Source organism: Pleurodeles waltl, chromosome 4_2 (genome assembly GCF_031143425.1).
Source record: "Pleurodeles waltl isolate 20211129_DDA chromosome 4_2, aPleWal1.hap1.20221129, whole genome shotgun sequence".
Lineage (NCBI taxonomy): Eukaryota > Metazoa > Chordata > Amphibia > Caudata > Salamandridae > Pleurodeles > Pleurodeles waltl.
In genome coordinates, this window is record NC_090443.1 from 946,452,025 (window position 1) to 946,596,203 (window position 144,179).

At 43.2% G+C, this 144,179-nt stretch overlaps 1 protein-coding gene across 1 annotated transcript; it reads right to left on the reverse strand.

The window, feature by feature from the left end:
* Nucleotides 1-881: 881 nt before the first annotated feature.
* Nucleotides 882-113,443, reverse strand: RAD54L (RAD54 like). The gene is made up of 18 exons (XM_069232758.1): nt 113,246-113,443; nt 99,124-99,204; nt 91,910-92,035; nt 89,858-89,918; nt 86,440-86,575; nt 85,284-85,353; nt 78,595-78,883; nt 72,739-72,863; nt 61,371-61,521; nt 49,010-49,136; nt 39,888-39,962; nt 35,794-35,924; nt 34,990-35,100; nt 29,063-29,186; nt 9,803-9,881; nt 9,063-9,242; nt 5,841-6,004; nt 882-2,964 (listed from the first exon to the last, which is right to left on the reverse strand). The coding sequence occupies exons 1-18, from the start codon at nt 113,246-113,248 to the stop codon at nt 2,763-2,765; spliced, it is 2,235 nt and encodes a 744-aa protein (XP_069088859.1). The 5' UTR covers nt 113,249-113,443; the 3' UTR covers nt 882-2,762.
* Nucleotides 113,444-144,179: the final 30,736 nt, after the last annotated feature.

Consider the following 144,179-nt stretch of genomic DNA (forward strand, 5'->3'; position numbering starts at 1 on the left):
GGGGCAGAGTAGAAGGGGTTGGTTGAAGGATGGAGAAGGGGTTGGGCCCACAGGGTCTGCGAGTACAATAACAATTGACCGGCCGGATATCTGTGCACCGCATTAGGGTGTTGGGAGCGAGTGTGTAAGTGCATTTTATACGAGACTGCCTGATATCTGTGACACCGCACAGCAGTGTGGAGTGAGTGTGTGGGAGTGACTGCCTGTGATTAACTGCATTGCATAGCAGTGTTGCTGTACACATGGTTTCCTTGCTAAAAGATTGTCACGGTTGACACTGGTATTCACCCTCGCGACCTACGTCCACAGGGTTATTTAGAAGTGTTGTAATTATCCGTGTGTACCCATTTCTGCTATTTCTGTGCAGCAGGCAGCACCCTATACCTTTGTGGTACGGAACTGGAATAATTACTAGGGTGAGTCTCGTGTTGACAACATTTTGCACCGCATGAGGGTGGTGGGAAGGAAAGGAGTCTATTTTTCTAAGTGTACATATTGTTGATGTCATTGGAACATGGTTGGGCATATTACTGTTAGTGATATTTCCTAATGTGATTTATGCCCTGAATTACATGATGTACATGTCGTGTTGGCTAATGTGTGTGTTGAATAAAAATCTTCTTTGCATACACAATGTGTGAAGTCTCTTTTGTGATGCTTGTTGTATTTATTGTATAAGAGCTCTGTGCCTATGCTTTACACATTGCCTCTATGATAAGCCTGCTTGCTCAGTGTCAAGCTACCCAAGGGTGAGTGCAGGTTATACAGTGAGGGTAATCACCCACCCCTGACAGGAGTGGTAGGTTCTTCCTGGCTAGGGCCTTGCCTCAGCCACCGAGAACGTGCAACCTCCAACAACTTCAAACACATATTGCTGCAAATTAACACTAACCCACTCAATATGGTATAGTTTAATAAAACAGTTTCAATCATCTGACCCTCTTTGCTCATTTTATATTTACATTAAAAAACAAAAGAGAGAATTTTAAAACACACAAAAGTGCACATGGCAGAACAGGGTGTAGCAGAAAATGAAATAGGAAAAGGGAAAACATTATCTCTCTTCCCTGTACATTGATATGTATGCCCAGGACAGGCTCAGGGAAACTGGCCCTTCCTCAGTACCTCTCCCTCATCAATGCAGCTTTTTACTGGGGCTTTTCTCAAGCCCTTGATGCACCAAGAATAACATTTCAATCTCATGTTCCCTTAGAACTCTGTTCGATGGCAACAACATTCATGTAATCTCTGCTCTATCAACAATCACCAGGATCTAGTGCCTAATCCTTTTGCTGAAAAAAATGGTCTCTTTTATATTCTCATTGGCGCCCTGCTGCGAGGCATCAATTATGTCCTTGTATATTATGGACATAGATACTCGAGCACACATTAAGGTCTCTGAATATTAAGACCTCGAACATCTTTACTTTTATAGAGCACCAGAATAAACGTTTGTCAAGGGAAACAATTTCATTTATGTCATTAAACAAATGATTCAAATTTGTAGGACACAACTTAAAATGATCAAAGTTATTTAAAAATGAAATTGGCAAAAGGGATAGTCTTTATCCATCCAGTACAGTCTGAACAGATTTTTGCAGATGTGCAGTAATACAGTTTTATCAACCCGGAAAAGTTCTAACAGTATTGCTCAAGTTCACCAGTGTTAAATTTGCACTAATCTTGAAACACAATTTAGAAAGAAAGATCACAACAAACCAGGACAGAGAACTTTACAGAGAAAAATAAAAGTGACCTTTTTTTCCTTCAGATGGTATTTCCTCACTATCTCTTCTCAACAGAATAGATTTACGTTCTCCCATTCATAATTCTTTCTTTAAAGTTTAGGCCATGCAAATGTTTGTTTAGTTTCAGGTCTTCAAGCCAATGCTCTGAATACAGGAGCCCATGGGGCTGACAGATTGGAGCAAATGTGGAACATGGTCAACTGTTGAGAAGAAGGGGAGTCCATTTAATTGATTCACAATGCTTCCTCCGGCCAGTTACAAAGGCCACTGCCATAAAGGACTGAACAGATCTTCATATTATAGCTGCTTGAGAAAACCAAAAACATTGTTATAAACAAAACGTATCTTTATGGACAAATGTTTCAGTAAAATCTCACTCAAAGACATTTTTCTATAAACAAGAGACTTGACAGTTGCAAATTGGGGCAGAAGAAAGCACGGAAATTTCCAAAATAAAGTGGTGTATAGCTTCTAGAAAGGTGATTTCTTAGTGTGGCACGCGTTTACAAATTTGATATTTACTGCGCTTTTGTCCTGGTCTTCTCGTGGATAAAGAAATGTTCGATTGAAGAAGCAGTTCGCCCCTTAATAAGACAGATCCACTGATAAAACCAACTGAAAGAAAGCATTACTTCTCACAAATACCACAAAGCAATACGGTCCCATAAGGTAAAAAATATTATTTTTATTTACTTAAGCGGAGCATCACATCCTAATTGAAAAATTGAACTTCCATCTTTCCATGATGCCTTAGACTCTTGAGTGTTTTATAAACGAAAAGCACCAACTGAAAAAATAGTTGATGATAAGTTGTTATTGGGCGTAAAGCGCAGTCACAGAAATTCTCCTTTAAAACAAACCTTGATTTCTCACCTTTGAGCTCCTTTGTCTCAAAGTTCTAAGCACAGCTCACTCTAGCCTGCTACTACAATGTATCAGTCAGCAAGCCTGGTTGTAGGGTAAGGGTTCTTACTGCCGTGTGGTTCCACCTGTTCGTCAAGTATCAAACCTGTGTCAGAGAACTCCGCGCTGCTCCTCGTGCGACCGATGATGGAATACAAAGCTGATGGCAGCATCCCAGGCTGAGTATAGAGCGGAATCCTGCAGGCCGCGCTTATCAGCACAGTGGTTCCACTGTGAGAGGTCAGATGTGCAGTCCGAGCCCTCTGCAGGGGGCCTCACCTGGTGGCCATTGACACATCGGCGACACTTAAACCTAAGACAAAAAGGACAGTATGAATGAAATGTTAATAGTATTTTCTACTGCTGCAGATGTTACACTGATTTCCAGGGAGCAGTCAGGAACAAAACCGTGAAAGTGACAGACTACTTGCATGCAATAAAGCTAGGATTTGCAAGATACCACAGACTCCTCTCCGGTGGCATTTTTCAGACACAAAATGTTTCAGCTGCACTCCCAATGTCACATGCAGGCATTACTAGTCACAGATTGCTAGTTCTAAAACATTTTAACTCATAGCTATCTCGGTGACCTAGACATCAGGCAGTGCTTAATTTGTGCCGGTGGTTTCCCGTGCTCAGCACCCGTACTTATGACAGTCTGACACAAGGTGGCGCTGTTTGTTTTATTTGGAGATGAGCACAACAACAGTTGTTTATTAATTCAATATGCATTAAAAATGACTATCTGCAACCCAAGCCATTCTTCCAGCTTTGGAGGCCTGGAATAGTCTGAAGTGCCACATTTGGAAGAGTGTGATGTTAGTAGATGTGTTTGTATTCTCATCGGCAGTGCTGGCCTGGGCAGTGGGTGGTGCAAGCTGCAGTGGCCTCCTGAGGAGGGCCCTGGCACTTATTTTCTTATAAATTAAGCACTGGCGTCAGGGATGGTAATGCCTCTGATTAACCAAGGGATATATTTCCTATTGAGTTACGTTCTGAAACTAAAAGCCTACATAAGAAAACGCCTGCTGTCTCCTGTCACTTCTTACAGCCCACAACTTAAAAATAAATTGGGTTGCTACCTGGTACAGAGTTACACAGCTAAGTGAGTGTAGATGTGCTGGAATACAAAATACATATAGCCTTATCTGTGAAAAAAACTCAATTAGAAACAGAGGTAGATGGGTCACCTCTGAGATGGAAAGCCAGGCACAATTTAAACTTAGGAAGGAAAAGGAGAATTTAAAGGCTCGATTGGCCCCTTGAAGTTTGCTTCACCTTTGTAACAGTGGGGTCAAAGTCATAAAGATGGTAGTTGTGACCTTGTAGTTAAGCCAAACCTCTGTAAGTTGAAAAGTTTTGCACACAATTACAACTCATGTTTTTTTTTTTTTTTTAGCTTTCTTTCCCTCTCAGAGGGTGACAAGATAGCATGGAAGAAACTCTGGTGTGTACTTAAGGAAGGCTGGCTGTTGCCAGAGCTAAAGTTTTGTTGTGGGACCATACACCTCAAGCAAGCTATTTTCTTTTTGGGTCTATGAAGTAATACCAAATTTCACAATATTTTGAAGCTACGATTTTACCAGTTATATCTATAAATACTGGGGGGGAGGGTGGGAGGGGAGGGAATCGCATATTTTTCAGGCAAGTAAAGTAGTGTACATTATGGTTCTACATTCACACCTGTGGCAACACAGATAGCAGGCACTCTCACTGGTACTACTCTGTGATCTTATTACATTCTCTGAGCACGTCTGTGAACGAGTCAGGAATAAAGAGGGTAACAGACTTGTCAGATATGAAGAGAGCAGTTGTTCAAGGCTGGAAGGTCCTATGAAACTTTATAAGCTGCAGACTATCAAGAACTAAATATACCAAACTGGCATTAAGAATACCATGCCCAAAACTAAGAGTCTTAACCAGCATTGATTATGCAGTATTCTTCAATCAGTTTATTATTTTCAGGGGACTTTACAAGGTTGTAGAGTAAGCAAGGGAACAATTCATAGGATGACCGTGTTTCCCGCTGTAGTCTTGTATCACATAGTAGCATTAGAAAAACATGGGGAAAAAACATATATCCTTGTGATCATTCAGGTACAAGCATTTTATAATAGATCTATTGATTGCAACCTGTAACAGCTGGGAAGCAGATATAGATAGAGAGTTTACACAGAAAGAGTGGAGAAGAACGCGTTTGTACCCTAGGAAGCTGTCGAAGAACACCAAGTTTCAATACATACAGCGCAATATCTTACACATAGCATACCTCACACCCCAAACACTCCAACAAATGTTTGGATCATCCACTTATTGTCCATGCTGTCACCAAACCGAGGCTGATAGGACACACGTTTTGCCACTGCCCAGCAACCTCTGTATTGTGGGATGGTGTCTCTGAGGCACTTATCAGAGGTGACTGCCTGCACGGACGTCTGCACGATAGAGGGCTTGTTACTGTGGCTGCAAACAGCTTCATTGACTTAGCATTACTGATGGCCCACAGGCTTATTGCCAAGCACTGGAAGGCTCGGGTATTACTGGATGTCAAGATCTTGCGTGCAGCGACACTTAAGTGGGGTAGAGCTGAGGCAGTGGCATTAAGGAGTGAGGAGGTTCGCGGATTGCGCAAGCTCCCCATAGCAGGAGATTGTGAAACACTACTGCAGGACCTACAGGCATACAAAGAGTCTTACAATTGAGAGTGAGTATACGACGGTACCTAATTTAGGCCTCGGGAAGTTTGGGCCCAGGATTAACTACCTTCTTCCCTACTCAGAGAATATATGCCCCCCATCCCACATGCATTCACAATGTTGCTTCCCACTAAGTATATCGTCCTACTGAACATGTAATACCTCCGCCTTGCATGTGGCAACGTTGTGCATGTAGGCCGGAGGTTCAAGACTAAATGGACACATGCCATACGTTTGCAGTAATTCATATTGTGTTGATACCACTGCATGACTAGTTACTGTACAGTTTTCCTAATGCTTGGTTGGAAGATCTGAATCAAGAGACTCCTGTTGGCATCATGATTCCGCAATGCAGTTATAGCGATAAGTACGTGTGCACTCTTCATATGTGTGTTACAATAATACCGCTGCAATTGCCCAATACTTGTCGCTATGATGAAACTTAATAAAAATTGGTTCAAAATAAAAAAATAAAATAAAGACAATGACTCACTTGTCATGGGTGTCACTTGTTGTGGCCTCATTCAGCGTGAATAGCTCTTTCAGTTCCCCGATGGAGAAGTGGCGCTCAACATCCTGCTCCTCATCTACTACACAGCTGCTCAGTGCCTTCTTGTGTGTCTGCCTCTGGAGTATCTTCTCCTCAATGGTCCCAGTCTGAGAAAAAGCCAAATAGAGGAATCAATATTATGGAAGAACAGAATATTTTTATTTCAGCTCTCAAGAGCCTCACCTGGATCTATGAGCAAGATCCTGGAGTTATCCTCATTGGCACTGATAACTGTCAAAAGAGGTAACTGTAGGAAACTGGGTTACTGGTTGAAGCAGGTAAGTACCCACTGCAAGTAATAATAACAATCATTGTCATGGTGAACCATTGAAGTCACTAAATTAATCTGCGCTCACCCCCTGGTAGCTATAACACAGAGCGGACAGGATTAACTTAGAGCAATGTGTAAAGTATTTATGCAGTTCCAAAACTGAAATAAAGCTGCATTGCAAAACAATAAAAATCCAAACACAAATTAGAAAAATAGAGCTAAATTCCTTAAACAAAATGGCACCAAAAAGACAACAATCTATTAATGAGAAGTGGAGATATGCATTCTTAAAGTTTTAGGTAGAAATACTGTTAAGAAGCACAAAATTCCAATGAAAGTGAATAGTTGCAGTAGAACAAGACCTAGGTGGAAATTGGCTCAGACCACAGTGGAGCGCAGCTCAGATACACTAACCAGGTCCACCCTGGTCAAAGATTTTGCCTTCTGACTTTAGTCCTTTAGGTTCGAATCCACCACAGGAATACATGTCTACAGCCCCCCAGGGCTCCCTCAGGGGAGGCACTGAGAGACTCACAGGGTGGCAGGCAGAGGCCAGCAGGAGGATCCAGGAGCCACTGGTCAGCTGGGCAGTAGCAGGAAAAAAAAATCTCTTGCTGTGTGCTATGTCCCTGTAGCTTTAACAGGAGGTAAGCTTTATAAACCTTGGAGTCTACTTTTGTCCTGGGTACAAAAGGGAGAATCCTTTAGTATTCTGGCACTGAGAGTGTATACTATAGTATTCCTAGTGTCCTCCTACATCCAACACCCAACTCCACTTTAAAGCAGTCCCTGTACCCACAGCAATCTCAGACAGAAGTCTGGTAGAACAAAGCTGAGTTTTTAGCAACCCAACAAGGGATACAGAAGAATTATTCTGACATCCTAACTTCGTCCTTTGAAGTGAATCCTACATCTTATATGCAAGCCTAGCCGACACTATAATGTCAAAAAAGGACAAAAGGGAACAAAGGTCCAGGCCTCTAGGCTCTTCTCAGGTCTCAGACAGCAGGTTCAGTCCTCTTCAGATCTTTCACAGGTATAGGAGTGTTCTGAAGTAGGTGCTTAGAGGTGCTACACTTATGCGTGGCACAAGCTAGTTAGGGTTCCTGGGGCTAACCCTACTCACTGAGCGTTTTCAAGGTGGCTGAAGACTTTAGTCACACTAAACTTTGGCACTGAGAGTGTGTACTATAGTATTCCTAGTGTCCTCCTACATCCAACACCGAAATCCACTTTCAGGCAGTCCCTGTACCCACAGCAATCTCAAACAGACATCTGGTAGAACAAAGCTGAGTTCTTAGCAACCCGACATGGGATACAGAAGAATGTAATTGGGGCAGACTGCTTTGGCTGCAGGGGGAGGAGAGGGCCCTGCCCAAGTGTCAGGTAAAATCTGCCTATGACAGTGGAGGCCTCTTGCACATGCTCCCCATTTTTCATATGAAAAACCCCAGCAGATCTGTCAAGCAGGACTTAACACTTTAAAGTAAGAAATCATTCTTCTAGCCCCCTGCACATTCTGTCAGGTCAGCTGGGTCATCTCTGGCCATTCAAGTCAACCTATTGTTTGCTCCTCTGAGCAAGTTCACACCTCAATTACCACCTATTCAAATGCTAGTTACTGGCTGACAGTAGTTGGAAAGGAAAATGCAGATTTAACTTCCAGGATGTAGTAATATCCGATCCGACAAAGGGCCGATGGATTAGTTGATGTCAGACCCAACAAGAGGATACACAAGTGCAGGACCGGTCGAGTGTCTCAGGAAGTAAGATAATTGTAAGAAGAGATTGAAAAACATCGTTTGGACATACTGTGTTAATTAGATTGTCCTGACCTGCAGTGTGAGACAATCGGGAACCCCAACCCCATCCTAGTGACTGATGAGGCATTTCCCTGACAGTTGCAGGGTGAGTAAAGAAATTTCAGCAAGATGAGAATAACTAAAGCAGTAATGTGGTTTTGATTTATTACTATTAACTATTTTTCATTATGGCGGTTCACACTAGGTTCTTGTGCACTATGAGACACTGTGTGCAGTGTTATCCACAAATGTAAACTCCACCTGGGTGTTGAATGGACACAATGGGTTGTGTTTAGAGATACGTACATTCTCCAAGTTAAATTTTCCTATGTGATTTATTGTTTCAGGAGACGCTTAGAGGACTAAGGTAAGAATTAGTCTTGCTTCCTTTGTGCATGCTTATTTATATATGCGAAGACAGTAGGGAGAAGAATATAGTGCACTGAAGGAGGACTGGGGACGGATGCTTTGAGTATTTCCTGGCAAGTATCTTGCCAGTGGCCGAAACATGTTGGCCGCTCATATAAGGTGCATGAACCCATTGTAGATCCATATACCACCACTATCACCCTTCAAGCAGAGAGGGTGTTTGTATTCCTTTTAACCCTACCCCACATCATCCCAAATAAAGAACATTTCTTGGATAGATGCTGAGGTAGTTTTAAATAGCTTACTACCAACATGGTACCCTACTGACCAGATGACAATTTATTCTGATCTCCCTGCCCTACGGGGAGGTAACCTTCCGAGGACTACGGTTGAGACCACCGGCTTAGTACCATCTGAACCCGGTGGGTTGGACTAGCCGATGATGAAGCATGTCACTATTAAGTGGGTGAGGCTTTTCCATCCATAAAGGGGAAACCCCCCCCAGCGTAAGTAGGTGCATATCCCGGGTGTGATACAGGCATGAGAAGGATGTAAGAGTGGATAAATAAACTTGCCCGCCCCATTGCTTGTGGTATTGTAGTAATACATGGTCAATGGAACAGTTCTTAAATACACGATCACAATATTTTATATTAAATTTCACAAAATGATTAAAGCATGTGATTAGCAAATAAGGCTTGGAGAAAGGTAGAATTAACATACCGAAAGCAGTCGGTAAATGTAACAGGTCTTCTTCTGCCCATCACGCCATACACGAGCCATTGCCTGCTCATCGTTTGCTGGATTCCAATCTGGGTCAAACATCACAAGCCTGTTGGCACCAATCAAGTTCAAGCCACATCCTCCTGCCTTACTGCTCAACATGAAAATAAATTCTGGGCTCTGCAAAAAATTTAATATTTAACAAAATTAATTCATAGCTTGCAATGAAAAGGGGGCTCTCCGTGCTCTTCCAGAGTCCAACAGTAATGCACTTGTTTACTTGTACCAAAGTATTTTTTTCCCCATTGAAACCCAATTATGGAGGTCCAAGGCATAGAAAGTGAGTTATCAAACTTGGACTTGAATCAGTAGTTGAGATAGTACACTCCTGAAGAGTCCGAAAACAAACAGAGGTTGTAATGGTCAGGACAGAAGAAGTCACATGCAGGAGTTCCAAATATGATTCACCTTATTTGTACATGAGGCCGCAGGTCTATATAATAATACACGTTTATACTATACAATATACATGTTTATATTATCTATCAGTGGTGCTCACCTGGGCCTTCCATTGATCACAAGTCTTGCGCTTTATTAAGCAGAACTTTCTGAATGAAGCCAAAGTGGTAAGTCATGAACAACAAATTGTATTCATGCATGTGTAACGTGTAAAAAAAAAAAAATAACCCTCACATAAACGGGTGATTAACACCATTACGGTATTTACAAGCAGTACTCACAGACGGACTGTTGAAACGCTCAACTATCTTTGCTCTCTTCTTAATGGACATGGTGCCATCCAATCGGACATAAAGGTACCTAAAATGAGAGGCAGGTGTCAATAGAAAATACTACAAATGAAACAGCTTAAAGACAGACAGATGAACACTGCAAACAACAAACAAGCCTTGGACTACCAGCATCATTTGTATAAAAAAAACTAAGAAATTGCTCAGAAACTCATCTGCAAACAAAACAATCCGGAGAAGCAACTAACTAAAATAATCAGTCTAATTGTAGAACTGGTCTAAAACTTTGGGAAGAGACACAATTAGACTAAATTTTGAAAAATAATTTTGGAATAGCTCTCCCATGGCAATGATTTTCTCCAAACCCTCTGAACGCGTCAAATGTTATATATGAAAATGTTCTTAAACTGTCAGCTTGAACATACTCTCAAAAAACACCAACAAGCGGGGAGCTCCAAATGCATAGAAAAAAATGAGACGTAAAAGGGAAATCCTAAAACCACCCAAGTTGAGACACCCAAATTTACGAATTGCCTGAGAAAATACTAATTTCAGGAACTTTGATTTTAGCAACAAAATAACCTAAGGGCTAATGTAACTCTTGCACAGCTGATGGAAAGATTATAAATATTAACTACTGAAAGTAATGCCAACGATGTTAATTATGTATGCTTTGAGTGGATGCTGAGAAAACTATGTATGTACTCTAAGGCATTTTTGAATATTTTCATTGATTTATTACTACTTACTAGGTTCCAAATCAAAAGAACACTATATTCGCCTTATAAAGTTCAACTGCAACAACCATACCAAATACTTGCTGATTCATCAGAGATACTCGAGTACTACAGCTATCAGCATCACCTGCGGAAGGAAGTAAATCTTTGCCACTAGCCATAAACAACTGTGGTCCATAGAGTACTGAAATTCAGTTTGGCTCCTGAGGAGCTGGTTGGAGAATCAGCAACCATACACCTGGAAATTTGCTTTTCTTCTAGGTTCAGGTAAATTACTTCCCGATTCTCTGAGGATAGGGCCCAGAAGGAAACGCATCAGGAAGAGACAGGATTCTCAGTTCCTCTATGCACAGAAATTCCCTTCTCTTGATGAGCGAAGGGAGGTTGTGATCCCTTTGTAGTAAATGCAGATGTACAGCTGGCAGCTCCAAATTATCGCAACCAGTACAACACAACCACTTCTTGATTTTCTGTGGGACATTCGGAATATCGAGGTTGTTGGAAAGAAAGCATTTTTTGAATGGAGTAAACTGTAGGCACTTGAGGTGTTGGTAGGACCTAGACTCGCTGATTGCTTGGTAACATAAGGGTAAAGGTGGGGTGAGTGGGGCTGAAGACACTCACTAATGCTGTCTGTTCTCTGGTTGTCAAAACCTCTGTGTGAGAAACCAGAATGAACATGCATTGATCAGTGTCCACTGCCACAATTCCACAGCAAGCTGGCAGACCCATCGCAAGTACCTACTTGCTTACTTATGTGAAGGAACAAAAGGCCCGATAAGTAAGGCTTAACTGTGCCCACAGCAAAGACTGGGCAATAAAAATAACAGAACAGTTTCATCTGTGAAGGACTGCCTCACACCAGGTGATGTTTAGCTCCAAGGTCTAAATAAAAAGCCATAGTGGTAAAGTGGCAAGCAGACTAAATTATATCAAACACTTCTAAAGGACTATGGAGACCCCTTAGTTGGTTCTATTCAAACCCCATGCATGGAGGTGCACATTGTTTGCATGTTTAAGACTATGTCCTCCTGCTGAAGAACTATGCTCTTCTCCCAAAGGGGCAGCCGAACTGGAGGGCATGTGCCCTTAGTCAGGAGTTCGGAGTACAAGAACCTCTGAGCCAAGTCCAGAGAAATCAGAATGAGGTACGCTTGATCTCATCTGACTTTTTTCCAGCAACGACAGGATCAGAGGATGAAGAGGAAAAGTGTACAAAAGGTGGTAGTCCCACCAAACACAGAACGCGTCCCCCATAGACCCTCAAGGGTGACATTCCAGGGTGCAAAATGGTGGACAGTGACACCTTCATTTATACTTGCCCTGCAGTTCCGCTTCTTTTTTGCGCATTATTCACTCATGCAGTCTTTCCATATGAGCAGATGTCTGTGCGCATTATTTATCAAGAACTGCACCTGTTCCTGAAAATGTGGTTTCTGGCGGGTAAGGTAGCCCTACCTTACCTAAAGATCTGCAGCAGGGCCTCCTTAAAGGCCCAAACCGGCTGCGAAGTTGATGAGAAACACAGGACAAATCAGCTCCAGATTCCACTTTGGGTCTGAAAATGATGGCAAAGCCTGCCACCTCTCCGCAGAACAGGAGAATCTGGACATCAAAAAGCCTTATTTACTCCAAGTTTTCCACTCATCTTGTTCCTCAACTTCACTTTCGATGTAACTGAAGACTGAACTGGATCCAGCTGGCTTTACGATAGGGATTAAGAAAAGCCCTGCTTTGTTTGCTTGGAAACATAGAGCTTGGATTTCTGCTCCCTGACTGCTTTGACCTGTATCGGGGATAATTTGTCACAGGGCACGGATACACATTTATAACCAAGGCACAACAGGAGAACATTGTGCAGGTCCTTAACAGACATTTGTTTCTAGAAAGGATTTGTAGCCAGTCGACTTCAGGGGCAACATCCCCACATAATGAAGCTGTGGATAGAAGCACCGAACAAAGGAATCCATCCTTTACCTTTAGTTTTGCTTTTTCTTGTGGATACTGTTATATAAACTCAGATTTCTCACAGACCACCTGCCCCCATGGTCTGTAGAGTGGACATTCACAAATAACAACTTTCTAAATTAATTGATCCTGTTGGATGCGCTCCACTTCTGGGGATGTGGAAAAGGGTAGGAGAGGAGGTACTGAAATGGTCCATGTCCTCATATTCAGATGTAGGACAGAGTCTTGATTTACATTTCCAGATCTGGTTTGGTTCCTGGGAAAACTCGCAAGGCGAGGAACTTTCTGCTATAATTATCCATCAGAAATATACCCTTGCTTTGGGCGTTCCGATTCTAGAAACCACATTTTATGTAATATTTGCTGTCCAGATAACTACCCTGAGACTGTAACTACCAATCCCAGGGGTGTGAAATTTAATAAAATATCTACCTGTCCATGGGACAGGTTGCTTCATGAATCTGCCTGACCTGGAAAGAAAATCTACTTGTCCCTTTGGTGGCATGTAGTGGGGCGACAAATTATGATAGCAATATCATAAACGAGCTCTGGTAATAGCCTCCGATTATGTCAGGACTAATACTATATAGTAAGGCTTGACTACTAGTAATTTTCTTATTTTACCACCTTTCTGCAGATCTACATAAGGGGGCTGGAGGAAGCAGTAGGCAAAAGCTCCAGGGCTGGAATGCCTTTGAGTCTGTGCAAAACTACTAACTTGCATGTTTTAAGGATTTCGCCAGCTCTTCTCTAATCTTTCCCCATACTGGGAAAGGCTACAAATTTACTCCAGACAAGGGCAGAAGTAGAAGTTCTTCTAATGTTGGGGAAAAAAAAGTGGTTGGAGAGTGAATTAACTTGTAAACGCTCAATAGATTTTCGCATTGGGCCAACCTACACATGTATATTTGCTTACACTAAAATACAGTTCACAAATATTTTCTAGGAGTACGATTTTCTGATCTACTTCTGTAAATTCTTTTGAATCCATGAAAGCCATAATTCTGCACTAATGCAAAGACAGACCATGGGTTCACTTTTGTGACTTTCTTTAATCATTGGGCCCTTCATTAGATCTGGTGTTAACGTACAAGTTACTTACCTTCGGTAACGATATATCTGGTAGAGGCATATTCTAGTTGCAGATTCCTTACCTTTGAATTTTCCCCAGGTGTCAGACTGGATCCGGAGATTTTTTCTTTGAGCAATACACCTGCATGTCATTCGGTGGCATTGGTTGACTCCGCGGGCGTCACAGTCGCTGTGATGACTTCGAGAGTAGTACAGAGACACCGCCTCAGCACAGTGACATCAGTTTCTTTTTACGACTTTCCACAGCAAATCGCAGAACCTCGAAGAACACTCAAATTGGTGCACCAGAGCTAAGTCCCTGAATGGGGAAGTCCTGTCCCTAGAAATCAGTTCACAAGCAGTGAGGATGGGTGGGTCGGTAAGGAATCTACAACTAGAATATGTCTCTACCAGATATCTTGTTACCGAAGGTAAGTAACTTGTACATCTGATAGAGACTTCTAGTTGCAGATTCCTTACCTTAGAATAGACACCCAAGAAATGCCATCCTTGGAGGTGGGCTGCTAACCAAGATCATACTAGAAAATCCTGCAGGACCGAACGACCAAAGTAGCCGCCCCTACTGACCCGAGCATCTAGGCAGTAATGTTTAGTAAACATGTACAGGGATGCCCATGTGGCTGCCTGACAGATATCCAGGACAAGAACTTTGCATGCTAACGCTGTGACAGCAGCAGTTTCGCTGGTTGAATGAGTGTGCAAGCCCTCAAGGGGTTGCTTCTTTGCCAAAGCTAAACACATATTGATGCAAAGAAGTACCCATCATGAGATGGTATGTTTTTGCACTGCCTTCCCTTATCCAACAAAGAGTTGATCGTCCACACGGAATTTTTTAGAATGATTGAGACAGAACACCAGCACTCTTTTTGGATCCAGGCGGTGAAGTCTCCTCCTTATGAGAAGGATGTGGAGGTGTGTAAAAAGTAGGCAAGGTGATGGACTGGCCTACATAAAAAGTTGTAACAACTTTGGGAAGGAAGGAAGCCTTGGTACGTAACACCATTTTGTCAGGGAGCACAGATAGCAATGCAGGTTTTTGAAAATAGAGCCTGAAGCTCACTTACTCTGCGAGCAGAAGTGATGGCAACAAGAAAAACTGTTTTGAAAGTAAGGAGCCGTAAGGGACAACTGTGCATCGGCTCAAAGGGAGTACACATTAAGTAAGGACAAGATTGAGGTCCCACTGAGGCATGATAAACAAATAGGAAACAAATAGGTGAGGCCCTTAAGGAATCTACTATCAATAGGAGACTTAAAGAGTGAAGGCTCATCAGGCAACCTAAGAAAGGATGAGATAGCCAATAAATAGCCCTTAAGTGTGCCCAAAGCAGAGCCCTGCTGGGCCAAAGAAAGAATGAACAAAAGAACCTCAGAAAGAGGAGCAGAGAGGGGATCCACAGATTTGTTGGTACACCATGTCACAAATTTATGCCAACAACAGACGTATACCGTTTTATACGCCTGGCTGCCAAGATTACATCACAGACTTTGGGTGGAAGGTCAAAAGCAGTCAACTGCCGCCGCACAATCTCCACGCATGAAGGTGGAGATTGGACAGGTTTGGGTGAAGAACCGTCCCCTGCTGATGCGGCAAAAGATCCTCCCAAAGGGGCAGTCTGAGTGGAGGATCAGTGGCCATGCTTAATAGCTCTGGATACCATACTCTCCGTGCCCAGTCCAAAGCCACTGAGGTAACTTGGGCCAAGTCGTTCTTGAGAACTCTGGACCGAAGTGGTATAGAAAGAAAGGCATAAAGGAGGCCGGAGTTCCACTAGAGACCAAAAGCGTCTCCGAGCAAGTGCTGCCTTGGAAACTCCAACACGCAAAACAGCTGACATTGTGCGTTCTCTGCGGAGGCGAACAGATCTAACCAAGGTTCTCCCCACTGCTGAAAGCGACCTTGCGCCACCTCCAGATGGAGATGCCATTCATGATTGGCTATGCATCGATGGCTGAATTCGTCTGCTCTGGCGTTCAGAGAGCCACCAGATGTTGAACCACCAGGGTGATGTCCTGATGTGCCAGCCATGTCCATGCCCCTGACAAAGCATCCAGGACCCTATTCCGCCCTGTTTGTTGCAGTACCACATGGCGGTAGTGTTGTCCGTGAATACTTGCACTACTTTCCCTTTGAGAGAGGAAAGAAATGCTTTCAACACAAGCCTGATCGTCCAGAGCTCCAGAAGATTGATATGGAGCCCAGACTCTGCCGGAGAGCAGAGGCCTCTGATTTCCGCCTCCCTGTGTGGGCTTGCCATCCCAGAACTGACGCATCAGTCACTATGGATAGATCTGGTTGGGGAAGGGCGAGGGATCTGCCGTTGACCCAATTCGAAAGCCACCACTGCAGGTCTTTCGCAGTACCCTCTGACATCTGGACCATACCGGAGAGATTTCCGTGATGCTGCATCCACTGGAACGTCAGGTCCCACTGCAGAGCCCATTTATGCCATCTGGCATGAGTCACTAGCAGGATGAAGGAGGCCAAGAGGCCCAGCAGCCTCAGGGTCAGTCCCACCGAAACCCAAGATAGAGGCTGAAAAATCGGAATCATAGCCTGAATATCCTGGACTCGCTTTTCGGGAGGATAGACCCGAAACTGCACAGTGTCCAGAACAGCTCAGATGAAAGGGAGCGTCAGAGTGAGTCAGGTTCAACTTTGGAATGTTTATAGTGAACCCCAGCGTGTGCAGGAGGTTCGCCGTAGTCTGAAGGTGGGAGACAACTTTCTGGGGTGAGTACGCCTTCAGCAGCCAGTCGTCTAGGTAGGGGGGGAAGGCTAAAACCCCCAGCCTGCGTAGATGAGCTGCAACCACCGCCATCACTTTCGTGAACACCCGAGGGGCACTGGTAAGGCTGAAGGGGAGCACAGCAAATTGAAAGTACTCGTGACCTACCACAAATCGAAGGTAATGTCTGTGGGCAGATAGGATCAGAATATGGAAATACGCCTCTGCAAGTCCAACGCTACCATCCAGTATTCTGGGTCCAAGACAGATATGACCTTAGCCAGGGTGAGCATTTTGAATTTCTCCTTCTTGAGGAAGAGATTGAGGGCCAGAAGGACTAGGATAGGACGTAAGCCCTTGTCCTTTCTGGGCACCAGAAAGTAGTGGGAATAACAACCACGACCTACTTCTGGAGCAGGGACCCTCTCTGTGGTTCCCTTCGTCGAGAGAGCACGGCTTCCTGGTGGAGAAGTGCCACATGATTCCCAGGTAAAACGACTGAATAATGGAGGCATGGCTGGTGGGCCAGATTCGAAGAGGAGGGAGTAGCCCCTTCGAACGATCTGCAAAACCCACCTGTCCATAGTGATGAATTCCTAGTGGGGCAGGTGATGGTGAATCCTGCTGTCAACTGGACCCGAGTGAGGGGACGGACTAGGAGGGTTTGGAGGCTGCAGCAGGGGGAGGTTGGAATGAGCAGACCTCTGGCTCCCTGTCCCACGACCATGTGGGATTCCGCGTCACCTGCCACGCAGTGGCTGTACAGCATGGGTGGCACAGTGGCTGGGAAAGGGAAGTAGCAGGAATTCCCTTCCGTGGCCACAAAAAGGGCAAAAGGCAGAATGCTGGGTGCGAGGGGCAATGGAGCGGGGCAGGGGACCGAGGTGTACCCCGGGGGTCCTTGAACCTCTCCAGCGCAGAGTCCGCCTTGTCTCCAAAGAGATGGGAGCCATCAAAAGGCATGTCCATAAGAGTCTGTTGGACATCCCTGAGAAACCAGATGTACGTAGCCAGGCGTGGCTCCTCAAGGCCACCGTCATCGCAACTGATCTACCTAGAGAGTTGGTTCGTGTCCAGCCCACATCGGATAGTGAACTTTGCCACGTCTCTCCCATTGGCAGCTTGGGAGACGATAGCACGGGCCTTCTCTGGTATCTGCGGCAGAACCGTATCCCACAGAGAGGGGTATAACAGCCCAAAAGGCATGCGGTGTTAACTGACCACAGCGCGAGACTGGAGGAAGAAAACATCTTCCCAAATTGTTCTAGCCTTTCTCGATTCCCGATGATGAGAATGCCTGGATGAAAAGGCTTTCAGGCGTGGGGTGTTGGGACAGGAATTTAGGGTCGTTGGCGGCAGGCCGATGGCGGTGTGTGCTTGTCCTGTTCACAGGAGTTCCTGTGTTGAGTCTGGACCATGTACCCAAAAAAACATCTTTGAGGGCTCCATTGAATGGAAGAAAGGGCTCAGATGTGGAGGCCCCTGATTTAAGCACCTCTGTCAGAAGATTAGACCTGACCTGAACAGTAGGCAGCTCAAGGCCGAGGACCTCAGCCACCCTAGTGACCACAATGGAATAAGTTGCTCCCTCCGCCGTAGCCACAGTAGGAGGAGACCGCATGCCAGCATGTGGAGAGGTATCTAGACCACTACCCTCGCCCAACTCCTGTGCTCAGTCCAAGCTATAGTCAACCTGGTATTTATAAGGGTCTAGAGTCCCCTCCAACGAACCCATAAGAATAAGGGTCAGATTCCAACCTGGTGTGAATAGGCCGCATTGCAAAAGGAGGCGTCGTCAGCCGACGCCGGTCCGACTCAGAGTCGTTAGGGATCAGGATTGGGTCGACTTAGATGGTGGGCACCACCGACATTAGGAGCGTCGACAATCAAACCGGTGCCAGGAAGGTCTCAATGGTACAACGGTGCTGGTGTGGATCCGGAGGGGACTTCTGTGGCCAGAGCTGCTGGTGGGGAACCCGAAGGCCACCCAAACAAACCCCTTGGGCCGGAAGGTGCTGTAGTGGGGTCGGACTGCCCAAAAATGACACGCATAGCCTCATAAAATCCCTTCAATTGAGCAGGGGTCGCCCCAGCATCCGGAACCTTGGGGAGGGACAGAGAGGACCCAAAAGAAGGCTCCAAAGACGGGGGCCTCGAGAGTCAGTGCTCCTCCTGCGTCGCATCAGCCGAGCGACGGGGTGAAGTTGAAGGATGAAGGGATTTCTTAAACTACTTCTTCTTACCTTGACCCGAAGACTTTGAAGACGGCGAGTGTAGGTGGCTCCGCAACCGGTTTCGAGACCTTCCCCTCGAGCGAGACTGGGACCTATGCAGAGTCAAGTGCAGAGCTGCCAAAAGCTTGAGGGACCTCATGCGGTGACAGTCCTTGCACAGTTTGAAGTCGGTCTTCCGGGACATCCCTCGATGCACCAAAAACCTCACAAAAAGTCGACAAAACAGTTGAAGTCAGTCAAAAGGTGACTAAGGGTAGCTCTCTCCGGATCAGCGTGTGGCGAAGAAAGAAAAGAACTGACATCACTGCACTGAGGCGGTGTCTATGTACTACTCCCGACATCATCACAGCAACTACGACACCAACGACGCCCGCGGAGTCCACTGACGCCACCTACCGATGTGCAAGGGTATTGCTCGAAGAAAAAAATCTCCAGATCCAGTCTGACGCCTGGGGGAAAATTCTAAGGTAAGGAATCTGCAAGTAGAAGTTTCTGTCAGATCAAGATCTTTTGTTTTTATTAAAATTCCATTGCTCTCTCTATTCATCTATTGTCTGGCTTTACTGTGAGTAATTTTGCTCTTTCACAAGGAGGTTATTGGCACAAAAAGTAGTTTTGTTCCGTAACAGGAGCTAATGCAGCAATGTGTGCTTTTTAAGAAAAAGCAAAACTTATGTTTACTTTTTGCCAATGTTTGTTAAAATGGTAAGGGTCTGGCAGCTCCCACAACAATGCATTTTAAAAAAAAAGTAATGTCAAAACAAGACACGCATTGGCAAAACCAAGACTGACCACCAATGTTGGATCGGTTGGCTTTGTCATTGCTGGTTTATTTTCATGTTTCCCATAATCCTATTGAAACTGGTTATACTGATTTTTGATTATGAATATTTTTTGGAAGTACTAGCATGCATCAACACATTACTAAACGATGCTTCAAAGAAATGGTACCTAAAGTTTCACAGTAATTCAGCAAAACCTTTTTTACACGTTGCATTATTTTTCTGAATATTTTATTTTGAAAGCAAATGACCATCAATCATGATTACAAGGTTCTGCAAAATTTTGCATCTCATCAGAGAACATTATGGGAGCATTACATGTAGCCCCATATTGTTAAACATTTCAGACGTGTGTGTGTGTGTACACTTTTTAAAAATTTTTTTTTTTTTTTTTTACAGGAACCACTGTCAGGTGTGCAGTCCGAGCTTATCACATTTAAAGTTCTAGCTCTAATAATAAAGGCTTTGCATTAATGAACCATAAATACAAGTTCAAACAGCATTAACATGTGAACAAAAGTATTACCTCCACTGTAGCTAGTTCCCTTCTCTGTAAACTGTGTGCTGCAGGGGGGCGGGGCTACTTGTCCCATGGACAAAATAAACACGAAAACTTGTTGTCCTTAACCCTAAACAATATATCCTGGGCTATATGAACCCCACATCCCTTCAACCTACAGAAGCAAGACATTAAGGGAGTCAAGCAGGAACAACAATGTAATCATTTCCCAATGTGTGAGAGAGGTGTACACTTCTAAAAGATATAGGGGTTCTAAAAATATTAATATCGGGGGAGAACATGTTAGTCATCAGAAAAAGATCTCTAGAAGAAAGACCGAAGAGGATGGTACCGTGAAAGTTGCTCAGTTCAACAAAGGTTATCTCACAAATGTACAGGTTAAAGGAGTACAAACCCTGTGCCCAGCTTATGAGATTCAAACTGCATTTTGCCTAAAATGCTTTATATAGTGCTATCCTATTTTGCTTGCTTCTTCCTGTTTCTTCAAAGATTTTTAGATCTGGTGTGGAAACGGGTTTATCTGTCTGACAGCCTTGTTTAATCCACACAGTAATACAAACATTAAAAATATGGTATATTAAACATGGAGCTTTGGGTCAATCCCCTTCAGCCATTGCTCGACTGGAGAGTCATTCACTCTTTGGATCAGCTTTGAGTACAGCATTCAAAGAGTGAGGGAACATGTAACCCTATTCAGCTATTGGGTTTGTTGGCAGCTTATCAATGTCTATTTAAAGTACGATAAATTGCGAGTGATGCAGACATTAATCTGGTATGTCTTCCATACAACATTTGAGTATAATTAGCACCTGGTTGGCAAGGCACAGAGTGTTGCCCTCAGAAATATACCGTCCAAGTCTGTCAACCTTTAACCCATTTTCTGGGTAAGTGTAGCCTCGGAGGGACCTGCCACGTATGATCTCCAGCTAATGATGCTTCCAAAGTCGTTTTGCTTGAATGATTCGTATTGATAAGGACTACAACAACTGTCCCACAATAGTCCATATTGGAAAGGTAGTTGCATGTACTCTTTGAGTAGAATGTTTTATTCCATAGTCAGTCACTCACATCATATCTACACTCCTTATGGAACTTTCGGAATTGTCATATTTGCCTAGCTCAGCTCATAATCAGCTTACAGGTATTTGTCCCCCACCACCTTCTAGGCCACATTAATTACACTAGTGTCCAGCAGGAGGATCAAAGGCGTCCTCACACAACAGAGCTTTTAACAGTGATTGACCCAGTTCCTGGGAAAGGATAGGATGGGGAGGAAATCTGCATTTGTTAATTAGCTTGTGACATTACACCTGGGCAGGGACAGCACCGGCACATAGACAAAGGAGGAGGCCAGACTTTTGGAGCCAAACATACAAGTTGCCCTTTGAAGTTTTAATTGAAAGGAATCACAGCTGTGCCAGCTAGGGGCGAATGTGAGGCTCTCTGAGAAGCTCTTTTCACAGACAACAAAGTCATCATGTTGAAAATGACCCAGAATGCTTGCAGGAGGGTTGAGATCGTGGTGAAGTGATGTGGCACCCTAGGATTGGCCAGGAGTGCCTGGCTTCCAGAATTTTCCTCCCTCCCTCAAATACCCCTGCACAAGGAAGAGACATACAAGAAGACATCAGACATGGGAACAGCAAAAGGCTGCATAGCTGGAAGGAGAAGCCACCTGAGGTACATTACCTTCAGCTAATCCCCCACGACTAGGATGGATCTCTCTAGCTCTAATGGCACTGGTCCCCTTATGTTCTTTGAGGAACAGCTGAAGTAAGGGACCTGCTAGGGGACTCTGTAGGGATCTCCTGATACTTCTGCAGACTGGAAGAGTGGAAAGGGTACTTGGCAACACCAAGATCAGAGATACTAGCGTTGAGTCAAGTTGTTTGAACAAGGAGGGTAGGATGAGCAGAGGAAGATTTGTAAAATAATACAATAAGCAAGCCATTGCAGCCATCTTCACCAGTGCTGCTCGGCCCACGGCCCAGAGTGGAAGGGATGACCAGAAAGCAAACTGGGTGCGGAAGGATTGTATTGCTTTGCCCAGATTGACGTCCATCAGATCAGTGGGGGCATGGCTTTTATTATTCCCTAAGTATTGAAATATTGCAGAGGGAAAATACATGATTTTGCCTAGCTTACTTTTAAGCCCGGAGATAGACACTTAGGGCCTCATTAAAACCTTGGCGGGCAGCGGCGGAGGCCGTCCGTCAAGGTCGGACCACCGAGCGCCCGCCAATGCAGCAGCAATCCCTCCGGCCGCATTACGACATCCCCGCTGGGCCAGCGGGGATTGTCAGCCGTAACATGGGAGCCGGCGGTGTTGCGGCTGTGCGACGGGTGCAGCTGCACCCGTCGCACGTTTCACTGTCTGCTGTGCAGACAGTGAAAAGCAGGGTGGGGCTGTGCCTGGGGGCCCCTGCACTGCCCATGCCAAATGCATGGGCAGTGCAGGGGCCCCGCAACTCCCCTTCCTACAAGCCTTTCCATGGCGGTCTCTACCGCCATGGACAGGCTGGCGGGAAGGGGAGTCGTAATCCCCTGGCGGATGAAAACCGCTGGGACAACCATGGCAGGAAACCGCCGGTCCCGGCAGTGCCACTGCGGCGCTACCGCCACGGTCGTAATATGCCAGATTGTACCGCCAGCCTGTTGGCGGTACAATCGCCAAAACAGCCCTGGCGGTCTTTGACCGCCACGGTTGTAATGAGGCCCTTAATCATCAAAAAAAGACAGGCATGAGGTGACAGGTCAGCACTTGCATCTCGGACGTAAAGCAGGATGTCATCTGAATAGGGAGACAATGTGTGAATTGAGCCTCAAAACAGTATCCCGCAATGTGTGCTGAAGAGCCAGAAGCGAGCCACCCGCGGCTCCATCACCATAGCAAAAAGTAGTGGGGAAAGAGGGCATCCCTGGTGGGTACCTCTACCTATGGGCCAGGTGGCAGGGATACATTTCCTGGTGTTTACTCGAGCAGAAGAGCTAGAGTACAGTAGCTGTACGTAATTGAACCTATATGGGTCTAATCCAAACAACTGCAGTACTTCAAGCAGGTATTCTCAACAGAGGGAATCAAAAACTTTTTCTGAGTCGAACGCGATGCATGTGGATGGTGGATAGTCGGTTGCGGACTCCTCCTTGACATGCCACAATCTGCAAAGGTTAAGCAAGGAATTGTGTACTAGGATGAAACCCGATTGGTCCTCACGGATTAGATTAGTGAATTCCAGCAGCAGTTTACAGGCTAGTATCTTAATAAGAATTTTATGATCCATGTTTAAAATCAACAGAGCAATAAGAAGCCATGTCATAAGGGTTTTTGTACAGATCCAGCAACAGATGTAAGAGCTTCACGGGGGTATGCAGGAGGTTATCAGCAGAAAATATTGCTGCATATAGGGCTTCTAACTCGGGCGCCAAAGATTGTGTGAACAAAGTATGAAATTCAGCTAGTATGCCATCAGAAGCAGGAATTTTCCTTTGGGAAACATCACAGATTTGATCTCCAGTAAAGTAATAAGGGTGCTCAATGAGTCAGGCCTCAAGAGGCAGACAGCATAAGCGAATTAAGGCTACAAATACAGCAAGGAGTGTGGCCGATGTGGCAACTGGGGCACAATATACAGAGCTGTAATATATAAGAGTTGTATATACAGAGATGTTGTTAATATCAACTTGAGTATTGAGTCATGGTCCCAGATACTAGCTAGGTATTAAGTGGGGTATGAATTTTAGCTTGATATGCCGCAAAGTCATGACATCGGAGTATTTCCAGAAACTCTAAATAACTGGAACAGGTTGTAGGCAAATCATCTGCTCTATTGGGAGAGGATAAAATGTCTTACTCTAGCTCAAGTGTGGTAGTCTCTAGAGCTGCCAGTTCCCTGAAGAGTGTCAGTCGGTTGCCCACCATGGTTTTCAAGCACAAGCCCCTTGAGACTACTATGAAAGTTTCCCACCCCATCTTAGAGGAGGAGGAGGCAGTCCCACAGATTTCTTGAAAATGTGTCTATATGATCGACAACCATTTAACGAAAGGTTTACATCTTCCAGCATGGAGACCTGAAGTCTCTAAGTAGGAATCAGAGGAAGTAAATTACCCTAAGTAATAGCCATGTTTAAGGGGTTATGGTCGGATAAAGTTCTGGAATAGTAAAAGACAAAAGTGGGCAGGTTGAGTAGGGGTTGTGAACAGAAAGTGACTGAAGCAAGATTACATTCTGTGTACGGGAGAGCAGAAAGAGTATTTACGGCGAGTTGAATGGTGAAGGCACCAAGTGCTAGCAAGGTCCCGTTGCAATAGCCATCGTTGAAGAGGTGCGTTGCGCTAAGCACGCTGGAGAGTGCAACAGCGGAGGAGTGGATCCGTCTATATTAGTGTATAGGACACACTTAAAGTAGCCACCTAAGATCCAGGGGGCAACAGGCCAAATATAAATAGTGTAGAGAGAGGAGCCCAAAAGGCCAACTAGTGCACAGAGCATAAATAACTAAGAAGTAAGGGCTGTCCAGCTAGTAGCCCTGCACCAGTATAAATCGGTTATCTGTATCAGTGGTCTCCTCATAAATGGAGAAAGGAAGCCCCACCCTGATCCACGGTGCGAAATCCTGGGCACAGGCCAAGAAGCACGAACCACCGATCTTGCTCCCCTACTCTGCCTACTTTGATTGTTTCTTGGAGACCTCCTTGGCTGTCATGGATGTCTCTTGCAGAAAGCCAAATTGAATTTGCCATCAAACCAGTGCTGCATGTATCTTACATCGCTTTTACGGAGAGTTCATACCTCAGACATTTCAAGAAATTGGGTTACACGTGGCAGCGAATGGGAGGGATGAGGTGGAATGGGACAGGGTGTCCAAAGCGAGTCAGTGTTTGAGGATCAGTAGTATTTGACACCAGGGGGGATGGGGCATAGGAGGCAGTGCAGTATGCCGAAAAAGTGTGTATAAGCAATTTATATGTTAACATACAATATATATTGGACAGATCCCAAAGAAAGAAAACCCCCTACCCCCTCCACAAGAAAAAAAAGAAAGATCGTAATATAATAGTAACTATTCAGATCCCCAAGTTGAAAAAGTTCAAGGAACAGGAGAAGGGATGTGACTGTTGCCGAAAGAGTATGGGCCAGTCCTGTTTATGAACCGGTTTAATTGGAGTGGTTTAAGGGTATAGTAATGAAACATAGCACTGTTCTTGGAAGCGCAGCTTAAAGCATTGCTAGCATAGGAGTGTAAGGGGAAGGGTGCTGCGTAACAAATAATCAACCATACAGGTCACTATCTAAAGTCCAATAGGTAATCCCCGATTCGAAATTAACTAATAATTGGCCACAATCTTTAGCACAGAAGCTGCAGCCCACAGGTTCAGAAAGTCAAATGATATCCCGAACTGAATGTGCTGTAAACACCAGAGGTGTGATAGAGTCAGGGGCTAGGCCCTGTGATTGTAGTTAGTTGTTGGAAGCATTAGTTTTGGAGGACAGTAGCCGCAGCATTGCCAAAAGATCTTGTAGAGAAGCTGCCACGACTACCACCACTAGGAAGTTATATTTTATGAAAGCCACCATTGCGCTATCAAATTTTTCCTACTAAACTCGCTAATAAACCTCTGAATGAAAGTTAACTATTTACAAGGCTAAATGCGTGTTGACAGCTCTGTATGAGGTGGGAGTTTGGGGCTACAGCACGTCCAATTGGTAGAGAATGCCTTTTTCAGGAATCTCCCCATAGTCCCCAAGAGTTGTCCCTCCTTTGTTTGTTATTATGAACTTGGGGCTCCTTTTATACCTGACAGAATCCAGCCAATTCTTTTATGCTATAAGATTTGGCCTTGTGGCAACAATTTATTAAATCACAAGGTTATTAATGATTGAAAATGTCTGCACCCCTACAAATTCGCTGGTTGAATTTTACTAAACAAACTTGTTTGGGTTTTAGATATTGCAAATACTTTGGATGTTCCAACATATTACAGTGCATTAGTAGACAGGAACTAGAAAGGCATTTTTATCTTTGAGGATCACAGATGGGTTACCTATGATATACAACTAACAAATGTGTACATAATTGTCACCACAAGTTTGTTCTGACACATTTAAGACTTAACACTTCGTCTGACAACATTGCACACAACAAATGATTGGTCTGAAATTTAAGGAATTTATCTACTCAAAGCACTATGCCTATTCTGTTTTTGTATACTTTATAAGGATTTGAGGAAAGGTTTTAAACTGTCTAGTTTACGAGATTTAAAATTTAAACAATTTCGCCCTGCCTTTCTGTTTTTACAATCACCACCCATCCTATCAATTTGCTGTACAATATCAAGATATTTAGGGTGTGTGATACAGCGTGGGAACTCCTTGGACATTCTGAATGATCTGGCATTGTTGAGCTGAATCTCTATGTATTGCACAATTTGCACTACATAGTAGCATAGTACAAATGTTAGCTGCTCTTTTCTTTTTAAACTTTTTCTTTCAACTTACCTATGTATATCTGTACTTAATCACAATGTGCTACAACGTTTTATTTTTGCAAGCTTTTATGATTTTTAATATGAAAATCAAATAAAGCGGATTTGGATTCTGGATAGCTCTCTAAACAGGGGGCAAGGAACAGAGGAGCATGGTCGCTGGGTCCTCTGTCAAGGATCTCCACCCAGTCCCACACAACTCTTCTGGTTGTCTAAAGAAATGTGACAGTTGACCATCAGAAATCAGAAGTTTAAGGCCCAAATCACAGAGTTTTTTTTTGACCTGGGTAAAGGATGCCCGTTGACACTGGACCACTAAGGTTTAGTCTGAGAAGAACATCACTTTGTCGTTACTGCACCCCTCTAAGATGGTATTGTGATCTCTGTAGTTTAGAATCCGAGCCATTATGAGTCTGTGGGTCACCCTGGGGCTAGCAGGGATGCCGCGCTGGGACTCTGTGTGCTTACTCTATTACAAAATGGGGGACAGCAGATTGGGGTAGATGTCAGTCACCAGCCAAGTCTCGAAAAAAAATTTGGGTCCCTTAGTGTTCTCGGGTATCCCTAATATTCAATACTGTTGCAGCACAATCGCTTTTCAGCATCTTCAAGTCTGTTTATGGCTGTACGTAACTGTTACAGGACCAGTTGCATCTGCTTAGGGGTCTGTGTGCGAGGTCAGAGTTTCGTAATCACTGTAGTGTTGGCATTCATTTTTTTTTTAGCCAACTTAAAATGTTAGTTTTCACATAAAATAGCGAAATGGGCAGGTCCTAGCTGGAGGACTGGCCCTTTAGGGGATTTGGGGTTCAATTCCATGTGACCACACTGTGGTGGGCCACGCACCACTGAGTGTGGGGTCGCTGAAGAGATGTTCATCGGAGGCTAGCATTTATCCTTTGATCTGCCTATATCAAGAGTGAAATGGTAGCAAGTCAAAAGCAAGTGTGTAGTAGTGGGCCCGGAACGAAGAGAAAACGGGTTGGATCAAGGACCACGTTAGCCAAGATCGGCTTCTGGTGGGGAGGCAAATATGGGAGTACAGGCAGCCTAACACTGGCTTCAGCAGCTATGGGCCTGTGGGTGATTGCCAGGTTATGATGGAGGGTAGAATGGAGGGGACTATCTGGAGGGGGAGCCTCTTGTTTTGAGCCAGCCATGCCCCCCCCCCCCCCAAAAGGACAACCAGCGATGCGGTGACAGGAAGGGGCATACTGAAAGGTATACATTTACCCGCCGCTCTTCGCACCCAGCAGGACCACAGGAGGGGCCGGTAAATGGGTGTCTAATCAGTGGAAGCCAGGCAGGCTTCCCAGTCTTGTCAAATTACGGGCAGACTGTCGCCATCCCAATGCAGAGTGGGGGGCTCCAAGGCCAAAGGGACCAGAACTGCTGCGCCAATCCCCGGAGGCCCGAGATGAGGGTAGGTCTCTGGTGTTGCTCCTCCGTGCTGAAGAGTCAAAGGGACCAGCATCACCAGCAAGGGCAGTGGATCGGTGGGCCCAGCCCTGGCCGCTAGTTCCGCAGGTGTCCCCCTAGTGGTCAGGGCTGTGGGCGTCACTTCGAGCCCCCGATGCCTGATGGGGACAGAGGCCACCCTCAGAGGAGCGGCACCAGCAGGTGACCCCCTGAGACTGAAGGGTCGGCAGGCCCTCCTCGGCCATCAGTGAACGGGTGCTAGCAGCCCACACCGTCATGCAACTGGAGGTGGCCGTGGCAGGCCCGGATGTCCAAGGGCCTGGGCACGGACAAGTGGTGGGCAAGGAAGCTATCCGGGCTGGAGAACGGGCCACGACACAGACCGCCAAGTACAGCGGGAGCCCCAATCGGGCAGTGGCTCTTGGCCATTCCCAGTCAGCACCCACTGCAGCAGCCAACAGTAGGCTGCAGGCCAAGGCAGGTCCAACCGGCATTGAGCTGCGGAGGGACCTGACAGTCTCCAGTGATAGTTCTCCCCGTCTGGCGGTGCTCCCAGGGTGCAAAGATAATGAAATACCAGGCTCCTACATGGATAAAAGGTCAGGGAGGCTCGGGATCCCGGAGATCCTTTGCAGTGCAGACGCCATGCTCGGCAGTGAGACCACGCCCACAACAAAACCACTTATCTGTACTTCACATTTTTTCTGCATTACACTTCTACCTCAGAATCTGCTGCAGCCTCTGCGATGTACCTGAAGCTCTTGTTCAGTTGCACCTGATGTGCTCATTCTGCACCATCCAATCATTATACTGAACATGCACTGCTTACATTTGTTCCTTTCATTGTGCTGAAACTCTTTTTTTTGTGTTTTTAAAGCTGTAGTTCTGCTGCATCTCCACCTCTTACTCTGCGTACATACAGCATTCATTCTGATGCACCCACTCCTCTCATCAGCTGCATCTTCTTTTCTTCTCCTTCTTACTGTCTTACCTTTCTCCTACACTTTCCATTCTGCTGCACCTTTCGGCTCACACATCAATGCAACCATCGACTCATTTTTGCATTTACCCACTAACCCAACCACACACATTAGCTCAGCAATCAAAGAAGCACTTTCATTTAAAAAGGCAGACCTATTGTTTCTGCATGGGGTTTGATGTAGTGCCCATCAAAGGGAACAAATAGATCGAACTTAAATTATGACATTCTATGGTAATTTAATGGCTGCTTGAAAGAAAAGAGGTATTACTTTGAAATGTGACATTCTGAAACACGTATGTCCTACCTCCTTGTCCTACAGAGTTTCTCAAACAGGTCCAACGTCTGGGTATAGTTCGATACCAGTACAACTTTATCATTACTGCTGCTTCTGGTAAGTGCCAGAATGTAATCCAAAACCAACATCTTCCCTGAAAGCACAAATAAAAACAAATGAACAATAAGCAGCGTTGGCATCTGGGCTCCAAAACAAATCTTCACAGATACATTACTCTCTGATTGAATACCACAGGGGTGAAAAGGCAAGCATTATGGCTTGACAGTGACCCAAATAAATAATGAAACCTCATAAAAAGCTGAAACATTTAGTAAAACCATTAAATGCAATGATGCTGAAAGTTACTTACATTAGTGTTCTCTGAACACGTTTTTAGCAAGCAATACTTTGCTGTGCAGCCTATTGCTCTGTTCAATACATAAATGCTGTATCACTGATGGCCAGCATCATTTTTTGCTTGGGCCAGTAACACACACGTTTGTAATTCTTAGTCTAGAAGGTCGTGTACACACACACACACACACACACACACACACACACACACACACACACACACACACACACACACACCTTTGAATACAAAAATGAGCAGACACACACACACACACACACACCTTTGAATACAAAAATGAGCGGACACTGACTGACTCTAAACCACCCTCCAAGACACTAATGTCATAGGTGAAGAATAGATCACAAGCAATTCTTCAAATATTCATAGAATGTGCCGATATCCTTCAGACAGATCAACAATATTTACAATTTGAATAATCAGTCATTCTTCACCTACATAGAAGAACACATAAATAAGTTGTTTGATACAGATAAATGGTGGGGAGAGGCTGGCAAGCACCAGATGCCCGTTTTTAACAAAAGTCGTGCCTATCTTTGGTATGAAAATTATGAGAAATTAAAATGTAACACAATACTCGTGGATAACATAGGAAAGACGGGCTGGCCTAGTGAACTGGAATAAGGAATCGCATACGATTCAATAATGAAATGCACAGGAATGATAAACAACAACGTAATACGTTCTACATTAAAACTACAAAAACATGACAATCTTAGGCCCTGCTTGCTAAAATTGCAATCCCCTCTTCTGTGGGAATGTGAAAGCTCATTAGAATCAGATCTTCACCTTTCATCAATGCTTGACTAGTCTGAATATCTACCCTAACCAAAAGATCAAACTGTTTTTGTTAAGAGAAGCTAACTAAAGATCAAAAACTGAATTTTATTTTAAAAGTGTTTGATCAGAGCCAGAGACTGACTAGATTCCACACTGCCGAACAATGAGCTAGCAAATGCTTTACTGATTAACTGTGTGATTTTAACAAAAACAAGAATGCCTTTCTCCAGGGTTAGCATTAATTAGATGTTATGATTGAAAGCCCTTATGCCAGTAGTAATGAGCCGGAGTACTGATCAATCAAGTACAGTGCTCTGATCACAAAACTGCTTACTTCATCGATCTTAAATTGTTCCACCAAACCCTATGGAGATAAGGAAAGTAAACTTCAAATGCCATCCTTACAAATAAACCTTTCACATACTAAGTTCCTATGTCCATGATTTCCTTCACTCAATATCTGATGACACCCCAAGCAGAAACATTCAAACAACCAGACACATGAGAGACAAAACACTTAAAATAAATCATGATGGGGCATCAATGGTTGTCTGATGACCACAAGCTTGGAATCCTTGAGCTGGGGGAGCGGAGCTTGGCCCCAACTAAGATGGCCGGCTCAAGTGAACGCTCCAGGGTTGTCTGGGACCCTTCTGCGGTTAATGTGGTCACGAGTGCTGCATTGATCCATATCCCAGGGCATGCCGTTAGGAGGAGTCTGGCACCAGTAGATGGCCTCGGATCCGCTCTTTGGCAGAGGTGAGCGCTCATGGCAGCATCGGCTCAGCCTTACCACAAACGGCCATCTACACCTCTGGAGCACATTCGGCCTATATCAATGTCCTCAGCCGCACTGCACGCTGTTGCATTGAGGCACAGCTGGCTCTTTCCTGTCAGGCATGGCCCATCCTGCCTCGGGATCCCCCTGCAATCATTGCTATGCTACATTCGATCCACCACCGACCTTCCTGAACAAGGCCCATACTTTAATCGGCTTATACCAATGTTCTTCCCATGCTACAGTAGGCCTGGGTTTACACGCATCTTCTTGGCCTTTACACAGTGTCTGGTGGGACTGGAGCATAAGGGGCACCACCCTTCTAGCCTGCTTATACATCCTCACACGAGATTCTTAACGGAAGGCGCATTTTTCTTTGGCATCTCAGTATATTATTCTGATTGCCCCCTGGTATTAACCATGTATTTCCCTGCTTTTGAACCTACGTGCTCACCTGTATGGCGCTTTCAGGCCTCCTGTCTGTGTGGTTGGCCACACAGTCTAGTTGGGTCTTTGCACAGTCCCCTGGGACTGTAAGGGTTAATGGTAAGTCCTGCTCTTGGCAATTCAGCACTGAGTGTGCTCCCATCGACCCTGCACAGTGCACATATGGTCCCACCTATACAGGGTAACAATCTGATCCGACCTGTATGCCTTCTGCCCTGGGCCCACTGTTCTTCTGGATGTCAAAGGAAAAACCAACCCGCCAGCTCTTATTTACCAACGTGGTAACCAGTAAGGCTAAACATTCCACACAACCAATGTCACCTTAGAGACTATCATGAGAGAACTTTCAGACATCAAGTTGACCATGGACTCAATACACACGGATATTAACACCACAGCTACCGCACTTAAATCTCTTTGGGCCGACCTTACCCACTTCAGCTCACAACCTGATGCCACGGCACAAACGGTTGAGGCCATGGAATGCCTTCCTAATGTTTTGGAAACCAATCCCTATGTTGGCAGTCAAGTGTGGCATCTGTGCAGAAAGCTGACCGAGGATTGAAGACTGCAGGTGAACAAACAATATCTAGTTTCCTGGTATCGGGGAAGAGGTTGAAGTGACGGATGTAGAATGATTCTTAGTTACTGTTAGATTTGGCATCTTTGGCGTGTTCTCCCCTAACTTTTTGCCTGTTTCCCTGGTTGTTGATGTGTGCTGGACTCAGTTTGTGCTGTTTTTGTTACTCTGGGCACTTTACCAGTGCTATCCAGTGCTAAAGTGCAAGTGCTTCTACGTAAAATGTATGTGTAATTGGATTTCCATGATTGGCATATTTGATTTACTGGTAAGTCCCTTGTTCAGTGCACTAGAGGTGCCCAGGGCCCGTAAATCAAATGTTACTAGTGGGCCTGCAGCACTGGTTGTGCCACCCACATTAGTAGCCCTGTAAACAGTGTCTGTGTGTGCAGATTTCAACTGCCAATTAGACTTGGCAAGTGTACCCACTTGCCAGGCCTAAGCCTTCCCTTATATGTAAGACACCCCTAAGGTAGGTCCTAGGTAGCCCCACGAGCAGGGTGCAGTGTATGTTTAAGGTAGGACATATACTAATGTGTTTTATATGTCCTGACCGTGAAATACTGCCAAATTCGTTTTTCACTGTTGCAAGGCCTCTCTCTCTCTCATAGGTTAACATGGGGGCTGCCTTAAAAAATGATTAAAATGTAGATTCCCTTTGGGAGCAGATAGACATGTGGAGTTTGGGGTCTCTGAAATCACAATTTAAAAATACATCTTTTAGTAAAGTTGGTTTTGAGATTGTGTGTTTGAAAATGCCACTTTTAGAAAGTGGGCATTTTCTTGCTTAAACCATTCTGTGACTCTGCCTGTTTGTGGATTCCCTGTCTGGGTTAGTTTGACAGGTGGGCTGTTTGCATCTCTCTGTAGACAGTGACACAAAGGGAGCTGGGGTGTAGCCTGCATATCCTGATGAGCCATCAGTGCTAGGAGGGAGGGGAGGAGTGGTCATTACACTCGAAAGGGCTGTGCCTGCCCTCACACAATGCAGTCTCCAACCCCCTGGTGTGTGTCTGGGGCCTGGCCTGGGCAAGGCAGTAAGATTTCACAAACAAGAGAGACTTTCCTTTGCAGTAGACCTACTTCAAAGGCAGAACTGGGTATAAGAAGGGCACCCAAACCCCTGAAAATTAGATCACTTCTGGACATCAAGTGGAACCTCTGCCTGGAGAAGAGCTGAAGAGCTGAGTAGACGTGCTGCCCTGCCTGTGACTGTGCTTTGTGGAGCTATCCTGCAGTTGCTGCTTCTGCCTGTTCAAGGGGACAAAGTCTGGACTTACTTGTGCATTTCTGCTTGTGATGAAATCTTCAAGGGCTTGTCCTGAGCTTGCCTCCTGTTGTTGAAGTCTCAGGGCCATCAAAGACTTCTCCTCCCAGCACCTGGACTCTCTGCTGAGACTCCTGCCCTGCCAAGTGGTGTCCTTTCCAGTTCCTGGGGCCTTGGAAGGTGAAGCTTGCAGACCAAGCCTGAAAATCCATGCACAGACCGCTGTGAGGGGAAAATGCGGATGTACCTTCTGAGACATGGCTGAAAAACAATTTGCCGCCGGCTTCGCGGCTGAAATCAACGCTCCACCTGCATTGCGGCTGGAAGATCGACGCAGCTGAAGAAATGACGCGCAACACCCGCTGACGGAGGCTGATAACGTCGCAACACACATAGCGCTGTTTTGCTGATACCTTGCAGCAGGATTTTTGACGCAAACCTTGGTGGGCACGGAAAAACGATGCAAAGCCTGCCCGACCAGAGTGCCTGCCCGGATCGACGCATCGCTCTCCTGCGGAGAGGAAAAACGACGCATGCCGACCTGACTGGAGGAGAAACGACGCACTATATTGCTTGCGGATGAGAAATTGACGCATCGCTAGCTTTTTCAGACGCACACTCGACTGTGATTGTTTTTTTGACACTACCCAGGTACTTTTCAACACTAACAGTATTTTTACTGTTTACAAAAGAATTTAAGACTCTTTCTTGCTTTTAATTCATAACTTGACTTGTGTATTGTGGATTTTTGTCGTTTTAGTCTTGTTTTGTTTAGATAAATATTTTCAATTTTTCTAAACCTGTGTTGTGCCATTTTGTAGTGTTTTCACTGAGTTATTGTGTGTGTTGGTACAAATACTTTACACCTAGACTCTGAAGTTATGCCTGCCTGCTTGTGCCAAGCTACCAAGGGGGTGAACGGGGGTTAACTGCGGGTGATTCTCCTTTACCCTGACTAGAGTGAGGGTCCTTGCTTGGACCGGGGGTAACCTGACTGCAAACCGAAGACCCCATTTCTAACACTTGCATTCATCTTGGAACTTACTGGCCTTATGTTTACTCCACCATTAGAGTTCCAACGGTCCCAAAGGATCCGCACCAGAGGGGATACACGATAATACTCTTAGGCAACTTATTGCCTGTTTTCCTTTGCACCAGCAGGCGGCCCGACAACTAATCACTACAGCTAAACATCATAATGGACCATTTATACAAAGATGCCAGAAGCTACATCACGGCTGACTTCTCCCACAACAGGGTGGTGAGAAGGAAAAAGTTCTTGGCACTCCGGCCAACCCTTCCACAATTTAACATTTGCGATAGCCTTTGGAACTGGTCACCAATAAAAATACAGTGAGTGCGAGGACCCAGACAATCTTGAAAATTTTTATCCTCCCTGCCTGGAACTGAAATGGATACCTCACACTGGATAGCACTAGGCAGAATGCTTATCTGCTCTAGATCGTACCCATGGACATTCCTCACTTATTTGCTGGAACCACACATTGAGAACGATGTTAACGCACCTTTCATGTGTATGAGGAGATACCTCCATGAATAATAGACAATTAGTAATGCACAAGAGCTCCTTCCTTGTTAGGCCGACCTAATATATTAGGGTACCTTTTGTATATTTCTGTCCAGTACTAGTGTACATATTTCTGTCCAGTACTAGTGTACAATCATTCACTCTGGAATCATAGAAATAAAATTCTTGCAGGATGTTCAGTACCTGAGAGTTGTGGCTCCACAGATTTGGTGCTGTATCCGGGTGGAAATAAATTCACTGCTCCTTCAAATCCTTCCTCCTCCTCAACACACTTCTCATATATGAGACCTGGGTCTAGAATAGGAAACAAAAAGCACAAAAGAAATCGGGCATCTGCATTAATGTGCAGATGCTGTGGAAAAACAGCAGCTTGTAAAAGCAGAAACCGAGCCTTAAGCATACAACATGCCAATGCTTAACTTGCAATATTACTTTAGAACACGCCAGAATGAAATTCAAAACTTGACAGCATGTAACTACTCATCCATAGAGTCCACGGCAAGAAATAGGAGGTTGAATATTTTACAGATAATCAACTAACGTTATTGATAATGATTCTCTGGTACTTTGAAGAGCAATTATATAGGTTTCCCAGAAGTAGTCACAAGTAGATGTTAATGCCTATTTACTGTAGTCAATCTGGAGGGGCTGTGCAAACACTGAACCATGCAGGGGGCTTCATCTCAAACAGACCACTGCAGTAGACAGTAGAGGTCATGTTTATGATTTGTAGGTAACACAGAGAAAGATAGGAGCTTGTGCATTCAGCACATTTTGGAAGCTCTAGGAGATCAGCTGAAGATCACACGTTTCAGTTTTAAACATTTATCTTCTTTAAGCCCTGTCCCTCAATAGCTGGACCTGTAAAATGAAATAGATTCTGCAAAACGATGGAAAAGGCAACGGTTTGACAGTGTCCAGTCTTCGATAACATTACAAACAGGTACAGGCCTCAACGCACGACAGGCAATCTTAAGCTATACTCACGGTTGCAAAGCTTTTTCAGTGATGTTATGGATGACAATGAAGACACGCTTATCTTCCCCTCGTTGAGCTCTTCCGCTGGCGTGGCTTGTTTCAAAAACCGCCTGTACAGCTCGGTCTGCAGAGGGGTGAGCCTGGGGCAAGTCAACATTCCAGTGATAAAGGTGTGACAGTATACATAAGAACGTTCATCTTCAGATCAATGAATACATGTACCTTCTTCCCAAAGGTTGGCATGGCCCTTCATAGAAACAAACCGATATTTATCTAAAAGCGTGGCATTGCCTTGCATATAAACAAAGCGATATTTATCTATCTGCAGGTATTGTTTTAGTTACATTTTTATTAACCAAAACATAGCCCAAATTATCATGGCTGTGGGACAACTGACATTATTGCAGGACGGTCTGTGAGAGATCAGAAAAAGTAGACAAATATTTTGAGTCGTAGGCATGCACAAAGCATACAGCCAAGGAGGCCAAATAACAGGGGGGAGTTGTAATAGGTACATCAATGGTTCCTGAAAGAATATTCATCTCAAACATAGCAGTAATAATTCTACTGTAGGGGTTTGATGTACTGTGTAGGAAAACAGAGCATAGTATGTGGAAAGGGATAGGCTACAAAGGGAGGGGTAAGGAATGGGAGGGAGAAGGTGAGCAGGAAGTTAGGTTTGGATAAGAAAACGTATGTAGAATTGTAGGAAATGATAAGACAAGTGGCCAAGTCGAAGGAAAGGTAGAGTGGGCTCCTCTGGGACATTTTCAGTAGAACCACCAACTTGAAGCAGAAATTATTTCCTGTGCTTCAAAAATCTTTTCTGTTTTCATGATGGGTCCTATAGGAGGTCACCAATATTCTTATATTCTCAAATTGCAGATCCTGAGATCGATCAACACATGGTCCATGACTCAGTTTGTTAATGGAGTTAAATGACTCTCTAGAAGTTGTTACTCATAATTCTGTGTTTATGGAACTCTTCTCAGGATAAAAGAAAGATACAGTAACACTTTCAATAACAATAACTGACTAATACTGTGTTTTTATATAGTGAAATGTTTTTTGTGAGGGGGTGGGGTTTCAGGAGACAAGCGCAAAGAGGGTTGGGAAGTGGAACTGATGGAGAAGTAAAAACAAAAACAAATAAAAATCAAACCTGCGCCTCACACTGATGTCAGACTGGCTGTAAAACTTTATGGAAATGGAAGAATACTTAACATGCAGACATTTCTACACTATTTTAAAGTTGGCCCTGGGTTTTGGGAAATAATCATTGGGAATATTGTTTCCTCCAGCCATGTCTGCAAGACACAGGCAATAACTTCTGAGACTATGCCGAATATCCTAATTCATTACCACCTTAGTAATTACAGTACGGGCTCCGAGGAGGAAAACAATTACTCACAGCTTAATTACCGGACCCATCTTTGCTTCATGGGCCTCTTTGGACTGAGGCAGTCAATAACATAACGGAAAGCATAGGACTTTTCTGACAGGCTCCATCAAAAGTTATCAATACCCAGTTTTACAATAAATAAAACATTTCCATCTTCTGTGAATTATTCCTCATCTTTCACTCCTCTTCTATTCTATCTTGCTCACCTTTGCCATTCCATGCTCCCACTCAATATCTCCATTTACAAGTATCTACCTATTCTAGCCACAACTTTTCATCCTCGTGCCCTCCCTTTGAATCTTTTTTGTTTTATCATGATGGAAATGAAATTTCATTGAGTCTCTTTTGATTCTCTTTATATAGATGGATATAAATGCCCAATCCTAGCTTCACAGATGCATTGGCGGCAGACTTCAACTGAACAGCCATGTCTGATTATCACATCACAAAATGTCTGATAGCCTTAGACTCATACACTGTGCGCTGGTGCGAGCAGGGACAGCACACGTTCCCGTGACTAGACAGACTCCAAATCAGAATGACGATCTACTCCAAACCTTAAAAGGTGGTCTCAACCCGATCACTAAGTGCTCTGCAATTGGTCCAAACCGACCAGCTCCCGCAGTTAATCACAAGCACTGCCACGGTACCCGCCCCCTCCCCGCCCACTTCCCCTGGCCCGAAGTGACTCTTTGTTCCCGTCTCCTCGCGCTGGCCACAATTCCGCGCCGTCCAAGGGCGCAACAATTGGCCTGGCCCTCGCCGGGTACTCTGCCTACCCGTGGGAACACCTCTGCTCCTTAAAGCGGCTAAGCTGGGCCCCGAGAAGAACATTGACGTTTCCCTTTGGAAATTTCCGGAGGAGTGCTAAGCTGTACTCGAGTGCCCCTGATTTTTAAGTGGAGTGCGCTGCACGCAACATATTCAGTACACTGCTGTTTCCTGCTTTATTTGTATTTTGTTGCCTCTCGGCAGGTGAGGCTTAATAATGGTGATTTTGGGTTTTGAACATCCGGGGATGGGAGCTGCTCCTTGGAGAGTGATAGGAGTGCACTCTGTCCGGCCTCTTTCACTGAACATTTTGCGTTCCCTTACTTAACCTCCCCTACCAGGGTGATCAGTCTGGTAGTTTAAGGGAAGGGTGGACAGGCCTTCCTGTGGAGACTTCCTTGTTTGGGCAGAGGAAAAGCTTTAGGGCAAAACCTCTCCCCTGAGGTTCCACTGCATTTCTTTCAAAACCATCCCACTTTTTGTCAGTCCCACTGCATGGCTGTATACCATGCCTAGGGATGGCTCCTATGGTGGACTCCTCAGAGCAAATACTGAGGCTATTTGTATGCCAACAATTCTCAATGGTCCCTCCTCTGCCTCTAGGTGGACTAGTCAGACCATTCAGAAGAGCTGGTTGTATTACCGCGTGAGAGCAAATAAAATGGCTGGTTCTATTCTCCTCATTTCCTGGAGCTTCTCCACAGTTTCTCCTGCGAATGCTCTTCAACCCATGCAGCACTGCTGGTTGTACAGCGCCCATTTCGATTATCATTAGTTGTATGCGGGTTGCTCCTCTACCACCCATATACTATGAATGGCTGTACTACACATTTCTATATATTGCTCCTCTTCAGACTCCACAGAGAATACACTATGAATGGGTGCATAATGCGACTCCTCTACCGCTCCTGCGTGGATGCTACAGAACATACTATGGCTGCTCGCATTACCGGTGCTACCTGCCATTCATACTTAGACTCTGCAGAAGAAATACTATCCGTGGTTTTATAATCTCCCATTTCGATGAACTGCTCTTGATGCTCTTAGGTGGAGTCCTCAGAACAAATACGGTGGCTGATCATGTGACGGTTGCATCTTCCGTCCATGGTGGACCCATCGGAGGACAACTGTAGCTGGTTTTATAATGCCCATTCCTACTGGTTGCTCCTCTGATGCTCCGGTGTGCCTTCCTGAACACATACTATAGTCGGTGAAGTATTTCACAATACAACTGTTACAACCAGCACTCCTAGGCACACTTCTAGGCTTTAAACTGTATAAAGCCAACCTCTACAAAGGTGGGGATCCTATGTTTTGACGGTGTCTAGTCTCATCCTCTTCCACAACAACATGTAGGCATAGCTACAAACTTGCTGCCACACGTTTGGAGTAATTTTTGCAGTACACACAACTCCAATAGTCTTCCCGCATAGGCACTGAGAAAAGTGTTAGCCATACCAACTCTAGCACTTAATACTTAATCATCCTTACAAACTTGAGCACTTAATGCTTAATCACCCTTACAAACTCTAGCACTTAATGCTTAATCATCCTTACCAACTCGAGCACTTCATGCTTATTCGTCCTTATAAACTCTAGCACTTAATGCTTAATCATCCTACCTCCTACTCTGGTTTCCCTTCAAATTCACAGATAGGTGCTGCAACAAAAGTTGAGAAGAACACACTTTGGGTCCTCATGCACATAATCAACACACTACCCACAAAGGCCCCACGACCGACAGAAGCAGACTCTTGCATCAATAACACTCTAGTGGAATAGCATGATACCATCTTGTAAATGTGCTTCGGCATTACATACTGTCCATGAATTACCCTATGCATGTAATTATGATATAATAAAGTGAAATGCGTATCGCAGAGGAAATTGATAATAAAAAATAAGAAATACTGGTTCAGTTATACTCTACCTGCAACACACCACCTGCTCAATTTTCACAGGTAAGTATTTAGAGAGAATATCCGATGTTCGCCGAATCAGACATCTGGAATAATATAAACAGGAACAAATAAATACTTTATACAACACAATGTATTTATCCATTTTGTAATGCGTCCCAACAAAATCATTCAAGCACTTTCGTAGAACCTTTTGTAACTAGAAAAAAAAGTCTGGAAAGTTTCAAAGATTTTTTACTTCTCAACTCATGGAGGTTTTTTTTTGTAAAACTTTCTAATCTTCAAAAACACGTAGCAAAAACCATCTGGAAAAGGTAGTTGCAAGAATGAAACATTCTACTGTAAAATATGTTTTCCCTAGATAAGTCTCTCAAGGGGCGCCAAGTTGGGAATGTTTGAATGATCATAAAACTCAATGCCAACTTAAAAGGAAGAAATTAAACATTAGCCCACATGTCAAGCACAAACAGCAGTTTAAATAGCATGAGTTTAGACAAACAGCTTAAAAGGAAGAAACTAGCATAAAGCTCATCAAACTGCATTCTCTAAACGACTCCTTGGATTCAAACCTCCTTACTTCATTCAAGTTTTTTAAATAATATTTTTATTATGAAAATTTTGCAGCAACAAAACAAACAAGAGCATATGCCTTATTAAAGGAATACAGTACCACAGGATCCATAACATTTCCATAATCGGTTGCGTGCATGAACATCTCCAGCATTGGAATACAAAGCATTGACCAGATAGTGGCCCTCAATGCGAAAAAAGGAAAACCCCACATTGACAATCCGACACGCTGGGCAAGATGTGTAAGCAGTTTCGTGAAGACAAGAAGCTGCCACCAGGAATATGGTTGTTTAGTGACTTGCACCCTCCCCAGAAGGTTTGTCCGCAGTTAGAGGACTATCTGTCCTCCTGCTGATGCTAGCAATAAATGGCTCCCATATGTCTAGTGGGTGGGATCGAGGCAGCATTAGCTCCCAATCATCAGCGAGTTGTTCCTGGCAGTAAGACACATCCGCTAGCCACACCTTTATGGTGGGGGCTGGTTTCCTACCCCAGTGCATGGCCACTGTACCCTCTGCTAGGAAAACAACATAGCAGTGAGTTTCGGTCTGGGGATGCTGTGTCTTTAACGTAGCCCAGCAATCTGGGCAAAGGGGTCTGTAGTAGTATTGAATCCGTAAACTGGTGAATAATATCATACTTCTGCCCAGTAGCGTGTCACTGGGGGACACTGCCATGCAAGGTGAAGGAAGATGGCTTGTGGAGCGTTGCATCGTATGCATCTAATAACAGCGGAAAGACCCATTTTAAAAAGTTGCGCTGGAGTGCGATATAGGCGGAGGGGGTATTTAAAGTGTATGAAACGCGGCCTATAATTTGGCAAAAGCATTGTCACTTGATTGCAGCAGTAAGTCCACAGATCTTCCATCGGGGGGGAGTCTAGGTCTTCACTCCAAGCTTCCCGTGTTTTTGGGATGATAATTGGAGCGCGAGTCTGCATGTGGTTATACAGTCTGGTGATCAATTTTCAGGAGGGGAGCAAGAGGGGTGAATATGTGCACCGGTGCTGAAAGGGATGGTGGAGGGTTCGGGAATGTGCTGTGCATTGCCCGACACGTGGCTTGTAGCTGAAAATCTAAGAGGGTATCTTAAAAGTTGTGTGCATGGTGTGTCATTGAAAGGCGGCAAGGATTGACCATCTGAGTATAGGTCCGAGAGTACAGTGGATGGAGGAGATGTGGGGTTGTGGGCCAGACAGGGCATGCAAAAGAGACAGGCCAGCACATTTATGCACACCCTCCCAGGCCCATCGTACACACTCGACGGTGTCAATTTCTCCTCTGGGTGTCTTGTGTGGGGGTGAAAAGAAAGGTCGACAGAGGCCAGGGGAAGGTGCAATGGATCCAATAGTGGAGGAAGTGAGCTTGGGCACATAATGCATATAGTACCATGTGTGGGGCCCAAAGTCCACCTTGTGACTGCAGTAGTGTGAGGGTTTCATAAGACACCCTTTGCTGTTTCCTGGCGCAGGATATTGGTATCAGGTTACACTTTAACCTCTTGAAAAATTGGGTGGTCAGCAGAAGCGGTATATTCATGAAGAGGTATAGTAGTTTGAGAAGTATGATCATTGTAGCTATCGTGATGTGGACCGCTATAGTCAGTGGCAGTTGGGACAAATAGCTATTCTGTCCTCAAGCAGAAGTCTAAAGTGCGACCATAACTAGCACGCCTAATCTCTTGTAGACCTCTATGGCGCCAAATACCTAAATATCTTATTGGGTTTCTCGATCATGTTAGTGGTTTTTCACATCTGAAAGATAATGTGGAATCTGTGAGCGGAAAGAGTGTATTTAGACCAACTTACAGTGATGCCGGAGTAGCCGCCAAATCGCACAACTTTGCGGGTAAGCGCATTTAGGTTTTCCCTGGTGTTAGTAATGGGGTATTTGGTGGACAGTCAGGTTACCCCCTCTGTCCAAGCAAGGACCCTCACTCTAGTCTGGGTAAAAGAGAATCACCTTCAGCTAACCCCTGCTTATCCCCTTGCTAGCTTGGCACGAGCAGTAGGCTTAACTTCAGAGTGCTAGGTGTAAAGTATTTGTACCAACACACACAGTAACTTAATGAAAACACTACAAAATGACAACACGGGTTTAGAAAAATAGAAATAGTTATCTAACCAAAACAACAAAAATCCACAATACACAAGTTATCACAAAAAAATGCATAAAGAGTCTTCATGTAACTTTAAACACAATGCTAACGCTGTTAGCGTGAAAACGTACCTTGGGTGCGTCAAAAATAACCCAGCACAGGAGAGTGTGCGTCAAAAAGGGCTTGTGATGCGTCAATTTCACTCACTCATGAGACCTTGCATTGTTTCTCCTTTAGTTGGGCCGGTGTGCGTCGCTTCTTCTCTCCGCAGGAGAGTGATGTGTCAATCCGGTCAGCACTCTCGGGTCCGGACAGCCCTTGCGTTGTTTCTACATGCCCAGAGGTGTTTGCGTCAGAAATTCAGCCGCACAGCGGTCTGAAAACCACGGGGCGCGGGCTGCGATCTCACCAGCCTCCGTCAGCGATGCTACGCATCGTTTCCCCAGCTCCGGGCATCGATCTTCTGGTCGTGTTGCGGGCGAGCGTCGATTTTCAGCTGCAAAGCCGGCGACGCATTGATTTTTCAGCCGCAGATAGGGGTCACGTCGATCTTTTCCCCTCACGTCGGTCGGTGCGTGGATTTCTCACTCATGGGCTGCCAGCTTCTCCTTTCAGGGTCCCAGGAACTGGATGGGCACCACTTGGCAATGTAGGAGTCTCTCCAGAGACTCCAGGTGCTGGCAGAGAGAAGTCTTTGCTGTCCGTGAGACTTCAAACACAAGAGGCAAGCTCTAAATCAAACCCTTGGAGAGTTCTTCACAAGAAGGAAGGCAACATTAAGTCCAGTCTTTGTCCTCTAGCATAGGAAGAAGCAGCAACTGCAGGATAGCTCCACAAAGCACACTCACAGGCACGGCAGCTCTTCTTCATCGGCTCTTCAGCTCTTCAGCTCTTCTCCAGGCAGAGGTTCCTCTTGGTTTCCAGAAGTGTTCTAAAGTCTGTGGTTTTGGGTGCCCTTCTTATACCCATTTTTCCCTTTGAAGTAGGCCTACTTCAAAGAAAATTCTCTCTTGTTTGTGAAATCCTGTCTTGCCCAGGCCAGGCCCCAGACACTCACCGGGGGTTAGAGACTGCATTGTGTGAGGGCAGGCACAGCCCTTTCAGGTGTGAGTGACCACTCCTCCTCTCCCTCCTAGCACAGATGACTCATCAGGATATGCAGGCTACACCCCAGCTCCCTTTGTGTCACTGTCTAGTGAGAGGTGCAACCAGCCCAACTGCCAAACTGACCCACACAGGGAATCCATAAACAGGCAGAGTCACAGAAATGGTTTAAGCAAGAAAATGCTCACTTTCTAAAAGTGGCATTTTCAAACACACAATCTTAAAATCAACTTTGCTAAAAGATGCATTTTTAAATTGTGAGCTCAGAGGCCCCAAACTCCACGTCTATCCGCTCTCAAAGGGAATCTACACTTTCATCATATTTAAAGGTAGCCCCCACGTTAACCTATGAGAGGGACAGGCCTTGCAACAGTGAAAAACGAATTTAGCAATATTTCACTGTCAGGACATATAAAACACATTACTATATGTCCCACCTTAACCATGCACTGCACCCTGCCCTTGGGGCTACCTAGGGCCTAACTTAGGTGTTCCTTACATGTAAGAAAAGGGATGGTTGAGGCCTGGCAAGTGGGTACACTGCCAAGTCGAATATACATTTAAAAACTGCACACACAGACACTGCAGTGGCAGGTTTGAGAAATGATTACAGAGCTATTTATGTGAGTGGCACAACCAGTGCTGCAGGCCCACTAGTAGCATTTGGTTTACAGGCCCGGGGCACCTCTAGTGCTCTTTACTAGGGACTTACTAGTAAATCAAATACGCCAATCATGGATAAACCAATTACATACACATTTTGTATAGGAACACTTGCAATTTACCACTGGTTAGCAGTGGTAAAGTGCCCATGGTAACAAAAACAGAGTCCAGCACACATCAAAAACCTGGGAAACAGAGGCAAAAAGTTAAGGGAGACAACGCCAAGGATGAAAAGTCTGCGATTACATACATATAGAGTGATGTCATCCGCATACATTGAAACCACAAGACCTCTGGAGCTAAAGCTTATGCCTCGGTTAGTGTGGTGCTGGCGAAGTCTCGCAGCCAATGGCTCCATGGCAAAAGCAAAAAATATTGGAGATAATGGGTATCCCTGCCGTGTGCCACAAGTGACGGGGATCAGGTGTGAGAGGAGCCCATTTAAGCGTACCTGAGCAGTTGGGAGGGTGTGTAGGTGTCTAATTTGCTTTATAAATTGTGTACTCCTTCCAATACGTGCAATTCTAGGGAATCAAATGTCTTGATGGCATCAAGCAAGGCTGCTAGCACTGATATGTGAGGAGCGAGGTGGTGCATTACGGCAAGCATAGTGCGGAGATTATGTGAGGTGGATCACTCAAGCACAATTGGTCTGGTCGAACAATCGGCATTAGTAAGGGGGTCAAACAATTCGCCAGCACTTTGGCATATGTCATATTATGAACATATTAAGTGAAATAAGTCTATAGGAGTCACAGTGCTCGGCCGGCTTGTCCAGCTTGAGTAGAGTGATAATGTCAGCTTCTCTCAGTGTGGGAGGTAACATCCTAGTGGCCAAGGATTCTTGGTACATCGCTAACAAATGAGGGGCATGGAGGTTACCGAACTCTTTATAAAAAGCTAAGGTCAGACCGTCCAGATCTGGGGCTTTATCTCTCAGGATGCCATTCATGTACTTGTATCCATACCTGTATGATCTCGTCCACTGTTATGGGTGCGTCTAAGTACTCTTGGTGTGTGGGGTCTAACCATATCAGTTTTATGGTGTCAAAGTAGGCGGTTAACTCAGCTGGGTCTGGTGTAGCTGTTTGTCGCTATAGATTAAAATAGAAGACCGACGTCACTTCTAGAAGTTCTACAGAGGAGGCGACCGGCTGGGAGTTGGAGTCATGAAGTTGTGTTACGTATGTGGATGTGTGTGGTTTACGGCGAATGCCCTTTAGTGTCTTGGTCGGACATTCCACCTCACCAAATCAACAAGCTAGAGTTTCTTTAAGTAAATAATGTGTCTCTCTTGTCGCTTCCTCACAGTATCCTGATATTTTGTTGCAGATTCTGGTCAAGAGAGGCCCTTTGATTGGAAGTAGTCCAATTCTTGCATATAGATCTTGTGCTCTAGTTTGGACAGTGTGGAGCAGATGCCCTTGAGAACTTCAGATTGCGGAGCTATTCAGGCCCCTCGGATCACCACTTTGAATCCTATAGTGTGGAAGGAGATTGGACTGAGCCCTCGTTATATTCAAAGTATTCTATTGTGGCTGATCAGATACCCTCACGGAATGTCACGTCCCGTGCTCCCGGTGGCAGCCTCTACGTGAATACCCTTGGTGAGGTCTGTGAAATTTGTCTTGTTAACTTGACTGGTGCGTGGTCTGAAATGTATGCGGGAAATGTGTTACTTCTGTGACTCAAGTGTAAGCGTCTCTCAACAACAGCACGAAGCCTATACGAGACCAGGCATTCTGTTGTGCCGAGAGGCATGTGCCTTCACGGGATGTCTCTCTCCATATGTCTAGGAGACACCTGTCGAGCCTGGGGGTGTACTTCCTCTTAGCTTAACTGTGAATGGGTCCATCTAAAATGTCTGACTTACCAATAGAGCTATACAGTTGCCACTCACCCAGAAGCCGTCCAGTTCCCCCTACTCCACAACCAATGATTCCCTTCAATGCACAGCCCCAGGAAAACAATACTTTAAAACTCAGTCAAGACTGAAGACTGCCTTTGCACTCCTCTGTCCTTATAGGTCCCAGGTGATACAGTTCATATTACCCAGGTCAAAGAATGACTCACCAGTGAACTAGCTTGATAGAATCACCACATCATGCAAGGCATCAGTACTCGTAACCCTTATTAAAAAATACATGTAGACTCAGCAGTAATGGAGAAAGTAGTGGCTCATTACGTCACTTGTGCATCTCCAAGAACCAGGAATTATTTTTAGTGACTTGGCTCACATTTTGTACCACTGGGTGACTGTCTCAGGAAGGTGACAGAAACCACAATTGGGAAACTTTTGGAGGTTAACAGATAGCAACTTCAACACCATTCTCTTTAATTTTCTGACATATTCTACTACGTTACACTTCTATAAGGCATTCACATCACAAACATACTTAGGGGAATCAACGTCCTTTTCTGCTCCTACCTAGAACATGGGCATGTACCTTTAAATGTGTGGTGTACAAGACCAACTCACCCATGTGTCTCAAGCCTAAATCCCAGAGGCAGGGGTGGTTCCTCAGAGAATGCTGGGACACCAGAAAAAGAGGAGCGACGAGCGAGACGGCAGGAGACGGGGATGGGAAGTGGTACATTTTTTATATTCTTATTATTCCCACCTCCTCTCCCCTTGAGATTTGCAGCGGCCGCCGCTGCCCAGAGGATTGCATGGGAAGAGGTGACCTCAAAGTCAGAAACATCCAGATGATAGCCCTGTTACTTGGGCCACAGCTCAAACTCTTTCACTAACCAAACTCTCTGCTTTCTATTCAATCATCAAGTGATTTTCACTGCCTTCACCAAGAACTTCTGATTCTACCTGAAGAGAGCACAGTATGTTCACTTAAGTCAGCAAACTGACTAGGACTTCCAGATAATCTCGGACATCAGAGAAAGAGCATCCCTTCATATGTATAGAACCACATACCACGGACAGGAACAAACCAGATTACTCCAATATTTTTTACTAAACAGACCATAATTGGGCCTAAACAATGATGCAAGGTTAGCCAAGAGCACTATGGAACGTGACTGTGGTCAGTGTCCTTCAAAGAGTGCACACCTTCCGAACAGGTCCAAGAGAACATTTAAACCCCTTTAGCTACACTACAAGAGTACAGAAGGGAAGGTTTAATTTTTTAGATTTGACGTAAAATCAGCCCCACACCATCCCACAGAACAGGAGACTGCCTACTTCTTTTTCCTTGCCAGTTCCCTATTCAAGAATGTGCCGGGTAAGGTAACCTTTTGGCAGGCAAACACAACTCAGTTACCTTTGATCGGAACCAGCTATATACTCCTATCCTAGAACAAGACTCCTAAACTGTCTCCTAACCAGCAAAGGCATCAAATAACCTGTCAGCACGAATCATGGCCATTCATTTATGAAGTAATGAGGAAGTGCATGTGATAAGCGAGCTCACTGGATCCACAGAAAACTCTGCCAGCAAATAAACACAACCCACTAATGGTTTATATGAATGAACAGAGTATTATACATTTAAGTGGGAACAATGTATCAAACAGGCATGGTTTAAGAACCAATCATGTTGTAACAAACGGTCATGAGGCAATAAACAAGTCTGATGTAACAAACTGGCTTGATCTATCAAACAACCATAATGCAATTTCTTTAAGATTTTAACTTCAGTTACTATCATAACTAAGACACAACAGTCAACACTGTAAGCAACAAAGAAACCTGACTCACCTAACAGATGCAAAAAAGGTATGGCACTCTGGGATGGTACAGGCTACTTTTTTGCACAGTTTATGCAGCAGCCAAATCCTGAAAAGGCATTATTTGGATTCAATCTAAAAGGTATGCCTTTTGATAGAACACAAGGCCTTCATTTATCAATGAGGTCATGCTTCATCACATGGTCTGCTGCTCATTCACAGAAGTGTCTTACTTGTCTGAATGGTATCCTGATGGTGGAGCTCTCCCCAAAAAAGTGAAAGGGAATCCAGTAACTCAACAAAAAAATTATCTAGTGGTAGTGCCAATATGCCATTATCGAAGGCTATCCATATAGCCAAAAATAAGTTCTGACAAAATATTACAATCCTCAACGCTACTTCTGAAAAAATATTTGAATGGAGGGACAGATTTGACTGAAGGGACCAATTGTTAGATATAAAGAAAACAACAGGGACAATTACAAGTTCAGAGGATTTCAATGAGGGTAGCAATGGGCTTGCAGAGCAGCACAGGAGTGGGCCCAATGGTTGCTGAACTAAGGAATGAACAAACAGAGGGCAACAAGATAATTGTTTTGGTGCATGGGAAGAAAAAGCTTTCCAAAGAGCTCTCCACTGCAGAGCTGGGAGTAGGTAAATTCAACAACATATGTTGGTGTCATTTAGCTTTTTTTTTTTTACACTTTTTGCTAATTAAGTGTGGCAATAACTTGTGGTGATATCTAGACAAGAAGATGGATGATTTTCCTTTCTGTTCTCTTTTAAATTTCTGCACAAAGCAATTAAAAAATGTTGAACTTTACAAAAAAGTTTCCTGTTTATCTTTTAGCCAGTGTTAGTTGGCTTCCTTACTGTTTCCTCTGAAACTGCAAGAGTTATTTAGAACATCAGTGAGTCCAGCAGGTCTATAGCATCTTGATTATGCCCTCATACCAGCTGCCTAGGCAACAATTAAGAGCTCTGCACAAATAGAAAATCCATTAAAAACAGGCTTTACCTGTTAACTACACTAATTAATTCCTTCAGTTTTTCTTCTCCCTTTAATCGATCACTGGGACTCGCATCAGCATCTCTTCCTTTTAGGATAGGAATCTCAAAGCGTTTTTTAAACTCTTGGGCTGTCCCTAAAGAAAATAAGAAAAATTGACATTAACACTATACAGAGGACACCAAAAGCTATATACATTTCATAGTACAAATTAAGAAAGTTACAAAACATCTATTGGAACTGAATCCACATATGTAAGACTTAAAACACTGCAAATAAAACTAGAACATATGCTCTAAAATATTTGATGTACTCTCACCAAACTTAGTAGAAGGTTATAACTTAAGTAAGAAAGTGTCTTTTTTTTTTTACTTGGTGTAAATCCATTCATCCGTTTGAGAAATTCATAAGGATGTGCTGGGGTGGTCATGAAGGGGGCAAAAAAAAAAGAAAAAAAAAGTACACATGGGCTTTATGAGTCTAGATATGCTTCAGCGGGCTACATTACAAGGAACAAGTCAATTACAGGATTCAGGTTTGTGGTCCCCATTGAAATGCACTGTAGTGATTTTTGAGGTCACAGAAAGGACCACATTTAAATGTGAACAGAATTTAGTCACAATATAAATAATTTGTTGGTGGTACCATAATAATTTTAAGAATTGTGGTGTGTTGTGAGGTTATTTTACCCACTGAAAAATGCTGATCACCTGCTGGGATTTGATGAACCATGTTTGAGAGAAAACAGTTTTCTCTCATGATTTATTCATAGCAGTTATAGAAGGTGCCCCAGAAGCTAAAATGAGAGCACATTTGCTATAAATTCACACAATGGGCCTGATTACGACCGTGGCGGATGGGATACTCCGTCACAAACGTGATGGATATCCCACCCGCCATTTTACAAGTTCCATAGGATATAATCATACTTATAATACGGCTGACGGGAAATGCGCCAGGTTTGTGATGCAGTATCCCATCCGTCAAAGTCATAATAAGGCCCTATATATCCCTCACCCATGTGAGAATAGAGGGACTTTTGGAGTAAAACGAACTTCCAACAGAAGGAGCCTGTCAGTTGATTCCCAGTGTTCTACTGCAGCCTCCCAATGTCCTACTGAAGTACATTGCTAATATTCTGTATTTATTGACAACAGTGTGGCACACCTGAACGTCATCTTGATGAAAGCTAAAATGAGGACACATTTTCAATGAGTTCTCAAATTTATTTCTCATCCACATCAGTAAAACATTCTGACATGGAAACTTAAATTTGTACTCTCAGACGGGAGGCAGTAGGGGCACACAGACAGCCATTGGACAGCAGGATGGACAGGAGAAGCAAACTGACCATGGAAGGAAGGGTGCTATGGGCTATCCACCGGAGAGGGATGGGAGTGGGCCATCCTAATGCTGCCATGGCTGTTAGAGTGTTGGCTGAATAGGATTTAAAAACTCCGGCAATACAATGAAAAGAAAAAAGTAAAAAAAAAAAAAAAAGTTTAAGAGACGTTATAGTTTGGTATAGTAAAATGACCTTCCCCTTCTATTAAAAATATAATATACGTATTTTTATTTATATATTCCCACTGGAAAAAAACAAAAGTTACAGGGAAGTTATTAGTTAGATTCACATATTACCCACACAAAATCATAGAAATTCAGCAGTTATACTTATGTGGCCTAAAGATACTCAACAACACTAGTTCTAGTTTCTTCAGATAAGTAGAACTTTAAGTATAACTGTAACTGATGAATTTCGATGGTTTTGTATGAGAGAAACGTGAGCCTAACTATAACATCCCTATAACTTTTGTTTTTGTTTCAGTGAATTTGCATGTTTTTTTTTTGTTTTTTTTAAATATAAAGTAATACATAATCACCTCATATTGATACAACCACTGGCATGCACAGCTTTTTGTTGTGCGCGGCGGAGGTTGACCTCAGGGCCTGACCTGCAGCTAGGCCCTGTGGCCAACTCCCCCGTATGCACCCAACCCACGTTACGCACAGCCTTTGGCCATGCGCGGCGGGGGGTTTGGTGTGTGAGTGGGTGTATTTTTTTTTTTTTTTTACATTTTTGCTTTGAATCTGCATCCATCGCAAAGTTACACTGGGGGTAGCACTAAGCACACCAGGGGATCCGTGGATCCTTGCGTAGACAAAAAAATAAATATATGGGGCAATATTTTGCCCATGCGGGATCTCTTGGTGTCCTTTGGGGTCATGATAACAGTATCCTGCCCCCCGTATGAGTTTTTACACTTTATTTTTCCCTCCCCTGGCCCAAGCGACAAACAAAATGGCAGAAGCAACGTTGCTGTCTCTTGCAGCCAGCTAATGAGGGCCTTGCTTTTCACCCTGCTCCACGGATCCCCCATGGGTAGCATAATAGTTTTGAGAACTTCGTCAGTGTCAAAAGTTATTAGTAAAACAAAAAACGCTTCACGTATGGGGAAGTTGGTCCTAACTATAACTACCTACTGGCTATAGCCAGTAGGATGACTGAATATATATATATATATATATATATATATATATATATATATATAAAAAATAATCAAAGGTTAATCTGACACTATAGTTAGGAGTTGCAATGGGCTAAAAACGAAGGTTCATAAACAAATAAAAAAAAAACACTAGAAATCTCCAGTTATAATTGAGTAAATTCACTAGAACTTGTGATCCCACCAGGCACTGCTTATGACCTCACACATCACATCACTCATGAAATGCTAAATGACATCGCTGTTGACATCTCAAACCACATCACTGATCACATCATCCAATGAATGTGACAGTTTACTATAAGCTTTTCATACTGGAAGGTATGCAGCAAGGTACATCTAGACTATCTGTAACCTCTATTTTGCTAAAGGGTGGAATATTTTGCAACAGGCAAAACATAAAGTATGTCTGTGAAATCAACCACACTTAGTAGATATTATGTTTTTTTAAACTGGTATTCAGGTGTGTAAGAAACAATGTCTAAAGAGACCAGCAATTTACATAAGAGTAAACTTGCATGTGTAAATTACTCACAAGTGTATGTTACCTTTGCGATTTGCCCTGTAATGTCTCATTAGACAAAGTGATTAGCAATTTATTAAACCTTGAATACTGTTCCAAAGAGCATTTGTTGATTATTTATCTTAACACGTATCTGTTAAATACCTCATCTGACAGATTTGTAAGTTAACTGCTTCTCATCTATGCATTAGCCAGTATTAAGGCATGGACAACCATATCCTAAACACAACTCTCTGTAGTTTGTAAAACTACTTTACACATATTCCTGAAATTAGCAGAATGGTATGCACGATTAGAACAAGGCTTACAGTCAAACTGTGATTTGAACTTACTGATTTGTAAGAGAGTCATCCATACATTATTCAACAATGCATAATGTTTCTGAATTTTCTCTCAACTTTTGCAAATAAATATCTGCAATATATAAATCTTCAATTTATAAAGAAATTGTTGGCAGCGCTACATGACCTCAGCATGTGCACAGAAATCCACAGGTGAAAAATGTATTGTAAGAATAAGCTTTAGTTTTTCCCACATAATTTAGAAACAGGACTTTGATTTAGTCCACAACCTATAAGAAATTATTTATAGAAGGTGTCCACAAAGACGAGTTTAGGCTCTCAACTTCGTCAGACTGTCCCAAGAGATCTCATTGCTACCATTTTCAAGTTCATGGAACAAATCATTCAACGACACTAACAATCATTGTTTTGTCAGAGAATACTCCCACCACCCTATTATGCATATAAATAGAAGCATATCTGCTGGACCGGCCTCGTTTTGTAAGGTCATTCCCAAACCTTTTGCCTTCCTCCTCCTATTTTTTCAGACCTGTTTTTGTAGGCTTTAGGATTCTTAGCACTTTACCACTGCTTACCAGTGCTAAAGTACAAGTGCTCTCTGTCTAAATGGCATTGGTTTATCCATGATTGGCACACTTGATTTACAAGTAAGTCCCTAATGTAGTGCACCAAGTGTGCCCAGGGCCTGTAATTTAAATGCTACTAGTGGGCCTGCAGCACTGACTGCACCACCCACATAAGTAGCCCTGCAAACATGGCCTGCCACTGCAATGTCTACGTGGACAGTTTTAAACTGCCATGTCGCCCTGGCAAATGCACCCATATGCCGGGCTCAAACCTTCCCTTTATTAACTGTAAGTCACCCCAGGCCCCAGGCCCAAGGCAGACCCATGGGTAGGGTGCAGTGCATTCAAAAGGTAGGACATGTACCAGTGTGTATTTCAAGTCCTGATAGCGAAATACTTTAGTTTTTCACCATTACCATACGGTAACACGGGGATTGCCTTGAAATATATTTCAAGTGTAATTTCCCATTGGGAGCAGATAGAGATGTGGAGTTTGGGGTCTATGAACTCACAATTTAAAAATACATCTTTTAGTTAAGTTGGTTTTTGAGCTGTGAGTTTGAAAACGCCACTTTTAGAAAGTGGGCAGTTTCGTGCTTAACCATTCTGTGCCTCTGTCTGTTTGCTGAATACACATCTGGGTCAGGATGACAGTTGGGCTGTTTGTGCATTCACTCTAGACAGTCGCTCAAAGGGAGCGGAGGTGTGCCCTGCATATCCTGATGTGTCTTCCTGAGCTAGAGTGGTGGGAGGAGCTGACACTTGCACCTGAACAAGGTTGTGCCTGTCCTCACACAAAGCAGTCTCCAGCCCTCTGGAGTGTGTCTGGGGCCAGGGCAGGGAAAGGCAGTCTCATGTACTACAAAGACTTTCCTTTGAAGTTTGCCTACTTCAAAGACAGAAACAGGTATTGGTACTTGACCTCTGACAACACATAGTTGGAATCCTTCAGGACCGAGGAAACTCAGCAAGGAAAAAAGAGTTGGATTCTGTAGGAGGGACTGCCACTCTGCCTGTTGCTTTATTGTGATGGCCTGCTGCTTGTTGTTTCATCCTGGGAGTAAAAGGAATGTACTTGTCTTGTAGGCTGGGACTGGGCTTGGACTGAGCTTGCCTCCTTTTAAGAAGTCTCAGGGCCATCAAAAACGTCATCTGCCAGTTTCGGGGCTCTTCTGCTGAGAGTCCTAACTTGCCAAGTGGTACCAACTCTAGTCACTGGGCCCTTCGAAGTGCAAGCTGGTGATCTGAAGGAGAAAATCCATGCATCAACGCCCCAGAAGTATTGACGCAGCGCCTGTTTCGCGGCTGCAGAACTGGCGCAGGGCCTGTTTAACAGCAGTCCCATCAACACAGCGCGTCTGGATTTTCCACGCATCGTCCCTGGGTGCCAATTTTTCACAGAACCTGCACCGCAGTAAGGAACAGAGGCTGCGTGCCCAGAAATCAACACAGCACCTTTCCTGCGAGGAAAGTGTCTACGCATCACCTCCCCTGCCAGTAAGGAACCAGCAAATTTCCTCACCTACGAGAAAAGAATCTACACATCACCTCCCCAGCGCAGTAAGGAACGGACATATCGCTTTGCTTTTCTGGTGCCTCACCTCCTCTTTGGCCCGCATCATCTTTGTTTTTGACGCATCCCAGGTACTTTGTACTAAAGAAATACATTCATTGATTCATATGGATTAAGACTTGCTTCGACTTTTAAAAATAAATATTTTGACTTGTATATGTTGGATTTTTGTCGTTTGGGCTCGTTTACTGAGATAAATATTGGCTATTTATCTAAACTGGTGTGGAATACATTTGTGGTGTTTTCACTGTGTTTCTGGTTGTGTGTACAAATACTTTACAAACTGCCTCTGAGATAAGCCGGACTGCTTGAGCCAAGCTACCAAGGGGGTGAGCCGGGGTTATCTTAGCTGTGTGGCTCCCTTACTCTGACTAGACGGGACATGGTGCAAACCACTGCCAACTAGAGACCAAGGGCCATATGTACGAAAGCTTTTTCCCATAGACACTGAATGGGTAAAATACTTTGGTACATCTGGCCCCATATTTCTAGCAGTACTGAAATATCAAAAAGGAGACCAGATGATGGTAAGCCGCCTACTCATGTACATAAGTGTCAATGTATCACCACGTTTCCTCTGACTAGAAAACAGTACAAAACAATATACATCATATGTAAGATCAAAAATATTTTTTACATCAGGAATAGCTGCACATTTTTTAAGGAATATTTCCATTTACAATATTCCTTGAAAAATATGCAGATATACTTGCATTGACTAAGGCATGATCCAAAATGAGTCGCTATTTGTGGACGTTGTCTGTAAATAAGCTTTGTGTACCAGCAATACTTGTGCTCATTCTTTGGTTTGGATGGTATTTATGGATGATTTATGGTGGGCTTGTCACAGAGAACGCACCATCCCCAGAAGGGACAGAAATACTGCTTTGATTATGTATTTATTTATGTATATAAAGTATGTATCTATTATCCAGTGGTGGTTGCCGTTAGTTACGGATAGCTAGAATTGCTTCTCCGTAGACATAAATGAATCTTGACTAAACTTTACCCAAAAATTTCATCCACCTCAGCTCCTTCCTCAAAAGGGTGACATTTTCCATAAACTTATTTAATGCAGTGCTACTGCAAAAACTGATGAACGGAATTACACCAAATTTGGCAGGAAGCTAGATCTTGGTCCGCAGAGTGAGTTTTTCATGATTTGGTGTAAATCAGTTCAGTAGCTTTTGAAAAATTAACATACAAAATATCTGTATATCTGGACATTAGGGTTCAAGGGACTCTGACGATAGTCCCTCAAACTCAGTTCTTTAAAAATAGAGCCTTCCGATTGGCCTAAGGAGTTTTTTTTCCCTTGGGCCAATTCATTCCTGCAAGAGCAGCGCACTGATCTACAAGCAACATGAGAAAAAGTTTCTGGCAGCCATTACAGGACTCGGGGACCTAGTAAACTTCCTGAAATTTAATAACATATGTAAGGGGGAGGGGAGCAGGCTAGGGATACTCAGCTCCCTAGGCCCAAAGGGGGAACCTAGAGGGACACTCTGGGGCCAAATAAAAAAAATAAAAATAAAATGGCAATTTTTGCTGTGATCCCCATGGGATTGCGGGGTAAAAAAGAAAACCATTTAAAATGCTATATGGGGTTTCACGATTTGGTAGGAGGAGTACACAGACACCAGTCGAGGGTCCAGGGCCTTGGAGACAGTACTTGGGGGGGGGACAAGGCTCACTCCAGCAGAGGTCAGCTGCAGGGTTCCAGGGCTGGTCCAGTTAGAACTAGTGAACTAAGCAGTTACAGAAAAAAAAAAACTCTTGTAGCTTGTTGTGCCGCTATAATATAAACAGGAGGTCAGCCGTATGACCCCGGGAATCCATCTCTTTGTCCTGGGTGCAAGAGGAAGAACAAGTCTGGTCTTCAGGACTTTTTTCAGGTCCCAACAATAGATCCAGTTCTCTTCTGTTGTTTCACAGGTCAAGAAAGTCTATCGAGAAGCATACTGTGGGTGCAACATTTGTGCCTGGCTTAGGCCTGCTGGTAGGAAAAATTCCTGGTCCCTCCTTAACCAAAGGGGTAAAAGTTATCTGGAGTAACTCTACCCACTTTTGCAGCATTTCCTCTGTACCTACTGTAAACGAGTGACCTATTGCAAACAATTCCACAATGCCATTTTTTTACCTGAACCAAGATGGCAAAACCTTTCTTGCCCTGTGCAGAGACCCCGTGCCCACTCCAGAGATGTAGCCATTGAAACGAGTAGCCTCTCTTCTGTGGTCACTCTAAACCAGTTCTGGGGTCCGCTCCTCTCCCCACTAGGACTGGTCCCTGACAGGAAGGGTGTAGAAAAGGAGCAGGCCTGCAGTCAGCTAACATTTGCTTATGACAGTGCAGGCCCTTTTAAGGTAATCAAATTCCTGAGAATGGCACACAGGTCATCCTATCAAGAGAACACTAACTCCTCACACTCAAGGCATTTTGTCCCTGCTAAGGGAGCAAGCTCACACCTCATGAAGGGGCTATTCAGCTGTCAGGTGACAGTCTAGTTCATGCAAATAGCCCCCAGAGGCTTTAAGCGAAAAAAGATAAATTAAAATATTTACTGCAAATTCGACTTCACCGGAGAATTGGGCTTGTAATAAATATTTCGAAAAGTTCATGAATGATTTGGTAGCTGTTTCCTAGCTGGAGATTGCATTATTACTTTTAATATTGTATCTCAATGCTATTCTATGGAGCTGCCAACCCTGCAAATAGCTTTGGAGGCCTTTTCACTGCAAGGACATGTTTAACATTAAATGTTTAAATGTCCTATCTTTAATAAAAAAAATTTAGAACCTTTATTTTTAATTTTCAAACAACTTGCAGCAGTCACTGAGATGTCAGGCACAGTACAGTTGATCTTATGAGGGTCATACATTTACCAGTACCACATGATATGTTCCAACTGCAGCCCACCCATTCCCCTCTAGTTTCCTCTGTGAGCCCCAGCGGGGTCCGACTCCCCGCCTTAATCGGTAAATGATTCGTCAGTGCTCTCTGATTGATCATCCAAGGTCGGGGCCAGAAAAGCTGTGCATATATCCCCCACACCCAGATGTTTTCTGCTAATTTCTCATCTCGCCTACACTTCCTCATGCTGACCTCTTTTGCCAACGGCATATTTTTAATACTAATGCCATGCATCCTGTCTTATGGGCAGTAAGGCCTACTTAGGGGTGTCTTACTAACAATTATTAGTGAGGTTTATGCCGGTCAAAATTAGTTACTTTGACAGGTTGAATTTGCAGTTTACAACTGTAGTGCCAGGTTACAGATGGCAGGCTGTCAGCAGTGTTCCCGCTAGAAGTTAAATGTCACAAGTGGGCCCAGGGCAGTTCACTTGTGACATTTATCTTATAGGCCCTGGGTACACTCGATACCATATACTGGGCACTTATCTATAAGTTAAATATGCCAATTAGAGATATGCCAGTTTCACCATGTAAAAAGGGGGAGGGAAAGCACTTTAACACTGGCTAGCAGGGGTAAAGTTCATAGAGTTCTACAACCAGCAAATCAGTCAATGCAAAGATTTGAGGGTACACCAAGCAAATGATGGTCATTTTCAGCCCAGCTAGCAGAATATGTTACCGAAGATAGGTAACTACTTCTACCCAAGAATAGATGTTACTGCAGATTCCTCCACTATGAATGGTTCCCAAAGCAATATCCTCTAGGAAATGGGATTGAGCACTGATGGATAACCAAGGATGTCATGCAACAAATCCAGGTAAAGTATCCTTCACTTTGTGCCTGAGCTGTGAAAGAGTAATGTTATTCAAAGGTGTGAAACAAAGACCATGTGGCCGCTCGGCAAATATCAGACTTCAGGATGCTGCTGCAGAGATATGTAGAAGCCGGCATGCCCCTCGTGGGGTGTGAATGACACCCAAGGCGTAACAGCACTTGATACACAAGATGAGCCAAAGTGATATTGTATGCCTAGTGACCACATTACAATTTGTGGTTTCAGCAAAGCTGATATAGAGCAGATTGTCCACTCTGTATTTTCTTGTGTGTCTATCCAACACATGTAATCTCTCATCGCTGTTGGGGAGAGTCAGAAAGATGGAACACGACCTTTGTAAGAAGGAAGGGCAAGTGTGAAGTACCAGGGTGTCTGAACATAAAAAAAAACAATATTTAAATTGGCCAGACCGAAAGGTAATCGTTCGAATGACGAACTGTAAGGAACGTTAACAATACATTTAAATCCCACTGCAAAACAATACAAACTATGAGAGTAAACAAGCAGAACAGGTCTTTTAGTAAACATGCCAATTCTGGTGAACCACGAAACTAGGTGTGTAATTGGCATCACTCAATCGCCATGAGTGCACCAAAGAGAATGAAACTTTTGGTAGGGAGAGAGAGCGGCGGGGCAATCAGAATCAGCTGAACTCTATTCTCCTGCAATCCCTTTTGTAAAAAGGTGGATTGGTGGTAAAGTGTAAAGCGGATGCCGTGATGAGATGAATCTGAAGGAAGCACCAAGGATACCATTTGGGGAGAAGTTATGGTGCAAAACTGAGAACACTTCTTATTCAGGGCCATAGTAAGGAGGTTCAGATTAACAGTTCAATCTGAAGATCTTCTCTATCACTTTGGAATTAAGTTCCTACTCTTGGTCCTCCAGTGAGAGGTGAGTCACTGCATTCACACGCACATAGAGGGTGCTCGTAAATTGTTCTGCTTCTAGGAACATACCTCGCTAGCAAGCCCACCACCACACTCATAACACCTCCCAACACGGGGGTACAAGACACAAACCTCCCCACCTGTTGATGTAATGGACGTTGATTGCATGCCCTACAAAACTTGAACGGTGCTGCTGAGACTGAAGCAAGACGTCTTCAGATCAAGGCTAACTGTCCGGAGCTCCAGCACATTCAGATGCAGCTGTTATACTCAAGCAGACAAATCCTTGAGCTGCCATCTCATCTGGGTGAGCACCAAGGCAGTGTCCCTAACAAGGGCGACCTGGACCTGAGGAGGACTGAAGGGACAACCCACTGACAGATTACAGGGACACCTCCACCAATGGAGAAAACACCTACCAATAGAGAGAACAGTCAAAAAAGAGATGATTCTGATGGTTCTGAATCCTCTCAGGAAGAGGAAATGCATTCATGTACGTAAGGTCCAATGCAACACCTATTAAGGTCAGCCTCTACATGGGGGCAAAAGCAGGACTTCTGGAAATGAATTGATTGGAAAACTAAAGTTGAGCAGAAGGGTCACTGTAGATGTTTCTTGACTATCGCATGGCATCCCATTCGTTTTCACTAGGTGAACCTTAGGCAATACCTGTGGGCAGGGAAGATAGGCAAATGACGATCCATGGACAACAGCCAATCACCCGTATTAAAAGGCAGTAGAATCAGGATCAAGAACTGCATTTTGAATTTGGTCAGGCAATTAAAGAGACTTAAGAGCCGTTGACCACAATGGTTCAAGTTAACCGTACTTCTTGATGGCCACGAGGTAAAGGTAATAAAATACTGTACCCCTCTCGTCCGCTGGCAACACTTCTTTGGCCCCTTTGCTCAAAAGGGTAAGAACATCCAAATGCAAGATTGAGGCTTATGTCAGAGAGGGCCATTTGGTGGAGGTCAATAGGTCAGTGTTTAGCTTGCAGATAAGCTGGGGCACCCAGCGATCCATCATGGGAGTTTCCCAAATGGTGATAAAGCAGACCACCCTCCCTCCAACTGAAACTGGTGGTGGAAGTGAGATTGAGAGGTTTTGAGAAGGAAGATTCAGCAGAAGATGAAGACTGGAGTAGCTGGGGATGTTGGAGTCCAGTAAATCAATCACTGTCTTGAAAGCAGCAATAAAGCAGTTCCTGTGAGGGCTGTCCCGGTAGAAGCACCAGAAGCAACAGTGCTGCTGGAGGAACTGCTATGCAGGGATGCAAGACCGAGCGAGAATGCTGTGCCGTTGTGACTGCGAGAATTCAGTCAAGATGTTAGACTTAGTTTCAGCAGTAGACAGGAGAAATTCCAGTACTTCCAATGCTTTTCATACCACAGGAAAACTACCAGAGCAACAGTTGCAAGCCTCTGGATACCACATCCAGATGTCATGTTAATCTGATGAAGCCATCTTCTTGTGGCATTGTCAACAGAGTTTGCACCCAAAGACCTTAGGAGGTGCCATCTTACTTATCTATGCTGGATTTGCTGTGGACGTTTGTCATTAAAAGTCCATGAAGACATCTAAGAACTGGGTCAATAAGACATAGAAAAACGGGAACTGAAGGCCAGCATGGCAAACGGCACAGTTCTAGCCGGATGTCATCACAAATGGGGAAGTTGGAGTGGTGTGGCAACACCTGGTGGAGCTGGAGAGCTATTGCTGGGGAAAAACAAGTTTCAGGATCCAGTCTGGCACCAGGAGGACAGTCCTAAAGTGAGGATTCTGCAGGAAAATGAGTACGTGAGAATAGTTTGTGCAGTTCAGTTACAGTGAATGGCACTCTTATGCCTTTACCATTTAAGGTCTCAGAAGTATCTGTGATTTAGGCTCTTTATGTATTAAATGCTCCATGATGAATTACTTTCTAGCACCAAGCTGTCTCCCGAGGGTTGCCACCTAACCATTATTTTAATGATTTAGTGTGTATTTTTATCTCAAGACAAATTTTTAAAAAAATAGGAAAATCAGAAAAGGCTAGAATATAGGAAGAAATCAGTAACATACAGCTGCCTAAACATTTCCAAAACAATTATGAAATCAGAGGCAGAGCTGTCACCTTAAAAAAATATAAAAGGCTACACACATTTTTATTCTAGTACTAGCTCCTGGCCCATCCATCTCAATAGAAATATTCAGTATTTTTCTTTATAGAAGTTATGCTTCAAACCATTCATGTCACATCACATACTATTTCACTTACCAAGAATGCCTGCATTGACAAAGTGCACAAGGCTAAAATACTCAAGAAGATCATTCTGAATAGGTGTCCCAGAAATGAGCACACGGCGAGTAGTATTCAAGCAGTTAAGTGCCTGGTATGTCTGATTTTCAGAGTTTTTCAGCCGATGTCCCTGCACAAAAAAAATAAAAAATAGCTTCAATAAACGGAACTGGATTCATCACAATGCTTTATTTCATCAGCAAAATGTACCAGTTACATGAACCTCTCTCTGAGCGTAGATACAAATACAGAGGGTGGAGTGTAAACTTGGTCCAAGTGATGACCATGGTCACAGTAATGGTCCACAAGTGAGTGCTATCCAAGTAACCAGCAAAACCCTTAAGCGGCCACTTTGGAAGAGATTAATAAAAGTGGATGACCACCCAAGTGCTACTTACATGTGCACAAAACATCAGCTGGGAAGGCAAAATTCTTTTCCTCACTCAATCTGGAAACATAGTATATACTTGCCCAGAAATTCTGCCATTTAGTGTCCCACTCAACATGAGCAAATCTGCTATTACTGTAAAGTTTGGGTGCGTTAGAAGGTGGTTTTCCCTGTGAAGGTTTCCTCATCCCTAAAAAACTGGCAATTCCCTCCAAACATAGAAGTAATCTTATAATTTATTTGTAGTGTGTTTGTACGCAGATGATGCTTATTGGTGCTTTTAGAAAGACACAACCATAAATCCTAATCACAAACAGACACAGGCTGGAAGATGCCCAATTATAAAAAAAAGCCAGGTTTCTTACTACTGTCAAAATTAGGGTAAATTTGTTTGTGCCCGCAAACACAAGGGATTTACAATTTGGCTGCTGCATTAGGAAAAAGCACTCTCATCAGTGATCGTTCTGGTCCTAGTTGTGGCAAGCAGGAATTGGTTTGATGAACAGAAAGAGCTTCTATCACCTGTAAAGGTTGACAGAAGGAAAACGTACTGGACAGAAAAGGGAGTGATCTAAAGTGCGGGAGTTAGTGGACGACTGTCAGAGCTATAAGGCTATGCGAGCTCGAATGGCTACAGACCACAGTACTGGTGACATGCAATTTTCTAGCGGTGTTTATAAGCACTTGTGCTGCAACATTCTGAACAAGTTGCAGTTGACATAGGATTTTGGCTGGAGTTCAAGGTAGATTGAATTAGCGGAGACCAGACATGTTTGAATGATAGTGTTCGCTACTGGTGTATGCAAAGAGTTATAAATGAAGGGAAGATTCTTTTTCAGAAGGAAAATGCAGGTGAAACAAGCCTGGGTCACATTCATGTATTAGGTCAGGATGCTGTCCAATAGAACTAAACTCTACACAATTGTTGAAGGATCTGGGGGTCTGTCCATAATACCTGGCCATAAAGAGATGCCCTATTCAAAGCATGACGAAGCAGAGGTAATTAATATTTTGGCTTTGGTCAGGTTCATCTTGAGGAAATAGTTAGCCATCTATCCCTTCACGATGGTGAAGAGCTCTGTTAAAAGAACTGTCTTTTTATTGTGAAGCTCTTGCACATCAGATAGGTTAGAGATGAGTATTATCCGCATATCTGTAAAATTATAGCCCTGCTTGGTAGAACAATTGGTCAAGGGGCCTTATGCACTTGTTAAAAAGAGAGGGCAAGACAACTGACCCTTGAACTTTGAAGAGCACAGTGGAAAGTTTATCCACTTCCAGACCGTGTGTGTGATACCCGTGGCCTTCAGGGTCTTAAGAAGGAACTTGTTGTCAATGGTATCAAATGCAGTCAACAAGGCTAAGAGTAAAAATGCATCATAAAGCACTGGGGTGTCTAAGTAACTGATGTTACTTTTAATCAATCTAATAATACTCAATTTACCCAAATCTGAAGGATAGACGGCCGAGACAATCTTGCTGTGAATCACACTTTCTATATGCTGAGTACTGCATATTATAGTGGCCACTGAACTCACTCAGCTAGTCTGCAGGCACAAATGTTTGTTGGCTTACGATGACAGCCTCAGTCCCTCCACTCCCATTCGACTATGTCAAATGACCAGAAAGAGATACATGTCGTTTCACATTCTGGACATCAAGTCAGCAAACAAAATGAAATGACGTATACATCTCTTCGTAAAGAATAAATAGTATCTGGCATCCTACTCCTACAAATTTCCAAATATAGCATACCCTTTCACACCATCACCACATATGATGGGTGTGAACATATTTATTCCCACCCAGGAACAGACATGCTAAGGGGTGGAGCACTCAAGCATAGTGTTGCTACCCTCTAGATGCAAGAGAACGAGTGCTTGTTTTAAATTCACTTTTTGGAAGAAAGAGTTTTTCTCTTTAGAAGAGAAAGAGCCAATACCAGACAGCTTTTGCTTTTTGGCAATGTGTTCCCAGAGGGTGGAGTTGCTGTCTAAGGAGAATTCAAGTCATGTGGTACCAAGTGAAAGTTGCCATTCAAAGCCATCAAGTTTCATGTCATTGAGCCAGGTTTGCACTATTGCTTGCTTATACTTCGCAAATAACATGAATTCTATCTTGGCTGGGTTGACCTTCAGGTAAGTGCCAGACAATCAGGTCTGGATGAGGAGCTGGAGATGTCTGAGGCACTGGACATTTCAGCAGAAGTGGGTTTCAGATAGGGTTATATATCATCAGCATATTTTGAACCTTGATGCTGTTATATGTGAACAGAACCCAAGGGGCTCCAGGTAGAGGTTGAAGATGACAAGAGAACATATGGAACCCTAGGGGACGCCGTAGGTGGAAGATCTTCTGAGACCTTGAGGTGACCCTGTGAACACAATGGAGGGGGAAAATCAGTAAAAGATATTGCCAGTGAATTCCATTCAAGACTGCAGAATAGGGATGAGGTTTGGATGGGTGACTGTGTTGAAGGCATCCGAGTGGTCCAGCAATTTAAGGAAGGGGGGTGGAGGGGGGGGGGGGGAGGGGGTAGGGGAAGAGTGATCATCTCTGACCAAGAGGGCGTCATCTACAAAGTGTAAGATAGCAGTGTGAATGCAGGACAGACTGTCAAGACTGACTGCCTTCATAAGAAGCAGGGTCAGTATTGATTTGCATAAGGTGGGCCTTTGTCTACTGTACATTGGTGGGCGAAGAATGATGTACTGTAATGTAACCCGAACAACTGCCAGTGGTGGAGATTAATTCAAGAATTCCATCCATCATCTTGTTGTAGTTGCAGCTGTTGCCCTAATTGTGACCGATATGACCAGTGCTCACTGTGCCATAGAACTCAAGCTACACCCTATTAACAATCCTAAAGCAGGGTGACACACTACTGACGAGCCCGAATTAAGGCAAAACAGGTCTGAGGTTGCCTGTGGTCAACCCTGGAGGGGGCCTCAACTGGCAGTTTGGGATAGACTGTTTCCATGAAGAGGAGGGTCGGTATCGATAACCATAAGGTGGGCCTTTGTGGCATGGAGGGCGAAGAAAAGATGGACTGCAATGAGGCCTGAGCCATTGCCAGTGGCTGAGATTCATTCAAACATTCCACTCATCACCCTGTTGTATTGTGACCCGAAGTCACACTGGTAGTCATGCAGGAGATGACTATCTCTGATGCAATGCTTCTTTCAATTATTTTGCTAATGAAAGATGGGTGTGTGATGTATTGGTATTTTGTGAGACCATCAAAGTCTAATATTGGGTTTATGCCTCGAGAGCTTCTGGGATGATTGCTTGAGTGAAAGATACTAACAACGGTGATCAGGAGTGAGAGGGCTTCTCTGGAGAGAGCTTTTGATAAAGGAAAAAGGTAAAACATAGTCTGCATAAGGGAGTTGAATAAGTCGTCAAGATAAGTGAGACCATCCTAAGGTCAGGGGCAGGATAAGCCAATTGCCTTCTAACTAACGAATACCCAAATACCAAGGAGATCCCCACTTGCCTCTTTGTAAGAGAACAGACTTTTCATTCTGAAAAAAAGCAATAGCACGTGCACTCAACGGAAGTCTGTCAGAGTGCTGCGACCGTTGCCATTAAGATGTGTTACATCATTACTCTATTTGCTATATTGATCCACTTCACTTACCTTACTAGAATGATGTATAGTAGGGTTCTGAAATGTCTATGCACTGCACAGGGAGTAGGTAATGAGAGATGTCCATGAAGTTCTTTTATACCTTACTTCTTTACTTTTTTCAGATTCCTTAAGATGTTCACAGGGAAACTTTTTTTTTTTTTAACTAACTCCCAAATATTGGTGGTCTGAAATCTGCCCAGCAGATTCATTGTTCGTTTCTCACTGGCGATTTCCCCTCTTTCCCCTCCTGCCTCCTTCCTCCAGATGCCGGTTTCTGATTACCTGCAATGACAGCATGAGATATGACTGTCAATGGGGTGTGGCTTGGCTACGTGGCAAGATGGCGAGTCCTGAATGAGCTGACACCGGCCCTTACTTTCTCCTGCTACTTTCTCCCTATGTATCAAAAAAAGGAAACTCTGGCAACCACCATAGGCAGGTGTGAACCACTGGTGAACCTGCTGATACACAGCTTGCTTTGAGGGATTTAGCAATATTGGTCGCATTGCCGGTGCAGCTCAGACCCGACCCTGTGAGGAAAATGTCAGCTACTCTCAACTCCAGTCCAACTCCCACCTGATGGGGAAGCGGTCAAACGGCTAATGAAAACTGCCTTATAATTTTCTCAGCCCTACCAGCCATCAACCATGATGGGTCGCTGTAGTCGATACATCAGTCTGTAGAGAATAGGGCATTTGCTACAAAACACATTACGGAGACTAGAAGGTTCCCGAAGCATGTAAAATTCTGACCAAATCTTTACTCTACTTTCTGCCATTTATGTGCTGCATGCACCCATTGGCAATAACACTGCAAGGCCACTTATCAAGCCATTACTCCCAGGCTCACTGGCCATGAGAGGATTGCTCTACAATGCTTCTCCCAGCTAAAAGGGTGAGACGCTGCCTGCAGCAATCACCTGCTGAGCTTTGGATTCGGACACTTCAGCCTGTCTTCACTGTTGCTGGGTAGATAAAGTCCTCTCAAGATCGGGCACAACTTGAGTACAAGAGGTTAGCAAGATTCTTCTCCGTCATAGTTGCAAGTTCTGTTCATATTCTGACCCCCTCCTTCCCCCCCGACTATAAGTATCAGTGACCTTATTCTTAGCTTTTTTCAGCAGGACACGCAGCCATTACATCCTGCATGCCTTTAGTATCACGTGGCACTATTACTCCTGTACTATCCTACAGCATTAATTAATGATTTGCAACTTCATCAGTTCCCCCAAATGCCCTCCTGATTCTCTTGCTTCTTAAGCTTATTTGTAGCTTAATGTGATTGAAGATTTAGGTGGTTTCCCATTGTATTCATCCTCTAGTGCTCATGGAAGAAATATTAATCGTTCATGATATTCCACAAAACACCAAAACCAACATTTATCTGCTTCAAGTCAAAGTAGCTGGCACCCAGAAAGACATAAAATATTTAAATATCAGATTAACAAATGCAGAGTCTAGAGTTAGTTCTCTGTAAGAGAACAACCTCCATGTCAAACAACTCCCGAAATCGGACTACTTAATAACTTCTCTCGAAAGTGAAATTACTAAGTGGAAGACCACAATCAGAGAAGTAATCACTGCATCTTTGGTCAGAAGGAGTTAGGAATTTGTCACACTCTGCCATCCAGTTTCTGGAAAAAGTGTCTTTTAACAACATTAAACATCTCCTTTCCTGGAGAGTGTGCAATAGCCCCAATCATGTTTAACGTTTCAAATCTAAAAATGTCTCTTTGCCTAGACCACTGATATTCAAACCACTGAGGCACCAACATTATGAATCAATCATTGCACGTATGAGCAAAAGTAAAGATATTTTATGGAATGGAGCAAGAATGTCTATTTCTCAGGACTTTGCAAGAGATACCTAGGCTAAAAGGAAAGGCTTCCTCACTTTCTACAAGAAATTGTCTAAAATCACCATTCATCATTAATTTGTGGGTCCCTCCAAGTTTATAATTTTATTCAAAGGACAAACAATTATTTTATCAAAGGCAGCAGACCTTGAAACCATCAACAATAAATGCCACTCTGGTATGGACATTTGAAATGCCATTTAAATACACAGATTTGCTAGCTCTGTGATCTAAAGGATCCATGAGTATTGATATAAACCATTGCTCAATAGGTTGCACATATGGTCACCCTCATGTGTAGGTCTAGTCTGGTTCATTTTCTCATACTTCTAATTTCCCACCCAATGGTCCATGTTTGTTGCTGCAACAATGATTTATATTCCTCTAAGTTACATTTGGGATGTCTATATCGGCGCAATATACCACTGTGACGACTGGCATGTGTACACCAATTAAGTAGTATATAAAGTATTGCTTGATTCAATCACCATGTCCTTTAAGCATCAATATGCACTTTACTATTAAGGTTGCTTAAGCTTTATTGCAGACTTACTTATTGTTATTTTGGTATGCTCCTTTCAGATATAGATATCTGCTCACAACTTTTCTACCACCTAATTTGGCTGTGTTGCATATGGCCAGAAGTGCTGATTGCTTTTACCAAGTTAGTACACTCTCTGCTGTCTTGCAGAACTCTCTGATGTTTTGGGTCTCATGACTTGTGTTACTGTATTCTCTAAAGTTTACCACTGCTAATGGCAGCACGTTACTACAGCCTTGGGAGTTGGAGGGACCTTTGCATCTTTCTTGGTAAGGTTCCCCTACAGCTCCAACGCATAGAATTCTTCACTCTGAGACTGATCATGGTGAGCAGGATGTGGGAGGGTGTGGGCATATGAGTGTTCTTTTGGTTTCCTTTTTTGATTGTTAGTATTATGTCTCTTGTTGATTATTTTTCTCCATTGCCATAGATTCTTCTTTGCGTCTTCTTTCTCCCCTCCCCTTCAAACCGTGGCCACCCCATTTTTGGATATTGTGCTTCTGTACAGGGAGGCACAGGTGTCATCCAGGCTTATCAGACACCAACATAAGACCAGGTCTCATCTCCAAATATTACCTATGGCCCAATGACTATAAATAAAGTAGTGCCCCTTAATTCAAAAGGCCTGAATCACCAGGTAAAAAAAGAAAATGAGTGAATTGTGTAGTAAATCAAAAGGGGACACTGTATTCCTACAGGAAACAACAATCACATATATAGAGAGAGGTGCAGTCTATGAAACCGGGCTTGGTAGAAGCCCTCCTTGCTCAAGAGAGGGGCAAAGATTTATGGGGTTATCACTCTTTTTTCTTAACACTCAGGTCTATCAATATTCACCAGGGAGGAAGGTAATGACAAATAAAAAAAAAAAAAAAAAAAAAAAAAAAGGAGGATACAAAAACAAATGTATGCTTTGAATGTTTATGCCCCCAATGTTGATAAACCCACGATTTGGTATTCGGTAAATGCAAATTTAGCTCTGCTTCCACAAAATGTTTCCATTATCTGTGGGGGAGATTTTAATCTCCCATGGACCTAATCCTAGACAAACACTCATCTTCCAAATTCAGAATACCAAAAGCATATAGGGCGTTACAGAATATCTGCCAAAGCCACAAGATCAATGACATTTTGAGGCACTTTAATATGGTCGCACACAACTTAACATTCTTCACAGAGCAACGTCTGAGCTACTTACACACAGACTACTGGGTGACACTGCCTTTTATCCAATCTTTCAGTGATGCTGCAATTGAACATAGCTATATCCGACCATGCCGCTATATCCATCCCTATCCAAATTACTCAGGGCATTGATGAAAGTAACTCATGCCATTTAAATACAGCCCTGTTAGAGGACAATTCGGAAGTCAACATTATCACAAAGGAATTATAATTATTTGTTCTATAAAATTCACATTTTGTATCTTCCCCATCACATTTTTGGACATCTTGAAGTGTTATACTCAAGATCTGGCAAATATCACATCGGCTAGCAAAAACAGATTAAAATCTCTTCTGACTCAATGTTAAAATTAAAACAATTGAATTAATACAGACAAACAAATGACTGTGTACTGTTTGATAAACGCTTGAAATGTAAAAGTAATAAAATAGTTAGTTTAGGGGTCCATGGTCAGAAAGCTAAAAAGTAATTTATCGCAACAAAGTGAGTTAATAACTAGTAGCCTACTTCAAATGTAAAAGAAAAATCTCTGATTGCCAAAGACATTGACTTAATCACTAAGGTTAAAACTAAAGAAATATCTAACATATTTAAAACCTTCTACACACTCATTGTGGAAACCGACCATTTTTCTGCTAAAGAGGTGTGTCTACTACTCTCAACAACCATATTATGGAAAAAGAAAAGTTTAGACGCCATTAAGTCAATTCCCAGTAGCAAGTCCCCTGGTCTAGACAGACTTCCAATCGGCTTCTATAAAACTGTGTGGTCTACAATTTTTTCACCACTTGATGTCTTTCAGTACTATGCCATTCAGAGAAGGTTCCTGGTACAGCTGCGGAAGTGATGACAGACGTCATCTAAACAAATGGTAAAGACATAAGGACCTGAAAAAGTAGACGGATCTCCTTAATTACTATGGCAGCTAATATTTATGTGAAAGATCTTGCAAAATGCCTAGAACCACTTATCAAGTTGGTACACAGATCTCAATAAGGCTTCTTAAAAAGGAAGACTGGCAAAAGACAACACCCATACCTTTTGTCATATAATCAAAAAAGCCCACCTTGTTTCCTCCCCTGCCGTTGCCACAGATCTGGATGCAGAAAAAGCCTCTGATAAGGTGACTTGGCCTTTTATGGAAGTCGTCCTATACCATCATAATTTTGTCTCCCAATTTATAAAAAACAGGTGTGGCTTTATAAAATGCTCCTACAGCCAGGGTGAGAATCAATAACTTTTTATAGGATGCCTTCCCTTTTCAACACGGCACACACCAAGTTTGTCCTCTTTCTCCTTTTTTGTTTCTTTTAGTGATTGATCCTTTTCTAAAGCTATTAAGTGCTTTCAGTAATATCCAGGTCTTCTGTTTTGATGTGGTTGAGCTTCAAACAGCAGCATATGCCAAAGACACATTCTTGTTTTCTGAAAAGGTTGAGTCCACCATTCCTACCGTATTAGAAATCATATAGTACTTCTCCAAGGTTTCAGGATACAGTCTGAACACAGACAAGACTGAAGTCCTTCCTTTAAATGTACATGATCTCCCTTCATGCCTAGGCAGTTCAGGGCTCCACTGGCAGCCCCATCATATTAAAAACCTTGGCGTATGGTTGTCCAAAGTCTTGATTTCCTCGGTTCTTGAATTTAAAAAAACTAAAACTCTCGAAAAAATCTTGTTAGAGGCCTGCTCCCCTAAAAATATTTCGTGGTGGGGCTCAGTTGAAAGTTTGAAAATGATGATCACTCCTTTGATCAATTTTATTTCTAGCACACTGCTAGTATGATTATCTAACCACGCATTCACCTTGGTGGATAAAACAAAATCCTCATTCCTATTCGCCAACAAAACAGCCAGAATTTCCTGCAAAAAATGAGTTGACACTTCAATGCTAGCGGATGTAAATTCCCTAATTGGTTTAACTACCAAACCACTTTCTTGGCCACTCAAAAAGCACATTGGTCTATTAAGATCTGGGTTCGCAAAACTATTAGCTTTATTTTGAGTGTACACTTATTCTCTCCTTATCAGATTACTGCAACTCTCACAATGGCCCGCTTTAACCCAATTCACTCAAAACAAATCACAGGGAAGGCAATCCTCCTTTTAGATAAAAAAAGGTCTACACGTATTTCAAAATCCAATCTCCTATCCCCATGGCATAGTATGAAAAGAAAAATTAATTTGTCAATGAAAATTGATCAAAGTTGGGCCATCAGAGGTATGTCTCTAGTCAAAGATGTATTCTTCCCATCCACCCCATTTATAATTTGCTGCTCTCCAACAAACAAAAAATCTATCCAACTTGGATTCCTACACTTTAAGACAAAATTATCTAAAATAGTCCCTCTAACCAGAAATAGGTTTTCTTGTTTTTTAATGGTTCGCTACTAAGCATGACGCATCCAAAATCTATAAACTGTTATATTTTCACAAGACAAACCAGTTTCTACATTGCCATCCAAATGGGATAAACACTTCACAAATATAAACAGAAAACCACCTGAAAATGAAACCTGGTCTACCATTTCTTCCAAAACCCTTCATTACAAAATAGTTGCTGAATCAAAATTCTTCACGAGCCACCTAGCATCCTGGACCCTAAAAAGATTGCTCAAAGTCAAATTAATTGACTCGGACACGTGCTGGAAAAGGCAAGAAAAACTAGGGGAATTTGAGCACGTTTTTCAGTTGTAGATTACTTCAATCTTACTGGACAGATGTTGCAAGCAGATTACTCTTTATCTTTAAAATACAGATCATATTAGACTTTCTTAAGGTATTTCTTGGCCCATTATTGGCTCCACATCCTCCTATTCTTACTTGCAATTAATATGCTCTATATTTTTGGATTGGAAATCTACCAGCCGGATCACATTCCATATGTGGTGGGCATGGGTGACATCTGTGAGGCACACCATTTATAATCCCTACTGCAGGCTACCCATAGGTTGCCCAACAACATTTGGTGTCAGTGAGACAAATACATTGAGGAGGCCTTTAATATTTAAGTCCCCCTGCTCCATAGGATCCGACCTATAACACATCTATTACATGCCTCCACAATGTGACTAGTAGCTTACCTGAAAATGCATACACCCACCCTCACCCTTTCCTCATCCCCCTTCTCCTCTGTTAACTGTGGGTAACATTAAATTCAGTTTATTATATTGTTGTTTGCTTTGTTTCTTTTGCTTCTCGGGGTAGCAGAGAAACTGCTCAGGATATTATTGTAACTCTAAGTTAACTACGTAACTGTCAATACATGTGTATATTAATCACCAATGTTTCTTCTCATATTTTGCTTATATCACACAATGCATGTCACCTGTGATCTGGTTTGACTCCTTGCCTTGCTGTTGTAGAGCTGCTATACAAATTATTGTCGATTCTGATAAATATTGAGGAATACTCCTACTTGGTTTGATTCTAATAATGCAGTTTATTTGGTCTGATTTGTTCTTGCTGTTTATTTGCAAAGCTTAATAAAACTCACAGAACAAAAACAGGATACAACTGCCAATATAGTCATCTCTGGCAAATTGGATATCCATATAAAATCACTCTCCTTGTGTTGTGGCCACATATTTGCTAAATTTATTAGGAGCTCAAAGTGTACAATTTCTAGTTCATACAAATGCCATAGTTAAATCCACAAACAATTGATATTTCCTTTGTACATAGAGGATTCAAAGTCTTTGCTGTGATAAAAAAAAGGTACCATGTAGCAACATGAATAATTCACCTCATCACAGATGACCAGCCCGACACTTCCCTTGTGCAGCACCTCGGCATGAAGACGGAAAGTCTCATAAGAAATTATCAGGATGGGAGATGGTACTCTTGTTCCATGTTGGTTCATAAATCCAACTAAAGAAGCAGATGTGGGACAAGTGAGTGACTGACAGCAATGATTTATGAATAACAAAGCCTGGAGGAAATACAGAGAAGTTGTACATGTCTTTAGGCAGCTTACAGTAATTTTGTGAGGATGAAAAATGTCTTCAAAGACATATGTTTACTTTGAGATAAAAACAAATTGTGACTGTGCGGGAACTGATCCAGGATGACGATGGAAAGTTTAAACCAGCGAAAGAAACAACCTGTTTAACGAATCATTGCTCTGAGACAAATAAACACAGAAACAGACACCCCTATGCAAATGTTTTATAGTATGTATTCACAGAAAGGGTGGCCAAATAGCACAATTTAACTTGTTACAATTGGGAAAAGTTTGCAAAAAAGTACAAATAAATTCAGAAATTAAATAAGACTACACGATTTAAACTTTAATCTAAATGACAATAAACTATCCTGAATTGCATTTCTGAACTCCTGCCCGTGTTATGGACTCTATCCCTCCCCATCCTGGTTTTCACTTGACATATACATACATATGCATGCACATATACATAAATGTACGCATACATACATGCAAAATAATGCCTATTTAATAAGGCATTGGCCCTGAAATTATTTAATTTCACAAACCACAAAATAGGCACTTTCCTTTTTTTGTTTAATAAAAGGACATAAAACAGAGTGGGAATTTGCAGATCTGCCAGGAATCCAATGATTGCACATGGAGATGGTGACTCAGAAAGAAAGCTGCAAGACGTCCTGAATATATGTTTTAACTGTTGTCTGATGCCATATTGCACACAGCTGGTTCAAAAACAGGCATAGCAGATTCAGCCTTCCATCCCCGTGCAAAGGATCTAATGGGAACTTCTAGGTTGGGATTTTTATGAAGCTATTGTAATTTTAGCATCAAATAAACTCCTATTGGTATATGTGCTATCTGAGGCGTTATTCATGTACTATTGATGGCTTTTCTGGACACATTTGTATGGTGATTGCAGTAAACGTCTTCTAATTTCTGGCACTGCAGCAAGACTCAGAATGATGATGTTGCAACTTGCATTATGCACGCGAGGCAAGCTGTCCTGTTGCATATGGTCAGGAAGATAAAATACCTATTTTCTGTGGTAGGTATTAAGCCAAAATGTAAAATATAATAGCAAACTCATTGGTAAAATGGCTATACTGGTAGAGTTGAGTAATATTTTTTATATAGCAACGGCTCAGGCAGAAATACTCTTTACATCTTATTTTAATTATAGGTGAACACATTAAGTACGATGGTTGCTCTAACTGTCAAAAATTATTTTAAGACAATATTGTTTTATTTATTAAGGCTTACTTTGTAGTTTTCCACTTCGGTAACTTTAGCAAAGCTATTGTTTGAAAGACAAATTTTCAACAGATTTTTCTTAAGTTCTGTTTTTTTTTTTTTTTGTTTTTTTTTTTTTAACTATCACAGGTCAATACGGAGATAAAATGAATTCATTTAATTTTCTACATAAATATCTTTGAGAAGACTGTTTATTTGTACTATAAATAGGGGACATGCTTATTTAGAGGTGTTAATATCTGTATGTATGCATGTGTGGTATTTGTATAGGTAAACCTCACCAAAGGGAGCGGAGAGCTGTACAGGGTCAAACGTATACTGTCAACGAGTGATAGGAGAGGTAGCTGGTTTGTGGATTGGTACTGCATTGTGAAGTGGTTTACTTTTTATTTTTTGTAAACACTTCAAAGCAATGTTGGAGCCAATATTTAAAGGTTCCCTTGGTGGTATGTATCAAACTGATGGTTTTTATCCAGTTTTACATACTTATTTGTTCTGTTGGTCATTCTGTCTACTTAGATGCCCATTTTTCTTATCCTCCTTCATAGGGTGATATAGAACGCCTGAAATAGGGTCACGTATACATTGTGGTTATGTCAGTAGTGCAAGTGCTTAAATAAATCTGTATTACTCGGGTGGTGGGGTAGAGTGATAAATCCAACCTTGGCTTGAGTTTAAGGAAATAAAATGCATCATCAGCAGGTATTTGATAAACTAGTGTTTAGAGACCTGAAATCATGCTTGCATGGCGGTGAAACATTTCACCCCCGATTAATAGAATAATTGATGAATAAACTGCAGGTTCCCCTACATCATGTTCTCCTCTCAAATACTGGAGGTAGAAGCTGGTTTCCCCAGTTCACTGTTTCTCCATGTGTTTTAGGAACTTAATGTATTGTAATAGCTTTCCAAATTCTTATGGTCTTCTATCAAAACGGTCAGGGATGAAACCTTGGACTCTCAAATTGAAGTCAAATAAAAGGGTGCAGAGTTATGAGGAAGCGTTCATATACCAATATGCTTGTGAGGTTACGTAGCTGAAGAAATGGACTACAGCCACCCTGAGAGATTTAAGTAATAGTCTACTGAACACAGATGGCACAGCAGCTGCCTTGACTCTTTGAATAGATCATTTAAAAGAGCATCTAGACAAGCAGGTGGCCAGAGTTGACATGGCTGAAAGTCTAGTATCAGATAAAAAGGACGACGCGGGCCTATGGAATGAAAAAATGTCTCAAAGCAGAATGTTTTGAGGCTCACTAATGCCAAGAAAGAAGATCTATAAGCTACATCCTTGTGCAACAATACTCATATTGTACTGTTGCATTGTCAGACAACTAGTACTGGAAAAATGGACACTCCTCACACATCTCTCAGGTAGGGGCAGCTTCTCAGCTATATTATCCATGGAGCACACCCACAGCTAACAGCCAGAAAGTGCTGGGGGCACCTCACGGCCTGTCATAGCCCATCTCTTGAATTTCAAGGTGGTCTGTGATGCAGTACTGCAAATGGCACAAGAGGTGTCAACTGTGCTGTTCTGGTTCTTCATTTTTACAGATTTCACACTGGCCATTCAGGCGACAAGGAAGGCATTTTCTGCTGTCAAGACAAAATTGCAGAAAATTAATTTTCCTTTAAGCCATACTCTACATCAAAAAATTACAAAGGACAGCTGTTCAGTGATCCCCAAATGGCACTGCCATTTCCTAAAATTAGTGAGACTCAAATAAAAAAAAAATCCACCTTGTTCTGAGTGAATACTAGAGTTTCTCCTTAATGCATACTTTTTTCCTAAAAAAAGTTATGTTTATTATTCCCTACCATGATGCTAGCTGACAAAACTACAATATATCATTCTATAGGTCTGTATATTACTTTTTTCATTTTTTGTAAAATACTGACGTGTATTATTAGCTCGGGTTGGTGCCGGATTCAGATCTGATCATCAATTAAATGCATTGCCCTCTGCTATGGTCCCCTGGGAGGGATCAGACTACAGAGTAGAGAGACAGATGCTTGCATAAAGGGGAATACCTGTATTTAATAGTCTAAGCTGTACTGTACCCTGTAAGAGGTCGAGTCCTCACTGCCGCACTGATACATACTCCAACAAATAAGGCCCTTTATTACACAAGATTCAATGCATTCCCACTTATTAGGGATGACAGACTCCTACAGTTACTCTCCGTTCACCACTACTTTAGTTGGAGGAAAGGGAATGGCTCCCACACCTCATGTGTGCTAGTCTTTGGGTATGAAAAGTCAAGTGGTTTCTTGTTATGGTGAGTAGAGACTATTCACCGAAGATTGGAGTTCCCAGTGTGCAGAGGGAAGGAAGATACGCTGTTACTAGCGGTATCACAAGATACAAACAGTTTACTATTAGCGGCCTTTAGGCACCTGGGTCATTAGGTAATCTCAATAATAGCCACTACACATTACCCGTTACAAGCATGATTAACTATACAAAGAGACACCTTTGTTTTATGTCTTAGAATGTCAGAGGGAATGAGGCGCACAATGTGTAGAAATCCATAGCCTCTCCGGACAGACACAAGATTGCTTATCTTCAGAACATATATCTGTCCCAAAACAGAGGTCAATAGCGCTTAAGTGAGGTGGCCAGATTTAGTACTCAGGGGGTGGTTATATGGATCAGGCAAGGTCTGACATTCCGGCATTTCAAATCTGCGACTGATAAGAGGGTATATTCCTAATATTGCAAAGCATGTTGAAAGGGGCATTGGTTAATGTGTGTGTCCTCAAAACTGTCCTCAATGTTATTCAGGAGAGATTTCCACATATCATTATCTGAATGCACTAACTATTCTTTGTGTGGCAGGGTTGAGGGGGTGGGTGTTATTGGTATTCTAGGTAAACTATTAGGAAGGTCCAACAAATACCTTAGATAGATATAAGTAGGTGCTACACAACTTATGGAACAACAAAAGGATACTTTGGATGTTTGGAGATACAGGAATCCGGCTGCTGCTGAGTTCATGTTTTAATGTTAAGTCCAAGGGATGTAGACGTCGCTAGACCGCTGTGTGGTTTCTCGTGATGTTTGTACATGGTTGGACCAGATCTCATACTTGCTCTGCACCTTGTTGGATCATTCACTGGTAGTGCTCTCAACTTTTGATATCTTATGGGTTTTCTCGCTCCAGAGACTGGTGCTGTTACTAGGAGATGCTACTAAATGCAGCTTGCAAATTAGAAGTTAAAAAATCAATTCCAGAATATTTCTGTTTTAATACTGACCTAGCTTCGAGTGGTGAGTGGTATTGGGAGGCCTACATTAGAAGTATGTGCATTGCTAAGCAGGCAGGTATCTTAAAGTAAATTAAGACTAAATTAGCCTTTCTGAGAGAGATTTAAGGTTCCTCCTCCGGTTCTTCATTGTGTTTTCTGTTGATCACAAAGATGTCTGCCTGAAAAACAGACACAGACCTTTCCATTTCAACTTTTTTTAGCATTACTATTAAACACCAACTGGTATAAGGCCACTGGGCTGTTAGTAGATACCAATTACAGCAGATGTCATTTGTAGTGAAGCAGATTTGATAGACTTGGCCTGGATATGCCAGAGGTTAGCATAATTTTGAAGCGTGGTATCTGCTAAATTAACTTGATGACATCATGTATTAACAACTCTGTGTAAGTTTATGCATCACTCGCTCCCACTACATCTCGTCATAAAGACATAATGGATCTTTTATGGCAATACTGGTAACAGAGAAAAGCACCACAGGTATGATAAAAAACTGCTCTGCAGAACGGATGCTCTTTGTGCCTACTGGTTCTGTTAACTTTTTAGAGCAAAGACAGCTTTGCATGCTGCAGGTTAGGCTCATGTTTGCTTTGAATACACACCCAGATTTATCCTAATAAGGAAGAAAATGTATTCCCAATCTGACAGTATGTGTTTGATTGGTCGCTTAAATCCTTGCCTACTGTATTTATGGAAAAAAATAAATCTGAATATTACTGCATTGTGAAAGCTACTGTTCGGTTATGTTTAAAAGGAACATAACATAAAATCAGCTCTTTAGAAGTCGAGGTGTGAGGAACACCTAAAACCAAATCTGATCATTGTTAGAAGGTAGAGAAATGTGCAGACTGAATGTGCCTGGTGGTCTATCTATACTTCGATCGTGCTCCTCTAGAAAACCTATCAGGTGTTTGCCATAATTTCATGTATTATTTCTTCCAATTCTTTGGTAAGATTTAGATTTACTCCAACAGTATACAAACATTTCTCTCAGAACCGTTGTTTTCATGCAGGTTTACATTTTGCAAAAGTAAAACAAATAGGAGTTAGTACAAAAACTATTCTTAAAAGCACTTCATTAAAAAAAAAAAAAAAAAAAAAAAGAAAAGTTTAGGTAATAGTTATAGCTGTACCTAATTTGCGATCAATCTCATCCTTTGATCCCCCATCGATTGCCAGGGGCTCTATTCTTCCTCCTAACCATTTTCCAACTTCGTTATACCAGTTTCTAACCAGGCTAGATGGTGACACCACAACAGCCTTCTCAATTTCAGGTTTTGCATCTGGACTCTGGCGTAGTAAGGTCCACATGAGTGAGATGCACTGCAGGGTCTTTCCTAAACCCATCTCGTCAGCCATGATGCAACCATGGCTACCAGGGATCCTTCTGCCCGTTACACACTCCCAAAGAAACTTAACTCCCTACAAGAGAAGAAAGCATAGTTGCAGCAATTGAAAGGAAAAATACAGCCATAATCCCAAGATTACACAATTGCAAATATATGTCATGCGCTGAACTGTTTGTAATAGAACCAGCTTGCTACCCAGGATGCCATGAAATAGACTTAATGATCCTAATAGTCAACACAGAATGGTCTGGTGGGTCTATTGCTCAGTCTGCTTCTTTGCTTTCTCCTTTGTTACCCCAAGTGGGTTCAGTGATTACTCCTAATATTGACTCTCAGTTGACTTGAAATACTGCCCTGCACTAGCTGGAACACAGCACGTGTTAATACATTTTAGATTAACTTTTTTGGTGGAACTAGGTTACAGGAAACCTGGTGGATGGGCGATTTGCTTTCTTGGAGGTTTCACAAGCAATTAAGGAAATGTGTTCTTCCAGGGAATTAGCTCTTTGACAAATGAAAGTGATTAGTCAATACCTTGATTAATGCTAATTGACATGATAGTGCCATCCTTTTAGCATCATCTTCTTTGACTCCCTCAACATTTGGTATACATTCCCCCATACTCCTCCTTATTTGTCCACTGGAAGGCAAATGGTTCTTCCAATTTCCATTTTGAAAGCGATGAGGGAATTGTCATTAATGGGTATTTTAATGAATATATTAAATGACATTTACGAGGCATTATGCTACTTCTGCCTCTTATTTTCTTGAGATAGTATTACGACAAGGAACATGTCCTTAATTTTTGAATGAATAATTCCCAGCCTGGGAAATAGCCCCCCTTCTGATGCCTTTTATTCCACAAGGGGGTGCTCGCAAATATACATTTGTGTGAATCTACCCTAATGGAACACAATCTTAGGTTTTCTTCCGATAACAATGGCTATTTACACAAAAAATAAAGTGGTCAGCTCTCACTGTGCTTCTCTTTTGCCAGCAATACGTTCACCTTCAATTGAGATGGTCATTCTTGGACCACGTAAGGGGCATATTGGCTGATTTCTTCAGTTCTACCTCAAAGATATTTGTCTAAACTTGAGGATTTGACTTTGGATACTTCTTTGGTTATTCAGACAGACAATCAAACTACTTATGAGAATGGGTTCAAGTGTTTGTGGCCCAGTTAACAATACCTATTGCTGACACAAAGGATGGTTTGACCATCATTGTGAGTCGGAAAAGAGTCTAATACATTGCCAGTCACAACTGTTGAACCAGCAAGATCCCTTTGAAAACCAAAGGAAGGCAAGAAGCAATTCTAGATTCTTTCTTCATAGGATAAAAACAAAATTAGTTTATCTCGTTTGGTGGCTCAATGACCCAATGTATCTACTCCAGGTATCTCTGTTTGACTTCATGGTCATGGGTTCAAATCTCAGTGGGTCAACTGAGCCTTTCAGCTTTCCAGGGTCGATGAAAGGAGTAACACTGAGTTGTGTAAAAATAATACTGAGTTGTGTAAAAGTAAATATTTCAGTGCCAAGAAGCCCAAGGGTGAACATGCAGTTTACAAATACACACTATGGCCCTCGTCATAACATTGGCTGTAAAAAAACAGCTACCGCCGCAGCGACGGCCACCAAATGACAGTCGCTGCGGCTACCAGCCGCGTGCCATATTATGAACACAGCCAGATTTCGGCCACAAGAAGGGCGGAAATCCAGCTGTGACCATACTGGCGGATGTCGGTAAAGTGGCGCTGCTACCACCAGCAGTGCCACCCCAGTAGACCGTCGCCAGACACATTATGACAAAGAATATGGCCTGGCGGTGTTCTGCTGGCGGGCAGCTGCTGGTGGTAGCAGTGCCCGTCCCGTCTCCTACCGGAAGACCCCCTGGATCCAGGTAAGTCGGGTCTCAGACAGGGAAGGGGGGTGGAGGGTGTGTGCATGTATGTGTGTGCGTGATAGCAGGTGTGTGTGGATTGGGTGCATGAATGTATGCAAGTGTGAGTGCGTGTATGTATAGAAATTGTAATGTGTGTCTGCATGTATCTTTGGAAGTGTGCGCTGATGTATGTGTGATTGGATGTATGCATGCATGTATGTGTGAATAAGTGTGTGTATGTGTGTGTGTGTGAAGGGGGCATGGATGTAGGGTGTGGGGTCTTTGGAGAGGTGGTGGGGGGGGTTTGGAAAGGTGGAGGGGGCCCCCCCCCATCAGTGACAGGGAAGGCCGTTCACGGATATGGCCTACCGCCAGGGTTTTCGTGGCGTTACGAACGCCACAAAAACCATGGTGGAAGGCTGGGTCATAATCCTGCAGGCGGCACAATGGCTGCTGCCGGGCTGGAGATGGTTATCTCCAGCCTGGCTGCTGCTACCGCGATGGCGATCGGAGTGGTACATTGGCGGGTTGGCTTCAGACAACCCGCCAATGTCATAATGTGGCGGTAAGTACCGCCACCCTGATGGCGGTACTGCCGCCACATTATCGCCAACCGCTCTACATTTCCTATGGTCCTATATGAATAGTTATTAAACTGGTGACTCTATGGTTAGAAATTTGGTTTTGAAAGGAAAAGGAGCAGCGGCAAAGAAGCCTTTTCCAAGCATTTCTGAAAAAGTTTGGATGTGGATATAACGAGTGCATTTTATCCACCCCTCCTGTATTAATGTATTCTATGCAAGCCTACGGTTCCTTAGATGATCAGAAGAAATCAAAATTGGTTTAAAGAGACTAATTTAAGCGGGTAGCCCTAGACAAGAAGGGATTCGTAATTAGATGTTAAAATGTTATGTGACATGGTGGGCTGCATTTTTGCATAAATATTTTAAAATATGTATAATCCACTGTGCTATACTGCCTACTTGGTGCCTCTATGATTCTAATTTATACAAAAAAAGAAAGACCCACCATGACACTCTGGACTCACCGAGTGTCATCTCACTCTGACAAAGGCTGTTTGCAAGATTAATTTTGCAACACCAAGAAAACTGGTTTGTAACGTGATATTGTAACAGACTTAAAGCCAGATTTAGGAAGGCATGTCAGCCCTTTATTGAGTCACATCAGATAGACAAATACCATATTTAGAGGGGCACGCTCTTTGTTGCCTCTCTTTCGTAGAGTGATGCCTTTGACAAGATCCCACAGCACATAATGTGGGTTAAACTGGCAAATGTGGGAAATCGCATCTGGGCTTTTTTATGCAATATCTGAAAGCTGCATTCTAACACTTAGTTATCAGTTAGGCTGAATACATCATTTGCCACTCTGAAAACAGAAAGTCGTACGCACCAGGGGCGTGTCCTTGTTTAGTACCTTTCTAAGGGATCTTCGGAAGGGGCATTGCCCCCCAATGATGACCACACAACTGTCAAGCACTTATTTATGTCGATGGTGCGGCCTGAACTGACCTGCCTCCGACAGGCTTAAAAGTAAAACTGATGTTGTCACATATACATGCAGCAAGCAATTACCTTGCTGTCTATAGTAATAATATGAAGATCATGATTACTAGAGACAGAAGAAGCTTAAATAATGCTCACTTGTGTTATGTGAGGAAAAACACCGACTAGTTCAATCGGTATAAATATTTGGGCTACAATTGGGAAGAAGGTGGTAAATGGAAGAAGTATGTAAGAATGTTATCTTGTGCAAAGGTGGATAAAATGAATATATATTAAAAAGTAATGACACTAAATTTGATGATTATCTATCTGTCCTGTTATAAGAGCAAGGCAGTCCTCCAGATTACCTTTGATGCGGAGATATACGGTGGATGCCACCGAAGAAAAAACGTGGCAGGCGAACTTATCTCTACCCCCAGTGACACCTTTGCCGCCTATAAACAAGGAATATCATTGTTTACTCCACTATAAGTTAAAGAGTTCCATTTGATATGCAATATACGTTTATGTAAAAGAAAAGCTCAGTTTCTCTGGGAAGATTGTCAAAGAGAAAATTACCAACAACAACAGGATGGAGTATAAAATATTTGGTCACCAGAGGAAAACACTGGAGCAGCTGGTAATCACTTTTCAAGTCTTCCGCTGTGGTATTTCCAATCCTGGTTTTAATAAGTTGTTGCTAAACAGCCTCAAAGAATTTACCATCACACACCTTCGTTTCCGTTTGGCAGGGCTAAAATCAATGGCATGTGCAGTCTAGGAAATTGTATAAATCTGTAAGAGGGGACATCTGTCATTCTGTATCCTAGAAGTATTTATAATAAATTACCTTATGGTCCAAAGATTTGCAGTTGTGGAAAAGTACTAGGTTCTTCTTTACACATTACCTTCGAATGCCCTAGATTGCACAATTTAAGGATGATGCATTTTAACTTAATTATCTCAATTGCCTCGTCTCTGTGATTTTGATAAACTTAGATTTTTACTATCTAGGACTCGCCATGAGCTTTTTTTTTAATGTCTTCATATTTACACACTTGTAATAATGTATTTTGAAAATATGATTTCAACTAATTTGAATATATTGTACACCTATAAAAGATAAATAATAACATTTTGAATGAGGAGTAGAGTTTGTCATCCTTCAGGCCAGATTCACTGACATTTACTTAAAGGGAAATGCATATGTGTTGTAGGTTTCTTTATTTAGCACTGCCAAAAGCCTTGTCCAAAAATAAATAAATCAAAGAAGAACCAATAAGTTTTCTTACCGACAGTGAGGGATGGGCGGGATGATGTAGCCCTGTGTTTGGCAATAATGAATTTTAGTAACCAGTCGGCCAAGCTGCAGTGGACCCAGATGCACCAAAGCACACAAGAGCGGGGCTAAGTAAGTGGGCTCAGCCTATCCTCCTCCGAAGAAGGGACGAGACCGCCTTAGCCCGGGCACGTCCTAAGCAGTGGAAGTAATTAGCACTTGATGTAGTGCCTTCGTGTCTATGATTATTTTCAACATTCAGATGCATTTAATGTTTTTTGTAATTTTTAAGTCTTTGAACAAGAAAGACCTCAAACCTTTTCTGCACTATATGATTTGCAGAGGAGCTTTTTTAAATTTTATACTTATGATTACTTTAATCACCTGCCATTATTTTCCTGAGTCAGTAAATGACTAAAATGTGCAATGCATAGGACAGCTGCATGATCATTTTTTTTTAAACAACATTTTAAGTTCGGTAATTTTTTAAAATTTAAATATTTATTATTTCTTTGTTGTTTTTATGGCCTTTGAATGGAATAAAACTATTTTGAACTCAAATGTGTTACAGGTTTTCAGCTTTGAGTTTATGACTTAACAAGTAAACTGAAATCAGGAATTGGTGGCAGTGACATAAACCTGAGATTTTCTCTTATAATAAAAAAAGCTAGCTTTGACTATGCCTAATATTTAGGGGCACAATGTCCACCAGCCATAATGGGAGAAGCGTAAACAACTTCCATATAAAGATTGTTGATGCTATCCCTTCCAAACACAGAAGCAAATATACTGAACGTACATAATTCACACATTGCCACAATTTTCTTATAACAGCTGGTTACAATAACAGGGACCCTCTGATGATACTCCACTCACTCGATTTGCCAGACCGAACCATTTTCAAAACTAACAACATCGTTTACATGACCAGCAGCCTTGCTTATGCTTGCAGAAAAGCTCGCCATCTCTGGTGGTCCTCGGAAAACCCACAGGCAGGACACCATCAGATTAGAGACTACGACATGTGAGGGGGAAAAAACAAGGCAGTAGGCCTTTTCTACCCACGCACCCAGGATCTGGAACAACATCCCCGTACCCATCAGGACCGCATCAACCTGCTTCAATTTAGCAAAGAGTTGAATTCGAGCCTCTTTAAAAAAACGACATCACAGTGCATTGACTCTACACTTCTGCTCCCAGACCCAAAACTACTTCTCCCATCACCTGTTGACCAGATGCTGGCCTTTGACCCTGTGCAGCGATTTGCTCCCTTTTGGCTAATTTTGTGCTATACAAATAGTGCATACATTCATACAACCGTGCACAGTAGCAAATTAGCTGTCAACAGGGAACAGATTGGATCATAATTAAATCTGAAGGTACTATTTAACCCCACAACAGATAGGAAATGTGAAACTGAAAGGGACAAAAAATAAGTCTCACACCTCCTGCAACAATAACAAATGGAAAAGGCATTGTTATCACCCAATGTGCTTTCGATTTGGGTGCAACTTGGCATGGCTAAGTAAAAGTAGACACGACTACAGACATACGGCATTTGCTGATGGAATGATTAACAATGTTCAGTAAGGAATTATTAGACCAATTAATCCTGCGGACAGTAAGGGCAATGTCCTTCTCCCTGCATTTTAGCCTTTTTTAAAGTAGGTCAGCACGCACCTTCAGATTATTTTTAAATCTATGTAAATTTCCAACTAGTGTGTAATAAAATAATCAACTTGAATGAATTTCTAGATCTTTAGAGTTCACAATTTTTAAAATAAATCTTCATCTAAACCTACTTCTCTTTGATGTGGGCGTAAAATTCGACACAGTACGGGATCAACCACAACATGGACTGGCAGCTTCTCCCTGGGGGAACAAAAAGGCCCCAATACTTAGTCATGCAATTCTTGAGATTCATTAAAACACAACTCACACACACACCAAACAGCGGATATTACATCAGTCAAAGCCAATACATGATCACTTGCGTTCTTGTGATCTTCTTGTGTTGGACAACGTTTGTTTTACTTGGGCAACAAACTTCCAATTTTAGGAATTCAAGTAGCACTGCTATCATGCAACTGTAGAACTTTGTGTGATACGAAAATAATAATATAATTTATCAGGTTCGGAAACTGGATTATATTTTATTGTATTCAGTCGACCTATATTATTTAGGTCAAGTGGGCTGGTGTTTGGTGGGGGGTTGGGGAGATACCATGTGGCAGAAAACAATGATTCTGGCCAGAATCTTTCCAACTAAATTCGGCTATTTGGGTTCCTAGCCACGTGAACAAGAATAACATGTGGACACCGAATTACTGTTTCCAAATCTGCATGTGTAGTCCCCATTCTGGAGGAAACTCACTTCTATTGGCCGCCAACTAACCAGTTTTTTCTGAGAAGCCGCAAATGACAAGAACATAAAAGAACTACTCAACCAAACACAAAATCTGGTGATGGATAGATGTCTCTCACAGACACACAAAAAGGTGAGAGGCCTGCAAACAAAAATTGTTAACTCTTTCCATCCCATGCACAATTGCTTCACTGTTGTACATGAAACTGCTCTTAAACTGTAACTGTACCTACCGACCTTATATGCCACGTCTGGGGAGTTGGCTGTTTGCAGCAACTGCCCATTAGCAAGACATGGTTCAAGGAGGGGGTGTATAGAATGTAAAATATCTTGAATCTATATTAACAAATTATAATCGTTTTATTGTGGGCCTATTAGTGATACCAGGCATAGTATAAAAGCTACAAATGCTATTTGAGCTCCACCACCATTTTGGAACCACATAAACAATCACAATTTAGAAAACTGGTGAGCAATTCTCCTTAATAGGAGACAAACTGTTTTACAAATTTTGCGTATTACACTATTCGAACTCTTATGTCATGGAAATAACACGAGAACAGTTGTATCAAATTCAAAACATGGTGCCTTACTTGTCAACTTTGAGCAGGTCATGGGCGCTGAGAGGGGGAGGCTCATAAAGAACTAGCGCCCCGTCTTCAAAGGGGTCATGCAGTGCCCGCCTGACACCAGCCTTTTTGATACCCAATGCCCGTAATCCCAGGGCTCCTAAAACATAGAAAACAGACTCAGATATGGAAAAAAATAACTATATGGAACGTCATTGTATTTGTTATTGGAGAAATCACAGATAATTCATTCATCATACATGAAAAAGGAGTTCATTGGCGGAAGAGTCATAAAAATAGAAAATATTCTAATCCCCCTCTATTTCATATTGAGCACTTGGAGTTCTCTACATAAAAGAATCCCTCAATTCAGCAAATCTCTGTTTAGACCTCGACTTTAAAGCATATAATTTTTCATGTTCTTTGACCTCTAACATTTTAATCCTCCACTGCTCAACAGAAGGCTGCAAATTTTGCAAAATTTAGCAAAGAGCGTACAACCAAGGTTATTATGTGCATTTTTGTTTCCCAATTCTGAGAATAACCCAGTAGAACTAATTGATTGTCTGCTGGAAATACCAGACCTAGGTAAGAACCGCAATGTGAAATATCCTGCCAAAATCCCTTTGTATTTGCACAAGAAAAAGTGATATGCGTCCAATTACCAACCCCTTCCGGTTCACATCTAAAGCAGGCATGCGTAATTTGAGGATTAGTCCTAAGTAAACATGACGTTGTTCTATGTATACTAACCATTTTGTGTAAAATTGCATTCAGCGAAACGCTGCTTTTAAAATCATTAAGTTAAACCTATTGATTTTTCTCCATTCTACCGGGGAGATTGTCATAGCTTCGTGGGCTTCCCATCTTTGGGGCACTTTCAAAACTATACTGCTGTTTCTTGCCCCATCAAACCTAGTTTTCCAATAGCTAACCAACCTTTGAGTATTATTCTCAATAAGATCCTCTACCAACTCAGAGCTCTGACATACCCTTTTAGGGTCAAGGTCTTTTAAAAACTGATGAACATGGTTAAAACACCAAATAACAGAAACTTTATATCTAATATGTGGTTCAATATTTGTCCAGGTTAATCATGCATATTGACCCATAAAATATATCAGCTGGGTTAAACCATTTGATCTCCATCTTTGTACCATATTACATTCTACAACTGGCTGGTCTAACTAGCTAATATCTTCCAACAAATTAGAAGCAAACTTGCAATGGAGAAAGATCTAAACAATTGATCCTTTTTTTTTTTAGAGCCCAGAGCAATATCTTGTACTAAATACTCTATGGGGACCTAGTCAGGCACATAAAATCTCTACTGTTATTCCTGGGTACTGGGTATTCCGAATCTGGCTGGGGATATAGTGTGCTCTCATAACTGTTAGGTCCATTGTAGAGTCAGGCAAAATATATTTTTGAATGAGTTCCTCAACCAGCGGGACAACTCCTTCCTGTGCCTTCAATATTTTTCGGCACTCCAACAAAACGCAAATTGGAGCAGCATGAGGTATTTTCCATCTCTTCTTGCTTTTCCTTCAAAGCATTAGTCTCCTTTTCAAAGTTTTCTGTATTTTTCTGACGCTGTCCCTGTTGAACTCCAGGATTGTATATTCTCTGCTCTGCTTCCTTCAGCCGATCAGTGTTATGTGAAAGTTTAGCAAAAATAACAGCCAGCTGATTTTTTTTTATTTATCCCCTTATGTTTTTTTTTTTTTAAAGTCTTGAGTTCTTTGATCTCCTGCAAACTTATCTCCAACATTTGAGTGGAAAACTGGGAAGCAGTGGAGGAGTCGTTGGTAGGCTCTATTGAAATTGTGTGGATCTGAGGTGAAGCTAAATCCATTCATTCTGAACAGGACATTGAGCTAGCAGAGCTAGTCAGGTCAGACTGGATAGGCCAATATCATGCCTTATGTAGGAGTACTGAGGCATCTGTCATGCTGGAGCTTGTAAGTGAAGCTGTGATGGTTCCAGGGGGTTTTGAGCAGCACCAAGATCTTTGACTTTGACACTGTATCCAAGTGTTTTGTAAAATGGGGTTATGCCAGGCTTGTCTGGCTTTCTTTGGTCTGCTACTCACCCCTAACCTGAAGCCCATCGTCTACCCACTGTCTCCGTGAAATCAGCTGTGCTTCATCCAGTACGGTGGGCAATAAGGTTTGATGATCTATCAGTTCTGCAGCAGGACAGGTATTTGGAGAACTTTCCTCACTCAACATCTCAGCAAAGTGCTTGAGAAGTCCTTTCAATAAGAACCATTAACATCATAGTGTCAAAGAAGAAGCTAGAGGCCAAAGAATACAATGTACAAGAAAATCTAACAAAACAGAACTATGTGTGGAATTCAACTGTCTTGCATTTACCCTTCCTACCTACACTTCCCTGCATTATTACTCCTTTGCAATTGTTGTTGTGCTTTGAAGTATTAAACAAATTGAAGGTTTAGGGTGATTTGTGCACAAAAACCTATATAACAGTAAATGAGATACCTGAATGTATTTTGGCTTACCTCAGTCAAAGGAATCATCTTTAAACTTAAACTGTTCAGGTTTTTGATTTATTCCCCCTCTCCAGCTTTGAAGGATTTATAATAAATTGATCTCTCAAATTATTGTTCTACATCTTATCAAAGAAAACATTTATCTGTCTCAATTATTATTACTTTATCTACAGAACTACATCTCTGTTTTCTTCCCCCATACCTACGTGCCAGTTTACCATTGGGAAGCTCAGATTATTTGGTGGGATATATAGCAATAACATTGCCATGAATGTGCCAGCAAGGGGTTGTGTCCTATTAGCTTTAGGTCGTTTAGTTACTTAGCGTTCTATGTATCGGGCAGGCGTTAATTTGGGTCTATTCAACGTACAACATACAATATACAACTGTTTGCAGTCAATGACTGCTAGGGTATTGGCTGAAGTGCTGTAGAAAAGATGCATTCAGTATGTTTAACAAAAGGCATTTCAGTCACAAAATTCATTACTGAACTTAAAACAAGGTCCTACTATACTTTAACCTCTCAGCTTGCATGATACATATTGCTTTTGTCTAGCATAATTAAAAGCACAAAAAGACAATGGCACTTAAATAGTGTTTGAAAGGAAGGGCATCTAAATATCTTATGTGCAGATATAAAGCCAACCCCTTCACTAAATTCTCATTGTGTTAAATTGATAATGGGCAATCAATGTGCATTTTAGGATTCTCGCTGGGAAAATATTTGCTGCATGCTCCAGTGCAGCATTCTGCAGAAGTCATTTGCTTTATCTGTGGCCTACCAAAAAAAAGCTGTGTGAGCATGTCATTGCTAAACTTGATAATAAACAGGGTAGAAGCATTGGTGCAAAGAAAATATAGAACTTCATAATTCTAACATTCTGTTTGCAAAGAAATAACACAGACCTAGCACGGTTCTGAAATACGTACCTTTATAATTAGGAATAGGAACCTTGAAAGGCTTCGACAAAATACTTCGGATAAATGCTTCCTGAATAAAAGACAGCAAACGTGAACATTCAATATGCATTAAAACATTATGGAGTTTTAACAGTGCCAAGTAAAATATGGTATATGATATTGAAAACAGTGCCAATTACAGGTTACCAGTTAGGGTCTCCTCTGACAGGAGACTGTTATGCAGTGATGTCTCACTGAGGTAACAGTGGAAAATGAACTCCGGTCCAGGAGTTCAGACAGAAGAGACAAGAGATGTATGGTGTAGGTTGGCTAAAGAAGCAAGTTATCAAAAGATGCACATTGCTCACTGTTATCTTTTGGAAAGAAATGTAAAAGTCTGCAAAAAGGTGAATCCTAGATATTGGCAAATTCAATAGTGTATAGTGATTACTAAACCACACAACCACCACACGATTTCGTCTCCCTTCAAGCAATCTCCTGCTGAAAAGCCGAAATCACATGGTTGCAGGAAAAACTAGCTGGAAAACACTGAACAGAGTGACTCTCCTGCTGGTCTTTGGAGGCTGTAAGCGGCCCATGTTCATTAAGGGGTGTGAAAACACCTCAGGGCATGGGCAACAGACTCACTGACCCTTTTATTTTTTATTTTTTTTGGAGAGGAGGCAGAGGGGGTTGGGTGGAGGGTTTTTCTTGGGTAGAGGAGGGTGTTGGGAGGTGGTGGAGGGCAGATAGTCTCAAGGTAGCTCCTGGCATGAGTCCCTGCTCCCCCGCTTCACACAGTGACATTTCTTTAGAAGTTGGCAAATATGGTTTCACCACATTAAAAGACAAGGATGAAATAGGTTATCATATGCACACAAGAGAAGAAAGGGAGATAGACTTACACCGGTAACAGTCTCACTCAAAACAAAATCACCCTTCTCTGGACACAGGCACTTCATCACTTTTGTCAAAACTAACTTCTACAAAACCATCCTTCATCCATCAACTGGATCAGCTTCCTCAATATGGTCCTCAGGCCCCTACTCTATATCAACGCTTTGCTTAGTAAAAAAAAAAAAAAAAAAAAAAAAAAAAAACACTTTCTGGACTACTTCAAAGTAGGAAAGATCCTCCCTCTGCTGGAAATTACACGGAGAGGATCGTTTACCTACCCTTTATCACATGCTTCCCATTACCAGTAAATTCACTGGGAAAACATACTCCTCTCAACTACAAAACAAAATCAGCAAGAACCACCTCCACAAGGGCTACTAGTCTTACACAGACATCGTTACCATTCAAAAATGTTCTTCTGATCACCAGTAAGAAAGACCTGTTCCTTGATCTTACACGACCCCGGAGTCTTTGACAGAGTTGAACTACCTCTCTGGTTTCTTTCTTCCTACTTGCACATGTTTATCTCAGATCACTTTTTGGGAAATATATCAGTAACACTGCTAGAAATGTGTCTGCAAGGACTTGTGTCCTGTTAGCTTTAGGTAGATTATTTACTAGATAATTTACTAAGTGTTCTATGTATCAGGCTTGCATAAAACTAGGTCTGTTCAGCACTCAATCTACCACCGTTTGCAATCAGTGATTGCTGGGGTATTGGTTAAAGTGATATAGATAATATACATACAACATGATTAACTAGAAGCCCTTCAGTCACATTTTAAAACTTATTTCTGAACCTAAAGCCCAGATACACCTGAATGGTCCTTCTGTTTGGTGTCGACTCAGACAATGGCCCTACTATACTTGAATATATTAGCTTCTATTCTGCAAATAATAATTACCAATAAAATAACACAATGCTATGTGTATGTGATTGAAAGCAGGTAGGTGCACATAAATACCTCACCTTTGCACTAAAGCCAACACTTAACAATATTCGATTTTTTTAAGTTAATGACCCAAACAATCAAAACAAGAGAATCACAAAACATTAAAAAACAGTAGATGGCTCCTCCCCCTACGTTTAAATTTCCAAAACAATGGACAAGGGTGCAGAACTGTTCTTACCATGAAAGGGCGTGAGTTTTGAAGCAGTTGCGGTATGAAAACATTGGAACTTACATGTTTGCTGCTATCCAGACAAATGGGTTGATTGGTCAGTGGGGCCAGGGGTTTTCGGAAAGGTGATATGAAACTTTCCCAGCTCTGCACCCCAGAGTGAGTACCAGGTTTACGCCTCTTTGGAGCCTGTAGGAGTACCAAAAAACGTTATGATTAAGGCTAATGCAGTGATCATGCAGATGCTGAAATCAAAAGACCAGCCAACAAAGCAGAGGAGAGTATAAATCCCCCTTTACATGGTACCCTTTTATGTTCATTGACAAACCATGATTACCCATTGTTTATATAATCTCTCCTTTGATAACTGGCTTCAGAGGGGGCAGTGGCGGGGCCAAGAGACCGTAGTACATATCAGACAGGATTTAAGAGCAAAACAAGTAACAACTGCAACAATCTGAATATGCCACACTTTTAGTTTAACAATTAAGGTTTAGTACCAACAAATAATCTTGCTCTTTATTTTAGAACTCCATGACTTTATAAAATCTGAATTGAAATTATTTTTTGAACCCGGAGCAGACCCAGCAACGACCAAAGGTGTAAGGGGTCATCCAGACTCAATGCATGGACTACTTTAAGCACTGACAACCTCCAAGTGACTCCACCGCTGTCCTGGCGTGCTGTGCGACCTGCGAGGCCTGACAGCACTGCTGTTCTCAGAGGATCCCCCAATAGCCTGGAGGACACAACTGCTGAGAACGAGAGACATCTGTCACAGCTTGCAGTGTAGTATGTTCATAGTGGCTACATGCAAGAAGCAAGGCTACTGTCCGCAGTTCAGCAGCTGTTGACGAGGACATTGACTCCAACACCCGCCACACGCGAAAGAAGAGGTAACACGAGGTCTGAAAGCAAAGATTGAGAGACTGTATTGTGATCTCGAAAAGACATGACTGCATGTTGGGGTGATTAACGATTGACAGTATGAACTCTTTTGCTCAACCGCTGAATAGACTGACCTGTGTGTTGCCACACATGGCAGTTTCATGCAAAGCCTAATAGTGAGCTTCCACCCATGCCTGGTTCTTGCCTATGATCTTTCAATCACTGGCAAAACACTGTAGACATTGTGGGCACCATAAGAGCAGCGACAGACCACTGTAGATGGTGTGAGAATTTCTGCACTCGACTAGAATCTTGCAGATAGGTTTCCAGAACCCTGCAGCTGAACTGTCTATTACTGTATACAGTATTTTGTTTTGCTCTGATACTGAAGTACAGACCTTTTTTCTAAGACAGTCACTGGACTTGGCAGTAAGTTAGAGTGCCTCTTTGACTTTTTGAAGCTCTATCCTTATCGCTATTTCCAAGAAAATCCTTTAACTGCTAGTCATTATACCGAGTCTCAATAGCAGAAAGAGTGAATATGGTCCTGTTTGCACAGCTATACTAGGACTGACCAGAGGACACCAGAGGCAAACCGACCCCCAACCACCAGGTCTGGCCCATTAACCCCTACCTGCCTTCGAACAGGGTCGGACACACCTTCTAGCACCTCCTGCTACAGGAGAAGATTTCTCTGTAAAGGGCTCGGCTGACCTTGGGCCACCTCCTATCAAATACCTAAAAATCAAAATACTGATTTTGGACTCAAATTTTCAGAGTTCAAGTTGGTGAGGCCTGGTTAAACAAAAATTACAAAGGTTACATTTGATCAACATGTTTAGAAATGTTTCTTCATTTCAATGAACCAACTTTGTTAGCATGCATTCTTTCTTGGAGTTCTGAGATTCAGATGCATATTACAGGGCAGCTGCACTTTAGATGTGAGTTCCTGGATGTGATTGTGCCGCCTGGTCATAATAGAGGCAGGAGACACAAACATCTGGTCTGCTAAAATGTAAGTGGCTTATTAGGGGCATCTAAGATACTTTAACATGAGGGAATGGGAGAAATTATTGTAGGGCAGGAGCAGAACCCATTGCAGAGAACAGGAAGACAAATGGAAGAATGTTACATTGGTCATAGGTAAAAGTGGGAATGGGAGGTATATCAACAGAAATGTGCAATGTGGGACATAGCAGAATCCATTAACTTTGTATAAAGCACACAATGTCGATGAAGTAAAAGACTAGGAAAAAAAAAGTGGAACTGTGGAAGGTCAGATTTTGCAGCTGGAGTAGATCTTTCTAGCCAAAATGACCTGTGCATGATATAAAGTTCCTGGAACTGTGTCTTTTTGCTATACTGGATGCTAGAGGAGGGACCTCAGAGCAGGGGTGATGTGCTAGTGTTTTTCTTATGTTCAAGCATATTCTAGCTATCCAACTCTGGATTCTTCGTCATTTCTGTGATTTTGTTAGGCCAGCAAAACAATTATTGCGATAATAGTTTCTATAGTGGGAACTCGCACCAGATGTCATCACATTGTTGGCCTGTAGAAGAGGGAATCTTTTTAATCAACATGGACAGTTGGCATTTTGTACTTTTTTATTTGTATTGTTATTGTTTTGTTAGCAAAGCATAACAAAGAACAAACAGAGGAATTTCCCATTAAGAGCTTTACATAAGCTAATGTAGTACTCTTATCGAAGTGACCACAGGCAGATTATTGAAGCCTCTAGTGGGAAAACTGCTGGTTACTAAACCAAGTATGATCATGAGATTGGGCAAAGAACACCCGCCTATGACTACTAAATGTGGAAAAATAATGTATATGGTAGAACCGCATAAACATTCCAACATCACTATTTAATGATTTTAAGTTACTGTTCAACATTCTCTTTGGGACCCTCTATAACGTAACCTACATTTCCAAGAAAAAACACAGAAAGAAGCCCTTCACTGAATCAGTGCTACAAGAGCCCATGCCGGGATCTTCCTTTCATCTTTCACCTTCCCTCTCTCACACTAGCTCTGCATGTTTCCAGAAAATATAGTTGGTACCCTCATAAGTGACACGGACTTGCAAACCCACAGCTATGAACATCTTTTTCAGTGTATTTAGGGTCCTAATGTTATTTGCATCCTTTAAAGGGCCACAACCAGGAATAGGATTCCAAGACCTTTATATTTTAGAGCTCACTTAGCTCTTGCATCCATGAAGACTCTCTCTGTCTCTCTCAAGGCAGAGAATATAAAGATTATTGTGGGATCACTACTGTCTAACTCTCTGGGGTAGAGTCCCATTTTGATTTTATTGTGTTTATTGCTATGGCATTGGTCCAAATAACAGGAATTATGCTCATCAATGAGTTCCAATGCCGATTAGCAAGGAGGTTTGAGGATTTAACTCTCAGCGCCCACTGTCAGCCCCAAAACTCTGATTTGCTTTCATCTTACCAGTTTCCAGAATCGTTATAATTGGGCAGGGATATCTTCTTCATCAAAGCCATGATATGCTTGACCATACTTAAGACTTTCAGATTATTGCATTCTCTTTGACTCATAACTACCTCCCTTTTTCCCTCAATGTACAGAGTTGTCTCTTCCTATGTGGTTACCCTTTCATTTCCCATCATATGGAGTTAGTTAGCTCCATTCTCTCTTAGTTTGTGAGTATTCGTCTTTGTCTGACAGAACTGTACCATTCAATCAGTCTCTCTCCTTTGGCTTGCTCTTGGCTATCTTAAGAAAGAAATTAACGTTCAATTCCCTATCTTTTCCTTTCCACTTATACGCCATCTAAAAGATGCTTTGCTTCAGTGATGTCTCCAGGTCTAGCGATCATAAGATGGACTGGGATTGCAACTTTCATCACATTCTGTTTGGATTGCCACTCGACAACCCTGACAATCTGGGGCCCATCTGACAGCACAGGGCTTTCCCACCTCCCAGCAAGTGTGCCAATTGCCAAAGCACCATTTTACTTTCTTTGGTCTTCAGCACTGGCTCACAGACATGGGCACTCTTTTCAAACGTGCTTCTCTACCCATGCAGTGAGGGCTGCCAGACTGAATCGAAATACTTCTCTCCAACTGCTCTACTAGAAAATGGTCTTAGCCTCTCTGTGTACCCGAGGTGTTAATGGGGAGGTCAATGTCTCTAGGAGGGGGTCAAAAATCCTAGTTCATCCAAGCAGCATATGGAGTTTAAATGAAAGCAGCCTTCTTGCTGTACAGCTTGACAGGTCCTACCCTTCTCCAAGTGTGTAATTTTAGCTACAAAATTCACCTGGGAAACAAAAGACTCTTACTATAAATAAAGACTTCTAAAATGATTGCTTTTTGAGTCAGAATTGGGACTTGTTCTTGCACGGAAGGCAATTTGCAAACACAAGTAGCCATTTGGTTGCTAGATGCAGAAAGTATACAGAACTTTCTTGGGTGCAAACAGGTTTTGGAAAATGATGTACTGCTGTTTGAGTGCGAGCTGAAATAGAGCAAACCTCAACAAGCACTTCAGACGTGTGTGGTCTCAAAGAATTAGACTCATGGGCTGAACAATCTTATCCCTTCTCAAGCAACCAAAAGCAGAAGCCCCCGGGTGCCTTTGGGAGGAGTCAAAAGGTATGACATGCATATAATATTCTAACCCAACTTGCAAATGAACACAAGAATCACCTCCTTCTGCGGTCAAGATGGACCAACGGACATTTAGGAGCCTTGCACTCTAGGCTCAGCCATAAACCTACTCAGAAAAAGATGGGGTAAATGTAAATGGACCACCACAATAAAAAATGTAAAATAAAATAAAATAAAAAATAAAATAAATGTGGAAATAAATGGTCAGGCCATAGCAGTTAGCATCTCTTCCTACATATTCCCTCTGTGCGCCCCCTTAACATTGTAGTGACTAAATCTAGGGAGTAACACATTTAAATTCAAATAAGCAACATGACAATCATTGTGGTTTTAGATATTAAAATAGATTTTATAATGTGAGTGTAACATGAAATACATTTGAACTATGTGAAGGAGAAGGGGTCTCGGATTCCAAGATGTTATCCTTTACAAATTCCTGGCTTCTTCCTAAATCCTTCCCCTAATCGACCCAGCTGATAAGACCCTAATGTAACCTTTTAAGGTAGGACCTTTAGAATCACCATAATTTAACCCTCAATAGGAATGTCTGGGTTTTTCATTACAGGTTAGTCTACAAAGCAACACAAAACCATACTAGAAATCACACATACTTATGTGTCCCACAAGGAAGCCCAAAGCGGATCAGGCACAGTTGTGGCATTTACCCTTTAAAGATGATGGCAGGGTGAGACATTTTTAAGTATGTGCGGTACTATGTGTCGCACCCTGCACATCCCTGATGAATGAGATTCTAGGAACTGCAAGAGAAGAGGAGTGCTGCAAGGAAAGGTTTTACCCACACAACCTCAAGAATATGATGTCCGAAAATAGGGAAAGAAAACATCAATATGCTGTAATGAGCAAAGGTGAGTTAATGAAATGCTCAACCTGAAAGGAGAATAAAGAACATAAGTTGGTATATGAGTTTACACGTGAAGTAAATAATGAGTTACACTGCTTGTAGATGCCTGGGAGAATTAAAATACTGGAATAGCTTTGTGAGCAGTAACATATTTAGTGTCCTTTACACGTTATAATACAAATTAAAAATACTTTTTGAGTGGGTGTTATAAGTGTCTTGGTGCTATACATGCAAGTAACTGTCTTACCAAGAAACACACGCCAATTCCAGCTACACAGGAGAAAAAAACATTATGTTAATGTTTTCCCTACAGAACTCAGGGTATGCTAAGACAGGATATTCCAAAACAACGGTAACTAAAAGACCTGGCTACCGGTCCTTGGTCATTTGGTCTATGCTACATCCAAACAATTAGTTTCTGGTCAATTGTAGCTGATTTCTAGCAAACAAGGGTTTTCACCTGGACACATGGACTTTTTTTGCACAACGATGCAGGTGCATGGTACAAAGTCTTACACTGTGTGTTACACCACTGGCACTCTATTGAGGCTCCTCTAGATTTATTATTTATTGCGGGATGGTATAAAGACCGACATGGTAAAAGAGCTACCACACGTGACCAAACATGCTGCTGCATTCTGCACACACAAAGGAGTGTTCAGCATATCAGCATAGAGTAAGTACGTTTTTATTGTATTCAGTTATTTAAAACCATAAACATTTAGCAAGAAAATGTAAAACAGAAGAGAAAATAGAAAGACTCACTACTGACCAGTACAAAGCATACAATTGTCAATTCAATGCATCATAAAAGTACTTATTAATTGCATCTTTTCCAATCAATAATAAAATCACAATATATAAAATAAACTTTCAGTAAATCAGAGCAGTGTTCTAGCAACTTAATCCTTTCACAACATTCCTTCCAAGAGAGTAAAGTGCAATTTACTTTGGAATATTAGAAAAGTTTGAGAAAGAGAAATTAACAAATGGCACCATAGCACCATTAATACGATGATTAAGGCACTGCACCAGGAATCACCTTTTATTAAACCTTTGGTACTAAAAGCTTAAATCCCTAGACAACAGGTACTCACAACAAAACGGACTGCACAGTAAGCACCATACATGCTCTTACCAATAAAAGTTATAAAGTGTGTTTTACAATGTCCAGGGGGGCCTACAAACACTAAGATGCACTAGTCGAAACCCCTCTAACATGGGAGAGCACAACTGTCAACCAGTAATAAAGTGCTCTGAGCAATTTCATTTAAGCTTCAAAAGCCGGGGGGGGGGGGGGGGGGGTTGAAATCAGATTCAAAAAAGTGCACTTTATGAAATCAGGGGGCCCACCAAAACTAACTCACACGATTCCGCCCCAGGATGTGGCTAGGTTATGGGCCGGTTGATAAAGTGCACTGTGCAATTTGTTGAACTTCAAAGACCTGGTGGTTTACAATCAAATTCATAAAAGTTTGCATCTTACAGTGACTAGGGGCCTACCAAACCTGCCACTAACTATTCCTGGGCAAAAGTGGTGAAAGGTAAAGTTATGTAACTTTATACGCAAACATGGCCCAGCAAGATTGCAGACCTGTAAATAAAGTGTGCTGTGGAGTTTCGTTAAGGAGCAAACCCCAGGCATTAACCTTTCTTGGGCTCATCATAAGTGGGTGGAACACAGACCGCCACTTTTAACCGCCCCACCCTAAAGATTGTGAGGCAGGAGAGTTTGATACTTTTGTTCAGCATAGAACCGATAGGCTATTACCAACACTCCAGGCAGCCATGTACTTCATCACTGACAAAGTTACTTAAAAATGTTTTTTTTTTTTTTTTTTAAACACACACTAAAAGAAAATTTAGAAAGATCTGAAAGTAAAACTCACATCATCGGGGTGCCAGTCTTCATCATCAGAAGAACTTCCTTGCTTCCTCTTCGCCAACTGGCTGGGCGCCAGACTCCTTCTCTGAATCAAAACAAAGACAGCACAATCTAGCTTGTCAGGCTTCTAATGAAATGAGACTGAACCTGTAACTTGTGAAATCCAGCTAGCCCGGTGTTTAAGACAGTAATCGTGCAAGTTGTTTAGGATGTTTGACATGTAAATTGATCACAAGGCTCTTATCATACAAGAGGCAGCCCCTCCATTTTGTAGAAACCTATGGATGGTGTGGCTAACTTACTTTTATTTAACAGAGATAAGGATTGTATAAAGAAAAATACACTCTGAATGTTTTTGTATAAATGCAGGAGGGTCTTGGTGATGGAAAAAACTTTTTACATGGACCGCCAGCCCTGTTTTTCGGCGATCTCTCACTTTATTCAGGTTTGGATTAATTCTTAAGGTACATCAAAGTAAAAAGGTGTCCACTGTGGAAAAACGGTGTTGTAAGACGGAAACACATCATTAAATAATTCAATTTTTCTCTTTGTACCCTGCTGTGCAGCAAGACAGAAAGAAACATCTAAAAGGTCTATTTATTACAGCTGTTATTAGAAAGAAGGCTACTGCTATTTAATATATTTTTTCATTACAGCTGAATACTCAGGGCCTCGTTACAAGTCTGGCGGTCAAAAGCTGTGGTCTGGCCTCCATATTATGAACGTGGCGGAGCCGCCACAGTCTGACCGTCGGCACTGCCAGGTTGCTGCCGGTCGACAGCCTGGCGGTTTCAGCGGTCGTAATCCGCCACGGATTACAAGTCCCCTTTCCGCTGGACTATGTATGGCGGTAGAACTGCCATGCAAAGGCTGGCGGAAAGGGGGCATTGGGGGCCCCTGCACTTGGCATGGGCAGTGCAGGGGCCCCCATGGACAGCCCAGTCGCGTTTTTAATTGCCCGAATTACGGACAGTAAAAAGCGCGACATTGCCGCCGGCTTGATTACAAGCCAGTGTCAATGTTGTGGTGAGTTTCCCGCTGGGCAGAAACGCTGATTCTGTCCTCCAGCCCACCAGGAAACTTGTAATAGGGCCTGCGGAGGGACGGCCGCATAGGCGGTCGGCCTCTGCCAAAGTCGTAATGAGTCCCTCAGCGTCTGAGACCTAATCTCTAAATTATTGTAGTGAGTGTTTGTACACAGGACAATATAGAGAAGGTCATAAGAGGGGTAAGGCACAAGTGGGATCTTGGATATACACCTCAGTCTACTGCAAAGCATGCAGGGAAGGGTATCCCACTTCCAACACTCTTAAGCCAGATATGAAATGTTTCTTTCTCAACACCAAGTGGTTAAAAAACAAGTTGTTCAAGAGCTCTTCCATAAGGTGATTTGGTCTTAGGGGGTTATTACAACTTTGGAGGAGGTGTTAATCCGTCCCAAAAATGGCGGATATACCACCAGCCGTATTACGAGTTCCATAGGATATAATGGACTCGTAATACGGCTGGTGGTATATCCGTCACTTTACTGTCACTTTTGGGACGGATTAACACCTCCTCCAAAGTTGTAATAACCCCCTTAGTCCTTAAGAGAGTAAAACATTCTAACTGACTTGGGCTTCAGAAGTAAAAGACACTGGGTAGTATTTTGCACAATACACAGAAAGTAAAGGCTGCTATAAAAAACATAGCAAGTCATGAAAACGGTTGTTAGTTTGTGGAGCAAGTCATACGCGTGGGGTCAGACCCTAACATTCCAATACAAATGATTCTGGGCACAGCAAGACCCCAATTAATTTAATTTTTCATGACTGGCTTACAAAAAATTCCAAACATCCCAATTTTTTAAGATATGGAAGCGGAGGTTAAAATAAAGGTGACCAAGCTATGGAAGGCTTACGTTGTTTACATAATCATAATTGCACAATAGAGGTGTTAACCTGTGTGGTCCAAGATGTGTGCTTTAGCAGCGGTCGGAGAAATGGAATGCATATTAATTAGGCAGGAATTCACCAACATTTTGTAAAAATGCACACCTTTCCATCTTATTCTTGAATTAATCCAGCACAAGTGGTCCACATAATATGTGAAAGTGCACCAACATTGTCACTTTTAACAAGGTTCATGTAAGAAAAGAAAATATTTCATGAAAAAAAAAAACAGAAACATCCCAGGCATACATGTAAATACTATGCTTTGCACCACATGAGCTCACAACATTTGCAGGTTACAGCTTGGAATAATCAATACGTTAATAAATTCTACCAGAACAGGACGGCATGAGAAGGTATACGATTTTCATTATGAATGGGACCAGAATTTTGTTTCTGAAGATCAGCCCTTCCAGGTTAGGTTACACCTCCAAACTAAATTTTCCTGTAGAACCTTTGGCTTTGAAGATCTTATTGGCTACGAGAAAACGTTGCAGACGTAAAACATTTCTACTTCATTTAAGTTTTAACTTCCTTAATGTACATTCTTACATCAATAGGTATACGTGGTGTTAACTTTATAAGCGAACGTTTAATATGACAATCGTTATCAGCCCTTGTTACCACCACTACCTCAGAGAGGAGAGACAGAAAGAAGTGGGTGGCTGGTGCTCAGAGCTGGTAAAGGAAAGAGGACTTAGACTTACCAGGGGCTGGACATGCGTAGTTAAAAACGTTTGGACACATGCAGGGGGAAACTGAGAGGGTGGGCATGCAGGGAAAGAGTGGAGTAGAATAGACAGGAAGAGGGAAGATACGTTATGTGTAGTGGAAAAGAGGAAATCAGTTATGTGGGGAGGAAAAGACGCGATCATACGAGCCAACAAAGAAAGATGGAGGGAGGTTAAACAGGCAAAAGAGAAAATCAAGTGTGCAAAGGATGCCCGAGTTTAAATTATCAGGGGGAATGGCTCTGAAACACAAAGGATAAAATGAAATTGGTCACCTCACTCTGTAGTTTTAAGGGAGTATCACCTTTACCTTTCACCATAGGTCTTGACAGGTGGTAGCAATCAGTTTTGAGGAACATAAGACATACATACATACAAAAGCACACAGTATCTGCGCGGAGGGTAGAAACCTACTGAATCCCTGTGTAAATTGAGTAAATATAGGCAGTGATCTCTGGTAAAAAGGACCCCTTTGTGTTTATTTTGTCATGAATAACAAAGTTCAAGACCATTATAACACTGTGGCAGGAATAATGATCACAAACACTGCAACGTGTACGAATGAAAAGGTGATCACAAGCATCTGTAGTGCACCTGCCGTCAGGCTTACTGACCTTGGAATCGTGATCTGGAGCAGCTAAGTAACTGCAATGCGGACAAACAAGCTTTACTTCTCAGGGTGCTCTCCCGGAGCAATTGCCTCTCTGTTTACATCCTAGAGCCCCTCAGTTGCCTAGGAGCTGGGAGCATGGGAATTACATATTCGAAAAATAGAAAAAAGAAAGAATGTATAGCGTAACATATAACATAACACATCTCCCTCCTTTATAAACAATAATAGAAAAAAATAGTTTATAAAAATCTAACTATATACACTGTTATGTACGTAAAAACTTTAAACAAAATAAAAAAAACGAATACAAAAATATTACTTTATCATTTAATATATCACTTCATAATCTGATAACCATTTCGGTTTAGTTCTCACTCATTTTCCTTTTTCCATCACATTAGAATCATTCACCACTTCTCAGGCAGATTCATTCACCACTTCTCTGGCAATGTCTCTTCCTATAACCTTCTCATCAAACTTGTCTTGAACGTCTCCAGTAATATCTTGCTCCTAACTTTCCACACCCACTTCCTTCCTTTCCTCTACGCTTTCCCTACATCAGTTTGTCCCTCAACTTGTCCCTGAGAACCATCCATCCATCCTCCTTCTAGAAGCAACACCTTGCTCCACTTCTTCCCAATCCAATCTTGCACCTTTACTAGAAACACCTTCATTCCTCACAACCTCACTCTTAAGCACAGCAATTCTTTTTAAATTCCAAACTTTTCCATCACTCAACAGGACAGCATTATGCAACACCTTAATTACTTTCAAGATTTCAGTGAATTGACTTTCACCCTTCCTGACTTTACAATGTTTTCAAACTTTAACCATCGTGCCCACCTCAACCATTGTATTTTCAGTGTTTTTCCTCAAGCCATATTGTTTTTATACTTTAAGTGGGTGGCGACCATTTTATTTCCGACTTTTTCCAATAGAGAAATCCGTTGGAGAAGAATGTACTAACCACTCTAGCTTCCCTTTAGTCCTGGCCCCCCCTTCCTCTCATGACTTCAAAAGGTGATACACCCAATGCATCACAAACCGCAATTCTGTACATCTAAACTGTTTTAAAAATATGAACTTCCCAATCATCTTTGTTTTTGACAGCTAATATGCACAGCATTTTTTATTACTCTGCTGAAGCATTTTATCATCCCATTCCTACTGGGATTATAAAGTAATGTGGCTTTATGTTGGATTCCCATGCTGGAAAAATGATTTTGTACCTTACCAGCCATGAATTGAACACCATTGTCACTAATTATCTGCACGGGTAAACCTTCATTCAACAATAATGTATCTAAAAATGTTAACACAGCATCAGTGTCTACTCTTTCCACAATTTTAGCTATAGGCCATCTTGAAAAAATATATATTAAAGCAATCACATATTTCTGACTCTCTCCAGTAGGTTCCATGATATCTATAGCAAGAGTGCCCCAAGGTTTCCTGGGAACTATTGGTTCACACATACTAAGTCTAGGATACCTTAGGGATTTGTCAGAATTGGAACATGCAATGCATTCTCTAACCACTCTCTCCACAAACACATCTAAACCTGGCCACCAATACCCTCTTTTGACTATCTATTTAGTCTTAGCAGTTTCTCCATGACCTTCATGACACAAAGTTACAATTTTTTTCTCGGGGTAACTGGTGGAATAACCCTACCACCCCTTTTCACTATTCCATTTTCCACTGTCAATTCATTTTTTACTTCCCAAAAACGCCTCAATTCAGTGGATAATTGAGTTTTCTTAGCCAACCTAGTTCCATGAATTATATTAATTATTTCAATAAAACATCCTTAGCAAACTCCTTCTTTAATTCTTCTTCCTTCATGCCAGAAGTCCCTTGATCATGAACCAAGGCTATGTGGAAATCTTCCCACTCTTCATTTTCACACTCTTTAATATCCAAAGGCATTCTGGATAAAAAACAAATCTGCCATACCACTGCTTTGCCTGGGAGATATTCTATGCTGTAAATGAAATCGTGCAGTCTCACAAACATTCTTGCTATCCTAGCTGAAGCCCTAAATATCCCTTCAGTTAGCAGTTCCTTAACCAGTGGCTTTTGGTCAGTTATCACTATGCAAGGTTTGCCGCATATAAAAGACCTAAAATGTTACATGGTCCAAACACAAGCGTTTCTTTCTCTTTGGCCCTTAAATTTTAATTCCACCTGACACAATGCCCTTGATGAATATGCTATTATTCTTTCTAATCCTTTTGAATCTTGTGTTGACACTTCCCCCAAACCTTTGTTACTAGTGCCCAAGGTAACAAAATTATCCAACTTGGGATCAAAAATGTTCAAAGCCGGAGCTTTGACAATAGCATTCCTGATCACTTCAAGTTCTTCCTGACATTCTGGGGACATTGTATATCTTCCCTGAAAAACCTTCAACAAACTTAGAATAAACTTCTACAAGACCGAGAAATTATCTTAATTCTTCCTTGCTCGTTGGTGCTTGGGGTGTTACTAATTGCTTCTATCAATTCAGGTTTGGAAGAGATTCTTGCATGACTCAGCACATGACCTAGATATGTCACCGAGCGCACTGCGAATTTGCGTTTTGAAAATTCAACAGTTAGGTCCTTAAAACACTATCTCAAATTGCATCATGTTCCTGTCTGTCTTTGCATGAAGAGATATTTGATGGAATGCTGCTGTGTGACAACAGGCCCTTCACCCTCGAATAATCCATGTCGCCGTGAATAAGTGTGATAAAAAAATTACAAGATTGGTGAAAATCTTAAGTTACAGACCACCAAGTACCACATTCACATGCCTTAGCGCGCATACAAGCACTGATTAGGGCTTTCCTAGCAACCTGGTACAGAAGAAAACCTTTGTGAGTCCAGTAGGCAAGGATATTTGGCTGAAACATGTCGACTTAACACTAGGATGTGAGAGACCATTACTATCTCACTTCACGGCCACCATCACCACTTTTAATCCTACCCAATGGATCTGCAATTAAAACATCCCTAAGGGATGGATCACCTTGAGGCAATTTTAATTCACCTACAAATTCACGATTTCACAAAAAAAAAAAAAAAAAAAAAACCAGCTCCGCTGTAATCATGCATCACAGCACACTCAAGATGCATTAAACGTCTTGGGTGGAACCCAGTGGTAAAGCATGCCACCAACGAGGTTGGTGGATGCGGGTTCTTTTTTAAAAAATGAAATGTTTTTTTTCTTGACACGCGTGAAGGACATTTGTGACGCTGTATTTGAATGGAAGCTAGTGCATTTTAATTTGATTGTTATAAAGTGTCTGTGCAACACACACACAGTAACATGACAACGCCACAAAAAGACTCCACACAGGTTTAAAAAAAATAGACAAAAAAATCCAATAAGTAGAAGTAGAGTTATGAATTTTTAAAGAATAAAAAAAAAAAAGGAGTTCTAGTGCTTAGAAGCAAATGGCACTTTAGGGGTTACCTGAGGTCGTGCTGGACCGGGGCAAAGTCAACAGTTCAAGCTGACTGCAGTGGAGGGTAGGCCGGGTACAGGAGACACGCAGTCCCATGGAAAAGAGTACTTTGATTCTGGTCGCAAACACGAGATGCATCGACTTTTCTCACACAGTGCTGCCGATGCATCTGTTCCGAAGGTGAAGTGCCTGTGCTGCGATGCATCAGTTCCAAAGCTGATGCACCGGGTTTCTCCACGCAGTGAGGGCATGAGTTGATCTTCCTTCAGGAGCGGAGGCGATGCAGTGGTTTAAATGCGGTGTTGATGCGTTGGTTCCGAAGCCGATGCGCCGGGACTCTCCATGCAGTGAAGGGATGCGCAGATCTTCCTTTAGCAGTGGTGGCTATTTCGATGCAGTGACAATGCAATGGCAAAGTGCTGGTTCCCAAGTGTGATGCGCCAGCTCTGCTCCCTCAACAGAGTTGACGAGTCGGTTGCAGCTTCTAGCAGGAAGGAGATGCATCTATTTAGCTGGTGCAAGTATATGGGTCCACTTCCAGTGAACCAGGAACAGGAGCAGAGTTAGAGACTTTGATATTCCTATGTTTCTAGCAACAGGAGGCAAGCCAACAATCCCTTGGAGATCACTTAAGATGCAAGCCAGAGTCCAGTTCTTCCTCAGCAAGGTCAGAGAGCAGCACACAACACAGCAGAAAAACAGTTCTTCCAGGTCAGCAGTCCAGCAGAGTGACAGTCCTTGATGCAGAAAAGCAGTTCCTCTTACAGAGTCCATTGTAGGTCCAGAAGTGTGATTTGGTGGGGTCAGAATCCCAGTACTTACACCCAAAAGTGCCTTTAAAAGTTGGGGTGACTTCAAAGAAGGGTCTTTGAAGTGCACAAGCATCCTTTCTTCCTCAGCCCTGGCTCCAGACCATCATTAGGGGGGGGGGAGGGGGTAATCAGCCCTTTGTGTGAAGACGGGCACTGCCTATTCAGGTGTAAGAGTCATCCCCTCTGGCCCTTCCCTCCCAGAAATAAGCATCAGAATGCAGAAGAGCACACAGATACACCTAACCTTCCTGTGTTTGTGGCGGTCTAGAAGGAATGCACAAAGTGTAGCTGTCACCCACGCAGGCGTGTTTTGGAGACAGGTTGCAGGCACACACAGCTGCAACAGCAGAGAAGTGCCCACTTTCTAAAAGTGGCATTTCTAAAATAGTAATGTTGAATCAGACTTTAACATTAAAGAGGATTAATCATTACCAATTCCAAAGATATGAAACATGATGCAGCAAATATGTTCTAATAAGGAATTACAGCTTAAAGTGTATTAAGGAATTCCCAAAGCTAGCTTATGAGAGGAGTAGGCCTCACAGTAGTGAAAAAAACGAATTTGAATATTTGTCACTAGTGGGACAAGTAAAACTACAAAAATACATGTCCTACCTTTTAGTTACATAGCGCCCTGCACTATGGGCTATCTAGGGCCTACCTTACAGAAAACATGTAATAAAAAGGGGAGTTTCAGGCCTGGCAAGGGGTTTTAAATGGCAAGTCGAAATGGCAGTCACACTGCACATACAGACTCTGCAGTGGGAGGCCTGAGACATGTTTAAAGGGCTACTTCAGTGGGAGGCACAATCAATGCTCCAGGCCCATCAGTAGAATTTAATTTACAGGCACTGGATATATGATATACCACTTTACAAGGGGCTTTCAACTAAAATAAATGCCATTTATGGCTAAGAGAGCGCACAAGCACTTTAGCACTAGTTGGCGGTAGTAAAGTGCATAGAGCAGTGGTTCCCAACCTTTTGACTTCTGTGGACCCCCCACTTAATCATTAAAGGAACCCAGGGACCCCCACTGAATCATCATTGGAATCCGGGGACCCCCACTGAGTCATTTATGGAAGCATGGGCCCTAATTTGTCAATATTTGTTGATATTTTTTAATTTTCTAAGCAGTCGCGGACCCCCTGAGAAGGCTTTGCTGCCCCCCCGGGGTCCCCGGACCACAGGTTGGGAACCACTGGCATAGAGTATTAAAAACAACAAAAACAAGGTCAGAAAAAGAGGAAGAGGAGGGTAAATTGTTTGGGGTGACCATTTTCCATCATTCATGTACAGAGAACAATTGCTATATACATGAACCCGGTGTCGTCCTTTGATAAATGTTTGATCATCCACTCTTATCAAAATGATAGAATATTACAGCTCAGTTGTGCACTAGATTTTCCTTAGTTGAAAAATGAAAAGTATGACCTCTTTGTTCTATCACGCTGATCAATTCTACTAGCGACATAAGCTTTTTTATTACTTCATGGATCAATTCCACATCCTTTTTTATACAGACATACAAATGTTATTATTAAACATTTCCTATTGCATTAGAGAATGATCCCCTTGTTGGCCATTTGCTTCAGTGTATACACCCAAGCTCACAAGCAATTATTGGGTTGTCCTATCTCCTTACCGTACGTAGCCCAATGCAGCCCCAAACATAATTTTTGGCCTAACGCCCACTACATGATGGCACTCACTTCTGGACTAATGCATGCGTGCCAATATTTTAGAAAAGAAAAGTGGGAGAGTTCTAGGAAAGAGAGAGAGAGAGAGAAAAATATATATATATATATATATATATATATATATATATATATATATATATATATATATATATATATTTATTTTTCGATAGAATGTCTTTTCATTCATTGACTTCTATCGGGGGCCTGAATCTGCTTACTGTTATGTATGGGATTCGCAAGTCTTCTGCTGCAGGATCAGATATTAGATTTACAAAAGTACTTTTTTTTTCCTTACCCATCAGGAGCACAGAGAAAGTGCTATGGCAGGCAGAGAGCGCATTGCAAGTGCTGTGCACTGGCCTGCAGGAATAGGTTACTGCATGGGCGTAGGAAGTGTGGGGGGTGCATCCCCCCAGATTTTGGAGGGTGGGGAACACGGGGGACAAGGATGCAAAAGAATTTCCCCTCTCACTTCTATTATTCACAGGACCATTTGTGTGCAAAAGCGCTACTTATAATAGCCCTGCATTGACCTGCCTCCAATCTGATGCAACAGAATGAAGGTGTTTCAGGAGGCTCCCTACGCCCTCTGCCCTTTTGTTTGTTCTGTTTACAGCTGTGGGCATTAAGGGCGCACATGAGAAGAAAATGAGTGAGGAGAGGAAGAGAGTTTTTGATGATTGCTGTCTGCATCACCTGCCGCCTTGAAGAGGAGTACTGTAGGACAACAAGGAAGATCTAAAGAGAAAACAGAGTCCCACTCAACCTGACGCCTGCAGACTAGAAAAGAGACTCTGTGAAACACAATATTTGTATTTGCCTAAGATCACACCAGTTAGTGAAACAGTGAAATCGAGATTGAGCCCAGATTTTACCTTTTCACACTACACAATGTAGCTATTAGCAGGGTATCTTTTTCTAACATTTATGCTCAATGTTTTTTTTTACCTAGGTAATGAAGGGCTTGATTACAGCGTGGCTAACAGGGAGAAGCCATATTTCATTTTGGGCCATTATGCCTAGCGTTATTATTTATGTTGTTGTTATCGTTACATTCTTAAGCATATTGAAGTGTATTATCTTTTCTCTATCTTTTCTTCACTATACTCTGAAACAATCTACCCTATGTCACTGCACGCTACACCACTTTTCTCCACTCTGTGCTACTCTACGCCACTGCACTCTACACCACTGCAATCTATGCTTTTCTACGCTAACCAATGTACACTACACCCCTGCACTCTATGGAAGTGCACTCTTAACCACTTTACTCAAAACCAATGCACTGTATGCCACAGCACTCTGCACCACAGCACTTTATGCCACTGCTTTCTATGCCACTGTACTCTGCATCACAGCACTCTATGCCAATGCACTCTACAATACACCACTGTACTCTACGACCCTCTAATCTGCAACACTGCACTCTCCGCCACTGAACTCCACACCACTCTACACTGCACTCAATGCCACTGTACTCTGTCCCACTGCACTCTTTTCTGCACCACTGCACTCTAATCTACTCTACACCACTCCACTCTAGAGTACTTCACTACTTTGAAATCATCTACTCTATGCCACTGCAATCTACGCAACTCCACTCTATGCCAGCCCAATCTACCCTGCACCACTCCAAAGTATCCTGCGCCACTCCAATGTGCTCTGCACCACTCTATTCTACTGCGCTCTACATCACTATGTTCTACTCTGCAACACTCTACCCTTCACCACTATACTCTACTCTGCAGCAATCTACAGTATGCTACTGCACTCTATTCTACACTGCACCAGTGTACTCTACGCCACTCTTCTCTAATCTGCATCACTCTACGTCACTGCACTCTACACCAATGCATTCTATGCCTCTCTACACCACTGCCCTTTATGACAATCTACTCTGCAATACTGCACTCTGCCACTGAACTATACTCCTCTCTACTCTGCACCGCTCAACTTCATGCCACTCTACTGCACTCTATACCAGTGTACTTTATGCCACTACACTCTACACCACTCGACTCTGCATCACTGCACTCCACCACTGCATTCTACACCAGTCTATTCTACCCTGCACCACTCCATTCTACTATGACACAGCAATCTGCACCAACACACTTTGCACCACTACAATCTAGGCTGTGGCACTCCACGCCCCTCTATTCTGCATCACTGCACTCCACCACTGCATTCTACACCAGTCCACCCTACCTTGCACCACTCCACTCTACCATGCACCGTATCACTCTATGTCACAGCACTCTGCATCACTGCACTTTGCATCACTGCAATCTATGCTGTGCCACTCCACTCTGCGCCCCTCTACTCTTCAACACTCTAGTCTACTCTAAACCAGTGCACTCTACACCACTTTACTCAAAAGTGATGCACTCTACACCACTTCACTATACGCCAACCTACTTTGTACCACTGTTCTCTATGCCACTTCACTCTAGACCACTCAACTCCACTCTAGGACACATCACTCTGACATTACACTCCATGATACTAGACTCTGACACACTATTCCATTAAACTCTGTAACTCCCTTCACAACTCCCTATATGCCACTCCATTCCACTTTACCCCACTCTATGCCACTTCAATCTACAATACTCTATTTCATGCCACTGCACAACCTCTATGCCACTCCACTATACAACAATGTACTATGCTTCAACAACACTCTACCAAGCTCTCTCTATGCCACTTCATGTTACTTTACTTCGCTCTATGCCACTTCACTCTACTTTATGCCTTTCCACTCGACAACACTCTGACTCTACTCCACTCTGCTACTACTTTATGGCATTGGCGCTTGATCAGAGATTCAGATCTCCACTGATTGCCTTCTCACTCATGTGAGACGTGAGTCAAATTTATCTTGGCCTTTTTGGTGACAGGCACTTGGTAACCCTTTTATCTCACGCTTAACTAAGGCTTAGGATGATTCTGACACTAGGTCTAGGGGATCGAAACGTTGTCGGCCAAAGTACCTTGACTTGAATTTGTGATATATTATATAGGTTGGCATAAGCATAGGTATTATGAGCTAATGACTTCTTGATTCACTATTGGAGTCATTCATGTAAAAGTCGGTGTATTAAAGCTTGTAAATCATTATTGTGGATGCTAACCACTGTGCTATACGGGTTACTTTTTACAGTTGTCTTGTAATTGGGGACATTGGGTCATCCCAATATCTTGTCTAATGCTGGAATACCAAAGTCTTTATCGATTTCCCCTGTTGATGTTTTCCCACTACATTTGATTGTTTATATTTTGATTGAATAAATGCACTAAACCTTCCATTTGGATACTACTTCTAGGACACTCTGCTTACTCCATTACACAACGCCACACCAATCGATGATACATCATTCTTTACGCCATTAACTTGCTGAATAGTAGTCTTACTAGTGTACAGCAGGGCTAAAACACATTGGCAAAGGCAATAGATCTTACATCGGCGAGACCTATTGGCTTTGCCAATGCTTGTTTATAAGGTACAAACTTCGAGGTGACTTGCAATATCCTTATGCATGCAGGGGGTATTGGACCCCATATAATACGTGGGCACACCACCAACTTTCCCACAAACCACTTAAAACCTAAGTGCATCTCTTCTGCCATTGCAAGCTATTAAAATAGAGCAGATGAAAGAAAATCAACATTCAGTTTGTTGCTTTAAACAGCTGTATTAATTATGCTCTGTGACCTGATCTGCCTTTCTCTTTGGCTGCTAGCTCTGGCAGAAGGCATTGTAATGTCAGAACTCGACTGGTATAACCTTATCAAAGTCATATTCGGTTGTCTTTTCTTTATAATAAGTGAATTTATATTCTTTATACTCAGGTACAATGCATCACAAATAGCCGAATCTAAAGAAATTAGTAACTGCAGTTTATACAGGGATTAAAGAATCCATGTTTATATAGCCTGTAACTTCAAGAGCTTCCTCAGTTGAAATGCTTCCAGTTATGACTGATGTGGAGCAGAGCTTCCCAAGATCACACACAGCAGTAGAAGTGTTATTAGAACTATGGTTTCTGAGCACAGTTTACAACTGTTGTACCTAATCGCTTTTGATATCTCCAGTGCGGTTTCAATTGCCATGAGGCAATGGGCATGATGGGTGTGGGGCGCAAAGGGTATGTGCTTCCTTTTTACCCTCCTAGCTTTATTTGCTTGGTTCACGAAGATGCAAGGTTAATCAACAGTTAGTTTGTGAATGTAAATAACAATAAAAGATACTTTCAGACTGTGACACCATGCCTTCCTTTCTCGCTATTTCTCTTCCGATATATATGATTATGTACATTTATCTGACCCTGCAGTTCGCAAACAACGAGTGATTTGTATAGGGTAGAATGAAAAGTCCCCAAGGCTGTCCGTGTCCCCCCCAGAAGTGTACTGTCCCCTACTCCCCTGGGTTACTGGCATTGCATACTCTGAGTTACACAAGACCAAGCCATGTCAGATTAAGCCCACAGAGGAATCAGGTTTTTACATGCATGAATAGGGAGACTAGCCTTGAAATCGGGAGGATTGGCATGTATGCTAATGCTGGCCTTGGCAAAACATGAGCATTCATGGCATGATAACATCCACTTCTGGCTGTTTACCCTCCTCAGATAGTGGTTATTTCTTGGCATACTATGGTCAGTCTAAGAATGTGGGGTCCATCCCTTGCCATTATGGTGGAAAATTAGCAATTTGCATTTTTAACTCTTGATATTTTATAGATTTCAAACTAAGAAGCACTGTTATATAAAGGCCGCACATTGGCTCCTTGAGTGCTGGGGGAGGTCAAATATGACAACTGTCAAAATATACGTGAAAGATTGTTCTTGGCTACCTCTTCCCAGTACTTTAACATCCGCCACACTTACCATGTTCCCCCCGCAGCCTCGGTATCCTGGGCGTGGCCCTCCCGGTTGCCGCCGGCTGCTTGTGGCTACATTTCATGTCCCCATGTCGCGCTCCTTGAAATCAACCACCTCCCTCGATAGAAACTACCTGTCTTCCCTTGCCCAGTGGAGTCGCGCGGATCCCAAGTAAACCTCACCAATGGACCACTCAAAATCTCCCGGTCTTTCGGCGCTTTGGTTTCTGGGAAATGTAGTTCTAAGCCCCAGCTTTATTTAAAAGCTTGAACGAGCCGCCATATTGTAATGCATTTAGAAATATCGGTTAAAATCCTTCGAATGCTTTAATTACATTTCCTGCATTAGCTTCGGGTTTATTCGAATACTTTTCTCAGGGCTTAATTAATAGAAAAATCACAAAAGAAACCATATCGAAATATGTCTTTTAAAGTACTGTTTGAAATTGTCACTGTTTTCCATTTTGAAGCTAACATAGGTGTTTTTATTTCGTTTCTTTAACATCTGCTTACTTTCCATGGCATTTCGCCTTTAATTTTCGCGTATAATCAATCCTTTTTAAAGATGTTCCCCCAAAAAGACTTCCTAAAGATGGATATTTTTGCGCCTGCGTCGTTCGTCACGCAGGCTATGATACCGCACAATAACGGCCAGACATAGGCTTGGGCAACAGAGGGGGGGGCGGTACCATGCCGCGAGTTATCGTTAGAGAGTTTCCTTCTTCTTACAATCGGAATGCTGTACGCGTTCTGCGTTTCAAACTATACCAGTCCGTTTCATAAATTCAACTTTTCAGAATATGTGCTTGCGGGATGTGGCGTTAAGTTCACAGCTTCCGGCTTGTGGGACAAAAAGCCTCGTGTCCCGGCTTGTTTTCAAAACTGTGATTTGGCCTGTCCTAATCGCATTGCGCCTGAAAATGAACCTGCGCTTGTGTAATGTAACTGTGCTCGTGTAAAGCGTGCCAATACCTTTGGGTCGAAATCTAAATCTACAAACAACATTTTTTACTTTTTTTTGTCTGCCTCCTCTGCTGCTTCAGGGCTGGAGGGGTCTGTGGGGACCGTCCTTATTTTTCCTCCTCAGATATTGGCCTCGAGCATGAAGGAGGTAAACACACACATGGGAAAGAAGGAGGAAGAGAAAGATGGAAAAACAGGCACGAAACGGGAAAGTAGGGGCTGAAGAATGAGATAAAGGTGTCTAGTAGTGGATTAAAGAGGCCTGGGGTATATTCAACACTAAGCAGGCTTGATACACGCCGATTCTTAATAGCACCACAGGAGCAGAGCTTTGGGCACTGGTGCTAATTATTTTACAAATTAAGCACTGGAATACCATGTACATACATACATCACATGAACCTTCACATGGCTTTGCTCTCACACAGAATTACCACTTGACCCTCCGATACAGAGGACACCACCAACTGGGCGGTTGTTGTAAGGGGTTAACCTAATCACCTATCTAATTTGTACACAGAAGTGACAGATCTTCACTGATCTACCAAGTGTGATCTCCAGCTTTACCCCTGACTTTTTCTGTCCTGTGTATTCCTGTATTTCAGGCCATCCAATTTGCACATATCCAGATTTCTGTTTACACTCGCACTCTTCACGCCCCACCCTTGCAGTACCACAGGTAGCATGCATGCCAAAAGTGTGAAATTGGCACAACGGAGAATTAAAAAAACAAATATATTTTCCCCACTGACTTACATTAAACTGAAGGCTTTTTTAGACTGGACACCCGTAAAGTAAAGCTGTTTTGGGCTAAAAAATGCATGGACACATCAAATTATGGGCGTCCTTGGGAAAATTGTAAGATTAATGAAACATGTAAGGGAAGGAAAAATAAATCAAGCAAGCCAAAATGTGACACATACAATGGGTGAATCACTAGATGCACACAGCAGATGGTTAAGAAATATTTAAGTGCAGAAATCAATATCACAACCAATTACAACGAAAATGTATTAAATAAAGACACAATAAAAACAACGGCGGACAGGTGCATCCAAAAGTAACAGAGAATAATAGGCTGCACACACAAAAACAATACAAATTAAAATCTGACAATCAACTGAAACGTTTTTCAAATCTCAAAGTCCTTTAACAATTAGTACAGTCCATATTATAATAAAGTTGATGTTTTAACCCTATTGGTTAAATTGACCAGGGCCATCATCAGGACAAATTATGTAAAGACATTTACATAGAAGCAACCTAAAGGATATGGCTAAAAAGCTCAAAACAAATTAAGAAAAATATTGTCAAGGCAAAGAGAAGACCTGTGACATAGGCAAGGGATTCATGTGAACACATTAGCAGAGTAACAGGCTGTATTTTGCCTCTCGTTCGACTTTTCTAAGCCATGGTGTAATACGGGTGAGCAATCAATTGTGCGGCTACTCAGTGTTAGACATGCAGTGTCTTGGTGACTTGCTTGTTGTGGGGGGAGTTCCTTCCCTCCAAGTGGTCGTTTTTGTCTTTCTTTAGCCTGCTTCTGTGTATCGGTTCTTTTGTTTGGATGACTGGCAGTTACAGACTTGTACTTAAAACATTCTTGCATCCATTGGTTATCATTTTATGCAAATTATAGAGTTTTAAATGAGCACCAAAATGCATTTCTCAAGGTCAGATACATTTTTTAGACAAGGGACATCAAATAATTTACCTGTTAGAAATGGGGTCTCAAGTTGGCAGTCAGTTTACACCCTGTCAAAGTAGGGACCATCACTCTAGTCAGGGTAAGGGAGTCACACACCTAAGATAACCCCCGCTCACCCCCTTGGTAGCTTGGCTCAAGCAGTCAGGCTTATCTCAGAGGCAATGTGAACAGTATTTGTACACACACACACACAGTAACACAGTGAAAACACCACAAAGGACTCTACACCAGTTTAGAAAAATAACAAATATTTATCTAAATTAAACAAGACCAAAATCACAAAAATCCAACATACACAAATAAAGATATCACTTTTTAAAGAAAAATGAGTCTTAATCCATAGAAACCAATGGATGTGTTGTCTTAGCATAGAGTACCTGGTATGTGTCAAAAATAAAGCCACAGAGGAAGTGATGCATCAGAACAGCAAGTGATGCGTCAATTCTTTACTGACAAGTGAAGCAGTGCATTAATTCTTTTCCTGCCAGGTAGGCGATGCAGTGATTCTTTCCCCGCAGGAGAACGATGTGTCGAGTTCTGGACACGCAGCCTCGGTTCCTGGCAGTGATGTTGAAGATTTGGTGCCCAGAGACAATGCATGGAAAATCCAGGCGCACAGCAACAATGGGTCCGCACTGAAGCAGGGGATGCATCGATTTTGCAGCCGCAGTGCAGATGCTGCATCGTTTTTTCTGCTGCAACGGGTGCAGTGCATGGATTTTTCTTTAGGTCAACAACCTCCAATTCCAATGGCCCAGGGACTGGATTGGACACCACTTGACAAGTCAGGACTCTCAGCAGAAGAGCCCAGGCTCTGGCAGATGAAGTCTTTGATGTCCCGGAGATTTCACAACAGGAGGCAAGCTCAGTTGAAACCCTTGAAGAACCTTGGAAAGCAAAGTCCAGTCCTTTAACTCCCAGGGCAGAAGTAGCAACAGCAGGCCAGCAAAGCAACAGGAAGAGTGGCAGGCCCTCCTTCAGCATTCAGCTCTTCTCCCTGGCAGATTGTCCTCTGTACAGAAGTGTTCTGAAGTTATGGGGTCAACAGTCCAATACTTATACTCATGTATACCTTTGAAGAAGGCAAATTTCAAAGTAAAGTCTTTGTAGTGCATAAGACCCTACCTCTCCCTGTCCTTGCCCCAAACACATTCCAGGGGGTTGGAGACTGCTTTGTGTAAGGAAAGGCACATCCCTATTCTGGTGCAAGTGTCAGCTCCTCCCTCTACTCAAGCCCAGGATGACCCACCAGGATATGCAGGACACACTTAAGCTCCCTTTTTATAACTGTTTAGAGTGAATTTACAAACAGCCCAACAGTCATCCTGACCCAGACGTGTATTCCACAGCCAGGCAGAGGCACAGAATGGTTAAGCAAGAAAATGCCTGCTTTCTAAAAGTGGCATTTTCAAACTTACAATTTATAAACCAATTTCATCAAAGGATGTATTTTTAAATTGTGAGTTCAGAGACCCCAAACTCCACATCTCTATCTACTCGCAAGGGGAAATTACACTTAAAAGATATTTCAATGTAAGCCCTATTTTAACCTATGGGAGAGAAGGGCCTTGCATTAGTAAAACACAAATTTAACAGTATTTCACTATCAGGACATGTAAAACACACCAGCACATTTTAAATACTTTGAACATGCCCATGGGTCTGCCTTGGGTCTACTTTAGGGGTGACTTACATGTAGTAAAAGGGAACATGTGAGCCTGGCAAGTGGGTATACTTCACAGGTAGAACTGACAGTTAAAACTGCACACACAGACATTGCAGTGGTAGGGCTGAGACATGTTTACTGGGCTACTCATGTGAGTTGCACAATCAGTGCTGCAGGCCTATTAGTAGCATTTGATTTACAGGCCCTGGGCACACAGGGTGCACTAAACTAGGGACTTACTAGCAAATCAAATATGCCAGTTGTGAGAGTGTGAATTTTCTAATACGTTTTATTAATAATTGCAATGTATTAACCATATAGTGAATTAACATGCAAAAGCGGGTGACTTTAAAAAATGGTTGCCATAATTCATTTCTGTTCTTTGGCTAAGCAAAATTCTAACTAAAGTGGTGGTTATTTTCCATGGTTCAATGCTTACATAAAAGTGTGTGCTAAATAGCTTAATAGATGTGTACACAGCTAACCCTAGTGGGTTGCTGCACTATGTTTTACAAGGTCAAATTTATCAAAGTTCTTACATGAGTTAAATGTTCTATTGTTTGAAATTGTCACTAATATGTGGTTTCTTCCTCGAGGATGGAAGTAACCACTTTCAACTTGAGAAGTTTCTTCCTGAGAAGTTTAGACGAGTTAGAACAATGGAGTCACAGACGAGCCGGAAGAGGAAAAAGTTACTGTTATGAATGTGCCCTGGTTAATGTTGATGTCATTGCATTTTAGGTTATCAATCAGAGCTATTGGTTGAATCATAAACCGCCCCATGTAATGACCAATCATAAACTTTTTGAAGATTAGTATAACAACCTGGGTAGGATTTTCTAGAGACAGATTCAGAGAGAGTAAGATTGAGATTTAGACAGATTCAGAGAAGGAGTTCAAGAGTTCCTGACAGTGGTTCAAGTCGTATTAGCAGTGTGGGTTTAGCTATCGATAGACCTGATTCTTGAAGACTCACCTGATGGTGTCCCTTTGCTGAAGTAAAAGGCATGTTGTTGTCCTATGGGTAAAGTATGAAATCACATTGTTATATGTGTCTCTTTTGCTTTGCACGTACCAGCTGCAACATATAGTTTAAATACTGCATGTTAACAATAATGTTTTTTTCTTCCTTAATAACCTGAGTATAGTATGTTTTTTCTAAATTTGTGTTTCTAAATTATTTTACATGAAATCCCACACATTGATGCTAATTTGTGGTTAGTGAGGGAATTAATTTTCAAAAGCTCAATTCATATTGACACTCTTTGATTGTTTGTACTAATGTATACTTTACCGTTATTACCAATCCTGGTGTTATTAATCAGTGTTATGATACTGGAGATTATTTGCTTGACTGTATTGATGAAACTCAGATATATAAGACGTTCTAATCAGCCACTAATGATTCTATATGCCTATCACTGTGTTTGAGAGTTATTTTCGTGACATTAGCATTGTTAATCTAGGTAAATAAATTCATAATTCTTCTTATTAAACTGGTGTGGTTTTTGTTTGAGGTTCAGAATTATAAATATGTTGTTTACCGTTGATAATCACATTGCTCATTGATGACATCCCCTCAATCCTTTGTCGCTTCGATCCATTGACCTCTTACGCAAAATCCACTATTCAGTTTAAAATAATAGCTAGGATTTCGTGGCGCTGCAGCAGTTTTTGGCAGAAGATTATGGTTACGTCACTGATTGATGATGTCATAATGGGATTAATGGGATTTGAGGAAATTTTCCTTTTTTAAAGAGAAATAGATTTGCTGATTTTTCTGAAAAGTTATACGGAGTTGATAAGATGAGTTGCTAGTTGCCTTAAGTGACTTTCCTCAGTTCTTGGAGACCCTCTAGGTTGAAGGGTATGTTTCTAGCGGTGTTTGGTTGAACTGAGTGGGGTGAATTGCGCTTGCACAGCTGAAGGTAATTTGCAGATAATTGAGGTGTATATGAGTTTAAAGGAGTGGAGGTACTCCAGTAGAGTTTAAAAGGAGTGGGCGTACTCCAATAGGTATGAGAGCAGGGAAGCAGCATTCTTCATTTGAGTGTGGTACTTAATGCAGGAAAAATTATCCACATGGTTGTTAAGGACAGACCTAAGGAGAGAGGTCTGGGACTCCGGAGTATATCGACAAGTGTAGTGAGACACTTGGCATATGTTGTAATTTGTCCATTTAATAGACCGATCTGGCGTGATTGGTAAATCAAGGTGGTGAGATAATTGGTGTGATTGATATTATACTGAGATTTGGTGAGTACTAAGTGCACTAGCGCTGGAGCGTGTCTTTGGTTGAAACATTGGGGTAAGATTACGAGGAAAGAAGGTTGCTTAACTTTTCCAGAAAATTGAACATTTAATTTGAGAATTTTTGAGAATCTAAGGCTGAAAATGTACAGTTTAAAACCTCCACCGAGGCCAGCACAGTATGAAGCCCTAGCGATTTGGGAGCTGGGAGCTAGACAGCAACAAGCATTGAGATTTGAAAAAGGTATGAGGAGAGTAGAGAAGACGATAGCGGAGGCTAGATGGGATGAAGAGCAGAAAAGGTGGAGAGTAGCAACACTACAGGCAATCAGATTATTTCCTGCAAGGACAAAAAAGGATGAGTATGAGTCAAAAGATGGAAAGAAAAAAAAAAAGAGTTCAGTGACTAAAGAACAAAAATTGAAAGACTCAAAACGAGTCATGTTTAATGATGACAATGAGATAGGTGAAGATGAAATAGTTTCTGAGATTTTAGAGACTTATCCTCCACCAAACACGAATCAGAGAGATCACAGGTGAAGTGAGAGTGGATCAAATGGGAGTGGAATTAATAATACGATTCCTACTGCACCTTCCACATCAGAGATATCACAGGATATCCTGAACAAAGAAAGAGTTCAGATGCAGAGTAGGTTCAATGATTCACTGAACAATAGACAGTAGTTGGAAATAAACATTCCTGAAATACAGCCAGAGGCTCAGGTCATAAGGACGATTACTAATTTACTGTTGTCTCCTGGTCAACAAGAATTGGGTATGATTCAAAGAGAGCCTACTTAGATACAGATTCCACAAATGCAGAGCATGGGTGCAGGGCAGATACAGAGGGTTGGATCTCTAGTTGGTTCAGATGCAATTTCTGTACTTATTACGATGGGTCCGCTGACTCCATTATATGCAAGTATAAACAATAGTGGAGTGAATTCTTTGATCCAAGTTCAGAATGGGGTTTAGGAAAAATCAACTTCTAGACAAGGACAAACACTGAATGAAACTAATTCTTTAATAGATGTGTCTCCTGTCGAAAATAATTGGATCACATCTTACAATAATCAGGGGAAGAGATTGATGATTCCACAACAATGCGCAAGCACGGCACAAGAGCGAGATTTGGGTGCACAGTTTAATGATGTTTCTTTGAAAGGTTTATCTGCACAAGAAATAACGAAGTGGTTGGAAGATTTAAGTAATTCAAAGACCCTAGAAAAGAAGGACAGGGAAGAAGACACAATAAACAGAGTGCGATTGTCAATGGAAGGAAATTAACTTCTGGAAGGGACCATGGGCGTAAACAGACTTCAGTCTTATACTGAAACTCAATTGAGATATTTGTGTAAAATAATTACCAGAGGAGCAGAGAAGGTACACCAGCAGTTACAGGAAATAGCAGGCGAGTATGATATTGATTTATCAAAAATGAAAAGTCTGAAAAGAAGTTACAGATTAAACATGGACGAGGAAGACTTTATACACATGAGGTCTGCAGGGATGAAAACACATCTTAGAGAATTACTTGAGAGAGTGCAGGTTTGGAGAGCATTAGACAAATGGGAAGGCAGATGGGTCAAGAAAAGAGAAAGACCAAAGAAGGATGACATGACACAAGCAGGAGTTTCGGTGAAAATGTTACCAATGAGAGAAACACCAGGAGGAAATTTTGTACATGTACCTTGGAATAGGGGTGATATCCTAAGTTTTACAAATGATTACCCAAGGTTGAAAGAAAAACCAGTTGAGTGGTATCAGCAGACAGATAGGTTTGTGAAGCTTGCAAAATGTCTGTGGAAAGACATGAATACACTTTTTGATATTGTTGTTCCTGTAGATTTGTGGATTAAATGCAAAAGGAGTGTGGATTGGCCAACAAGTGAGCCGCAAAGGGATTTGAAAACAGGTGCACTATCTCCAGAAGTAATGAAATATTACTGTAAGGGTATTGAGTTTCCGAAAACGAATTTCATCCAGAAATGTTGATTGGCCACGTATAGACAGGACAGCACAGAAAGGGAAGGAATCGGTTCATGCATATTATGAAAGTTTGTTAAAGGCGTTCAAACAATTTAGTGGTGTGGAAACAATTGAGAAAGAGAGCATGAATCATTTGGTGTTTAGGTTTGTTGAAGGATTAAAACTAGAAATTAGTCAAATGATTAAGAATCATTTAATCTGCTGGCAAGCAAAACCGATTGATTAGGTGTTCAGTATGCAAAATACTGCAGTGATAAGATCGAGCTGAAGCAGAAAAAGTTGAAAGAAAAAGCAATGGTGATACAGATTAAGGCTGCACAGACAGGATTACAGGGAAATTTCCAGCAACTGCCACAAGGGAATGGTATATTTCAGAGTCAAGGTAAAGGCAGAGGTCGAGGTGGAATGATGCTTCCGGTGGTCAATAGAAATGTGGATTTGAGTTCAGTGGTGATGCAAGATGAACAACAAAGGCGAAAGGTGTTACCTTGTCATAATTGTGGGGTAATTGGACATTGGAAAAGACAGTGTCCGATGTGGAATCAAGGTGGTGTGGTACAACAGTCAAACGGTGTCAATTCATATCAGAGCATGAGAGGACCTAGAATGGGGGGTCAAAATCAGAATTTCCAGAATAATATGAATGGCCCACAAGGTTTTCAGCCTTTACAATCAATACAACAGGTAAATAATGCACAACAACAGGTACATCAAGTACAAATGCCACAAATACAACAAATGCAGCCACAGGTGCAGATGGTGCCTGTACAGCAAATGCACATGCTGAGTCAGGTTCAAATGATACAGAGTCCTTTGGATCAACAACAGATAATGCTTTTGCAAGTGGTCACGAATAAGAAAAAGAACAAAAGTGAAAAAAACAGCTGAACAGTTTCCTTTACACAGGGAGGATGAAATAAAAGATGAATGGCTGTTGGATAGTTCAGATGAGGAGGAGTATGTGATGGCAGCATCATTAGAAGTGGATCAGAGAGGTCCTTATGTGAAGGGTGAAGAACATGGTCATGAAGTTAACTTTCTGGTCGTTACGGGAGCAACACGTCGACAGTAAGAACTGTGGAAGTTCCAGACATACCGATTTCAGAGATGATAGTGCAGATAGTAGGAGTTGCGAACAAACATTAGACTAACACTCTTACAGAACCAGTTCTTGTGAAGGTTGGCAATTTTAGAGATTTTCACAGTTTTGTCATTTGTGATTCTAGTCCAGTGTCATTACTGGGAAGAGTCTTGCTTTGTAAGATAAATTGTTCAATTTAATGTTCAACTAAAGGGATTGAAATTGAGACAAACAGTGATGGAGAGGATTCGACAATTACTATAGAAAAGGAATTGATATCCAAGGAGTTTCCTCTGATTAATTTTGATGATCAGACTGATGAAAATGAGCAGACAAATGAAGATAACAATTCAGTAAACTTAATTAATTTCTTTCCAGTTTTTTAAATAAAAGATTTACCAGTTGACTTACAGAAGAGAGCCAAGTCAAAGGTTTGGGGCTTATCAGGAAAAGACATTGGTTTAATTAAAGGAGTTGAAGGAGTCAGAGTGGCAGTGAAAGCGAATGGGATGTTTCAACAAACGGCACAATATCCAATGACAAATGAGGCAATTGAAGGAATAAGATCTTTAACACAACAGTTTTTGGAACAGGGGGTTTTGAAGGAAGTGATGAGTAGTCTGTGCAATTCACCAATAATGGGTTTGAAAAAGCCAAGTGGGAAAATTTGTCTTGTTCAGGATTTGAGGAAAATAAATGATGTTGTAGTGAAATGTTGTCCAGTCATGCCAAATCCAGCTGTGATAATGTTTCAGATTCCGTGTGATGCAGAATGGTTTACAGTGATTGTTTGAAATTGTCACTAATACGTGGTTTCTTCGTCGAGGATGGAAGTAAAAGTTTCAACTTGAGAAGTTTCTTCCTGAGAAGAGAAGTTTAGATGAGATGGAACAATGGAGTCACAGACGTGACGGAAGAGGAAACAGTTACTGTTATGAATGTGTCCTGGTTGATGTTGAAGCCATTCCATTTTAGGTTATCAATCAGAGCAACTATTGGTTGAATCGTAAACCACCCCATGTACTGACCAATCATAAACGTTTTGAAGATTAGTATAACAACCTGGGTAGGATTTTCTAGAGACAGATTCAGAGAGAGTAAGATTGAGAACCAGACAGATTCAGAGAAGGAGTTCAAGAGTTCCTGACAGTGGTTTGAGTCATATTAGCAGTGTGGGTTTAGCTATCGATAGAGCTGATTCCTGAAGACTTACCTGATGGTGTCCCTTTGCTGAAGTAAACTGCATGTTGTTGTCCTATGAATAATATATGAAATCACATTGTTATATGTGTCTCTTTTGCTTTGCAGGTACCAGCTGCAACATATAGTTTAAATGCTGTATGATAACAATAATGTTTTTTTCTTCCTTAACCCCTTCGCTGCCAGGCTTTTTACCCCTGAGGTGCCAGGCCTTCTTTTGCTATTTGGGGCAGGGCGCCCTTTGGCCCTCATAACTATTTGTCTACATAAGCTACTCACGCCAAATTTGCGTCCTTTTTTCCAACATCATAGGGATTCTATAGGTACCCAGAATTTGTGGGTTCCCCTGAAGGAGAACAAGAAATTAGCCAAAATACAGTGAAAATGTTTTTTTTTTTTTCAAACAAATGGCAAAAAGGGCTGCAGAAGAAGGCTTGTGTTTTTTCCCCTGAAAATGGCATCAACAAAGGGTTTGCAGTGCTAAAATTACCAGCTTCCCAGCTTTCAGGAATCGGCAGACTTGAATCAGAAAACCAAAATTTTCAGCACAATTTTGGCATTTTAATGGGATATACCCATTTTTTACGATGTTTTGTGCTTTCAGCCTCCTTCCAGTCAGTGACAGAAATGGGTGTGAAACCAATGGTAGATCCCGGAAACCTAAACATTTCTGAAAAGTAGACAAAATTCTGAATTCAGCAATGGGTAATTTGTGTAGATCCTACAAGGGTTTTCCTACAGAAAATAACAACTGAAATAACAAAAATATTGAAATTGAGGTGAAAAAAACAGCAATTTTTCTCTACGTTTTTCTCTTTAACTTTTTCCTGCAATGTCAGATTGTTGGAAGCAATATACCATTATGTCTGCTTGACCCTTCTGGTTGTGGGGATATATAGGGCTTGTAGGTTCATCAAGAACCCTAGCTTCCCAGAGCCAATAAATGAGCTGCACCTTGCAGTGGGTTTTCATTCTATACCGGGTATACAGTAATTTATTTGCTGAAATGTAAAGAGTGAAAAATAGGTATCAGGAAAACCTTTGTATTTCCAAAATGGGCACAAGATAAGGTGTTGAGGAGCAGTGGTTATTTGGACATCTCTGAATTCCGGGGTGGCCATACTAACATGTGAATTACAGGGCATTTCTCAATTAGACGTCTTTTTTTACACACTGTCTTATATTTGGAAGGAAAAAATGTAGAGAAAGACAAGGGGAAATAACACTTGTTTTGCTATTCTATATTCCCACAAGTCTCCCGATACAAATGGTACCTCACTTGTGTGGGTAGGCCTAGCGCCTGCGACAGGAAATGCCCCAAAACACAACATGGACACATCACATTTTTCCAAAGAAAACAGAGGTGTTTTTTGCAAAGTGCCTACCTGTGAATTTTGGCCTCTAGCTCAGTCAGCACCTAGGGAAACCTACCGAACCTGTGCATTTTTGAAAACTAGAGACCTAGGGGAATCCAAGATGGGGTGACTTGTGGGGCTCTCACTAGGTTCTGTTACCCAGAATCCTTTGCAAACCTCAAAATGTGGCTAATAAAACACTTTTTCCTCACATTTCGGTGACAGAAAGTTCTGGAATCTGAGAGGAGCCACAAATTTCCTTCCACCCAGCGTTCCCCCAAGTCTCCCGATAAAAATGATACCTCACTTGTGTGGGTAGGCCTATGCCCGCGACAGTAAATGCCCCAAAACACAACTTGGACACATCACATTTTCCCAAAGAAAACAGAGGTGTTTTTTGCAAAGTGCCTACCTGTGGATTTTGGCATATAGCTCATCCAGCACCTAGGGAAACCTACCAAACCTATGCATTTTTGAAACCTAGACACCGAGGGGAATCCAGGATGGGGTGACTTGTGGGGCTCTCACCAGGTTCTGTTACCCAGAATCCTTTCCAAACCTCAAAATATGGCTAAAAAAACACTTTTTCCTCACATTTTGGTGAGAGAAAGTTCTGGAATCTGAGAGGAGCCGCGAATTTCCTTCCACCCAGCGTTCCCCCAAGTCTCCCGATACAAATGATACCTCACTTGTGTGGGTAGGCCTAGTGCCCGCGACAGGAAATGCCCCGAAACACAACATGGACACATCACATTTTTCCAAAGAAAACAGATGTGTTTTTTTGCAAAGTGCCTACCTGTGGATTTTGGCCTCTAGCTCAGTTGCCAGCTAGGGAAACCTACCAAACCTGTGCATTTGTGAAAACTAGAGACCTGGGGGAATCCAAGATGGGGTGACTTGTGGGGCTCGCACCAGGTTCTGTTACCCAGAATCCTTTGCAAACCTAAAAATGTGGCTAATAAACACTTTTTCCTAACATTTCGGTGACAGAAAGTTCTGGAATCTGAGAGGAGCCACAAATTTCCTTCCACCCAGCGTTCCCCCAAGTCTCCCGATAAAAATGGTACCTCACTTGTGTGGGTAGGCCTTGTGCTTGCAACAGAAAAAGCCCTAAAACACTATCTGGACACATCAAAACTAACAAATACAAAACTACCTGTTTGTGCTTGGGGGCACCTGCATTTTTGATCCTGGGCTCAGCAGCCATCTAGGGAAACCTACCAAACCCAGACATTTCTGAAAACTAGACCCCCGATGGAGTCCAGGGAGGTGTGACTTGCTTGGATCCTCCAATGTTTTCTTACCCAGGATCCTCAGCAAACCTCAAATTTAGCTAAAACAAATTACATCTTTCCCACATTTCTGTGTGGGATCACCGCACCGGGACAAATTTCATTCCACCCAACGTTCTCCTCAGTCTTCCGGTAAAAAATTATACCTCACTTGTGTAGGTGGGCCAAGTGCTTGGAACAGGGAAGAGGGGGAACCAAAGTGGGTCCAAAAGGGCAGTTTGAAAAAAAACATTTTTAGGCTGACAAGTGCAGCAGAATTTTTATCGGTATAGATGGCACAATGCTGGGTGGTAGGTTTTTTGTGGATTCTTGCAGATTCCATCACTAAAATGGGGAAACAATTTGTGATTTCCAGCAAAGTTAGAGGTTTGCAGGGCATTGTGGGTAAGAAAATGGTGCAGGCTAGATGTGAAGCACACCACCTTGGACTCACCCAGATGTTTAGTTTTCAGATGTGTCTAGGTGTTGTGGATTGTTCTACATGGCAGCATCCCAAAGTCCAAAAAGCACAGCCCTCACCATTTCAAGTGGGACGATTTTGAGAGTTAGCCAAGCTCTCATGGCCCAAATGTAAAACCAAAACCCCAAATAATCAAATGTCCACTTGCTTGCCGTGGGATAAGATGTTTTAGTATGCAGGGCGGAGCTGAAAGACTGTTACCCCCTTCAGTTGGGGTGGGGGCATAACCATGCCCATACTGGTTGGTAGCCACCACCACACTATTTCTTTTTTTTTTTAATTTCCTGGCATTTAGTGGACTTTATGCCCCCCTGGGGTGTGGATCAGGGGTAATTGCCCCATCTGCCCACTGGTGGGCAGATCAACTTTGGCCCATTTATTTGGAGTGGGGGTATGGCCATACCCCCACCCTCTTATTTTGAAAAGAAAATCTTCCCTGGTCTCTGGTGGGCTTTCTGCCCCCGTTGGGGGCAGATGGGCCTTCCAGAAATAGGCCTATTTGCCCCCAAGGGGGGCAGATACGGCCAACAGTAATGTGACCCCATGGGGAATGACACACAAACAAAACACACACACACCATTCTCTGGTGCCTAAGTGGTTTCTGCCCCCGGGGGCAGATCGGCCTAATAGAAATAGGTCGATCTGCCCCCAAGGGGAGCACAAATGGCCTAAAATAAATTTTCTCCACAAGGGGAGCAACCCTTGCCTAAGGGGTCGCACCCCTTGTGTGAATTTGGCGCAAACAAAATCCCTGGTGCCTAGTAGTTTATTGGCCTAATAAAAATAGGCCGACCTGCCCCCAAGGGGGGCATTAATGGCCTAAAATACATTTTCCCCCCAGGGGATTGACCCTTGCCTAAGGGGTCGCTCCCCTTGCGTGAAATTGACACAAGAAAATAAAAATCCCTGGTGTCTAGTGGTTTTTGCCCCCCTTGGGGGCAGATTGGCCTAATAAAAATAGGCTGATATGCCCCCAAGGGGGGCAGAAATGGCCTAAAGATAATTTTTTCCGGGGAAGCAACCCTTGCCTAAAAATAAAACAAACAAAAAAAAACAATCCCTGGTCCCGAGAGGTTTCTGTCCCCAAGTGGGGCAGAAATTGCCTAAAACAAATACCCTCCCCCCCCCAGGGGAGCAACCCTTGCCTAACTGGTCGCTCCCCTAATATGAAACTGACAAAAAAAAATCCCTGCTGTCTAGTGGTTTCTGCCCCCCTTGGGGGCAGATTGGCCTAATAAGCTGAGCTTCCAGGTTGTAGGGGAAGGCCTCTGACGAGGTCATCGCGGGAGAGCGCGCTGACGTCATCAGATGCCACGGGGGGGTCAGGGAGGAAGGGTGCAGGGGTGGAAGGGGAATCGATTCCCCTTTCATCCCTGCCCAGGGGAGGGGGGTGCTTGGCCATCTGGGGGAGAGCTAGCGCTCCCCCCAGTGGCCCATAGCAGGATGAGCTGGTCTGGTCCTCAGCACTGGGAAACCATTGCCGAGGGTGAGACCAGCTCGTCTTGGCCATCCTAGGGGTTAATAACCCGAGTTAGTATGTTTTTTCTAAATTTGTGTTTCTAAATTCTTTTACATGAAATCCAACATGTTGATGCCAGTTTGTGGTTAGTGAGGGAATTCATTTTCAAATGCTCAAGATTCATATTGACACTCTTTGATTGTTTGTACTAATGTATACTTTACCGTTATTACTCATCCTGGTGTTATTAATCAGTGTTATGATACTGGAGATTATTTGCTTGAATGTTTTGATTAAACTCAGATATATAATATGTACTAATCAGCCACTAATGATTCTATATGCCTATCACTTGTGTTTGAGAGTTATTTTCATGACATTAGCATTGTTAATCTAGGGAAATAAATTCATAATTCTTCTTACTAAACTGGTTTGGTTATTGTTTGAGGTTCTGAATTCTAAATAGGTTTATAATCACATTGCTCATTGATGACATCCCCTCAATTCTTTGTCACTTCGATCCATTGACCTCTTGTGCAAAATCCACTATTCAGTTTAAAGTAATAGCTAGGATTTTGTGGTGCTGCAGCACAGTCATGGATAAGCCAATCACAATTTGGACAGAGAGCACTTGCACTTTAGCACTGGACAGTAGTGGTAAAGTGCCCAGAGTCCTAAAGCCAACAAAAACAGGTCAGGAAGAGGGGGAGGAAGAAGACAAAAGGTTTGGGGATAACCCTGCAAAAAGGGCCATTTCCAACATTACCCTAGATCAAAGGATGTTTAGCCGACTCTAGGAATCAAATGTGATTCCAACTCTTCCACAGTCAGTTGCTCTAGCCTTTAGACCACATCTCCTCATATGACGTAGGAAAAGGGATTGAAAATACAAGGGGAGAAAGGAGACATATAGAGAGAAAGTAAAGAAAGACAGTAGGGCAAAAAGGGAGATAGGATGAATGCGAAGGAAGATGTCATAAGGTAGCAGGGTAACAAGAAGAATATGAAGAAAGGACAACAATATATACATTAAAGAGGAGAGAAGGACTAGGGATTAGGGATATATAACAAAGAAGGATAAATGAGGGGAGAGTGAGGAGAGAGAGAAAAGGGGTGAGGAATGAGAAGCATTAAATAAAGGACCTGGAAAAGAGGTTTGTGTCACAAGCTTAGCGCAGTTATCGTGTGAGTTGCGAAGACTGTAAAACTACTTGACAAGAATCCAAGACAGAACTTGATGTTGCTTTAAGAGAAAAATAGAATAAAGAACACCCATTTAAAAGACGTCAAAGCCTTCTATGTTTATAAAGAAATAGAAGAGACTGATGATATTATGTGCTCCCTGGAAATATGTGAAACTATTGAACCAAGGATTTTGATACTTATGGGTGCAAGGTAATCCAAAAGGTAGATATATATTGTTGTGGTTTTGGGATTGAAAGTCATGAATGTTCTATATGCACATTGTTAATTTCCTTCTCTTGGAATAAGGATTTAGTTCTCCAGTTTATTGGGAAGCTGCAGTTAAATGTCACTGACTTCACCTGCGCCTTTCCCGCTTGCGCCCTTGGAAAGATTAAATGACAACAGCGCTAATGCACTGTTTTTATGAATGAACATCAACTTTAATTAGTTTGTAAACTCGCTGCTTTTCCTGAAGATGCTTTCAAGATAGAAGTAATACGTTCCTATCTTTGAGGAAGCAAGAGTCACTTGGTCTACTCCTTTGGTGTAAAATAATAATCTTTTAGTCTATCACTTTCAGGATATTAAGGATGCAATAAGGAAACTATTTGTAAGGCATATATTTATGCAAGGTAGTGACAACAAACTACTTAATTTAAGGCAGGGAAAAAAGGGTCTGCTTACTAATATTTCAAACTTAATCGTCTAGTCACTGAAATAAATTGGACTGAGAAAAAAAGTTAATCTGTATTTTATAGAGGTGTAAGAGATTTTCCAAACGAGGCTCTGTTCCATATTGTTGATCTACCTGAAGCCTGTACAAATTTTGTAGATCTGGTTGTGAAACTAGAACACAGCCTAGGCAAAAGAAAGATCTAGAGGACAGTCTAGGATAGTTGTTATCTGTCTGAATAAAATGAACTATGTATCTTGGAGGGACATGTGGTCCCTTCTCAAAAGAAAAAAGACAAAAGATTTTTCTTGAATGTCTGTTTGTATTGTGGTAAACTCGAATATTTCTCCTAGAAAACGCGTGGCTAAGCCAAGGAATTCCAAAACTATATTGGTGACCTTGGGACCAAGCCCTTGTTCATTAGAACATGGGCAAACTTGGTAAGGGGCAAGATCAATGTGCCAAGTGACTTTCAAGGGCATATCTCACATTGTTTATCTAATATTGTGTCTCAAGTGCCAAGGTGCATTACCATAATAATTCCCCTAATTCTTTCCCATCAACAGCGCAAGGTTCCAATCTTGCTTGATTCTGACGCAACAGGGAATTTCCTTGACTTCTCATTGGCAAAGATTGTATCTTTACCCGTGGTCGGCGGTTCAGAGTTGTCAGCAGGTTTAATTACCTTCTTGTGATAAAAGTCTCATTGACATGCCACCTTTTGGTACTGTTATAGGAGTGCCCTGGCTTCAGTTGCAAAATCCAAAGAAAGACTGCGTGTTAAGAAAAGTAACTCATGATTCCAAACAATATCTGCAGTCTTGTTATCAAGAATCTTCAGAAATGATTTCTCTCCTGACTTGTTCTTCCACTCAAAAAGTCACTGACAACACACACCCTGATGGATGCTGAGGTTTGCATGAGGACAGAACGGAAAGGTTCAGACTATAAAGCTCATTTTAAGAAAAGGAAAGTAGCTGGACTAATAAAAAAAATATTTCCAACAGACTGTGCATAATTCTGCAGAATGGAACTTTGGCAGTATGCTTTTAGGAAGCACAACAGAAGTCTGTCAGAGAGTATCTTGTGGTGACTTAAACTGAAGAATATATACAGGTTGAAACTTTAGGTGGATGGGCCACTTAAAGCTTGATCAAGGCTCAAGTCTGAAGCCTGGCTGTGGCCCAGTTCGAGGCACCATTGGAACCTCAAGCCTATAATTAGCTGAGCTTTCATGTGACTTCTCCATACCACCCTCTGCATTACATTGGATGTGGCATTATGGCCAGAGTTGCAGACATTCGAACTGGGTAACCAGGTTTCAATCTCAGCATTGTCTCAACATCCTGTGATTCTGGACAAATCACTTAACCTTCCTGTGCGTAAAAAGATGAATGTGACCTTGTGGGACGTAACTGGTGCTCATGTAAAGCACCTCAATACCTTTGGGTCGAGTTGCCGCACTATATAACAAGCATTTTCAATGCAACGGGTCTTGCATTTGCTCGAGTTAGAGCTATTAGCGTTGTAAAGAAAAAAAAATGCAGCGCGATCGCACTATGTAAAATGCAGCGTGATCGCGCTGCGTGGAAAATGAACAGATAAAGTAGTCTGGACACCTTGCTGAAAACATTGAGCTTCGTATGTTTTTAGTAGTTTACTGGTGCTGTGTAGGTGGGCTTAACACCGGAAAAGGCATGACGTATGCATGCCTTTCACAAAGGAAAGCAAGCGGATTTTAAAAGGCAAGCCCACGAACCAATGTTAGTGACTGACGTGACATGGGTGTGGTTTGAAGCCCAAAGAGAGATTACAGAATGGACGGAGCGCTTTGCGCTTGCCCATAAAAACTGCAGAAAAATGGACAAAGAGATAAAAACAAACCATTAAAATAAAAATGAGAGATAAATAGATAACCATTTAGTGACTGGTTTTTACAAAGTGAAACCAGAAAACCGGGATAAATTGTGGCTTCCCCACTTAAATTGTGTGATCAAAGGTACATATTTTATTTCACCATAACTTCTTTTTCTTCATAATTGCGTAGGAAAACACTTTCAAATATGTGAGTTCAGAATACCAGTTGGGCAAAAACCCATTGTGCTTGATTTAATAGACTATAATGATGCTCGATAATGGTCTGGGCCACATACAGTGTTTACATGACAACTCTCTTGCCGCTTAGATCACTAATTTTACTGTCACCGCCATGAGGACGGCAGCAGGAATAGTTTTAAGTTCATGTGTAAAACTCACTCAGTGTAGTGCTGTTATGTCTCATTCATTTTAAAGCTTCCACAGGTTAATTAAAGAAATTACACTTTTTTTAAAATGCACTGCTTGCTGTATGATTTACATAGCAAACATATTACGGGTGCAAGGGCTCTAAGAGAAAAGCCAGACCCTTGGCTCAGCTCTGGCTCGGCTACCCCTGTTAATTTTTTGGCTCACCCACTTCTAGTTGTAACATCGGTTGGGAAATAAACTCTCCTCATAGAGTTTATGAAGTAGAAATGCAAATTGAAGTGGATATATTTAGTGCAAAATTAAAATTATACTATGGTCACATTTATCTGACCAATTCAATATCATCCTTGCAGAAGATGACTAGCCTCTGTCATTTATAAGGGATGCTCCACAATGTGAAAATGTAGTAACACAGGCATTTTCCTCCTAAGTACCTGAAGTAAGGCTCACACGATATTTGGGTTAATTTCTTAATTTATTTGAACACGAAGATCAGATGATACGTCTTCTCACAAAGGGGCACAAAGCAGTAACTGTCATTGTGGAACACAGAACACCATGACATCATTTCAATGATGTCATGATATTCCGTGCCTCTGATAGACAGACATTCACAACACAATGCGATCACTACATTATTTTCCCTCTTTTTTTTTTTTGGAAACTGATTAAAATTGAACCTTAAAAGACAGAAACAAAAAAAATAATAATATGTACATATTCATGACACAACAAAATCTTGAAACTTCTTTGGCTTTTGACAGACTCTTGTGTATGTTCTACATTTGTGTTTATCATTATCATCAGGTTTATTAACATTGCTAGATTGAGTGACATCAGATTGATTCTGTGCAGCTGGAGCCAAAACTATGCGTGAGGTATTCCATCAGCTCCCATCAGACAATTTCACAGCATTCTTACGTAATTCACGTATGTGTTGGGAATCTTTGAATTTTTATAAGCCTTTTCTAACTAACACAGGATTTTTTACTCTCACCCAATCACCTACCTGCAACTTCCCATTTCTGTTATTTACATCTGTTAACCTCTTCAGTCCCCTAAGGTTAGAGTTGCTTTCTGCAACTTGCCAGATTTCTTTTAGGTCACTACCTTCATGGAACAACTTTACCATCCAAAAAGGACACGTTTCAGTTGATGCCAATCTCCCTCTTATAAGCTCAAAAGGGGTTTTACCTGTAGCGATATGAGGTGTAGTACGATACGACTACACTAACTCCTTGATAGCCTGATCTACTGACAAATGATTTCTGTATGAAGCTTGAATGCAATCTACCAACACACGATTAAATCGCTCGGCCATGCCATTACTTTGTGGATGGTAAAGAGGTGTTCTGATGTGTTTGATACCACATTTGCTCAGAAATTGAAGCATCTCCATTGATACGAATTGAACCCCGTTGTCAGTTAAAATCTGTTCCGGGAAACCTTCACGACTAAAGATCTTTTTTAAGCAATCAATCACAAGTTGAGTAGTGGAAAACCTCACTGGCTCAACCTCTACCCATCTGGATAGATGATCAATTATAACCACAAAATATATCATGTTGGGAGGCAAAATGTGGTAAGGACCAAGGAAATCAAGACCAAGTTTTTGCCAAGCTCTCGTTGGAGAAGGAACAAATGTATCAGTTACACCTACAGTGATCAACACCTTGGGGGTCATTCTGACCTCGGCGGTAAAAGGCGCTTACCGCCGGTCAGAAGACCGCCATAACACCGCCGCGGCCGCGGAAAGCCGCCACGGTCATTCTGACCCACAACGGCCAAACCTCCAAAAATCCGACCTCCACTGCAGCCCGCCACATCAGCGGGCAGCGATAAACTGGAGATGACCAAACCTCCACCGTCACGCCAACAGAAATACGCCCATGCCATTCTGACCCACGAATCCACGCGGCGGTCTTTCAAACGCGGTATTCCATTGGCGCTAAACACCGCCGCGGTCAAAATACACACCCAGCACCAAAACACAGCCACATTGGACAATTCGAAATACACACACCTGATACACATACACACACCACTCCCACACAATCAATCAACTATAAAACACACACCCACATCACCCACAAACCCCTGCGACCACAATTATTGAGAGAAATAGAGAGAGACACAGCAGACAAACCATAGCAAGACACACTGAGGCACACTACACCATCACACACACCACATAGAAGCACAAAGCACCACACACCAACATACTCATCATCACATACACCACCCCACACCTCACCCACACCACCCCATGGCACCCCAAAGGCACCCACGCTTTTCGGACCACGAACTCCGGGTCATGGTGGAGGAAATCCTAAGAGTGGAACCCCAGCTCTTCGGCTCGCAGGTGCAGCACACCAGTATAGCTAGGAAGGCGGAGCTATGGCAGCGGATCGTGGACAGGGTCAACGCGGTGGGACAGCATCCCAGGAATAGGGAGGACATCTGCAAAAGATGGAACGACCTACGGGGGAAGGTCCGATCGATGGTCTCCAGGCACAACATTGCGGTCCAGAAGACTGGCGGCGGACCCCCACCCACCCCTCCCGATTTTACATTGTGGGAGCAAGACGTCTTGAACATCCTGCATCCTCAGGGCCTCGCTGGAGTAGCCGAAGGAATGGACTCTAGTAAGTCCAATCTCAACTACTATATCCCCCCCACCCCACCAGCATGCCAACCCACACCCCCACCCTCATCCCCAACCCCCCAGCACACATCCTCCCTGACAATGTCTCACCAGCACAACCCACCCATCCCAACACCAACCCCTGCATGCAAACACAAACCATGGACACCCATCACCTAAGCATGACCACTGCACTAACCCCCCCCCCCCACCAACTACCCTCACAACACCTCCCTCAAGGGAATGCCTGCACTGGGGGACAAGGGCACCCATAACACGCACGCCATTGCACACACAGAAACAATAACCAAACTCTCTTACCCCATGCAGGACCCGAACGACAACACACCAGCCAGGAGGGTCCAGAAGTGTCCATCCCACCACCGGAACAGGCCCACACTGAGGATAGCAGCTCTGTCGACAGTGAACCTGATGACCAGCCCGGACCATCGGGGACCTCTGGGCAGTCGGTTCCCCTCAGGCAGCCACAGGCGACACCAGACCCGACCCCCTCTGCCAACACCAGCACAGCTCCCACCCAGCGGGCCCATGCCTCTGTCTCTACGACACGTCAATCAGCGGTGTGTCTGCCACTACAGGGCACCCAGGCTAACCCAACACCCCAACAACAACAGGGACCTGGGGGCAGTGGTAGCGGGCACACCGTCCAGGGAACAGAGGCCGGGGGAAACCGGGCAGCTCGGAGGGCTGCTGTGCGACAGAGGGGGGAGGAGAGGCCCAGGGAACCCACTCTCCAAGAGGCCCTCGCCACCCTCATGGGGGCCTACCACCACTCCCAAGAAACGATGGCGATGGTACTGGCCAGGTTCACTGAGATCCAGGCACAGCAGGAGGAACGCTACATGGGGTTCAGGGAGGAGCTGAGAATCATCGGGACCGCAATGGGGACCATCGTCCTGGCCCTCAACAGGATAGAGGACGCGTTGCGGGACCATGTTGCACCACACAGGGCCCCTGTCACTAGCCCGGACCAGGAACAGCCTACCACCTCCGCCGGCGCTAGTGGACAGGAGGCCCCAACACCACGACAGCCCCCCAGAACCCCACCTCCTGCTGCAGAACAACCACCCCGTAAGAGGAGCCTGAGACCAAAAAAAAAGACAGAGTAGGATGTCAAGACCCCCGCCAGCAGGACATACCCCCTCAAGTCTTCCCACTGTCCCACATTGCCACCCTGTCCAACCATGAACTGCCTATGCTCCATCCTTCCACAGGCAAAAGGACAATGCACCTGTGAGACTGAGAACTGGACTCTGCCATGGATATTCCTCCACCCCCACCCATCACCCTTAGAATCACATGTACCGATATCTAGCACTGTAAATAAATCACATATTGCACACAAATCTGTTTGGAGTCATGCTGTATTATTAACACATGTATTACATATTACTGTTCAATATCTGTTCTGTCAATTACTGATGACAACATACCAATGTCAATACGCTGTAGTTCATGGGCAAACCAAGCAGAAGTCAGGTACTGAGTCAGACAGCACTGAGAAGGGAAGGGAAAGGCAAAAATTAATGAAAAAGATCTGGGGGGAACTACAGAAAGTACAGATGCAGGAGGCTATAAGCAATTGTGAAATGGCGTGGGTGATTCTTACCTGTGTGTTACTGGAAATACTGTTGTATCACTCTGTCCCTATTGTCTGTGTCGTCCTCTGAGTCTTCCTCCTCTTCACTCTCCACAGGCTCCACGGCTTCTACAACACCACCATCTGGACCATCCTCCTGCAGGAAAGGCCCCTGGCGTCGCAAAGCCAGGTTGTGAAGCATACAGCACGCCACGATGATATGGCACACCTTCTTTGGTGAGTACATTAGGGATCCACCAGTCATATGCAGGCACCTAAATCTGGCCTTCAGGAGCCCAAAGGTTCGCTCAATCACCCTCCTAGTACGCCCATGGGCCTCATTGTACCGTTCCTCTGCCCTGGTCCTGGGATTCCTCACTGGGGTCAATAGCCACGGCAGGTTGGGGTAACCAGAGTCACCTATTAGCCACACATGCTGTCTCTGTAGCTGTTCCATCACATAGGGAATGCTGCTATTTCGCATAACATACGCGTCATGCACTGACCCTGGGAACTTGGCATTTACATGGGAGATGTACTGGTCAGCCAAACAGACCACCTGCACATTCATAGAATGGTAATTCTTCCTGTTCCTGTACACCTGTTCATCGTCATTTGGGGGGACTAAAGCCACATGGGTTCCATCAATTGCACCAATGATGTTTGGGATGTGTCCAAGGGCATAGAAATCAGCTTTCACTGTAGGCAAATCACCCTCCTCTGGGAAAATGATGTAGCTCCGCATGAGTTTCATCAGGGCAGACAACACTCTGGACAAGATCTTTGAAAACATAGGCTGAGACATCCCAGATGACATGGCCACTGTTGTCTGGAATGAGCCAGTTGCAAAAAAATGGAGGACTGACAGAACCTGCACTAGAGGGGGAATTCCTGTGGGTTGGCGGATGGGGGACATCAGGGCTGGCTCCAGCTGGCCACACAGTTCATGGATGGTGGCTCGGTCAAGTCGGTATCGTAGTATTATATTGCGTTCTTCCATTGTCGACAGGTCCACCAGCGGCCGGTACACGCGAGGATTCCTCCTTCTCATCGCAAGTCCCAGCGGACGGTGCCTAGGAAGGAGAATATGGAGTACAGAGTCAATCCACTCACAGGTACGTACAACACAGCTTGCACAGTACAGGTAAATGTATGGGTTGCTATGTTTGTATGTGTGCCATAGCAAGGCCTAGGCCTGTGTGACGCAGTAGAAATTAAGCCATGTGGGCCCTTGAAATGGCGGCTGCCTGACCTGTGAAGTGGGACAATGGGATGTGAGGTCACTGCGCTGGCGGGACACACCGTGGCGGTAGGCGGTCGAAGACCGCTGTGCGAAGACGCATTGGTTAACATTGAAGCCTATGGGTTTCAGGAGCCAATGACGATGTGCGCCGGCGGTCGCGGTACGCACCGCCGCGGTACGCACCGCCGCGGGCGTGACCGCCATTTCCTATCTGCTTAATCACTCGAAACCTGATCATCCACAGGAGAGGACCTATACTGCAAGTGCTGCTGTGAACTCGGTCTGGAAGTGACAATGGCTGCTGCTACTGGTGAAAGGGCCCCCGCCTTCAGTTCAGAAGAGTTGGAGAAGCTCGTGGATGGGGTCCTCCCCCAGTATGCGCTACTCTACGGTCCTCCAGACCAACAGGTGAGTACACTCAGTGCACATTGAATGGGTTATGCCTGTGTGGTGTGGGGGGGATGCAAGTTGGTGGGGTGGGGAGGAAATGAGGAGTGCAACGCACGACAGATGAGAGAATGGGACCCATGGCAAGGTTGGGGAGGGGGGGGCATGTACTCCAAACAGACAGATATGTGACTTTTTCTCTTTCCCACCCTGTACATGTCAAACAGGTGAGCGCCCATCAGAAAATCGATATTTGGCGTGCCATCGCCAAGGAAGTCCGGAACTTGGGGGTCCACAACAGACGTGGCACCCACTGCCGCAAGAGGTGGGAGGACATCCGCCGCGGAACGAGGAAGACCGCAGAAACACTGCTGGGGATGGCCTCCCGACCTAGGAGGGGTGCCAGTCGCACCATGACCCCCCTGATGTCCCGGATCCTGGCGGTGGCCTACCCTGCTTTGGATGGGCGCTTGAGGACAGCACAGCAGACACAAGGGGGTGAGCATCTGCACATTCTCCTATCTGTATGCGCAGTGGAGGCGTCTGGGTGGGGGAGGAGGGCTGTGGGTGACATTAGGCCAGGGCGCTTTCTGTAGTGTAGTCCTCTCCCTTAGGCATGGCCCTGTGCCCCCGCCCCCCACCTCTGTAGGGTGCCAAGCGCAGCTACCCATGCTCCAGCATCACCCATTTGCGCGTCTGTTGGCCCTAGACCTGTTGGCCTAGTCAGAAGTACTGAGTAGTGTACCCCTAGGTCGCGACTTAGTGCATGAGGCACCTGTGTCTGTCCTCTCCGCAAAGGGCATTGATAATGCATGCACTCAACTTTGTTTTATTTCTCCCCCCACCCTAAATCTTTGTTTTCTTGTGCTTTAGCATCATCAGGCGGAGGAGATTTGGCGTCGGAGCAAGAGGGAGCTGCAGGTCACCAGGCCCCGGTGGGCACTGACACAGACACCGAGGGCACCAGTGATCCGGAGGGCGAGGGGAGCACCACAACGGGGGCCGGTGGAGACACCAGCGACACGGACACGTCCTCGTTTGGGAGCTCCCTAGCGGTGGCGGCACCATCTGTGCCCCCCGCAACAACAGGTACAGCCGCCACCCAGCGCACCAGCACCGCCCTCCCAGCAGACCCTCACTCTTCGCTCCGTGGCCGCTCGGCCAGTAAGGCGCGCGTCTCCTTCGCCCCAGGCACCTCAGCCCCTGCCTCTGTTACCCCTGCTGCCCTCAGTGCGGAGCTCATTGACCTGGTGAGGACGGTCATTGTTGGGCAGACTACCCTTCTGAATGCCATCCAGGGGGTGGAAAGGGAGGTGCATAGGAGCAATGCCTACCTGGAGGGCATTCATTCGGGTCAGGCTGCCCATCAACGAGCGTTCACTGCTCTGGCCTCAGCACTGACGGCAGCCATTGTTCCTGTCTCCAGTCTCCCTCTTCTATCTGCCTCCACCCTTTCTCTGTCTCCTGTACCTCAGCCTATCCCATCCACACCATCAGACCAGCCTGCACACACCTCAACACCCAAGGCCAGCTCATCCAAACATAAGCACCACAGAAAACACAAGCATTCACCCAAGCAACACACAGATGCAGACATATCAACAGTCACTACCACCTCTGTGTCCCCGTCCTCCTCGTCTCCCTCCTCCCTCCCTGTGACGTCTACACTCACACCTGCATGCACACCAACATCAGCCAGTTCTTCCACCACCAGCACGCCCTCCACTACAGTCCGCACACCTGCAGTCACCACCCCCACTGGCATTTACACGTCCCCTGTGTCCTCACCCACTGTGTCTGTCACCCCCTCTTCCAAGACACATAAACGCAGGCAGACACCCAAACAATAGCCAACCACCTCACGACAGCCTACGTCCCAGTCACCTGCACCCAAGGACAGCACACCTGACTCTCCTACAACCACATCCTCTTCCTCCACTTCTCTCACCACTACTCCTACCCCTTACCTTGGTCCCAAGAAATATTACCTCTCCAATCTTGACCTCTTTCCCTCCCCTGACCCACCCCCTCCAACTGGGAAAAGTCCCAAGGTCACCTCAGCCACCACCAGGCCAGCTTCTAAAGTGCAAGTGGTGCATGGCATGTGGAGTCCACCCTTTGGCGGCAGTGACACTTCGGTGAGCAGCAAGGGGACAGCCAGCCCCCCCCCAGGCAAGAGGACCCGGAAAGTTAAGGGCCGCCGTGAGCGGACAGAGACGGCTGCCCCCAAGGAGGTAACTCCGGCCACTTCACCTGCCACAACAGCCAGGGGAGGCAAGGGCCCGAGAGCCCCATCTAAGGAGCGGAAGGACAGCAGGGCGGAGAGGACAGCCACCAGGAGCGCGGAGCAGGAGGGCCCCACAAGCCCCATCCCGGCTGCAAGGGACGACAACAAAGGGCCCAGGACTCCGTCCCCGAAGGGGCCTGACCCTGCACGTTCGGAGGGCGAGTGAGCAGGGTGTCCAGGCCAGGTCTGTCTCCCTTGACATGCTGCAAGAGCACCGCTGAACAGGGCCCGCCGTGCAGAAGAGCACCGCTGAAGAGGGCCCGCCGTGAAGACAGGTACCGCTGAACAGGGCCCGCCGTGCAGAAGAGCACCGCTGAAGAGGGCCCCGCCGTGAAGACAGGTACCGCTGAACAGGGCCCGCCGTGCAGAAGAGCACCGCTGAAGAGGGCCCCGACGTGAAGACAGGTACCGCTGAACAGGGCCCGCCGTGCAGAAGAGCACCGCTGAAGAGGGCACCGCCGTGAAGACAGGTACCGCTGAACAGGGCACCGCCGTCTCAAGCACCGCTCCGCTGGGCCCTTCATCTCAAGCACCGCTCCGCTGGGCCCTTCCTCTCAAGCACCGCTCCGCTGGGCCCTTCATCTCAAGCACCGCTCCGCTGGGCCCTTCATTCCAAGCACCGCTCCGCTGGGCCCTTCATCTCAAGCACCTCTCCGCTGGGCCCTTCCTGTCAAGCACTGCTCCGCTGGGCCCTTCATCTCAAGCACCGCTCCGCTGGGCCCTTCATCTCAAGCACCTCTCCGCTGGGCCCTTCCTCTCAAGCACCGCTCTGCTGGGCCCTTCATCTCAAGCACCGCTCCGCTGGGCCCTTCATCTCAAGCACCTCTCCGCTGGGCCCTTCCTCTCAAGCACCTCTACGCTGGGCCCTTCCTCTCAAGCACCGCTCCGCTGGGCCCTTCATCTCAAGCACCGCTCCGCTGGGCCCTTCCTCTCAAGCACCGCTCCGCTGGGCCCTTCCTGTCAAGCACCTCTCCGCTGGGCCCTTCCTCTCAAGCACCTCTCCGCTGGGCCCTTCCTGTCAAGCACCTCTCCGCTGGGCCCTTCCTCTCATGCACCGCTCCGCTGGGCCCTTCATCTCAAGCACCTCTCCGCTGGGCCCTTCCTCTCAAGCACCGCTCCGCTGGGCCCTTCATCTCAAGCACCGCTCCGTTGGGCACCGCCGTCTCTGAACCGCTCCGCTGGGCCCTTCCTGTCAAGCACCGCTCCGCTGGGAACCGCCGTCTCAGGCACTGTTTATGGTTCACTGTGCCCACCATGCCTCCTCCTTGACCAGTGGAGACTGTCATCCACCGGATGGACTGTGGCTTTGCACTCCCCAGGATGGTCCAGTGGGCAGGCCACCCACTGTAGAGACATTGAGAGACTGTGGCTTTGCACTCCCCAGGATGGTACAGTGGGCAGGCCACCCACTGTAGAGACATTGAGAGACTGTGGCTTTGCACTCCCCAGGATGGTCCAGTGGGCAGCCCACCCACTGTAGAGACATTGAGAGACTGTGACTTTGCACTCCCCAGGATGGTACAGTGGGCATGGTGGCTCCTCGTGGATCTGGCGTCGTGGACTCATGTGGCTGTGGTGGCCCCCCCTTCCCTTCCCCCTGAGGTGCCTGTAGTTTTGTCATCAGATGCCCCTGCAGTGTTCTCTCCAAAGGACTCAGGTCTCGTGTGTGGGCTTTGCCCTTGTTTCGCAGAACATTGGCCCACGGACATGCTAGATTCGTAGGATGTGCAGGACTTGTTACTCCAGTTATACACTGATGTGTATATATTTTTTGTTTTTGTATATATTTATCACGGTTGGTCAATACTTTCCAGGAGCTTTTTTTGTACATAAATATTTCTTCTAAATTTGGTTGTGTCATTGTATTTTTTACGGGTGTTTGTGTGGTGTCACTGTGACTTGTTGCTCTGCATTGGTGTGTACATATTGGGGGGGTGGGGGCGGACGCATATGTGTGTGCCCGTAACCTTTCGTCCTCCCCCCTCCCGTGTGTCGTAGGTGCAGTACTCACCGTTGACGTCTGCGCCGGAGTTCGTACTCGTGGTAGATGAGCAGGTAGACGAGAGCCGGTATGATGTTCAATTCGGGTTCCATGCTGTCCGGATTCCGCGTGGAGTGTCTCGGGGTGAGCGTTTTCCATTGAAAATGTCTGTTTCCGCCTTGTTTTTATCGGCGGGGCTCCCGCCCCGGAAAAGGTGGCGGATTGGTGGGTCGTGATAGGGTGGGCGGTACATTGTCTGCCGCCTGGCTGTTGGCGGTGACCGCCACGCTGTTTGTTTGTTCCGCCGTGGCGGTCGGAGTGTTAAAGCGGCGGCCTGTGTTGGCGGTTCCCGCCAGGGTCAGAATTGCATTTTTTGGACCGCCGGCCTGTTGGGTTGGCCGCCGCTTTATCACCGACCGCCAGGGTTAGAATGAACCCCCTTATCACTTGTACAACATCTTGTACAGTTTCTTACATAGTCATCAGTTTCTTTATCTATCCTAGGCCACCAAAAATCAGATCTCAACCTTCTTTTAGTGATTGTAGCTCCAAATGACATGCGTGAGATGTGGCAATTAAATTCCTCCTCAAACATACTGGCGGAACAAGTTTCCCGCCTCTGACTAATTTATCTCCCTCAATGGATAATTCATCAGATACTTTCCAAAATGGTTGTAATTCTGACAGTAATCTTTTCTCCTTGGGCCAACCTGACCTGACCATGCACATCACTTCACACAGTGTTTTATCTTTAAGTACAGCATTTACCCATTCTTTTTCATCCAAAGGCATGTCACTTTCAGTCACACAAGCAACAAGCATTCCTCAATTTCTGTTTCCCATTCCTGTTCATCATTATCTTCAACGGGTAACCTTGACAAACAATCTGCCCTTCTATTTTTTCCACTAGGAATGTACTCAACCTTAAAAGTGAACTCCTGTAACTTAGCAGACAATCTTGCAATATGAGCCGTCGAACGTTTCATTTACTTGCCAGACAGAATTTCCACAAGAGGTCTATGATCAGTCTTCAAAATAAAAGGCCTACCCCATAGATATTGCTTACATTTTTCAATACTGTATACACAAGCTAAAAGTTCCTTTTCGATCAGAGAATATTTACCCTCAACCTGCCATAAGGCTCTTGATGCAAACCCCACGGTGCTCTCATTTCCATCATCCGACAATTGTAAAATGACAGCACCAAGGCCATATTCACACGCATCAACAGTTACTATGGTGCTCTTCACTTCTGAGAATGGCTGTAAGG

Excerpts from the sequence above, each read along its gene's own strand:
- RAD54L (XM_069232758.1), bottom strand. Across the intron at positions 92,036-99,123 it reads AAGACTGGCACCCCGATGAT|GCTCCAAAGAGGCGTAAACC; the intron begins GTGAGTTTTACT and ends GTACTCCTACAG. Across the intron at positions 35,101-35,793 it reads ACTGAAAAAGCTTTGCAACC|ACCCAGGTCTCATATATGAG; the intron begins GTGAGTATAGCT and ends TTCCTATTCTAG.